The 144,179-nt window shown below is 34.7% G+C and overlaps 5 protein-coding genes and 2 long non-coding RNA genes across 33 annotated transcripts in view; 2 read left to right on the plus strand and 5 right to left on the minus strand.

Moving 5' to 3' along the window:
• napbb (N-ethylmaleimide-sensitive factor attachment protein, beta b) overlaps positions 1 to 6,711 on the minus strand; it is an 18,705-nt gene extending 11,994 nt beyond the window's left edge. Inside the window, exons 1-2 of one of the 2 annotated variants that reach the window (XM_068215537.2) lie at positions 6,503 to 6,696; positions 2,506 to 2,585 (exon numbers count right to left, since the gene is read on the minus strand). Coding sequence is in view for 1 of the 2 variants with exons in the window: in NM_001080702.2 (NP_001074171.2) it covers positions 2,506 to 2,585; positions 6,503 to 6,600 (178 nt within the window). In the remaining variant the exon portion in view is untranslated. 2 annotated transcript variants of the gene reach the window in all.
• Positions 6,712 to 11,995: 5,284 nt separating this feature from the next.
• Positions 11,996 to 68,738, minus strand: gpcpd1 (glycerophosphocholine phosphodiesterase 1). 15 transcript variants are annotated; one of them, XM_073932382.1, is made up of 23 exons: positions 68,461 to 68,738; positions 54,612 to 54,699; positions 51,743 to 51,833; positions 51,561 to 51,645; positions 49,628 to 49,718; positions 44,770 to 44,801; positions 44,573 to 44,648; positions 40,870 to 40,911; positions 40,637 to 40,760; positions 38,926 to 39,157; positions 36,280 to 36,442; positions 34,540 to 34,669; positions 31,815 to 31,869; positions 31,639 to 31,731; positions 28,028 to 28,105; positions 27,913 to 27,952; positions 27,415 to 27,473; positions 24,914 to 24,979; positions 24,682 to 24,818; positions 23,047 to 23,182; positions 22,548 to 22,708; positions 19,460 to 19,500; positions 11,996 to 15,028 (listed from the first exon to the last, which is right to left on the minus strand). In XM_073932382.1, exons 1-23 carry the CDS (start codon positions 68,602 to 68,604, stop codon positions 14,964 to 14,966), a joined length of 2,229 nt encoding a protein of 742 aa, XP_073788483.1. In that variant the 5' UTR covers positions 68,605 to 68,738; the 3' UTR covers positions 11,996 to 14,963.
• A 3,431-nt stretch (positions 68,739 to 72,169) lies between these two features.
• On the minus strand, positions 72,170 to 80,102 carry LOC101882263 (uncharacterized). The gene is made up of 3 exons (XR_224390.6): positions 80,044 to 80,102; positions 78,415 to 78,534; positions 72,170 to 73,489 (listed from the first exon to the last, which is right to left on the minus strand). It is a non-coding gene; the product is annotated as an uncharacterized lncRNA (long non-coding RNA).
• Positions 80,103 to 81,782: 1,680 nt separating this feature from the next.
• Positions 81,783 to 93,312, minus strand: LOC101882369 (uncharacterized). 10 transcript variants are annotated; one of them, XR_012396083.1, is made up of 10 exons: positions 93,269 to 93,312; positions 92,566 to 92,736; positions 91,603 to 91,739; positions 91,066 to 91,207; positions 89,631 to 89,720; positions 87,916 to 88,044; positions 87,769 to 87,822; positions 84,713 to 84,798; positions 84,426 to 84,599; positions 81,783 to 81,991 (listed from the first exon to the last, which is right to left on the minus strand). It is a non-coding gene; the product is annotated as an uncharacterized lncRNA (long non-coding RNA). The 10 variants fall into 10 exon arrangements; XR_012396078.1 differs by having other exon boundaries at positions 81,783 to 82,828; XR_012396084.1 differs by having other exon boundaries at positions 91,066 to 91,252.
• On the plus strand, positions 84,479 to 94,125 carry LOC100331720 (uncharacterized). Its single transcript, XM_002662420.7, has 14 exons — positions 84,479 to 84,612; positions 84,727 to 84,817; positions 85,262 to 85,404; positions 85,480 to 85,536; positions 85,883 to 85,957; positions 87,751 to 87,834; positions 87,952 to 87,996; positions 89,508 to 89,564; positions 89,651 to 89,728; positions 89,816 to 89,866; positions 90,936 to 90,983; positions 91,076 to 91,278; positions 91,617 to 91,773; positions 93,918 to 94,125. The coding sequence occupies exons 1-14, from the start codon at positions 84,549 to 84,551 to the stop codon at positions 94,019 to 94,021; spliced, it is 1,257 nt and encodes a 418-aa protein (XP_002662466.4). The 5' UTR covers positions 84,479 to 84,548; the 3' UTR covers positions 94,022 to 94,125.
• Positions 94,126 to 113,121: 18,996 nt separating this feature from the next.
• On the plus strand, positions 113,122 to 123,404 carry chgb (chromogranin B). Of its 2 annotated transcripts, none has more exons than XM_005160873.6 (5): positions 113,122 to 113,366; positions 113,572 to 113,618; positions 113,707 to 113,800; positions 116,982 to 118,768; positions 122,695 to 123,404. In XM_005160873.6, the coding sequence occupies exons 1-5, from the start codon at positions 113,321 to 113,323 to the stop codon at positions 122,752 to 122,754; spliced, it is 2,034 nt and encodes a 677-aa protein (XP_005160930.2). In that variant the 5' UTR covers positions 113,122 to 113,320; the 3' UTR covers positions 122,755 to 123,404.
• Positions 122,863 to 142,224, minus strand: trmt6 (tRNA methyltransferase 6 non-catalytic subunit). 2 transcript variants are annotated; one of them, XR_012395624.1, is made up of 12 exons: positions 141,961 to 142,224; positions 139,411 to 139,541; positions 139,213 to 139,322; positions 136,956 to 137,047; positions 136,787 to 136,870; positions 136,439 to 136,563; positions 134,738 to 135,024; positions 132,985 to 133,070; positions 131,319 to 131,421; positions 130,857 to 130,943; positions 125,499 to 126,008; positions 123,199 to 125,341 (listed from the first exon to the last, which is right to left on the minus strand). XR_012395624.1 is itself a non-coding variant. In NM_001037392.2 (11 exon segments), coding segments are annotated over 11 exon segments (1,395 nt in total). In that variant the 5' UTR covers positions 142,071 to 142,221; the 3' UTR covers positions 122,863 to 125,828.
• Between the last annotated feature and the right edge of the window lie 1,955 nt (positions 142,225 to 144,179).

Genomic DNA, 144,179 nt, shown 5'->3' on the forward strand with positions numbered 1-144,179 from the left:
CTTTACTGCTTTACTCTAGTGGAGTAAGAAAATGGCGTTGTGTTATATCCAAACACACGATCTATTCTTATGCCCCTAATAGTGATGCATAAGTCTTCAAAACCTGACAGGTAGACAAATCTAAACTTGTTTTTATTAAAATAAATATAAATATGCGTAGAAGAAATTTAGGCTGAGCAATTGATCAAAAAGTAATCAAAATTCAGAACCATTCAGAACCTATTATCAGGCATTCAGAACCTATTATCGATCAAGTTTTTCCAGGTCGTTTTTTTTTTTATTAATTTCCCAACAGTGTGTGGAGTCACGTGACCCTGCTTTGTTTTTTTACTTCTGCGTCAAACACACATGTGGTCCGGCACAGCCTTTGCGCAGTCGCATACCCCTCATTGTGGCTGACGCTCACAGTAAAGTTATTTATTTTAACTTTTTTTTTTTTTAAGAAAAAAGTGACTGTAATTTCAGTTTTTCAATGTTGATGTTTAATAAATTATCACAGATGGTAGATAGTGTGTGTTTCCTTCAATTATTTTAAAATCAAGTAATGCACCCTTCATTCAAAAATCTCTCCTTTGTTATAGTATAAAGCACATTTACTGAATAAAATAAAAACTGTGAGGGCAAAAAAAAATAAATCAATTAAATAATTGTTCATTAATTTATAATCGAGTTAAGCAATGTGTAAGCTTTTAGACTTGCATAGGTGCATAACTAACCGATCTGCGCTGGACTTTAGACCTGCTTTTAGTTGGTCAATAGCGCAGTCTATTTCAGTTCCTCCAAATAGCAACACGCCAACAATGCACCTTAACACACCTCATTTTTAGACCAGCACACCCATGCCATTTAAACAATGTTACGCAAAATGTGAAAAACACAGTTGCGTTGGTCTGAAAATATCAACAAATCGCGCCATACACCTCTTGCGCCGGTGTATGAAAGGGCCCATTAATTTCTGTCCCTCAAGTGGTTACAAAAGTGTTTGCCTTTCTGTCTTTTGTTACATGCTCAAGAAGATATTTTGAGGAAAGCTGAAAACCTGTAAACCTTGACTGTCATAGTAAAAAATGCAAATACTATGAAAGTCAATGGTTACAGGTTTTCAGCTTTTTTTCTTAAGCATTTAACAAAAGAAAGGAAGGCAAACCATTTTGAAACCACTTGAGGGAGCGTAAATAGTAAGTCAATTTTTATTTTTGGGTGAACTATCACGTTAAGTTGCATGGGTACATTTGGAGGAAGTCAACTTAAATCATCAAAATTTGTTAACTTTGTTAATAAATAATTTATAATATGCCAAAAATCATTTGAATATTAGGTGAATATAATGTTCCACAAAGACATTTTGTCAATTTTTATTTTAATTATTGACTTTAAAGATGATTTTCATAATATTGAGATTTTTCGGAACCCTCAGATTTCCAAATAGCTGTTTTTCAGCCAAAAATGTTTCTCATCAACAATGGAAAGCTTTCAGATGATGTATAAATCAAAAATTGTTTTATTTATTGTTTTAATTACCCTCATGGCTTTGTGATCCTGGGTCATGTATGAAAATTTGCTTTCAATTTTGCTGCTGCTAATAAAAATATGAATGAATTACCAATAACCTTTTCAGCTAAAAATCTTCTTCAGTGCAGGGCTCAACAATAAGGACTGCCCGGTGGCCCAGGGCCAGCGTGAGAGACGCTTGGGACAGTAGACAGGATCATTACTGGCCCGATTAGGACAATGCTGCCTTGTCACTAACATTTAATTTGTTTGCGACTATTTCAATTATGTGCATTTTAAGTTTGTGCTTTTAAGGTGTTAAACACTTCCTTCTCAATGAAGTCATAAACACCATATTGCTTTCCGGTTCCGCTTATCTGATTTGATGTTTTGAACATGCTATTTTTTTCCACAACCTGGGAACAACCAGTACAGAGAAGAAACAGCAACATGGCGGCAACATCAAATTATAAGGCTAAAAGAAAATGCCTGTTTCTAATGTCTTGGAAGAAGAAATTTACGTGGGAACAAGGCGACAAAAAAAATGAAGTGATGTTTTGCACTGTTTGCCCACAGTCAGCCCACCTTTTGTTAAATAATTTCGAACCGCAATAGAATACCTTCACATTTTTCATACAGCTCTTTTTGTTTGCATAACACTTTTATTAATGTTTTTTTTTTAAGTTTTGAAATTCTAGATTCACAGACTTTATTTTTGACACATTATTTAAAATATGCAGCTGAAAAATAGCTATTAACTTTTTTTTTTTTTGGTGGGGCCAGTAAAAATGTTGGCAGGGCAAGTAAAAATCTAAACCACTGGCCCGATCAGACCAGTAGAAAAAATCCATAGCGTTGAACCCTGCAGTGTCTTACTGAAAAAAAAACATCACTTACATATCAGATGGCTTGAGGGGGTGTAAATTAAAAGCAAATTTCCATATTTGGTGAACTGTCCCTTTAAGCATTATATAATACAACAATGCATGCTAACATGAAAAAAAAGCCACATACCACTCCAGTTCTTGGCCATTTTGAACATGTTGGCGGCTCTGGCGTACATCTCACAAGCCTCCTCCACTTTGTGATTTCCTCTGAAAGAAGTGAAACTATTCAGCTCTAAATTTTCTCGATTTCATTATTTTAATGCTCAAAACTACAAGCTTTAAATTAACTGTAAATGTTACTATTTATTTAATGGGTGAAGTCAGAAATGCATGGCTAGTAATAAACAGAAAGGCCTAGAAAACTTTTGTTCAGGTGGGAATTTTCAATTGGGTCAGTTCATATCATATTAATCAAACCCATTTGAATTAAATCCATTTCACAACATACTAGGTCAGAGCTTATTTACTAAAAATAACCAAACATGTCCTCAAATGTTTGAAGCATCTGTATGGAATCTCACTGTATACACTGGACTCCAAGTATAATAAAACACGACGTTTACTACGTAGGTGACGGCACAGTGGCACAGTGGTTAGCACTGTCACCATACAACAAGAAGGCTGGTTCGAGTCCCAGCCGGGTCAGTTGGCATTTCTGTGTGGAGTTTGCATGTTCTCCCCGTGTTGGCGTGGGTTTCCTCCAGGTGCTTCGGTTTCCCCCACAGTCCAAACACATGCAGGATGGGTGAATTGAATAAGCTAAATTGGCCATAGTGTATGAGTGTGTATGGGTGTTTCCTTTAAACTACATTAAATGTTCACATTGCTGTATTACACTTCAAGTAAATATGCTAATTTTGTTTGATTTCTTAGTGAATCTTTTACCAGGTAACTGCTTTATATCTACAAATAGGTGTTTTAAAATTATTTATTCTAATTAAAATATTAATAATATCTTAGTATTGTTATGCTTTAGGTCAGGGGTCACCAATCTCGGTCCTGGAGGGCCAGTGTCCCTGCAGGATTTAACTCCAACTTGCCTCAACACACCTGCCTGGGTGTTTCAACTATACCTAGTAAGACCTTGATTAGCTTGTTCAGGTGTGTTTGATTAGGGTTAGAGCTAAAATCTCCAGGGCTGCGTCCGAAACCGCCTACTACTCAGTAGGTACTGCATTTGCGTCACTTTAATTCCATTCATGAATTCGCTCGCTGGGCATCATGGGATAGCGCAGCATGCATGGGATGCGCACTCCAGAATCTCGCTGGAAGTAGTAAGTCATCCGCATACTTCTCACATACTGTTTTTCGAATTCTATGAATTCAGACATACTACTCGCTACTCGGCTCACATACTGATTTTAGCGTACTATATGGAAGTATGCGGTTTCAGACGCAGCCCAGGACACCGGCCCTCCAGGAACAAGTTTGGTGACCACTGTTTTAGGTGAACAAATTTATCCATGTGGGTGGCACCGTGGCTCAGTGGTTAGAACTGTCGCCTCACAGAAAGAAGGTCTCTGGTTCGAGTCCTGGCTGGATCAGTTGGAGTTTCCGGTTTGCCCCACAGTCCAAAGATATGCGGTACAGGTGAACTGATTAACCTAAATTGGCCGTAGTGTATGTGTGTGAATGTATGGGTGTTTCCCAGTGCTGGGTTGCAGCTGGAATGGCATCGGCTGTGTAAAACATATGCTGAAAAAGTTGGTGGTTTATTCCGCTGTGGCGACCCCTGATGAATAAAGGGACTAAGCCAAAGAAAAATTTATTAATTAATTAACTACATAAACTGCAAATATTTTCAGGTAAAGTGTTCACTGTAATATTTCAAAATGAATGAATGAATATTATTGAGGAGAAAGTCTGAATGTGCAAATATACAACCAACTTAACCTCAATTTACAGCAGAATAATAGCAAATAATAAGTGATCATACTGCAAGATTGAAAACATGTTCAATGTGGTTTGAAGGACAGTGACAAATCATGAAGATATACAATTTCATTTAGTTAGTGCTGGTTTTAATATGTATTAATATGATTATCTAAATCTAATGAATATTTGTATGACAACAAAGCAATGTCAAATCCTTTACTGAACATGGTTGCAGTATATTTTGATATAACAATAGTAATATTAAAATTTTCATATGATTTATTAACGGTACAGTTTGTAAAGTACTATTTTCTGTATTTAGTAGATCTATTATTAGAGGGACTTGCTTTGTAAACCAAGCAAATGGGTCTAATTGGATTTGCATTGTAAACATTAAATAAAAGTTAAAAAGGTTTGATTTTTTATTTAATATATTAAATTTAATGATACCTAAAATCATTCTGCATAAATCTGCAGATCTTTTACAAAATTCTCTGCAGAAATGGCAAAAAATGTCTGCAGATTCTGTCTAGCCCTACTTAGAACCCCCAAATCACTGAGTCCGCCCCTGCTCTCCCTATTGTTTACCACACTAATTTGAATATTGGCTCTGAAATCTCCTTTAAGTATGACTTCAAAACAACATCAGCACTATTTAACTGACTATGAACAATGCAAACTTTGATAGTCATTGGCTGCTAATATGATTTCCATATTTAGAGTTTGCAAAGAATACTTTTCTGAAATTATATAAGTTGGTGGTTCATTCTGCTGTGGAGACCCTGGACTAAGGTGAAAAGAAAATGAATGAATAAATTAATATTATTAAGCAGAAAGTCTGCGAATATAAAATCAACTTTACCTCAATTTAAACTACATCAAATAATAAGTCATGCTGTACTTTATTATAGATTAAAAATGTGGTTTGAAGGACAGTGACAAATCAGGAAGATATTCCATTTTTAATTAGTTAGTGCTGGTTTTAATATGCATTAATATGATTATCTAAATCTAATGAATATTTGTATGACTACAAAGCAATGTCAAAATATTTACTGAACATGGTGGCAGTATATTTTGAGATATAACAATAGTAATATTAAAATATTCACATGATTTCACATGACAGTACAGTTTGTAAAATAATATTTTCTGTCTTTTAGTAGATCTAAATCTGCAGATATTTAAAAAAATTCTCTGTAGAAAATGGCAAAAAATGTCTGCAGATTCTGTCTAGCCCTACTTAGAACCCCCAAATCACTGAGTCCGCCCCTGCTCTCCCTATTGTTTACCACACTAATTTGAATATTGGCTCTGAAGTCTCCTTTAAGTATGACTTCAAAACAACATTAGCACTATTTAATTGACTGTAAACAATGTTGTACTTTGATAGTCATTGGCTGCTAATAGGATTTCCCTATTTAGAATTTGCAAAGAATAATCTTCTGAAATGATATAAGTTGGCGGTTCATTCTGCTGTGGCGACCCTGTACTAAGCTGAAAAGAAAATGAATAAATAAATATTAAGGAGAAAGTCTACATATATAAAATCAACTTTACCTCATTTTAAACTACATCAAATAATAAGTCATCCTGCATTTTATTATATAAGATTTAAAAAAAACATGTTAATTGCAGTTTAAAAGACAGTGACAAAGATATACAATTTTTAATTAGTTACTGCTGGTTTTAATATGTACAACTGATTATCTAAATATAATGGACATTTGTATGACTCGAATGCAATATCAGATTATTACTGAACATGATGGCAGTACCATGATATTGTGTTCGAGCATGATTATATATTAGTTTCCTATTTTCTTACAATTTTTTACCGACATAAAACAGCAAGAAATAAATGTAAATACCGCAGGCACTGCGCCACTAATGCGCAAAACACAAAACGCTTAATTTACTAACCAAATCATCAAACCACATAAATCAACTGGTCAATTTACATCACTACAATCATGCAAAACAAGAATCTTTTAAAAATCTGCAATTTATTATAATAAATAAGCCTGTTTTCTATCGATTGATGCGCAAAGCGGCCTGTCACAGCTTTGGTCTCCTGTACAATATAATTGCAATATATTTGTAGCTTTTATGCAGTTATATAATCAGTATTAACTGGTAAACCTAAAGCCAAAGCTCGACAACACGATTATATTAACAATATTGGTACAGGCTAACGTTAGCGGATACTGATCGGATAAACAAGAACGGAAGCATCCATTTAATCTTACCCAAACATTCCTCCTAAAAAAGAGCCGGAAGACTTCACTTTCTTGTCGGCTTCAGCCATGAGCTGAATAGCCTCCTTTTCTTTGCCGGAGTTGTCCATGGTTTCTGTGGATAAATGAATAGGTAAGTGGTAAATTATATTATGGTTTCTCCGCTCGCTTTTCTCGGTCTGTCACTATGGCAGCGGGGGATTACTGTCGTTGCGTTTATTAACCGTGGGCGTACGGGACGCTCCAGCGAGGAGTTATGGCATTTGTAGTCCTGCGACCGCCCTGAAACGAAGGGTTGAGTAGAAGTATAAACTACAACTCCCAAGCACATACTGAAAAGCGCGTTGCGTAATATCGCAATCGTTAAATTGACTAATATCTACTTAATTCTGTTATACATTTTATAAAGGTAAAGTTATATTGACAAACAATTTCATAATTAAAGGGATAGCTTATCCAACAATGAAAATGTACTCACTATTTAATCCAAACTTCTGTGAGATTCTTCTGTTGAACGCAAAATACAATTAGAAGAAAGCTTAAAACTGATAACCATTGACTTCCATTTGTTTTTCCTACTATGGAGGTCAATTGCTACCGGTTTACAACACTTTTCAAAAATATTTTGTGTCATGGTTTAATAAATTAAATAAATATATTTAACAATGTTTGAATATAAGCAAAGGAATAAATGACAGTATTGTCATTTTTTGGATGAACTATGCATGCCTTTAACACATTTTGTAGTCATTTTAGTCTTCAGTGTGTGTGTTTTTTTTTTTTTTTTTTTTGTAGTTCTAATAGATTTGTGGTTTAGGTTAGTATGTAAGGAAAAATATGGTAAACTTTTAACATATATATGCTTTCACCACAGTATTGATTACTGAGATCAGGAGCAATATAGAAAATATTATGAGGGAAAAACTGCGTAAAACATATGCTGGATAAGTTGGCGGTTCATTCCGCTGTGGAGACCCCGGATTAATAAAGGGACTAATCTACAAAGAAAATGAATGAAAAGAAAATGTCCATTTATTACTGAGCAGTAGATGGCATTACAGATCTAGTTCACTACAGCATTCAAGGACAGAATCATTAACACTGGATTACAGATGGCATAACTCATTAAACTAAATGTAATATTATAAACATCCAAAGAAAATGGGTATATAGAGGGGATAAAATGGGATATTTGTTCCCATATCTGCTCAACTAGTGATTTAAGCATGCCATTTTCACATTGCAATTGTCAAATTATTTGCATATTTTTGTTCTTTGATTACTATGATTGGTCTTATTTGTAAGTTTGTTTGAATAAAAGCGTCTACAAAATTGTATATTTTTGTAAATTTAGGTTTCAGTTGTAAATTTAGTTAATGGTCAAAGCTATTGTCCAGAAAATCCATATTGGTGCATACCTGATTATTATTTTTAAGAGGAAACCAGAAAAAAACACAAAGAACATTTTGGTGGCATGTATAACTGGAACAACATATGCTCACCGGCCACTTTATTAGGTAAACCTGTCCAGCTGCTCAGTAACGTACATTTCTAATCAGCCAATCACATGGCAGCAGCTCAATGCATTAAGGCATGTAGACATGGTCAAGCTGATCTGCTGCAGTTCAAGCTGAGCATCAGAATGGGGAAGAAAGGGGATTTAAGTGACTTTAAAGGTGACATGGTTGTTGGTGCCAGACGGGCTGGTCTGAGTATTTCAGAAACTGCTGATTTACTGGGATTTTCACACACAACCATCTCTAGGGTTTACAAAGTATGGTCAGAAAAAGATCAAATATCCAGTGAGCGGCAGTTCTGTGGGCGCTAATGCCTTGTTGATGCCAGAGGTCAGAGGAGAATAGCCAGACTGGTTCGAGCTGATAGAAATGCACCGGTAACTCAAATAACCATTCGTTACAACCGAGGTATGCAGACGAGCATCTCTGAATGCGTCCAACCTTGAGGCAGATGAGCTACAGCAGCAGAAGACCACACCGGGTGCCTCTCCTGACAGCTAAGAACAGGAAACTGAGGCTATAATTCACACAGGCTCACCAAAATTGGACAATAGAAAATTGGAAAAACATTACCTAGTCTGATGAGTCTCGATTTCTGCTGCAACATTCAGATGGTAGGGTCAGAATTTGTCATCAACAACATGAAAGCATGGATCCATCCTGCCTTGTATCAACAGATCAGGCTGGTAGTGGTGGTGTAATGGTGTGGGGGATATTTCCTTGGCATTCTTTTTGCCCATTAGTACCAATAGAGCATGGTGTCAGCGCCACAGCCTACCTGAGTACTGTTGCTGACCATGTCCATCCCTTTATGACCACAGTGTTCCCATCTTCTGATGGCTACTTCCAGCAGGATAACACACCACATCATAAAGCACAAATCAACTCAGACTGGTTTCTTGAACATGAAAAATTAGCTCACTGTACTCAAATGGCCTCCACAGTCACCAATCCAATAGAGCACCTTTGGGATGTGGTGGAACAGGAACGCATCATGGATGTGCAACCCACAAATCTGCAGCAACTGTGTGATGCTATCATGTCAATATGGACCGAAATCTCTGAGGAATATTTCCAGCACCTTGTTTGATCTATGCCATGAAGGATTAGGGCAGTCCTGAAGGCAAAAGGAGGTCCTGGTGTACCTAATAAAGTGGCCGTAAAGTTGTACATAACCAAGTGTGAAAATCCAAAGACATTGTGACCAAAGGAAAAAAAAATAAATAAATAAACAAACAAACAGTGAAAGAAATTTTAAAGTGTAACATGCCAAAAATAAAGTGTCACACCTTTCCTCTATTTACATGAACTTTCATTTCAGGAAAAAGGCGAGTCGTTTCCTTTCTTTCCACACTGGAAAACAATTACAGGTTTACAATAACACCGTTTTAAAACAAATGAGTACACTACACACCTCTAGATTTGCTGAATTCGAATGGGAAGCTGTTGTTTTTTGTACAGTTAATATAGTGTGATGTTTATATCACATGTGTGGTGTGATACATACTGTGAATCTATTAACGCTGCAAAACTAATCGCCCCACAAGCGGACAACTGTTATCAACTCTTATTAGTCAAAATAATTTCAAAAATTAAATACTGATTCAAACAATCACCTAAAGTAATGAGAAAAAGGAGAAAGGTTATCTTTTCTGGGATGGATTTAAGACAGAAATCCGACCCCATCACAATAAAGTTTACTGTAACCAACAGAAGTTAGAAGAGACCTGAAAATGCTGCAGGCTGTCGGTGATTTGAGACACAGCCTTTAGAGTGAATGTGAGCAGATCTGCTGGTGCTTTTCCATTGCTGCTTTTGTGTTTAAGGTGGAAAAACAAACAGGAAGAGGCAGAGCACAATGCTCAAATATTAATGCAGTCAAACACATCACACTACACATCTATCAGCAGCTCACCTGTGAAGGATAAAAGAGCATTTAAACATCACACATTTAAAGGGCACTTGAATGAAGTTCACTTACTCCAACCTTTATCATCCTCTATCAAACTTCGATAGCTTTAACCCTTTAACAAAAAATGGCATGCAAACAGTCTTCATTCAATTGTTCACCTACCTCTTCTGCTAATGCAAGTATAACTGTGTGCTTATAATATTATTTAATGCTGATCCCATCATGCTTTTGGGTGTTTGGTCATAGACAAATATATAAATTCACTTTACACACACACTCACACACAGAGATACATGCACATATACAGACACATCCGCACACACACACACACACACAAACACACACACAAACACACACACACACACACACTCTCTCTCACACAGGGATACACATAATCACGGTCAATCATTTATTAATTTTCCTTTCGGCTTAGTCCCTTATTTATCAGGGGTAGCCACAGTGGAATGAACCGTCAACTTATCCAGCACATGTTTTACACAGCAGATGCTGTTCCAGCTGCAACCCAGTAGTGGGAAACATCCATACACACTCATACACTATGGCTTTTTTAGTTCATTAAATTCACCTATAGCACATGTCTTTTCCGGAGGAAACCCACGCCAGCACAGTCAATCAAACATTTGAAATATTTAATTTCATAGAAATGATTATTACCTTTACTATACTCAAATAAAATGTTGGGTTAAGGTGTGGGACAAACCCAACTATTGGGTTAAAAATATTATTTAAAGGGCAACTATGATGAAAATCATCTTTTGAAAGCTGTTTGGACAGGACTGTATGTAAAGGTAAAGTGTGTCCAGAGTCATATTGGGGTGATACAAACACAATAAGTCTCTTTTTTTTTAATTTCCTGACATAAAAAATCCCTCCCATTTTGAGGCCAACCGCAATGTGACATAGGAGTGCAGTCCCCCCGCCCACCAAATTGATTGACAGCCACATATTAACATCTCTCTGTAGTAACACATATAATCAGCTCAACAAGACAGGACTTGCGCAAAGCAACTGGGATTAAAAGATCTGTTCAGCTCTCTGTGATCATCAATCATCCTCAAATATGATCACGAATGAGTTTTTAAAATGTTTTAAACTTGTATACGTAAAAATAGTGCATTTTAGCGTCTTTGTCACCACAGCCGCATGTCAGTACAATTATAAAACAAGATGCTTCAATACCGGTTTTTCCCAAACTCATCAAAATATTTGAATTAACTCCACAACAAATACATCAAATAATCATTGGGAAATTTCTGGAAACGGGATAAAATAGGTGCCCTTTAAGTTCATTTAAAAATAAAAATGCAACCCACATTACTTCATTGTGTGGCCTTTTGTGATTATTATTTGAAACTAAAATGAAAATGATTAATGTGACTGTTTGTGCCACCATGACCTCGTCTGCAAACGTAATCGAGTTTGTGTAATTATAATAGTATTTAATTCAAATCAATTCAACTTTTTATTATATTTTTAATATATATTTTGATTTTTGTATAGTTTCTCAGTACTGGGTTGTGGCTCAAAGGGCATCCGCTGCATAAAACATGTGTAGGTTAAGTTGGCGGTTCATTCTGCTGTGGCAAACCCTGATTAATAAAGGGACTAAGCTGAAAAGAAAATGAATGACGGAATTATTTTTGTATACAGTGACAGCAGTTTTGAAAAATAAATTGCTATTATATTTATATTACGATTATAATTAAACTAAACAATTAAAAACTAAACTATGACAATAGTTTGATTAAAATAGCAACAAACAAAAATCATTAAACCCACATCAACTAAAATAAAACTGATCACAAGTTATAAATAAAACCTGTTTAAATTCAGTGCACAATGTCATGTCATAATGTCTTTGACTAGCTTTGACAACATCTACACACATTTTTATTTAGGATACATTTAAACACATCAACATATTTTTATAGAATTATGTATAAAAGAATCTAATTATTCTACATTCTACCCATAGTGCATCTCATTTAAAAGTGCAACCAATGTGTTGCAATGATTTCACAGTGCTCGTCCGGAAGAGAAGAACAGAATCTGTGATTGGCATTAAATTAGTTTATTCTGGCTCTTAGAGCATTGTTCTTGTGTGTGTGGATTCATACTCCGAGTCTCTAAACAGCAAACATGCGAAAGGAAACGAGATGAATCACACACACTGAAACCAGCAGCACATCCATCCGAATATACACACACACACACATTTACACAAACAGTTCAGTCAATTGCACAGCTGGATGAAGAAGAAAAAAAAAGATTACATTTTGTTCTGCTGAGACCATCAGGGTTTCATTTAAAGGGGCAGTTCACTCAAAAATGCTAATTTGTGTTTGTTTACTTACTCTCAGGCCATACAAGATGGTGAGTTAATTTGTTTAAAAGAACATTAAAGAAGATTTAACTCCTCATACAATACAGAGTCAAAAAAACATTCAAGCCTAATGAAATTAATACAACATGCTCCTGATAATGCATCGAGGTATTATCAAGTGAAACTGAAGCCATGAATATTCATTTTGTTTTTAGACTCTCACTGTTGCATTTTATGAAGGATTTCAGCAAAAATATCTATGTTTGAAGGTCTGAGAGTGAGTAAATAAACTGAAATGAGTCATTTTTGGCGAACTATTCCTTTAAAAATGAATCTGTGGTTTGATATAGTAAACAATATAACAATATGCATCTTAATGAGTGTCATTTAAAAAAGAAATCTGTTTTTAAGAGACTTTAATAGCTCAGAGTGAGGCTATTAAATATAAAGCATTAGCTTTTAAACAAATTCTGTGAAGTCTTGCATTTCTGTTGTTCGTGACATTTTGAATACTAAATTGCATAAATGTTCAAAACTGTTCCCAATACACTCTTGAATATTAAGAATTATACATTTTTGTATACAAGCAAAATACACATTCTATACACCATCTCTGCATCCAGAAAGCAATTTGTCTACATAAAGCAAAAGTATTGTTTTGAATACGTTTAAAGGGATAGTTCACTTAAAAATTACAATTCTGTCATCATTGACTCACAATTTACTTGTTACAAATCTTCTTTCTTTTGTTAAATACTCAAGAAAATATTTTATGCTGTTGAACACAAAAGAAGATATTTTGAAGAATGCTGAAAACCTGTAACCATTGACTTCCATAGTATTTGTATTTCCTACTATGAATGTCAATGTTACAGGTTTCAAACATTCTTCAAAATATCTTCTTTTGTGTTCAACAGAATACAGAAACTCATAAAGGTTTGAAACCACTTGAGGGAGAGTAAAGAGTGAGTAAATGTTTGTCTTTTAGGTGAACCATCCCTTTAAGATAGCGTTTTATTCTTATTCTTTACAACACAAGAAAATACTTTGAAGAATGCTGAAAACCTATCTTTGTGTTCAACTGAAGAAAGAAACTCATAACGGTTTAGAACCACTAGAGGGAGAGTAAACAGTGAGTAAATGTTTGGTTTATTTGGGGGTGAACTATCCCTTAAAGATAGCATTTTAGTCTTATCATCTACAACACCAAAGAAGATATTTTGAAGAATGGTGGAAACCTGTAACCATTGACTTCCATAGTACTTGTATTTCCAACTATGGAAGTCAGTGGTTACTGGTTTCTAACATTCTTCAAAACATCTTCTTTTGTGTTCAACAGAAATAAGAAACCATAAAGGTTTAGAACCACTTGAGGGAGAGTAAAAAGTGAGTAAACGCTCATTTTCTGAGTTGTACTAACCCCCCAAAAAATAGCATTTTATCCTTTACAACACACAAGAAGATAGTTTGAAGAATGCTAAAAACCTGTAACCATTAACTTCAATAGTATTTGTATTTCCAACTATACAAGTCAATGGTTACCGGTTTCAAACATTCTTCGTTATATATTGTTTTAAAAACGTTTAAAAGTATAGTTCACTCAAAAATGTAAATTCTGTCATTTACCTGTTCCAAATCTGACTTTCTTTCTTCTGTTGAACACAAAGGAAGATAGTTTAAAGAATTCTGAAAACCTGTAACCATTGACATTTCTCAATGGTTACCGGTTTCAAACATTCTATGAACTTTTTATTCTTGTCCTCTACAACGGTTGCCAAACCCTGTTACTGAAGGCACACCAACAGTACACATTTTCAACCTCTGATTTAAACCTGAATCAAACTCATGAGAACATTAAAAGAGACTCCAAAACCTGAAATGAATGGCTCAGATAAGGAAGACATCCAAAATATGTACTGTTGGTGTGCCTCCAGTAACAGGGCTAGGAAACACTACTCTACAACACACAAGAGAATAAATGGTTGCAGTTTTTTTTTAACATTCTTCAAAATATCTTCTTTTGTGTTCAGCAGGATAAAGAATATCATAAAGGTTTAGAACCACCTGAGGGATAGTAAAAAGTGACTGAATGTTTGCTTTTTAGGTAAACTATCCCTTTAAGATAGCATTTTATTCTTGTCCTATACAACACACGAGAAATAAGATACTTTGAAGATTGCTGAAAACCTGTAACTTCAATAGTATTTCCTATCATGAAAGTCAATGGTTACAAAAGCTGGAAAGCTGGAAACCTGTAACTATTGACTTTCATAGTATTTCCAACTATGGAAGTCAATGGTTACATGTTTCTAACATTCTTTAAAATATCTCCTTTTGTGTTTAACAGAATAAAGACTCTTATAAAGGTTTAGAACCACTTGAGAGAGAGTAAAAGTGAGTAAATGCTCATTTTGTGGATAAACTATCCCTTTAAGATAACATTTTATGCTTGCCCTCTACAACATTCATCTGACGTGCTTATATTCTGCAACTCAAATGACATTTGGCTTAATGACAGAGTGTATTTGTGCGTTACTCATGATGCATTGTGGGAAGTTTACATCATCTGAGTGTGTGGTTCTCAGGAGGAGCTGAGGCCTGAGTCGGACTCTCCGTTGGTCTCGCTGGGTCTTCCGGGGCAGGGAAATGAGGAGCAGGGGATGCTGTAGGTGGAGCAGGCACATGTCTGGATGACCTCCTTCAGGTTTCCTCCCTGCTCCTCCATTTTGAAGATGTTCGACTGCTCGAGCTTGTCTTCACAGATTCTAAGGTGGAAATAAACAAAGGAAACTGTATTTTAGCTGTGGAGCCCTTGATAAAGAAAAAAGCTAGAAGTTTCCATCTGCGATCATACAAAAAAGTAGAAAGCATTTGCAATATATACAGTTGAAGTCAGAATTATTTGCCCTCCTGTGAATTTTCTATTTCAAATGTTTCCCAAACGATGTTTACCAGAGCAAGGAATTTTTCACAGTATTTCCTATAATATTTTTTCTTCTGGAGAAAATCTGATTTGTTTTATTTTAGCTAGTATAAAAGCAGTTTTTTTTATTTAAAATAGTTTAAGGTCAATATTATTAGCCCCCTTAAGAAATATTTTGGTTCAATTATCTAAAGAACAAACCACTGTTATACAATGATTTGCCTAATTAAGCCGAAGTAAGCTGAATACTAGTATCTTGAAAAATATCTAGTAAAATATTATGTTCTGTCATCAGGGTAAAGATAAAAGAAATCAGTTATTGGAAATGAGTTAATAAAACTATTATGTTTAGAAATCACAACACTGCGGCTCAGTAGTTAGCACTGTCGCCTCACAGCAAGAAGGTTGCTGGTTCGAGTCCTGGCACGGCCAGTTGGCATTTCTGTGTGGAGTTAGCATGTTCTCCCTGTTGACTTGGGTTTCCTTAGGGTGCTCCGGTATCCTCCACAGTCCAAAGACAATGGGGTGAATTAAATAAACTATATTTGCCGTAGTGTATGTGTGAGAATGAGTTTGTATGTGTGTTTCCAAGTACTGGGTTGCAGCTGGAAGGACATCCGCTGTGTAAAACATATGCTGAATAAGTTGGCGGTTCATTCCGCTGTGGTGACCTTGACTATTTGCACAACCTTTAGTTTAATTTGCAGTAGTTTTACTCAACTAAAACAAAAGTTAAACATAATAAACTGATTCTTGCTTTCAGCTTTATTTATTTTTTCATATATTTAATTTTACATGTAATTTAATTGAATTCAATTTAATTGAGCTTTATTTGTATAGCGCTTTTACAATGTAGATTGTGTCAAAGCAGCTTCACATAAATGGTCATAGTAACTGGATCAGGCTATTACACATGCTTTGTACAATATATGACGATAACTTTACTCAAAGAAAAAAGGTAAAATGCTTGCAGAAAGCACACTCAGAGCAGATCTGGAGATCATGGGCTCTATTTTAATGATTTAGCCAAAAAAAACTAATTAATGGCATGTTCGAATCCACTTTTGCTATTTTAAGGCTGGAAAAATACAGTTTGTGCCATGCCGCATGATCTAACAGGGTTGAGCTTATTGTCCTAATGAGTTCTGGGTGTGTTTTGAGCATAATGTGCATTAAACCAATCAGAGTATCATATTCCATTCCCTGAAAAACTGAACGCTTCACTAGCGGGAAAACAGTTAAATAGAGCATCTGCAGCGCGGGGATTAAGAATGAAGCTCCTCCATTCGGCCTCTTTACTTTCTCTTTCTCTTCACTTTTACTTTTTACCTTTGTGGAGTAAGGAAACGGTGTGGACACACTCCACTGAAGACATCCATTAGCCTACATAGTTCATTTAGTTTGTTAAGCGCAAAGATTTGTTTCAAAACTACTTCTAAATTAGGTCCTAATTTCCAGCAAACAAATAAATAAACAATAATAATGAAATGTGCTCAAAAAACTGAGTTGTGTCCAAACACACGTCCTATTTTTACGCCCCATATGGTTCAAAACCTGACAGGTGGGCAAATCTAAGCTAGTTTTTAATAAAACAAATATAAATATGCAGATAATAAATAATAATACTGCTGATAATAACAAAATTATAAAAATGCTAATTGTCATGAATAAACTGAAGAAAAGCCGCCCCAAGGTGGAGATAGTGGTTTTTATATTTATGTAAAAAAATACTTTTTGTAACATATTAATCCTTTAATTTTTTTCATCTGTAAAAATAATTGTGTATTGCTGTACATCCTGTGTGTGTTAAGCAATGTGTAAGCATGCTAACATGCTCTGTGCTGGACTTTTAGACCAGCTTTTAGTTGTTTTAGTATTTCAGTTCCTCTAAATAGCAGCGCACCAACAATGCGCCTTAACACGCCTCCTTTTTAGAGCGGCACACCTATGAGTCCATAAAGTGGTGCAAATGGATTTACTATTTAAACAACGTGGGGCAAAACAGAAAGACTAGGATTGAACTGGGGTCCGTTCTTCGTACCTCGCTTAAATGATCTAAGATGATTTTGCCGATCCTGGATCTTTTAATCTTGATAACTGATCTCTTTCTAATTTGGTTCTTCAAACAAGTTTGCGAATCAGATTAGAATGTCTGGATGAACTGATCTGAGATCGCTGCGTGTGTTATGAAGGACAGATCTATCGATCCTCGAAATCATGATCAGCAATGCAACGATTGGCTGACGGCACAGCAGCGTAATGACATCATCTGATTAATATTCAATTATCCATGTGAGCAAATTTACGTCAAATTAGCAGTAAACTGTTTGTTAAATATGACACGCAATAACCTTCCACATTTGTTGTGAGCTGCAGGCTTTCCACTTTCATGTGTCAAGAGTATTCATCATGTATTTCAATGCATATCAATGTATTTAGTTCTACATTTAAAAAAAGATTTTCTTTATTATAGTAGCCGTTTTTTTAATCGCTGTATGGAATAACTGGTTGTTTACAAAAGCATTTTGATATTGGTAAAGGTGTCTGCAACTTTTGTGAAGCATCAAATCACTGTCATATTAACTGTCAAAACATGTTCATGACTGCATTAATGTATTATTTCTTTTTTTTAAAAAGTCACATATTCTGCATTTTTATCATACACAAATTGTATAAAGCAATCTAAAAAGTTCATATCAATACATTTTCTTTTGTACTTTCTTTTCGAAGGTGCAGATTGCATAAGTTTTGTTAATATAACTTTATTTTATTAATAACTATAAATTTTTATATATAGTTAAATTTATTTATTTTTTTTTACTATTTTCCCAAGTGTATATAACTACTACTGTAAGAAAATATCATAATTCGGTACTTTCTCTATTATCTTTGCTTGAACTGAGCCGATCTAATCCTGTTTATATGAATTGAACCTGCTTGCGATCAGGTTTGAGCTAGCAGAACTGTTGCTATGACAACAACTCTCAGATCAGCTTTGAAGAACGAAACGATCCTGGATCATGTCAAATCGTCAAAATCCAAATCCAGCTAACTGAGTAATCCACGTACGAAGAACGGACCCCTGGTCTGAAAATAGCAACATGTCATGCCAAACACGTCTTGCGCCTTTTGGACCGCGTATATGATAGTGCCCCATGTGTTCATGGGTTTGTAGAATTTTAATCTGATTATGTGTATGATTCCTACATGATTATATACATCAAAAACGAAGTAAAATCAATGTTATACATTAAATTGTCATCTTTATGATCGTATTCTGCAGTTTCAGCAATCAAAAAGCATTATGTTCATTCATATATAGACAAATGAAGATTTTCTGCATGCGTTTCTATCATAGGGCTGCACAATACTGGAAAAATTTGCGGTACTGTTGTTGAATATTGCGATAACACCATTTTTTCAATATAAAATTTCCTTAGAAAAATGCTATTTTTTAATAAGCTATGTTTTTAAATCATTTATTTATTTATTAATATTAAAATAAACATAAAATATATTTTTCAGATTTAATTCAGACTAAAAAAAACATGTCAAGGTGCAAACATTAAGCCTTTAAATCACCAGGAGTGAGTGAAAACCTCAGCAGATATTCTGACTCTGATTGGCTGTTGTCATTTCCTACTATAAGTATTTATTTTCATATCTGGGTTCACCTTCAGCCAAAAGCAGAAGAGCAACTACTGGGGAGGCGGGGCTAAAGATTGCAAGGCCCATAATTGGTCTAATTTAGTTAAACAACCAATGCATCAAATATATGTCTGCGATACATATATTGCATTTACTATTATTGCAATAATGATAAGTATACGATATATCGTGCAGCCCTACTCAATCAATCATGTTGGTTTGAGAGCAGAAGCCAAACATCCATCCATTCAATCATTTCTTCTTCAATGTTCAAGTCATTGAGGCCCACAAAAGGGATTCATGCGCTGTTAACGTCACCAGTGTGTAATAAATCCGTAAAGCATATGCACATCTGCATTGTAACTCTGAGTTCTGGGGGGAAAAAAACTAGGTCATCCAAATAAAGAGGAAGTCTGTAATGTTCACGATGATGTAACAGGCAGCTGAACTTTCAAGTAATTTGAATAAAAGCCACTCAAGTTCACTCAGGAGTTTTAGTGCCTCACATCATTGCTGTAAAACACTACAGTTCTCTTAATGCTGTAGTCAGTGAGCGAGATCTGTCAGGCAGCAGCCAATGGCTTAATAAAAATCACACACACAACCAGGAAACAGAAGACATTACTGGCATCAGAGGAAGTTGAAGGCACCAAGCATTCATGTATTCTGGAAAAAAATGACCATCAGATGATGGTGGGAGAAGAAAAATAAATCAAAGAATGAAAGGGGTTTGAGGAAAGACATGAAAAGTAAACACTGCATAGAATTTTTGTTATCAGGAAGTGGAGTCACACCACACAAATTAAAGGTTCAAACAGGAGACTGTTAGGTAGTAGCGAATTTTGATTGGACGTTTGAATGACTCAAATAATTCTATTTGAATTTTTCCTGAAAATAATCAAATCAGAATCTAAAATCATAAATCATAAAGGTTATTCACCTTATGATTCTTTCTTCTGTTGAACAAAAAAGAAGATATTTTGAAGAATGTTGGAAACCTGTAACCACTGACTTCCATAGTAGGAAAAAACAGTCCTATGTAAGCCAGTAGTTACCGGTTTCCAGCATTTTTCAAAACGTCTTCTTTGTGTTCAACAGAAGAAAGATCTAAAAAAAAAAAGGTCAGCATTTATGCATGTAAACACAATGATGAAGAGATTTTGAAAAATATTAGAAACCTGTAACCATTGACTTCTATAGTATTTGTTTTTCCTACTATTGAAGTCAGTTGTTACCAGTTTGTGTTTAGCAAAAGATCTAAAAAATAAAAAGGTCAGTATGTCAATGGTTACCAGTTCCAAATATTCTTTAAAACATCTTCTTTTGTGTTTAAAAGAAGAATTACAAAAAAGATCAGTGTTTGTGTATGTATACACAATGATGAGGATATTTTGATGAATGTTGGAAACCAGTAACCATTGACTTCCATAGTAAGAAAAACCCCACTTTGAAAGTCAAAGGTTACCGGTTTCCAACATACTTCAAAACATCTTCTTTTGTGTTCAACAGGAAAAATATCTACAAAAAAGTCAGTATTTGTGCATGTAAACACAATGATGAAGATATTTTGAAGAATGTTGGAAACTGGTAACCATTGACTTCCATAGTAGGAAAAACAAATAATGTTAAAGTCAATGGTTACCAGTTTCCAACATTCTTCAAAACATCTTCTTTTTTGTTTAACAGAAGAAAGATCTACAAAAAAAGTCACCGTTTGGTATGTATACACAATGAAGATATTTTGAAGAATGTTGGAATCCTGTAACCATTGACTTCCACAGTAAGAAAAAAACACTATGGAAGTCAGTGGTAACAAAACTTGTTCTTTTATGTTCAAGAGACGATCTGAAAAAAAAAACTGAGTTTGTGCATGTATACATCATCAAATTATTTTGAAAAATGTTAGAAACCTGTAACTATTGACTTCCATAGTATGAAAAAAAAAGACTATGGAAGTCAATGGTTACCTGTTTCCAACATTCTTCAAAAAAACTTCTTTTGTGTTCAACAGACAAAAAAAGGTCAGCATTTCTGCATGTATAGACAAGATGAAGATATTTGGAAGAATGTTAAAAACCTGTAACCATTGACTTTCATAGTAGGAAAAACAAATACTATCAAAGTCAATGCTTACCATTTCCAAACATTCTTCAAAATACCTTTTGTGCAGAAGAAAGATCTACAAAAAATGTCAGCATTTGTGTATGTACAGTACACACAATGATGTTTTCACAACAGCCGTGGATGTTCTGTCTGAGTGTGATTAAGTGAAAAGTGCGCACAGGGCATAATGTGCTGTATTACATAAACAAAAAACCTCATTGATTAGTTTAACCTTTACCCAGCTGCTCTCGCACATGTGCTGATATGCCCTGACCATCAGCAAACAACCATAAAGCACAGTATCATTAGACGGAAATGTGTGTTCAGGCTGTCACGCTCATTAATGATGTTGAAAGAGTCAACATGACAGTCAAATCAACTATGACGACATCGACTCTTGCTGAATAATCCATTACACTTGTAGCTGATGATTACTCTTTTGACAGTGTCACCACATTCCACACACGTGTATTGTATTCCCTAAAGTCCTATAAATGTTTCTCGAAAAAAAAAAACAAGACTACTTTTCTGCCCTTTCTGACTCTATCAATTATTTTTCTAATCATAGAATAGTTTTTACTGCTGTACCATTTTATTTATTAATAAGGCTCAATTAATTTCTAAGAATTTTGCTCAAATATTTATTTTTTTATTTTTCAGCCGCTAGACTGATTTTATTAGTAAATAAAAAAAGTTTCAATCAAAAAAGCATCTCTAATTAATTGAAATCATTAAAAAAAACTATTCAACAATGTATTAAATATTTAACAATAAATGCATTTTTAGGAACTTTTAAATACATTTTTCCAAAAATATGTTTTTCCAATTCCTTCTCTTCTCTTTTTTTCTTATTTTTCCTCTTTTATTTTTCTGCACATAATTTGAATGGTTAAATTAAAAATGTAAGCAGTCAAAAAGTACTTTTGAATAAAGTCATTGTACTTGTATGATTGAACAAACATTTATAATTATTATTGTTTAAATCTATAGTTTTTATTTTTGTATGCAGAGTTGATTTTTTTTTATTTAATTCGAGAACGAAGAATGATGAAGATAATTTGAAGAATGTTTGGAGCTGGTAATTATTGACTTCCATAGTACTTTTTTCTTACAATGAAAGCCAATGGTTACAGGTTTCAAACATTCTTCAAATTATCTTTATCATTCTTCTTTCTCGAAAAAAATGAAATAAAAGTCTACTCTGCACACAAAAATAAAAAGAATTTCATAGACCAAAAAATTCAGTTGGACACAAAAGATGTTTTGAAGAAAGCTTGGAACTGGTTGTCATTGACTTCCTCGTAAGAAAAAAAAAATCTATGGAAGTCAATGGTTACCGGTTTCCAACATTCTTAAAATCGTCTTCTTTTGTGTCTAACAGAATTTTTTGGCCTATGAAATTCATTTCATTTTTGTATGCAGAGTTGACTTTCATTTTAATTTTTTTTTTTGAGAATGAACAATATTTTTTCCGAACTTGTTTCTATTCTGGTACTTTGGCTGGTTTACGTCTGTCTTGACATGAATAAATTAATGTAATATGACTAAAATCAAATCTGCTTTCGAAAACTGAAGCTACCCTTGTAGACAAAAATAATAATAAAACCCACCTGTCATATATGAGGCCGTCAATGCCATGTTCCCTCAGCTTCCTCCTGTTCTCGTGGTCATTGTTATAATCACCCCAGCAGAAAACCACAAGGCCTTTGGACTGAGCCTCCCCGATGAACTCCATGTTCTTCAGCAGTTCATCTGTGTGAGCGCTGATCCCCTGTAAACGCACACATGAGTTATTTACTCTCAATAGAATTTAAAACCAATATGAATAAAAATAAAAGTGCATCAAATTGTGTGATTAGAGTATTTTTAAAGTAGCAAACTTGGCATCTCTATGCTAGTTCACAACAGTGTTTAATCAGCAGTTTAATTTTAGTCTCAATGCTGAAGCTGCATTCAAAAAAAAAGCTCATTATTAGATGCCATTCACTTCATAGATTTGCAAAGTTTGTGATTACAGTGAATTCTCTCAATGCTGTTTCACAACAGTGTTCTCAGCTGTATCAACAAACATCTGGGGTTTTACACCATCTGTCCGCATGCGACTCTTACCAGTATGTTCTCACTCTGAGCAAAGCTCATGGCGATCTTAGTGCTCTGACAGCGGATGTCCATGAGCTCAGGATAGAGCTGTGTCACTCCTTGGGTCAGAAACAGGATCGGATATTTGTTCTGTTTCTGCCTCACCCTGTAGAAAACACACATTTTTTGCAACATGCAATCAAAGGCTGCATTTACACTGCATGGGTTAAGTGACTTAATTCCATGTACATGCAAGCAGGAAAAATCACATAGATTCCGATTTACTCAAGTCAGGTTCAGGCCTTGTTCATAATTTATCCGATATGAATCGGATCTGTGCCCTTGCGTCTGCAGTTTAAGCAGGTAGCTCTGATTTTCACCTGTCAATCCCGCATCATTAAAAACCATAGCGAATGACGTCAGACTGAGGCTTTCATTTCAGAACAGACTTTAGCAGAGTCCCAAGCCTTAAGTCCAACACAAGAGGGCTAGAAAAGCTTTTATGATGTCATGTAGCACAATTGTTTAAGCATGTTAACGAGAAAGAGAGCAACATACACCGCATAAATAATTAGATTAGATTAGATTCAATCTTATTGTCATTACACATGTACAAGTACAAGGCCTGCCCTGGTGCAGGGTTGTTACTAGATCAGATATGGTTGCGGCCGAAAGTTAACGAGAATTATTTATATTATTTATTAAATTTACTATTAACTGTAATAATAAAAATAATATAAATAAAATATTATAATATAATATAATAAAAATAATATAAATAAAATTATATAATATAACAATATAATATAACAAAAATAATATCAATAATATAAAATAATACTATAATATAATATAATAGAAATAATATAAATAAAATAATATAATAATAATAAAAAAATAATATAAATAAAATTAAATAATATAATATAATCATATAATATAACAAAAATAGGCGAGGCAGTGGCGCAGTAGGTAGTGCTGTCGCCTCACAGCAAGAAGGTCGCTGGTTCGAACCTCGGCTCAGTTGGTGTTTCTGTGTGGAGTTTGCATGTTCTCCCTGCCTTCGCGTGGGAGGATGTGTGTGTGGATGTTTCCCAGGGATGGGTTGCGGCTGTAAGGGCATCCGCTGCGTAAAAACTTGCTGGATGGGTTGGCGGTTCATTCCGCTGTGGAGACCCCGGATTAATAAAGGGACTAAGCCGACCAGAAAATGAATGAATGAATGAATGATGCTGCCCCTTTTAGGCTTTGATCCTAATTGTGTAATTTTGATGACTGTCGCTTTAAATTCAAATGAGATTGTGCTCTTTTGAAAAGAGGGTGGAGCTACAAATGCCTGTGTGTCAACATAGTGGCAGATTAAAAACAAGACTGCCATCCTATGCTAATGAGGAACAGGTAGTCACTAATGGGCGGGGCTTCCCCTCTGATGAAATGTACAAAGGGAGAACGTCAATCAAAGTGTTTCTGCAGACTGTTTTTATCAAGTGTGATTATTAAAAAAAGAATTAATACATTTTTACCAATAAAGGCTGATTATATTTACACACATTTGCCATATAACTGTTTAAATACATTATAAAAGTGATTTGTGCATAATAGGTCCCCTTTTAATGCTAAGCATCACTGCATTATTAGAATATGCATGAGAACTTTATGTCTTACATTGTGCAAACATCAGGATCAAAGCATGAGAAGATGATCCTCCTGTTTCCAGCATTCTGCAGCACACAAGTGAGGATGATGTCCAAGAACTGATTCATGTTGAAGTAGGTGGAGAGGTTTGCATCCCAGGAGCCATCCTGTTTATAGGAACGCAGACAATAAGCATGTTTTGTTTTCCCACTGCTAATACTGAGATCAAACCAACTCACGTATCGCTCGAGGCAAAACAAACCTTGAACTGAGAGATCCACTTTAGTTCAATGTTAAATCCCACATTTTCTGGAACAGACTGGAATATCTGAAACAGAGATATTTAGAATTTATTACTAAAATCTTTTTTTTTTTAAATTATATTAAAACAATTATTACAAAGGACACACACCCTGGATGTAAACAGTTGCCTCTTTGTTCTTTAAATTTATATTTTAAACAAAAGTTATTCTTTAAATATATATTTTAAACATATATTTATGTGAAATCTGAGTATAAAACATTAAGATTATTTGATTATTTAAGATTAAATACAGAGAACCATATGTAGCTTGAAATATAAGCTTGTACTCATATAATACAATAATCATAAAATAAAAATATTTTAAAAAGTACATATATATATATATTATACAGACGAAAATTTTTTATCACATATTGTGAAAAATTCCTTGCTCTGTTAAATATATATATATATCTATAAACATATATATATATATATATATATATATATATATATATATATATATATATATATATATATATATATATATATATATATATATATATATATATATATATATATATATATTTATTTTATTTATTTATTTATTTATTTATTTATTTTTTATTTTTTCCACAGTATGTCTGATAATATTTTTCCTCTGGAGAAAGTCTTTTTTATTTTGGCTAGAATAAAAACAGTTTTTAATTTTTTCCTAGTTAAGCCTTTAAATGTCACTTTAAGCTGTATAAATCTTTTTCTTAGAACACAAAATTACCCAACATTGTTTGAGTGTATGCGCAAGGAGAATGCTAAGAACGTCCGGTTGGCAGCTGATGCATATCAACAGTCACATTTTTAATTTATTTTAAGTATCACTAATGGAGTTTTATTTGTCATTTTTATAAATTGCATGACTTGCATGCCTGTTAAGTTTCATGCCAGTAATCTGGTTTGCTCTATAATGCGCGCGTGTGTGAGTGTGTGTGTGAGTGTGTGTGTGTGTGTGTGTGTGTGTGTGTGTGTGTGTGTGTGTGTGTGTGTGTGTGTGTTTGTGTGTATATTGATGAGCTGAGAGGTCGGGAACACACACACACACACACACACACACACACACACACACACACACACACACACACACACACACACACACACACACACACAACGTATTTCTGACGGCGGACACGTGAGCTAGGAGAACGTTTTTCTCTCGCACTTGAACCACATCTGACAGATTATAATGGCTTTAACACACACCTTTCAAAGTTGTGTGTCATAAAAACACTCCATAATCCACTAAAAACGCTATTGAAAAAGGAAGTTCTAATTATACCGGAAATCTACCGGAAGACGCTGGTCGCTATGAGGCCTCCATGAAGCAGCCAAGAAAAAGGTCAGTAAAGAAGTGTCTTGAAATTTTTTTTATAAAATATTATTTACTGTCATCATGGCAAAGATAAAATAAATCAGTTATTAAAACTATTATGTTTAGAAATGTGTTATAAATAAACAAACATAAATTGGGGAAAAAAATAAACAAGGGGGCTAATAAATCTGACTTCAACTGTGTGTGTGACACCCACCCACCCACCCAATTTTTCCATCTGGCCACACCAAACTAATTATTTCTTTGGCACAAAATTTAAACAAATTTTTAAAACAAGCAAAATATAGCTGTATAAATACGATTTTCATTAAAAAAATGTTCTTAAAAACAATCGACATTTAAAAACTTATTGTCATTTACCTAAAATGCACAGTAGTTTGTCCAGGCTAAAGGTCCCAGATTACCAGTTAACTATGAATGGAGAGTTAATCTCCTATTAAAGCAATGCTGTTGTAATGGATGATAATTAAAACATATTAACAAAATAACTATAAGCAAAAGAAAGCAGGTGAAAAACAGTGTGCGATAATGAAATTTAGCATGATCACTTATTTCTTTAACATATATTAATAAGAACAGGTCAGAATAAATAAGTTGTTTCATTGTTACATAAATATATATCCCACAATAAATGACATTGGAATATTATTTCATCGGAATATTCATATACAAATAATTGATTAAATCCTAGAATAAATTAATGTTTAAGATTCACATTAAAAGAGAAGATAAAGTTCTCTTTCAATTCTGAGTGTGCCTCACACAGGTGAGTGGGCTTGATAAACCAACTTCAGAAAATGCTCGTTTATCTCTCTGACACTTTCGCTGGTTTACACATTTGCAACAGACACTTTTTCTTTTTTTTTTTTTACAAATCACTCCATATTTTTATATATCTAAAAATAAACACTGTGCATTTATAAAGTGTGCTTTACAGGTGAGTGGGCTTGACAAACCACCTGAAGAAAATGTTCTCTCTATAAAAAAACTAGTACTTAAATCTCTAAGCACGAACAGTTCCTTTGTATAATTAGCACTTTTGTGTGTATTGCCTCTTCTTGTTGAATTGATAAATGGACAATTGGACAAGTGTCTGCTAAATGACTAAATGTAAAATGTAAAGCAATCAAACCTGAGGAAGTGAAGGGAAAGGCTGGTGCTCATCTATATATTCCTCTTCATCCTGCAAGTCTAGACAAAGTAAAATATTATTAACAACGTACTGTTTATTTAACTCAATCCAGTTTTGCAGAGGCTTGTGTTCTAGGCATTAAACCAAACCAACCAGCTTAGATAAATCACAACCCTGTTTTACAGTAAACTGAACTTCCTTAAGAGAAAGATCTTTCTTATAAAGTATAGCAAAGGTTATTTCTTATCCAAAACACCTATATTCTCTTTTATATGTAATCACATCATATTCAAAAAGGCCAAAAATGATTTAATAACACTTGATATAAAAGATTATCACAAAAGAGCTTGACTGTTGTTCACTCTTTGACTACACTAAACACAAAGTGTTGCACTTGAACTTTACATAAGGTAACTAATATGTTTAACCACTTTAAAAAAACACATGCATCTGATTTCATATAGTACTTTTGAGACTTAAATTACGGGAAAAATTTACCTTTGTGGTCATGAGTGTCCAAAGCAGTGGTATGGGCCAGCTGAGAAGGACAAACACAATCAGTGTTATCATTTCAATGATCAAACCAAGTCAAGGAATTTGAAATCAGGCTTACTTTTAAGAGCTGAAGTTGATCAAATGTAAGATCTTTGACAGGAACTTCGAACAACAACATTGAAGTCTTGTCATTTTTCTAGGAAAGCAAACAAGACCAGAAACAGGTGTTAAAGCAACAAAAGAAATCTGACTGAAACTTTTTCCACGGTCAAACCTGTTACACACCCAGTTTAAGAGTTGTTTTCCCCCCGGGGTAAGTACATTTTTGAGGTCAGTGGGTTCATTGAGGTACAGTGAGTCACAGTTCAAAATGACCACTAACGCCGTGTGTGACTCCACCGCGGAACACAAAGGGACAGGATGCGAACGAACAGAAATATACAGTAGCTTTAAATACCCTGCTACTTGTAAATGAAGAAACAAAGCATTATAATTCCTTCAAAAATCATAAAAAATGTGTTAAGTTTACAATTATAATGAAGTTTGTTAAGTGCAATGAGGATTCATTTTGGAAAATAAAACTAAAGAAATAAAATTTAACTAAAATGAACGTACAAAAATAAATAAATAAATAAACCAGTGTTTAAGCTCTATATTTACAGCCAGTGTTTGGGAGGTTACTTTGGGAATGTAATAGATTACAAATTACCCTATTTAAAATGTAATGAGTAATGTACCTTTTCGATTACTTTATAAAAGTAAAGTAGCCGATTACATCTGATTACTTTTTAGCCCCTTTCACACAGTGATACCGGTAAATATCTGGAAAATTTCCGGAACGACTTTACCGGTAAATTTAAAAAAGCGCTGTTCACACAGGCGAGGACGTTACGGAAATTTTCCGGAAAAGAGCATTCACACATCCATTCCAAAATACCGGTAAATTCTGACATCATTCACCACAAATGAGCTTTAAACGGCTGCGCTTGTATTTGTAAACATTTGACTAAATTACAAACTCTGTGGATGATCAATATTGTGAACAACTTTCGCAGGATCACTTTCGCATGTCAAGATGTTCATAATATGTGCGTGTGCAGGCGCTCACAGGCTGTTTCACAGGCACACGCAAAGCCTGAAGGTAAACAAACAACGGCTTATCATAAGCATCTCATCGATGATTATTTATACAGTTGGCATTAAGAAGAACATATAAACGTGATCTGACTAACTTCTAGCAGCTAAATGTGTCTGGAAAAATATTCAAAGGCTTTTATTCTAAACAGTATTCTAACAGTAAATGCGTCTGACTGTTGTGATTGGCTAAAGCAGACGTCTCACGTCAGCACGTTCTAGACGTGCACGCGCTTATTACAGCAATATTCCTTCTGCATTCACACAGCGCAGCATTCCGGCAAATTACCCGTAATGTTACAACTTCTCTTTCCGGAAAATAGCCAGAACGAATTTACCGGTATTTTCAAAAAGGACCTGTTCACACATACAACCTTTCCGGAAAATTGCCGGCAATTTTCCGGAAAGGTCTGTATGTGTGAAAGGGGCTTTTGATTACTTTTAAATTTCTAATAGACATTTTAAACTAAAACATTTTCAAGCATTTATACCAAGCAGGTGTGACTTCACTTCAATTAAGATTATATTAATTTAATTTTAAAGTACAGCCACCACAAAACCAGACATTATAACAACAACATTGTTTACTGTTGTTACAAAATCTAAATTTTAGTTAGTTGTGCAGGGGGATTTTTGTGGCATTTGCGGGGGAAATCGAAGCAACTCAAATCCAAGTCAATTATACCTTGTGATCAATAAAACTGTTAATAAAATATAAGAGGCTTAATTATTCACTTAAATTATTTATTGCAAAATAATTTGCTGTACTAAACAGAAACACATTATAGTATATAACAGCAAAAAAAATCTAATAAAACCAGGTGTTACATATTTAAAATTTTATAGTAATTGATAGTAACGAGAAATATTTATGAATAAGCATTATGTTGTATGTATATATGAAGAGTTCAGATGCAAAAATCTCTAAATGCTGTATGTAATGTTCTCCTAAAATGAGTATTTTTCTTAGCCTCCTATGTTTATGTTCAGTTATTTTACTCGGAAGGCAATGAAAAGAACTTATTCATCACTATAAAAGTAAAATTGCTCAGCATACATACAGGAGTCTAAAGAAAATGCTAATTTTAGGAGAAAATATCAAATGGATTTTAGAAGTTTTTGCATCTAAACTTCATATATTTACAACTCTTCATTAATAAATTACACTACATAATGTAGTATTATAAGTAACTATCGTGAACTAATAGTTATCAACACAGTATCCTTTGCATTTACTAAAGTAGACATATATATATATATATATATATATATATATATATATATATATATATATATATATATATAGACCTCCTCTCCCTCAGTCATCTTTCCATCAAGCAAATTTCTCGTGTTAGCCTTGGTTGGTGACATCACCGACCAGAGCGAGACGTGGCAGTTACACACCAAAAAGTTTGTAGACCACCGAAAAACAGGTAGAAGAAGAAATTGACATTCTCGCTGTCATATGGCTTTATTTTCATTGGCTAGACACCGTCCTCACAGCTCCGAGAATGTCGGTGCCGTCATTTATTGATCCGCAATCTGTAAATGTAGCTTGTTTGGACGGTACTGCGCTACTTAACTAATAATATAGCTTCGCTACTGAAAAGTTATTTGATTTAGAAAGTAACGACGCTACCGACACGCTAATGAGAAATGTAGTTACAGCAGAATAGCACCGCTTTAATGAATGGCCTTAGCAGAAGGCATCGTGCACATAAAAAAAAAACAGTCAAACAATAGATTAATATTATTCAACATATTCCAGATTTCTTAATAATATTTTTATATGTAACCCCATTTGTAATCTAACATTTTCATAAGTAACTGTAATTTAATTAAATTAACTGTAACTAATTACTGTTACTTTTATTTTGTAATTAAATTACAGCGATGTACAGTGTTTATTGTTTTAAAGGAAAAGGTCGAAGACAGACAATAAATAAGCTTTTTCATTTTAATTATGTACAATTGTGCAGTAATAACAAATTTTCATACATTTTCATATGAAAAGCAAAATCTGATTACCTTTTGCTGCAATTATTTGACAATAATAAGAATTGATGTATGAAATAAGAACAAATGCTCCGCAGAGGAACGTTCATGAATTTTAGCATGACAGTAATTGGTTAACAAACTACAAAACTCGATGATATTGCAAAGACCTTGTGAAGGAAATAAGCAATATGGAGGAATGGACATTTCTTTGGAGACTTAAAAGGATTTATCTCTAAAACGTTGGAAGAAATAGATTGATTACTGCAATGTTAACAACTGTTGACTGCATTGAGTCTGAAATAATGTAAACCCCCAATGTTGTGTCTTTTAATAATCATAATTATTATTATTATTTGTTCATCCTGACCCCTAATCATCAATGTATAATTTGCTCTCTGATTGTAGCGAAGCACAAAATTAAGCTCTGGAAGTAAGGCAGATATTATCCTTGTCTCTTTTGTTTTACAGTTTATAATCAGTGTTTATGAAATCTGAAATCAAAATGTTAAAGTCTTCAGTCAAAACTAAAGCTGGACTGAAGGACACAATTCGAGTCTTTCCCATGATTAACATTGACTCCAGCAAACAATGTGTTACCTTTTTAGTAGAAATACAGCAAGTGAGATCGTGGTAAACGACTGGAACTAAATCTTTAGACAGATGAACATCAAACTCTACGTAAGCGGCTCCCTGTGATGAAAAGACAGACATCGGTTTTACTGTAATTAAGCTTCATGCATTTTGCTGGAGCTGCGTTCTTCATTTACACTTACATGGTTGGCAGCACTTAGAAATGAGGCAATTGTGTTTTCCCTGATCTTATGATGCCTGAAATAGAACACAAACGATTTTAGACAAAGTAGACACATGCATTGTACGTGTACTCCTCTCTCATGCTTTGTTTATTAGAGGTATTCTATTATGCAAAAGTCACTTTTTGTGGCAACAAACCCAGGCTCATTCTGATTACGTACCCCTATATACATTTCTGAAGAGAACATAATACGTCCCAGGAGCAACAAATTGGTTGCAGTTTTGGTTTTTGTGAATCTGCCAGAGTCTGCCAGAGTGTGTTCTTTGAGATCTCAAATTTGCAGCAAGAAGGTCGCTGGTTCGAGCCAAGGCTGGGTCAGTTGGCATTTCTGTGTGGAGTTTGCATGTTCTCCCCGTGTTGGCGTGGGTTTCCTCTGGTTGTTCCAGTTTCCCCCACAGTCCAAAGATATGCGGTTCAGGTGAATTGGGTAAGCTAAAATTGTCCATAGTGTATGTGTGTGAATGAGAGTGTATGAGTGTTTCCCAGTGATGGGTTGCATCTGGAAGGGCATTCGCTGCATAAAACATATCCTGGATAAGTTGGCGGTTCATTCTGCTATGGCAACCCCAGATTAATAAAGGGACTAAGCCGAAAATAAAATAAAATGAGAAGGACGGCTCTTCGCTTGTGGATGATCTTGTGCCAAAGAAAGGTAGTAACGTTTCCACTGTTGTTTGGAAATGGTTCGAGTTTGAGAGGTTACATGTCGAATGGAAAGAAATTACAGATGCTGTGCGGTTTCATATTGCTAAGGACGATTATGTTTATTAGAGGCGATCTATTATGCAAAAGTCACTTTTTTCATTTATGTGGCAACCACCTCATTCTGATTACGTACCCCATATACATTTCTTAAGAGAACAAAATACATCCCAGAAGCTACGAATTGGTTGCGGTTTTTGTTTTCGTGAATCCACCAGAGGCCGCTGTGTGTGCTTTTTGAGATCTCAAATTTGCGATTAGCACTTGCTGTTTTCACATAAATCTACCAGAGGACGCTGTTAACTGACTTACTGACTGACTGACCAACCGACCAATCCCCACACCCTCCTCCTTTCCTAAACCCAACCAATAGTATAATACTATTAAAAAGCACCGATTGCTACCGATGGGGCTAGGCGATTCGTTCGATTTTTTTTTATTAATTCGAATTTACTTTTTGAAACAATTACATTTTTTATTAAATCGGGTTATCGCAATTTTTGTATAAAAATTTTAGATGCATTATAATTGCACCAATGGCAAAATAATTAAGAGGCATTATTGTTCGACCACATGATGGGGCGCCAAATTAACCGCTTACTTGTGAGAGTACGATGCTCTAGAGATGGAGGGCTCGGCGACGTGGTGGCGCAGTAGGTAGTGCTGTCGCCTCACAGCAAGAAGGTCACTTGTTTGAGCCTTGGCTGGGTCAGTTGGCGTTTCTGTGTGGAGTTTGCATGTTCTACCCGTGTTGGCGTGGGTTTCCTCTGGGTGCTCCGGTTTCCCCCACAGTCCAATAACATGCAGTTCAGGTGAATTGGGTAAGCTAAAATTGTCCGTAGTGTATGTGTGTGAATGTTAGTGTATGAGTATTTGATGGGTTGCAGCTGGAAGGGCATCCTCTGCGTAAAACATGTGCTGAATAAGTTGGCGATTCATTCCGCTGTGGCAACCCCGGATTAAAAAAGGGACTAAGCCCGAAAAAAATAAAATGAGATGGACGGCTCTTCGCGTGAGGATGATCTTGTGCCAAAAAAAAGTAGTAACATTTCCTCTGTGATCTGGAAATGGTTCGGACTTGAGATGTCAGATGTCGAACAAACTTTTGTCAAATGTAAAATATGCAGAAAGTCAGTTGCAACCGACAGTGGCTGCACCACTAATTTATTTCAACATTTGTGACAAAGGCACCAAGCTAAAAGGTAAGAATGCTCAAAGTTAAGAGATGAAAACAAGCTAAGTCCAAGTGCTAAAGATTCACCTAAAATTGCAAAACACCAGATTTCATTAGCCAATTTAATTTCCAATTCCGTTTCAAATTACAAAAAGGCTTCCCGATGGAAAGAAATTACAGATGCTGTGGCATTTCATATTGCTAAGGACATGGTTCCCATATACACCATCGAAAAGTCAGGGTTCATAATAATGCATATACAGCAGCACCCACTGATGCCTATAACCGAGAAAGTATGTGCTCCTGTTGCAGTGTCACCCACATGACGGAACTCGTCATGAAGAACGAGAAAAAAGTTAAGCATGCTAGACTTTCTGCGATGGTGTCGTGAGGCGTCGCAGGCATGGTAATGGTTGTTGTGAACTATGCCACATTACACAAAAGGAAACGATTGAATCTTGTGTCACGACGCCCATTTGCCATTTACGAATCCCCATAACACCCTTTGTCAAGGAAATTGTGCCGAAATCCTGACAAATTCGTGTGATCTGACCAGGGCTTAATAACTAAAGTTTTAAAGTCACTTTTATATGGTTTAATATGCTTCAGATCTAGAGTACATACATTAATTCATTTTCCGTTGGCTTAGTCCATTTATTGATGTGGCGACCACAGCGGATTACACCACCAACTATTCCAGCAGATGTTTCACACAAAGACAAATGCTAAATCCAAGAGAACAGGCTCAGGACTCCTCAAGTAGCACAATGGCATTAAGTTTGTCAACTAACACAATTCTGTAACTTACTTGGCAGCGTGTGTGCTTCCTGCTCCGCGATGTCCAACATCCAAAGCGCTCCTCTTCCTCCAGTACTTAGTGAAAGACCGACTCATGTCACACTGAAGGCCTTGAATGGGACGCGTCACCAAGTAATCCACTAAAATCCCATCAGAAACAAAAGCATAATTTCATTTCAGTCAAATTATCTGAAATTAAATCAGCACATCAATAAAACCAATGGCATTATAATCCCATTTTCCAGCTACTAAGCATTAGTGTAAGCAAGGCTAATGTTCCTAACACGAATAATAACATTTCCATTTATTTACACAGCCAGTCTGTGTCATGTTTGCAGAGGCAAATTTTGTGTAAACACAGCAGAAGAATGCGCGCCTGTGTGGACAGCAGGAACGTATACAGTTTCCTTATACGTATGCGTATGCTTTTTAAAATATTTCCCAAATGATAATAACGGAGCATGGATTTTTTTTACAGTGTTTCCTGTAATATTATTTCTTCTGGTGAAAGTCTTATGTGGTTTATTTCGATTAGTATAAAAGCAGTTTTTAATTTTTTAACACCATTGTAAGATGAGAAAATATATATTCTTCTACTAAGTAGTCCTTCATTAGCATAGAAGGAATATAGAGACATTCCAAACATGGGATGGGTCCTTCTGGCATGGTAGAGTTCCTCACAGCTCCAATACACATCTCTGCCATTTGCTAACAGTAACCATGTGCTTTTCCCCATACACAATTCATCTGCTCGTGATCTTCCTTCATATAACTGTGTCATGTTTGGTGTCATTTAACAGTTTATGACTTCAGCTTTGTAGTGATGAAATCAACAGAGACATTGATTGATTGTATTTCAATGTACACTATATTTACTATTGTTGAGTCATAGCCTGAGGAGAGTATGTTAATGTTCTTCTCCCCCATTTTATCTCCTCAACTTTGTTCTCATGTTCAGCTGGTTTTGGGGGTTGGTTTTCATTTATGTTTGACAATGCTTTGCTCAGGTTATAATAAGGGAAGTTAACTGTTGATCTGGGAGAATGGCTTTTACTCCGCATCTTTTCACTGTCTTTGTTACACAGCAGTGCTTACGTTACAGCTAATTTCTTTATACAGTATGTTAGTTTCATTCTACTGTCTGTATTTTTAAACATGTAACTTAATAAACAACTTTGCCTGCTTTAAGATGTAGAAATTCTTTCTCTTTATCAATGATGATAACAACTTTAATGGAGTCAGATTAATTACAATGGAGTCAGATAAATAATGGATTTAAACACGCCATCCTTCAACTGCTTTCTGTTTCCGATTATTGGTTCAGAATAGCAGCGTAAGCTTCAAGCCTTACACCATTTTAAGGTCAATATTACTAGCCCTCTTAAACAATATTTATTTTCGATTGTCTACAGAACAAACCACTGTTATACAATGTCTTGCCCAATTACCCTAACTTGCCTAATTAACCCAGTTAAGCCTTTAAATGTCACTTTAAGCTGTATAGAAGTGTCTTGAAAAATATCTAGTCAAATATTCTGTACTGTCATTACAGCAAAGATAAAAGAAATCAGTTATCAGAGATGAGTTATTAAAATTATTATGTTTAGAAATGTGCTGAAAAAAATCTTCTCTCCGTAAACAGAAATTGGGGGAAAAAATAAACACCAAGTCTGACTTCAACTGTATTCATTTAATGGGGTAAAAAACAAACTTGAGACTCGACGCCAGTGCATTGTGGTGTTGAACATACCTCTGACTTTCCCAAGAGTCTGCCTGGAGTTTCGGCTCATAATGGGCAGCGTGACCACACCTAAATCTTTCCCACTTTCCACAAAAGAGGATGATAAAAGACATGCTGTGCCCACGTGGCCTGGATGGGCATCACCCTGAACCACGGTCTCACTCAGGTCCTCCTAAAGCACAAATAAATTCAATCATAATCCTATCGAGTCATCAAGACAATACAGTGGGGGAAATAAGTATTAAACACGTCACCACTTTTATCACAAAAACAATTATTTCTAAAGATACTGTTGACTTCACAGGATGTTGGTAACAACCAAAGAAATCCATATATGGAAAGAAAACTAAACAAATTATGTGTAACTAAAATCACATCTGAACATTGCATGTGACTTCATTGTCCATATGAGAGGCGTCTTTAAGCTGCCAGCCCCAAATAAGCCTTTTAAATAAAGTATTAAATCCATTTCAGTAGTTCAGTTCTTTCCCCTTGTGTAATTTCTTTGTTATTACACATAACATTTTTCAAAAAGTTTTTTATTTATGTTAGTATTGTATTGTCTCTGGTTCATGTTAACAGCTGCTTAAGAACTATTATTACCTGGAAAAAACAAAATTACTTGTTCAATAGGGTATATGTCGAGCTAGTGTTTTTCCCATACTGCTAAACTTCCGGTGGGCTGTTATTGTGAACTTTTTTTTATATGGTTCCTTTTACAGCATTGATGTTGTAATGTCATTAAAATACATTCAGTTAAATAGACTTTGGCATTCATTTAGTTCCTTAAGCGTAAAATGAGACAAAAAGTCGTTTACTCGCACGCGCCCGTCAGAATCGGCAGGCTAGCGCAGAAGCGCCATTGAATGTACTGGGGTAAAATAAATAATCATATTATAAAGACATGGCGGGGGTAAATGTAATTTAATGCAGTGCTTTTTGTACAATCTGAGACCCACTTTCTATCGGATATTACTCAGCTAGTGGAGATCTCAGATTTTTAAAGAAAACAGCCCTTAAACGCACTGATTATTGTATTGGCCTACAGTTCCCTGGAAGCGCCTAACTCAGGTTACCGGCAAATTAAAAGTCCTATTAGCATGCTTTGGCATATACCCTATACTTACTTCCTCCACTGTACATGAAAATCGAATGCCAATCAATTAAAGAAAAAGTTTTTAAATGTTTTGTGGTATCCTCATATTAAAATCATGTCTATATCAATAAACACTGTTTCTAAACTTATTTCAACATTGCTGATGATAACTTGTGCTTTAAACTGCATGCAAATTATTTTTGTTGTAGCTAGGAGTATCAGAGGCACAAGCTGTAAAAGCCCCGCCCTTTTCTGCAAATGGGGAAAAGAGCAGAGTCCAGGAAAATGTGACATTATCACAGCTCACATTCAGTCAAAGCCTTTTTGAACATGGCTATTTGTTGTATTGATGGCAACAATTAGAAATTTTAGCATGATCTTTCTGATGCGATTGTTGAAGAGATTTTATAATTTCTCATTTACAGTCATTCATGCATCACATATGTCCTTCTTTGTTTCTCTCAGTGTTCTCTTTAGATAAATTACAGAGACCAATACATCCTATGCTCAAAAACGGCCCGTTTACACTAAGTGGTACAGTACGGTATGGTCACCTTTATCAGGTTTGCGTTTCCACTGCAAAAAAGTACCAATGGTGGGCGTGGTGTAAGACAGAAAGTTTCAGTCAATGGGAGTGAGAGATAAGACTCTGATTGGTTTATTCTCAAAACACACAGATAACTCATTAAGAGAATAAGCTCAACCCTGTAAGACCATCCGCCACGGCGCAAAGCGGATTTCTCCATCCTTAAAACAGCAAAAGTGGATTCAGACATGCCCTTAATGCGTTTGCGCCCTGCGCTTTGCATTTTGTGCATGAATCTTCAAAATAGAGCCCATAATGTCTCTGCTGTGTATTTAAGAATTCTGCTTCCTTTGTTTACATTCTCCTGCTTGTGTGCGCACTAGCAACGTTTCTCTGTTTGGTACCCCTTTGTTGTGCTAGGTACCCTTTCGAAAGGGTACCCAAAAAGTGGTAAGGTACTGTTCGCTTTTAGGTACCTTTTTACACTGGAAATGGCCTTTGAAGCATATCAAACCATACCATACCACTTAGTGGAAACGAGCCAAAAAAGTATTGAAAAACTAAGATGTGTAAATCTGTGTATACTTTCACAGGAAAACAACACAAGAAATGCTGAAATGCTACTGTATTTCTGGAATTACAAGTGTATAGTATTAAAGTCTATAATAGACCTATTAAAAACCTCCTGAGAAGATCATTTGCATTAAAAGAGACACACAAAAACTGTATTTTTGCTTTCATTTTAAAAAGGGGCCATTGAGAAATTATCAAATTTGGGTGAAAAACAATTTTAAGCCGCATAAACAGATTCATCTGGTACTTATATATGTTTTTTTTTAAGCTGAGGCAAGTCTCCATGATCAAATATTTTCTGTCTTACAAAGACTCTGAAAGAATTAAACATATTTTTGTATAATCTTGTGTAGATTACTGTATTGTTCTCTATGAAAGCATTACTCAAGAGACTTACATTATATCTTGTAAAAGGGGCATAATAGCACCTACTTTACACCAAAAACAATCATTTACGCACCTCGAAGAACTCAAAGGTGAGCACTAGGTTATCGGGGTCCATTGTGTGAATGGTGTATTCTGTCCATCGGGAGGGTTCCAGAGCATATCCACATTCTGGCTGTGAATGACGAGACTTATATCCGTCATCGCTGATCATACTCATCTCCAGTGTGGTGGTCATCTTGTGCCAAGATGAAGGGCTTTCCTCTTCTTCCTCCTCCTCCTCAACACCTTCCAGCATCAGCTTTAATCTAAAAAAGGCGAACTGCATGTTAGAATAATTGTAAATAGAGCTGCATGATATTGGGAAATTTGACATTGCGATATTTTGTTTTTCTGCGATATACATTGCGATGTGTTTCACCAGATGACTAAACAGCTGTATTTGGAAATAATTCTTCATTTTAGATGGATTGGTGTGATTTAGTAGAGGAGTGAATCTCGCATAATATACAGTAGAATTAAATAACAAGCATAGATAAATACAATATAGCAAAGATAAAAGTGAATTGTATTTTTCTAGATAGTCTAACAGTATTAATCAACACTGTATAGCCTTCATCGTATATAATGTAATCTTTATTAAAGTTACAAACATTATAATTTCTTGTGGCTGGATGTTTTAAAGTCAGATGTATTGAAATGTTCAGACAGTCACAGGCCTTAAAGGGATAGTTTGCCTAAAAATGAAAATTTACTCACTATTTACTCACCGTTAACTTGCTTCAAATGTTTATGAGTTATTAAATATCTTCTTTTTGTGCTCAACATAAAAAGAGAAACTCATAAACCTTTAAAAAAAGTGAACAAAAGAAAATTGTGAGTGTAGTTTAATATTTTTATGTGAACTATCCCTTTAAAAATGCACACAGATGATAAACGTTTACTCTTATAACTGAACTGCATTGAGTATTATCAACAATCCCAACTCAACACTGCATATCCTGCGGTGTCTAAATTGTGATTTTAAAAACAAAAAAAGTGTATTGTTATATTGACTATTAGTTTCTAAAAAAAAAAAAAAAAAAAAAAAATCGATTCAATTGTTGCAAAACAGGGATTAAAATTGTTCCATTGTTGCTCTTTGCTCTTGGTGTGGTTCGCTTTCCCACTGCAATCGATTCGCTCCAGAGTTTGTTTCAATCGAGCCGGGACCACCTCATTCAAGCGATCCCGGAGCGATTGTTTTGGCGCGGATCCGAGAGCGATCGGTGGATTCACATATGCCAAACGAACTGGGCAAACGAGACAGGTTCCGAAACAAAAGTCTTGGTGTGAAAGCACCCTAAAAGACTTCTAGTGTAAAAAAAAAAAAAAAATGGGAAAAAATAAGCTTAAGCGTGGTGGCATGATTGCTCAGTGATTAGCCCTGTCGCCTCACAGCAAGAAGGTCACTGGTTCGAGTCCTGGCTAGTAGGCCAGTTGGCATTTCTGTGTGGAGATTGAATGTTCTCCTTGTGTTGTGGTGAGTTTCCCCCAGGTGCTATAGTTTTCCCCACAGTCCAAATACATGCGCTATAGGTGAATTAAATAAACTAAATTGTCCGAAGAATACAAGTGTGAAAAAGTGTGTATGGGTGTTTCCCAGTACTGTACTGCAGGGCATCCGCTGCTTAAATCAAATGCCAGAATAGTTGGCGGATCATTTTGCTGTGGCGACTTCTGAAATAGAGACTAAGCCGAAGGAAAATGTATGAATAAATGAAGCTTAAGTGTGTCAAGGACGTTACCTGAAGCGTGAGGTCTTGAATTTCTTCTTAGTTATAGATACTGGAGGTTTCACTGAGTAATGAAGCCTGAGACGAATTTCTGTCTGGCATGTCAACCAGCCAGAATCCACACACTCAGCACCATCTGCAAACACATTTTATTTGCATGTTAAAACGGGATGATATGAAAAGATGTTTTGGAATTGAGAACACATTAAAGCTGATGTTCGTGTCGTTTCAGTTGTCAAACTCACCATGAACTCCAAAATGCCCATCGTCAACCACAAGCTCTGGTTCTGAAAGAAACGACCAAATATTAGTATAACAGGTCAAACACTACTGCTACACATCTAAAATAAAATCTCCAGTACAGAGCAAGCAGATTATTCATTTATTTATCATCTTTTTTCACTTATTTCTGATCGTTTTCTTAAACAATCAGAATATCAAGATGAAATAAGCATTCAGTTTGCTCTGTACTGAATAGAGCTTCACATGTTTGGAGTAATATATTCTCTACAAGCATATTATAACCTAAAAGTTACAGAATGGAGAGTTCCGAAATAATTATTATATTTTTGCCAGACATTTAAAAACAATAATAACAATCTAAATCCACGATTCAAGGAGAGTTACCATGCAAGCAAGTTTTCATGGCAAAATAAGCTCAAAGAGATGCTCACAATGCTAAATTTGAAAGACTTTATGGATCCTGCCTTGCATAAATAAATAAAAGCCAAATGAAAATGGCATAGATTACCTATCAATTAAGTACTTTAAATAGTTTGTTAAATATAGAGTTCAAATGTGTTGTGCATGTTAATCATATGTCTCAACTCGATTCCTGGAGGGCCAGAGCTCTGCTCAGTTTTGCTCCAACCCCAATCAAACACACCTGATCCAACTAATCAAGGGCTGTTTCTCAATATGCATTCTGTAGCGATCTTGAGTCCTCGTGTAACGTCATCATCAACTGCCAAAGTTCAGTTCCAAAGCTCAAGACCGCAAGAACAGAGGATGCGGGAAAGTTCTTGGGTGTGTTCTTAATTTCGAGGATGCGTCGATGCAGACTTGAGAGAAAAAACTCAAGTCTCAGAAGTCATTGCGGCTGAAAAAAGGAGGTGTGAGGCGTAGCATCCTATATAGATTTATTATTAAAGTTCAGAGATATAACTTATTTATCTCAGAAGTTTCACCTTAGGTAAAGATTACCATTAAAATCTTAAGAGGCATAAACACATTAAGGGTGTTTATTTGCTGAAATTTGTCTCAAAATCTGTTTTATTCATATTGTGCAAAGTATATTTGTAAGGTTTTTTTGCATGTTATATATATTGAACAGAAAAAAATAATAATAATACTTGTATGAATGCTGTAATGTTTAAATAATTTTCAATTAAAAATGCATGAAGGTCATGTGACCAATTATGAAGAACACAGGACGTGTTCTGTGTTCTCGCGGTCTCCCGAATTCGTTTTTCCGAGGTGACCTGGCAAGACCGGTCTTTAAAAGAACATGAGTCCTCTTGAAAACCTTGATTAGTTGGATCAGCTGTGTTTTAATAGGGATAAAGCAAAACTGTGCAGAGCTGTGGCCCTCAAGGAATAGAGTTTGAGACCTATGATGTAAATAAATGAGGATTAAATGCATGTGTGTTTTAAGATAGAATTTAATGCTGATTATAATAGAAAAACCAACTCAAAATAAATATTTAAATTGTAAAAAAAAAAAAAAACAGGGATTAAAATAAGGGAGAAGCAACAGAAGCTAAAAAAAAAACAGCATTGCTTGTAAACCTAGGAATCCACCAGTGGAAACAGCTTTGCTCTGTTTGTCTAGGATGGACATTACGGCATTCATGGCCCAATAAATCGTATGGTTTCTAATAATTGAGCTGCCTTAAGTGGTGTTACATCTGTCCAGGACAAATAGCACTGCCATCAAAAGCTAAGGCAACATTAAATAAAATATTATATTTCTTTAAATCATGAATTAATGATTAATGCACAATAAGACCAGGCACATTTATTTAGAAAGTAAATTGAGATGTTTACATTCTAAAAAATATATATATACAGTTGAAGTTTATAAGAATTATTAGCCCCCCTTTGAATTTTTTTCTCTTTCTTTTTTAATTTCCCAAATGATGTTTAACAGAGCAAGGACATTTTCACAGTGTGTCTAATAATATTTGTTCTTCTAGAAAAACTCTTATTTGTTTTATTTCGGCTAGAGTAAGAGCAGTTTTAAATTTTTTAAAAACCATTTTAAGGTCAAAACTATTAGCCCCCTAAAGCTTATTTTATTTTGATGGTCTACAGAACAAACCATCGTTATACAATATCTTGCCTAATTACCCTAACCTAGATAAAAATATCTAGTCAAATATTATTTACTGTCATCATGGCAAAGATAAAATAAATCAGTTATTAGAAATGTGCTTAAAAAAATCTTCTGTTCGTTAAACAGAACTTGGGGAAAAAAAAATAAACAGGGGGGCTAACAATTCTGGCTTCAACTGTATGTGGGCCATTTGTGCATAATTCATTATTGCAAAGAAAAATAATAATAACCAACAGCAGCAATTAGGAGTACTTTAGGATACAACAATGTTCTCAAAGATTAAAATCACATTATTTTATGCTATACTACACAAAAGTAAATGGTTTCACGTTGTCTTTAAAAAGCTGAAGTCATTCGCTAATGTATGCTTGTAGAGTTACTGCGGAAAAACTGATCTGATTGCAGTAAGAATGAGGGAAAGAGTTTACGGTAGGGCTGCACAATATATCATTTTAGCATCAATATCGCATTGTAATCATTCGCAATATGCAAATGCAATGTTGAAATTGTCCCTTTTGTAACTTTAAAACTTTATATATAACTTGTATACTTTTCTTTATTGTGTTTATCTATGCTTGTAGATTGTTTATTATTATTTATGCATATGTAAAATCAGGGCTTGACATTATCTTTTTTTGATTACCAGCCACTGTGGCTAGTAGTTTTCCAACGTTACTAACCCCTCGCCATTTTCACAAGCCACAATTTTGTTGGGAAAATATATTTAATATGCATTTAATTACTTGATTAAAATTTTGTTTTATGTCCACAAGCCTCCTTGTTCATTTAACTTTTTTTGTTATGACCTTGCTTAATGAGCATAAGAAAATGGTTTGTGGTTTTATAGTATCGCATTGCAATTAGTTTTATTTCATGTGACTTTTCTGGGCTCAACATTAAAGATTTACCAGACTAGTTATTTCCTTGCCAGGAATTTTAAATAAGGTGTCAAAACAAGCAAAATATAGCTGTATACATGCACTTTTAATTTAGCAAAAATGTATTGCCATCTATCCAAAACTATGCACAGTATTGTCCAGGCTAAAGGTCCCAGATCACCAGTTAACTATACATAAATGGAGAGTTAATCTCCTATTAAAGGATGATCAAGAAACCAGCAAGAGCAAGAAACCAGGTCAAACCGTATGCGATAATAAAAGAATGATCACGTGCATGATCGGTTAACATTAGGCCCATTAATAATCTGTTTAAATAATGGTTAAAGTGAAAGTGGCAACTGCTGCTGCTTACTAAACTCTTGAGTTCTTGAAAGCAGCAAGGACAGTGGGTGCACGAGCATTGCTTTCTGTCCTGTGTCCTGTCTATTTTAAAGAGAACGGTATTCACCTGCTATATTTTGCTTAAGCGAACAGATATTTAAACAGTTAGTAGTGCTGCTTTAATGTTTTGATGAGTTGATTCAGGTGTGTTTGATTTGGGAGAGGTTAAAAATGTTTACTGTTGGTGTACATTCAGGAACAATGCTGGGAAACACAGCAATATATATCACAGAAAAACATAACAGAATATTGCAATGCTATTTTTTTCCGATGTCGTGTAGTCCTAGTTTACGGGATGTATTGGACACTCAATCGTGTGCACTGATCTGATACCTGAGGGACTCAATGATCGTGGCAGCTGATGGGTCTCCCATCTATTGACTATGACTTGGCATGGCCCACCAGCATTCTGTAATTCCAAGGAGGGGGGTTAAGATCATGGACAGATTTTGGAAAAACAAAGCCAGCTCTGGTCATTCAAACCAAAGTTTCACTCCCCCGAAAAATAGAGAATGAGATTTAGTAGTCACCATTTTCTGCCAGCTAGCCAGTTGGTTGACATCTGAAAAGGGGACCAATTAGTCAGGGAAAAAACACATTGGCATTATTCAAATTGGTTAACTAGAGATATCCAGGGTATTTATACATTCTGAAATATATAAAGCATTTTAATGTTGTCATGTCATTGGCCCATAAACATTTCCTGCTTGTTATCAAACTATTTCATAGCTGTAACAAGAGGCAATTCAATCGGAATTTAATGTTAAAACAGCTATCATAACCTTATTCATCAATATGTGGCTCTTTTTGGATTCTCTGAAGCTATAAAAATTAAAAATGTAAAACAGAAAATATGCTGGGACCATTGTTTTTGTTTACATCCCTCAAAATTATCAGCATTTTAGCTTCAAAAGTTAAAAAATGGCATTTAGCTTCACATGTTTACCATTTGACTTCAATAGTTTACAAATGGCTACATTTACATGCGCCCAAATAATCTGTTTGTAATAGGACTGAGAGTTCAGCTGAATTCAAAAACTTTCTTTTTTAATTCTGATTGGATTTGAATGGATGTTTTTTTTTTCTCTAATCTGACCCAACAGCCAAAAAAATTGACCATGCAAACTCTTGAATCAGACTACTTCCATAATCGGAAGTCTGTGTGAAATACAGTATATACAGTGCAATGTTGACATGCATTAAGCAGCTTATGATTTGATAAATTCACAAGCTGCTGGCTGTATATTTTCACTAGGCTGCTTAATGATGCTCTTTATTTTATTTTAGTGCACTGTAACCTAAACACAAGTTCAAATTATCCCTATAAATAATATCATTACAATTAAAGAAATAAAGTACAGGTAAAATATGAGAAATTGATGAAACAAAGAAAATCTGAAAAGATATAATAAAACTTTTAAAACCAAAAAGATCCCCCTTTATCCCTCTTAAATTTTTCACAGTATTTCCTATAATATTTTTTTTTCTAGAGAAAGTCTTATTTGTTTTATTTCAGCTAGAATAAATACTTTTTAAACCATTTTAAGGTCAATATTATTAGCCCCCTTAAGCAATATTTATTTTATCAATTGGCACTGAAAAAAAATAACGTGATACAATTTCTTGCCTAATTACCCTAACTTGCCTACTCAACCTGATTAAGCTATATAGACCTTTAAATTGCAATTTAAGTTAAATACTAGCATCTCAAAAATATCTAGCAAAATATTATGTACTGTCATCATGGCAAAGCTAAAATAAACCAGTAATTAGAAATTAGTTACTAAAACTATTATGTTTAGAAATGTGTTGAAGAAATTTGTTATACTGTGAGGGATGCATGTCTTGCATTCACTTAACTAAACATTAAAAAAGGCATTCAAGATTATTAAATGGTTTCCAATAAATGTGCATAAAAACACCAGTGTGCAAATTAACTTCCCAAAGTAATACTAGTATTTCTATTGTCAGACACTACAACCTGCTTAAAGAAATGCAAAATCTGTTCACTTTTTAAATTCTACATTGAACCTTATCTGTTTTAAACAAAGAAGTTTTTATCAGAATGTATGTAAAACACATAGACTGTAGAGAAATATGTGATCAGCAAGTCCTGACATGTTTTTTTGGTCATTGTAACTTATTACACTAAGTTAATCATGGTCTAACTTAATTGTATAAGTTATGCAAGCTGTTGAAAGTCAGTTTAACATAATATAAGTTCAATAGACTCATAAGGTTAATTTGATTCAACTTAAAAATGTAAGGCAATCAGGATCTTTTACAGTGTATAAACAGATAAATGAATCAGATTACAACGTTTAGAGTACATATAAACAGATCTGGAATCAGATTCAGATTAACAAAAATAGGTGAAAATAAACATATAGCCAATGAGACTTTTTTCACTAATACAACCCTAACTAAAACTCTTAATACTTGTAGAAAATAATTAAACCTAAAAGAATATTTATAGCCATGTTGCTGCTGTATAAATATTATGTATGCAGGACACAATATGTTAGGAGTGGCCTGCAGGAAACCTGTTTCACAAACTTCATTCTTCTGAAAGAAAGAAAAAAAAAAATACCCAGAACTGGAGTCGAGTTCAGCTAAAAGAGATTAACAGCTGTAAGGAGAATGACCTAAAAACCCCACACACTCTCACACAGGGTAATTTAAACAACTTAAAATCTTGAAGAAAAGTATGTTGTTAGTTATTTGTACCCAAATAATTAAAGATGATTAAAAAAATCCCTTGAGGAACATTTAAAAACATACTTCAGAGAGTCTCTTACAAGAAAATCTAGTCATAAAAATCTTTTTAAAAAGTTAGAAAGGATATAATCATGAAAATCATTGAAATAGTTTTGACAACATAATCAGATAATGCAACTTTAAATTTTTAAATACAATTACAATTATTAGTTTTTTTTTATTTATATGCACCCAAAGAATAAAATATGATTAAAAGAAATCCCTTGAGGAATGTTTAAAAAGACAAACATAGTTCAGAAAAGTCTCTTAAAAGAAAATCTAGTCGTAAAAAAAATGATTATAAAAAAAGTTATAAATACAATCATGAAAATCACAAAATGCTTCAACAACATAATCAGAGAATGCATATAACTTTCAATTCTTAAATACAATTACAACTCTTTGCTTTTTCGTTATTTGCACCAAAAGAATTAAAGATGATTAAAAGAAATCCTTTGAGGAATGTTTGAAAACACAAACACATGTTTGAGAAAACTCTCTGAACCCTTTAACTTTCATCTTAAGAAAAACAAAAGATTTATTTCTTTAGATAAACTGATAAACTATGCTCCTGACACCACTTAAAACATTTGGAGTTTTTTGATTAATGATAACCTACAGACAAATGTTAGTACAATGTAAGCTAAAGGGTTAAAAGAGACTCTACAGTCATACATGTATATCAAAACAAATCATTATTATAATCATGAAAATCACAAATGATCAAACAATATCAGTAGATAATGCATACACAATCAATTATATGTCTATCAGAGAGATAAAAGGCTTCATAAATAAAAAACAATTTTGGGTAAAGATACTTTTAAAAGTAACAAATTACAATTTTAAGTCACTAAAAAAGTTAACTAAATGTGAAACTTTGTTATATTTTAGGAAAATAAATGTGTAAGTGTTATTTTGCTGTTTTTTATATAAAGATATACGATTAAGATTGTTTTATATAAGGTTCAATATAAAACAAGTTTAAAATAATACTTTTAACTGTATAAAAAGACATAAAATAACAATCAGTGTTGGTTAATTTTAAAAGTAATATATTACAAACTTATTACAAAATATTTTGGGAAAGTAATGTAAAAGTAAGTGCTATGCTATTTTTGCAGGTTTTTTTTTTATTAAGTTAGGCTTAAGATTGCTATATTTTATTTTTAGAAGTATAAAAAGGCAAATGACAACCATTGTTGGGTAAAGTTACTTTTAGAAGTATTTTTATTACTAAATATTTAAGGAAAGTAATGTGAAAGTAAGTCTCATATTTCGCTGGGGGGGGGGGGGTACGTTTAAGATAGGCTTAATATACTAATATTATTTTTACAAGTATACAAAGACAAATTACAATCAGTGTTGGGTAAAGTTACTTTTAAAAGTAATATATTTCAATCTTTAATCTCTAACAAATCATTTAAAATATATAAGTGCTATTTGCAGTTTTTTAAGGCCAATACCAGTTCCACCCCTTAGCCCTACCCCTTACCTTTCATTTTGCACACTCAAGTGAAGGGGTATGAGTGTCCCAATTCTATTGAGCTTGAAGGTGTAGGACTAAGGGGAATAGCTAGATAGCCCTTGAAACTGAGATTTTTCAGGACCACACTCAAAACCAAGGGGTACGAAAATTTCCCAGGATACACCATCTACAACAGCAGCATGGCCTCACACGCGAGTCAGAAGGTGCACAAATTTGTATTTTTTGTCATTATTATGAATTTTTATAACAAACAAGCACATGTTTTAATACAATTATAACATTCGTGTTTTACCGTCATGCTTTTTTAAAAATTATTTTTAAAAAATTATAAATTTCGCTATCTATCGTTCATAATAATAACTCCTGTATAGTCATCCCACAACATACTTTCACATCTGACATTCGATGACACTTGAATACCCTGTCAGAAAAGTTTAGTGGCTGGGAATGACTTTGTTGAATTTGTTTTATTTTTAGGAAATCAATATGAAAGTATATGTTATGTTATTTTTAATGGGTTTCCTTTTTAGATTAACATTAAAGTTGTATGACAATGCTCAGCATAATTGAGTGCAGCCCATTTTGAAACTGAATATTTTTAGCCATTTCAGTGAATATATGCAATGTATTTTAGTGCATTAGAACAAAACAGAATTATTAAACAGATATATTTATTAAAATAATTTTTTAATCACCAAACATATTTAGAAATGGAAAGATAATACAATTAAATTTAAGCAAAATACTGCAAAAAAAAAAAAATTCAAATACATTTTTTTTTCTTGATTTATCCTGTTTTTTTTTTATTTGTAGGGTTCAACGCCAATGTTTTTTTCTACAGGCAGAATCAGGCCAGTGGTTCAGATTTTTACTGGCCCCACCAGAGAAAAAATTAAATAAATTCTAAGCCACCTCTTTTAAATAACGTGTCAAAAATAACGTGTTAATCTAGAATTTAAATATTTTTAAAATGTTCACAAATGTAAAATGAGCAAAGTGTTATGTAAACAAAAATGTGCAGGTATTTTATTGCAGTTCTAAATTGCTTATCAATTAATTGATCTAAATTGTTTATTTATGGCTAACTTGCCAAACTGTGCAAAACATCAGCTTATTTTTTTCGTTGTGTTGTACCCACGTACATGTCTGCTTCCAAGATGTTAGAAACACGTTGTTTTTTAGCCTCATAATTTGATGTTGCCTCCATATTGCCTTCCCTGCATTAGTTGTTCCCTGGTTATGGAAAAAAATAACATGTTCGCAACATCCAATCAGATAAGAGAAACCGAAAAGCAATATGGTGTTTATGACAAAACAGACAAGGCTTCAGCATTTAAAGGTTCAAGCCAAAGGAAAATTGGTAAAATAAATGACTGAAAAGCACAAACTGTTTCTAGATTATAAAGGCTCAAACACACTGGGACGCTTTACATTTGCGTTTATCATCAGCGTTTTACAAGGGGTTTTTCAGTATTCAAACCCAAGCGAGTTTCACTGGCATCAAGCAGAAGAGTATGCAAAATCACTCCTTGGCGATAGATGGCGCTACACAACTTTAAGCTTCTGACACCCCGCTTATAACACAGAAGAAGAGAAAGAGAGTAAGTGCACACGCTTGTTGTTAAAAGTTACTGGTGACTCGAACAAGCATGGATGGTTCAAGTAGCAGCTCCAGCTCTAGCGATGAAGAAATGATTATTGTTTACCAGTGCAATAAGCAGCTCCACGTTCATATCGCCTCTGGGCATCTTCTTCAGTGTGTGCTCGCATTGACAGTTTTGCGCTTGAGCGCCTCCAAGTGCTGTTTACAGTAACTTCAGCAGCTCCGTGCACATGAACAAAAGTTGGTGTGCATGATCACATTGACGCCCTTTATTTAGTCACGAGGCGTTAAACATCGACGGAAAAACGTGAGCAAAAAACATCTTTGTGTTGCCGGGCCTTAGGACTGTATTTGCACGCAATTGACAAATAGTCATAGGTAAATTAAACTTCCATCGGCACCAGTAACGATCCGGTCTACTGTCCAAAGTGTCTCCCACGATAGCCCCGAGCCATCAGGCAGTCCTTATTCCTGAGTCCTGAATTTGTATTTAATTTTTTTCTATGACATATAAACTTGGGTGTGCTAGTTTTTGGACCGTTATCACAAGTTATTTTGTTAAATAAGCTCCAGATTCGGCTTCAGTACTGATTAATCAAATATCTGTTTTATATCTGCACAACTCTGGTTTGCACACATTGCCATAAGCCCTTAATATCATTGTATTGTTTACAATTTTTCATTCTTGACATATACTTTTAGACTACATTTTATGTATAATTGCATTTATTGTAACAATTCTTCCTAAAACTCTACTTTTTTTATTAATAATATATGTTTGGCACCTAGGGTCTGAGAGTAACGTATATCCGATTCTCTATATGTCCTGTACATGTGGTTGAATTGACAATAAAGCCGACTTTGACTTTGGTATAATATCATATAGGGCGACGCAGTGGGTAGCACGTTCGCCTCACACAAAGAAGGTCGCTGGTTCGAACCTCGGCTCAGTTGGCGTTTCTGTGTAGAGTTTGCATGTTCTCCCTGCGTTCGCGTGGGTTTCCTCCGGGTGCTCCGGTTTCCCCCACAGTCCAAAGACATGCGGTACAGGTGAATCGGGTAGGCTAAATTGTCCGTAGTGTGTGTATATGTTTCCCAGAGATGGGTTGCAGCTGGAAGGACATCCGCTGCGTAAAAACTTGCTGGATAAGTTGGCGGTTCATTCCGCTGTGGCGACCCCCGATTAATAAAGGGTCTAAACCGACAAGAAAATAAATGAATGAATAAAATCATATAGCTTCTTAATAAAAATGTGAATTTTAAAAGATAGACTTGTGAGGGGTGTACTTATACATGCTGAGCACTGTAAAATACTTTTAAAAGTAACTTTGCCCAACACTGATAACAACTATAGATACATAACGCTGAGACTGCTCTTTAAAGGTCCCGCTAAGGCTAATCAATTCACCATAGGACCTTTAAAGATGACTTATGTCAAATATCATGTGTTTACTAGGAAAGGAGAATCTCACCTTAGACTCCAAAATGAATGCTTTGAAATAGCGATATTTGGTTTCAGCTCCTCTAGGAACGTGAATGGTTGTTCTCCATAAGGTGCTGGGAGGTGAGAGAAGGCATGTGAGCAAAACACAGGAGATAAATATGCGTGTCAAGGGTAACTGAAGGCAAACATAAGATGGCATTGCACATGTACCCATCCTCCTCTGCCGGCTGCAGGGTCACGGCTTTTTGCTGACACCAGCTGCCCAGGGTTTCACAACTGCCAACCACTGCGATCACCTCACCTGACACAGAAGAAAACAGCATAAAACAAGTTCATTACGTCTCTCTATTGTGGTGAATGAAGGAATGTGCTTCCAGGGGATGTGTTACAGAAACACTACAGTAATAGTAAAAGGAATAGTTCACCCAAAACAGAAAATTGACTCAATATTTTTCCTCCCTCAACCTTTATGAGTTTCTTTCTTCTGTTGAACACAAAAGATATGAAGAGTTTGGTTGCAAAACGCTTTGGACATTTGGATTTTATTATTGGAAATCACTGTTCAGATCTATGTGTGAGTTGCTGCGATTAATAACATTTAAAAATATACATTTTAGGCCTATTAAAAAACGTATTTTTTCACAAAACGCGATATCTGCCAGACCAGTTTCTTTACAAAGTGCAATATAACAGTAATAGAACGTTCAGGATGCTTCGCGAGCTGAGCATCCCCTGGGAAGAGAGTCACCGCCGGTGAAGTGCTCCGAGTTTGCTCATTGATGGAAAAGCTTCAACTTCACAAAAACGTATAAATACATTTACATATACATATACAAATACATTACATTTATAAGTATAAATAAAGTGGACCAGAATAAGACACTCCTGCGTCTGTCAACAACACACAAATGCAGCAGGGAACGAGTCTCCGCTGATGTCAATTAAGAGGAAGGCCAGGGAGCGCCTTTTTTCCTGCGCTCCTCCCCATCACAAGATACCAGTCTGCAAGGCGACATTTCTAAGTGACCTATGTAAGTTTATTTTTTAAATAATTTCTTACATGTAGCCGAGTAGCCTATCTGACGATTTATTTATGCGGTTGCACCTATTATTTATAGCCTAAGACCACATGTTAATTCTTGTTGTTGTTGATTTACTATAACGCCCCATTCACATGGGGCTTCAGCGTCAACGCTTGACTGAAGGCGTGTCTGAAGTTGGGGCTAACGTGATCATCATAGCAGCGTCAGCCAATGAAATTCAGTCAGCAATAGTCCACTGTCTAGCTGGTGTATTTGCATACAGTGATCTGATTGGCTGACGCTTCCGTCAGCGCTTGAAAAGTTGAGCTAGTCCCAACTTCTGCAGTGAGCAACGCCTCTGAAGCGGCGCCGACGGATCCACAATGCAGTTCGGCAGTGCCTGACGTCACACATTTAAAGTGAATGGGAAGCGTTGACGCTGACGCCCCGTGGGAATGGGGCGTGAGGGAACATAAAGGGCACAGGTTGTTATGGAGAAAAATAAAAGGCTTTGGTTTTTCACAACAACAAAAGCTATTATTATTAATATTAAAATTACAGTGAAATAATTAATTAAATATGACAGTGCGAGGCGAGCTTGTGTCGCGCACTTGGAGACACTGCGGCTCCGCCCGCTCTGTTCATATAGGTTTGGTTTTCAGCAGCGTGTAGAAGGAGCCACGCTTCACTGTAACAAGCTACAAGTCATTTATCTAACTAACTTAATCTTATTTATCAAACAAAACATTGATTTACTAGCTTTTCTTAATGGTATTACTGTAGTAGAATATAGCTTAAGGTGAATATAGCATTTTGCAAAAAAAATAATAATAATAATAATTATGTTACGTTATGCTGTGTACATTCTGGCCAAATCTAACTCAGAATCTTATTATTAATAATCAATCTTTGTATTTATTATTCCATATATTTATGATGTATTGTTTTTTTAACCAATTTAAGATGTTTGACATTGTTAAGATTAATATGTTGCATATGTTTTTTGACTTATTTATGAACTATTTATAGACAGAAAATTAAATAAAAAAATATTCTGGATTTCAAAATATTGTGTTTCTGGCCTTCACTGAGCCCAAGTAATAGTTTAATGTACAAAATTGTAAACGAACTTGACTGCTGATGTCTTAAATAATAATGTCAAATAACCAACATTTCTCAAAATGGATATATCTCGTTTTGCACTGAAACTCTTCATATTTTGAAGAAAGCTGAAAAACTGTAATCACTAACTTCTATAGTAGGAAAAGCAACTACAATGGTAGTCAAAGGTTGCCGGATTCCAGCTTTCTTCAAAATGTCTTCTTTTGTGTTCAGCAGAAGAAAGAAACTCATAAAGGTTTGAAACAAGTAAAAGGTGAGTAAACAATGATAGAATTTTCCTTTTGGGGGGTGAATTATGACTTTACGTATCAACACTTTTGGGTAAACTGGCTGGCTGGTAGTTTTAACTTTTTTTAACTAGTTTTAACTTAAGTTTTGTATTATGTACTTATCAATATTTTTTATAAAAGTTTCTGATCCATATATAAATCTTAAATGCAATGTATAATGCAAACACATTAGGGTAAACACGATGTAACATCATATAATGCATTATATAAAACAAAACAAAAAAGTTCAGGAAAAAAAAATATTTAAAAAAATTAAAACCTTGTATTAAAAAGTATGCAAGCATAAAAATAAATTTTCACTTGACTTTTTGTGAAGTAAAATAAACAAGCACAATAAACTAGAAAGAAAGAGCATGTCTAGGCACGTTTGTCACCAAGTTCAATCCCAGATGTATGATTATCAAAACATTACAGCCTCTGCTACAGAGGAGATACTGACTGAACACACTCCAATAGATTCTAACACTTTAAAATATGTTTTTTTATTAATACTTTATTTAAAACTAAATCTTAAGAGCAGCTAACTTAATAACAACTTGCAAGGGATTAAACAAAATTTTATTAATTTATTATTGACTGATAAGTAATATAATTAGCAATACTGATCTAAAAGTTGTACAGTGTTATTGATTCTTTTCTTCTTACCAAATGCTGTGCTCCCTCTCACTGTCAGAGTCACTTTAGTGCTGTCCATGACTGGCACACAGGCAGACGCAGATGAGAATGAAGAGACCTGAAACACAGACAGAAACACATTTGACTCCTAATGCAGAATAAATCTAAACCCTGTCAACATTATCAGCTAATATGGATTTCCTCTGTTTTATACCTGCCAACAAAGCTGCTGCACACTTGGAAATCACCTCCCAGATTTTTTAAGAGTTTAAGAGTTTAAATAGAGATTTTGTTACATTGAAAATCTATAGCAATTTATTTCAAAGTTGTAAACAACCAAAAAATCAAGAGAGAATGTTTTTACATTTTCACTATATGAGGGAAAGAGGGAAAGGAGAAATTGTTGTAAAATTCCCGTATGTGAACACATTCCAGTTAACGCTGGAGTAAAAAAATCTGTTTAACCACATTTGACTAAACTCGGCTGGTTGAGACTGAGAGGAGGAAGCAAAATCAACACGGTCTAAACCGGCTGCAGCCGGTTACTGTCAGAGACAACACCCGGTAACGTTAACCGAAAGCTCTCAAAACATAACACTGCCTAGATAAGCAACATTGTTGTACGTTGTATACGTTCTAAAAATGCTATCTAGATAGTGAGCATTCTAGGTATTTAAGACAAAACCACATTTTATTTTGCTGAGCGAAAACCTGTAACTCATAAATAATGTGAAATACAGAGTATAGCGTGCATTAAGTACCTATACGCTAAACAAAAAACATGGTAAAAAATGAGCTTTACCTGAGTTTAAAGACAAATATCCATCCTTGTTTAACATACAGCAGTACCCGGGAAACGTTAATCGCGCGCTGACGTGCCCATGTTTACATGCACGCGGTTCTGCAAGCCCCGGTAATGCGACACCCTGTAAAGCATTTCTTGAAAGAATTTTATTGAGATATCAAGCGTAAAGCGCTTATGTCTATCAGTTGCGCAAGTCCGTGAACTGCGAAACAAATAAAAACAGAATTACACGGGTTAAAATAGCGCTGAGAATGTGACTTTGTTGTAGGAAATAAAAATAAAGGCGGGCATGACAACTTGACCCCGCCTCTCTGCGTTTCCAGAAACGCGTATGATTGGTGAAGGAAGTGATTGACGTGTGATAGGCGGATTTGCCTTGCTGACGTGTGTGTTGGGTGGAGTTTTTCGGTAGAAGATGTTTTTCAAACTGGCCGGTGTCCTTGAAAATGTCCAAAGATAAAAACATGACATGTCATAATCTTAAAATAACAATCTAATAACCATTAAAACATAATTTATAATGATTATAATTGTTAATATTTATTATTTAATAAGATAAATATTATTAAATACAAAAAATAGATTAATTTGATTAGTTTTTAATAATTAATAAAGTTTTACAATAAGTGTGAAAAATGCAGCAGTGAAACTTTAAATGAATACGTATTTGTGGTTGTTGTTATATAATTATAACTTGATAACATTATATATTATACGCATTTTCAAGAACACCAGTTTGAAAAACATCTTCTGAAGTACTCCATAATTCTTTAATTAAAAGGTGATAACACAGTGAAGAACGCTGTGCAATGTCTTTATTGTTTAACCTTATGATCTTTTATTAAATATATTAACAATAAAAAACTCTTATTGAGACTAAACAATTCCAAACAAAGTACTCAAAAAAGCAGATCTTATACAGTTGATTTCAGAATTATTAGCCCCCCTGAATTATTAGACCGCTTGTTTATTTTTTCCCCAATTTCTGTTTAATGGAGAGAAGATTTTTTGCAACACATTTGTAAACATAATAGCTTTAATAACTCATTTCTAATAACTGAATTATTTTATCTTTGCCGTGATGACTGTAAATATTTGACTACATATTTTTTAAGACACTTCTATACAGCTAAAAGTGACATTTAAAGACTTAACTAAGTTAGTTAGTTTAACTAGGCAGGTTAGGGTAATTAGGAAAGGTATTGTATAATGATGGTTTGTTCTGTAGACTATCGAGAAATATATAGCTTAAAGGAGCTAATAATTTTGTCCCTTTAATGGTGTTTAAAAAATTTAAAAATGTTTTTATTCTAGCTGAAATAAAACAAACAAGACTTTTTCCACAAGAAAAAATATTATCAGACGTACTGTGAAAATTTCTTTATTCTGTTAAACATCATTTGGCAAATATTTAAAAAGGAAGAAAAAAATTGAAAGAGGGCTAATAATTCTGACTTTAACTATGTACTACAGTTATTGGTATCCTAATGTACTCATGTTTTTTTATATATTTTCCTAGTTTTAGTACAATATTAGTGGAGGGCACTATTATATATGAAAGCACTTTATAATAAAAAAAAATATTGCTGGAGAGTTTTATGGTACGGTGTGTGCACATTCATCCAATTCACGCAATCATTTTTTATTACAATTTTATGAAAACAATTTAACAGGTTAAATTTCACTTTCAAAACTTGTCCCAGAGCAAGTTGCAATTTCTTCCTTTTTCACTCTTCATCATTCAGTTAATGTAGTGGAGTAAAAAGTTAACTTTTTGTTTTGGAAAGTAGTAAAGCAAAAGCTTCCTAAATGAAAAAAAAATAGTACACTGAAAAAAAATATTCATTGGATTTACTATATATTTTTTTAAGGTAATTGCACTCAGAAAAAAAGGTACACAAGCTATCACTGGGGTGGCACCATTTGAAAAGGCACACATTTGTACTTGAAGGGTTCATATTGGTACCTCAAAAGTATATACAGTTGAAGTCAGAATTATTAGCCCATATCAATTGTTTTCAACCACTTACCCTAAAAAAATATAGTAAACGCAATGAACCCTTTTTTTCAGTGTACTTAAATACTTAAAATATGTACTTAAGTAGAGTAGATAGTGAGGTAAAAATGCTTACTGTTCGCTGCTTAAACCTAATTAACATATTCAAATAGGTTACAGTAACACAAAAATCGTGTCGCCATGACTTTTTGATCATTAAATGTTTTTCACAGAATGCTAAATTGACACTTTTATATGAGGCCAGCAGGGACTTTGATTTCTAAATACTTTAAATATGTACTTAAGTACTGTAGTGAGGTAAAAATGCTTACTGTGTAACATATTAAAATCAGTTAAAGTAACACAAATATGTGGCGTCCTGACTTTTTGATTCACAGAATGCTAAATTGACATTTAAAATGAAGATAAAACAGATATTGATTTACATATAATTAAAATATGTACTCAATTACAGTAAACAGTGAGATAAAATGCTTACCGTCCACCACTTAAAACTAATTAACATATTTAAATAAGTTCAAGTCAGATAAAAACATGTCTTCATGACTTTTTGATCATTAAATATTTTTCACCGCATGCTAAATTGACCCTTTAAAATGAGCATGGAGACATTGATTTTTCAGCGCCTGTCTATTTCAGCAGAAATGATTGCATAATGCTTGCCGTGCCTCAGCAGAACAGGACAAAACACAGTCTGGAAGTCCCGCGTTGCATAACAGAGGTCAGGCAGGAAAGAAAGAAGGAAAAAAAGTTGTGCAGAAAACAGCAACGAAGTCATGGAGTTCAGAACAGCGTGACCTTAAATCATGCCATGTGGAGATAAAGCATATCTCCAGCCATAAATTAGCTCTGCTGCGTCCTTTATTTCTTTATGATGGACGTTTGCTGCCACCGGCGGCTCTTCCTGTTCTCTGTTCGAGCTATTGAGAGGTTAAAGACAATTGGGCTTTTGAACTGAGGCCTGTTGCTGAACGCTTTCTATTTGGACAGTACTTAGCCGAGCTGAATGGATGAGACTGCAGGATTATACATATTTAATGAGTCAGTCTCTTTCTCTCTATTTATGCTGCTTTCACACTCCCACCATTTGGCCCTGTATGTGTGTGTGTGGATCATTGTCTGAGTCTGTGTCCATGCACGATAATAGAGAGATAATGAATAAAGTGTGTGTGTGGGGCAGCTTTCAGAGACAGTGCTAATTCCAGATGCAAATATAATGAGGCTTTATATGAGGTGATTAGTGTGTGTTTTGGCTAGTATTTTTAAGAAATAAGTAGAAGTGAGAGTGTTGATCAGCATGTTTGTGTGGCTGTGGGTTTTTTGGGATAATGCTGAGTTTTGCCCTTTCAACATTTTCCCAGAAAGCTTTGCAATAAGCTTGGAAATGTGATTAAGGGTTGAGAGTGCGTGTGTGTGTTTGTGTGTTTGTGCGTTTGTGAGTGTGTGTGTGTGTGTGTGTGTGTGTGTGTGTGTGTGTGTGTGTGTGAATAAGCCTTTTCATGCAAAACAGAGAAACTTTGTACATAATCTTTTTATTTTAATATGCATATTTTACTGCTGTTCTGGGGTGCGTTTCCCAAACTATGACAGAACTGTGGCTGAACTATCATAGTACGATGTATCGTTTGGGAAAAGAACAATGTAGTGACGAGTGTTTCCCAAAACCCGTAGTTGCTTTGTCGCAGATCTATCACTTGAACCACGTTAGTTATAACATAAAATGCCCACGCTGAAAACCCTAATAAGTTGCCTGAACGAAATTAATTAAGTAAACTCGTTGCCTCAATTTAATTGAGTAATGGAGTCTTCCAAAACTTGCATATTTAAGTTTATTTAACTTGCCGGTTTTGTAGACTATACTTAAATTGTTCAGTTCTGGAAATAAATAATGTGACTAAAAATGCTGTTCTAATGGAACTACAGGGCACTAGAGGGCGCTGGTCAGACACCTGGGATGTATAATAGGTGAGTGGGTGAATGAAGAAGAGATTCAGTTGTGGTAGAGGGAACACATGGGCTGCGTCCGAAAGCGCCTACTACTCAGTAGGTACTGCATTTGAATTTAAACGTACTACTCGGCCGTTAGAAAAGTACGTTCTATACAGTATGAATGTGAAAAGTATGAATGGAATTCGGACGTACTATATCCACCATTTTGTCACGGTCACGTGACGTACCTGCGTCAGTTGCGTCGTTTCACTTCCATTCATGAATTCTCTCACGGGGCATTATGGGATAGCGCAGCGTGCATGGGATGCGCACTTCAGAATCTCGCCGGAAGTAGTAAGACATCTGGGTACTTCTCGCCTACTGATTTTCGAATTCTATGAATTCGGACATACTACTCGGCTCGCATACTGATTTTAGCGTACTATATAGTATGGAAGTATGCGGTTTCGGACGCAGCCATGGGCTGTGTTCAAAACTGACATTAAGAGAGATGAAAAGCCAAAGAGCAAGATATCTATATTCATCATTGAATGATTTTGGTTTCATATTTTAAAGACTTTAACTCCCCTGCTACTTAAGTTTCTCTAGCATTTATTTTTTTGTTAATTTTGTTATTTTATTTATTTATATATGTTGTATTATTAACGAGGATGCTAAGATTGTAAATGTATGCTGTTTGATTGTTATCTCAGTCTTTTGTGTAATTCTAAAAAGTATTAATGCCTTTCTGTTACTGTTCAACATTGTTAATAAAAAAAAAAAAAAATTGAAAGGAAAAAAAAAAACGGCTGTGTTCAAAACCACATACTTCCATACTATATAGTACACTAAAATAAGTATGCGAGCCGAGTAGTATGTCCGAATTCATAGAATACGAAAATCAGTACGTGAGAAGTACCCGGATGATTTACAACTTCCGGCAAGATTCTGGAGTGCGCATCCCATGCATGCTGCGCTATCTCATCATGCCCGGTGAGCGAATTCATGAATGGGAGCAAAGCGACGTAACTGATGCAGGTGTGTCACCTGACCATGACAAAATGGCGGATGAGGTACGTCTGAATTCCATTCATACATCTAACATTCATATTGTATAGAATATACTTTTCTAACGGCTGAGTGGTTTTTTTTTTATTCAAATGCAGTACCTACTGAGTAGGCGGTTTCGGACGCAGCCATGGTTCCTTGGAGCTACTTCAAACTGTTTGTATTGTGAAGTCCTAGTTGGGAAACCTTGCGTTTTAAGCTCAGCTTAAGGACTTCCTTATTGTCCAGATAACTGAATGTTTGGAAAATGCATTGGTATGCTGTTTGAATAAGATTAGACGTTTTGGATCCCATCATTATGAAGTTTCATCCTGCAAATATCGGCAAGTCGTTAAATTAACGGAAAAGTACATCAACGTATTTCACTGCCGCATGGTGTCCGTAAACACACATATGTTTGTGTGTGTGTACTGCAAACTGCATTTGTGTGCGACTCATCATTTCAGAAAGGCTTGAATCAATCACCACAAATACATCAAATAAACGTACTTGGTATTTTTGACTAATGAGCTGTATTTTAGCTTCATCTTTGTCCGTCTCAATCACTGACGGCTGTTTATATTGCAGGAAAAGCAGACACGTGGGAACAGTGGGCGGGAAGAAGCAGTTCATTTGGATTTAAAGTCACAGGCCACAAAAACAGCTACACTGTACTCAAACACCAAAATGGCAGATTCTGGAGGCTATAATAAAAAATCTGATGGTTATTTTATTTACAGACACAGTCTGCAGACACCAAAGGCTTATCTTACCTCTTGTAAAAAGAGTAAAATAGGTGCCCTTTAGTTAAAGTTTTAGCATAAAGAGCATATCAAAAGTGGCAGTAAAGCATTTACAGTCGAAGGCAAAATTATTAGCCCTTATGTGAGATTTAATTTGTTTCCCAAATATTTCCCACATAAAAATATTCATAAAATAAAGATAAAAAAAAAAACAATTTTAAGATTTATTTTTTGCCTTTTTGCCTTTATTGGATAGAACGTATTGAGACAGAAAAGCGAAGTTGGAGAGAGAGAGGGAAAGTTGGACGAAGGGAAATGTCCTCAAGCCGGGATGCCCTGGCGTGCTCCTGTACCATATGTCGGCGTGCTAATCACATGGCTAATATTCCATATTTTGTGATTCATGTTTTTTTTTTCTCTCTGTTTACTAATGCTTTTGAATTGCATTATGGTATCATGATCTTTCTTCCAACAATTTATAACATTAAAAAGTTAGAAAGGTGATTTTTAATGACATTTTTAATAGTTTAAAGTGATATATTGTCTGGGTTGGTGTTGTATATTATGCTACAAAACCTTGTAATAAACTGCCGGTACATTTTCTGTTTTACAGACTCAGTTCTCTATATATTGTTTCTCCTATTATTTCAAACTACTAAAATATCATGCCAGAGCAGTTATCAAACTCCCACAATGCAATTTACAACCAAAAATAAATGGAAAACACGTGAAGATCACAAAGTACGTTTAACAAAGCAGGACATTTTTACAGTACTTCATATATACTTCTAAACTTTTACTCCCCTTATTTCTTTAGGTTTGGCTGGAAGAATTAGTTTTTAAAACATATACAAATTATTTTAAAGATCAATTTAATCATTATTATTAAACATTTTTCGACTGGCTTTCAGAAACCAAAAGCTAAAAAGAAGTCACGTGTAATCAGAGAGATTTGAGATTGTGCTTGTAAAGTGGTAGGAACAGCCCCACCTAGTGGCACGGTCGTTGTATGGCACTTCTATACATACTCATGCAAATCTCTGTAACATCATTTATTTTCTTAGAAATGAGTCTCATTATTAAGGCTTTAAACTAACATGTTTCCCCCACCCAACTGTATGTGGTTCATATGCATATTCATATCTCTATAGTATTTTTTCATGTGAGATATTTATTATTTCATGAAATAATAATTAAAGATATCACTACTGCTGAGCTGTATTGCATTATTATAACCTTAAATATATTCATTTTTTTATATAACAATAAAATAAGTTAATATAGCCTATAGTTAATATGATAAATTAATATATTGTTCAGATGTGAAATCATCAAGCTTCTAATAAGGCAGGAAACTTGTTTTTAAAAATGATTCTGTTTTGTTGACCAAAAAAAATCAATAGACAATTCAGATTATAAACTTTTATTGGAGCATGTTGTATTTGTAAAGTACAACACTTTACTCCAAACTGAGACACTGAAAACACTGTGATCATGAGCAGCTCATGTCAAAATATCACAGTGCTGTATACCTTAGATTTTTTTTAAACGTATAATTACAACACAGTCTAGTTTGATAATTAAAAGATTTGCCCATCCTTCAATAACAGTTAAGTTTGGGGACAGGGTTTGAGGTCATCGACCCTTTTAAAAGTCTTACAAATGAAATTACATGAAGTTGCATTTCCTCATGATATCAGGCTTATGATGAGCAACAGTCATGGTTTTCCAGCATGCACACTGACACAAAAAAAGGTCATGATGCTGAGGTTATAGGTGCTCAGCACGTCCAAATTCCAATGATTTTTACTTAGAATTCTGCGTTTAAATTTCAACATTTCTAGCTTGACTTTGACCCCCACAGCATTCCTGAACATGCTCGATCGACTAATATTGATCACTAAAAAAACTTTTAAAGATCAATAAGAGAACTAAAGCACACATTGTATCTAAAGACTTCATATTAATTCTAATACTAAAATACTTGTAGCTAAAAAATACACTAATATACCTTTTAAAACTTCTAGCTTCTAAAATGTTCATTTAAGGTACCATAAGGCTTAAGTACAAATATATGTCGTGAAAGGTTCCAGTCACAGCTTGAATTAGCCAATATTTTGTTAAAATGTTATATAATTAAGTTTACATCTCACAGTTCTGCTACTTTCCCTCTTAATTTAGAGTTTAAATATAAAATTTTGAGATTAAGTGCCAGGAAAACGGTCAGAATCCTGAGGTTATAAGGTATCACATAAGTAAAATAGTAATGCATTTCCATCTCACAAGGATTTTTACTTGTTAATTTTAGCATTTCTAATACAACACTATACTTTTTCCCTATATTTCTACGTAATATGTACATTTGAGATATGAAATAAGACCTTTTAGGTACAAATATACCGTTGAAGTCAGAACTATTAGCCCCCCTGAATTATTAGCCCCCCTGTTAATTTTTTCCCCTAATTTCTGTTTAACGGAGAGAAGATTTCTTCACACATTCGAGCACATAATAGTTTTAATAACTCATCTCTAATAACTGATTTATTTTATCTTTGTCATGATGACAGTAAATAATATTTGACTACATATTTTTCAAGACACTTCTATACAGCTTAAAGTGACATTTAAAGGCTTAACTAGGTTAATTATGTTAACTAGGGAGGTTAGGGTAATTAGGCAAGTTATTGTATAACAATGGTTTGTTCTGTAGACCATCGAAAAAAATTAGCTTTAGGGGGCTAATAGTTTTGACTTTAAAATGGTTTTTAAAAAATTTTAAACTGCTCTTACTCTAGCCGAAATAAAACAAATAAGAGTTTTTCTAGAAGAAAAAATATAATTAGACACACTGTGAAAATGTCCTTGCTCTGTTAAACATCATTTGGGAAATTAAAAAAGAAAGAGAAAAATTAAAAGGGGGGCTAATAATTCTTATAAACTTCAACTGTATATATATATATATTTAGAATGTAAACATCTCAATTTACTTTCTAAATAAATGTGCCTGGTCTTATTGTGCATTAATCATTAATTCATGATTTAAAGAAACATAATAGTTTATTTTATCAGACATACTGTGAACATTTCTATGCTCTGTTAAACATTTTGTGAAAGATTAAAAAAAGAAAAAGAATTTAATGGGGGGGCTAATAATTCTGACTTCAACTGTATATCTTTATATGTGCTTGAATTAGCAAATACTGTCAAAATGTAATATAATTAAGTTTATATCTCACAGTTTGGCTAAACTTTAAATATAATATTTTGAGATTAAATGGGTTTTAAATAGTTTTGAGGTTATAGGTTTTCAAATCATAAATAAAATTTCAATACTACATCTCACAAGGACTTTTATCAAAAATTCTGAGTGTGAATTTCAGCACTTCTAGTTTGACTTTGAGCCCCACAGCATTCCTGATCCTGCTTGACCTGCTCATATTGTCCACTGAGCACAAAAAAAAGACATTTAAATGATCAATGCATTTTCTTTTCATCTTTTAAATGGTACCCGTTTGTATCGAAGGGGTTCATATTAATACATTTGAAATTAGGTACTTATATGTCCATTTAAGCTATTAATGAGAAGTTTTAAGGTACAAACATAAATCTTTTGAAAGGGAACCGTTCCAGCCACAGCTTGAATTTGCCAATATTTTATCAAAATTTAATTACGTTTTTCTCTCACAATTCTGCTACTTTTTCCTGTCAATTAAGAATTTAAATAAAATGTTTCGAGATTGAATGCCAGAAAAAAGATCAGATTCCTGAGGTTATAGGTTTTCAATACATAAATAAAATTCCAATACTGCCTTTTCATCTTTTACAAGGACTTTACTTACAATTTAAAGTGTGAATTTCAGCATTTCTAGTTTGATTTTGACCTCCACAGCGTTCCTGATCCTGCCCGACCTGCTCATATTGTCCACTAAGCACAAAAAGTTAAAAAATAAACTTTAAATGATCAAAGAATTTTCTTTTTACCTTCTAAAAGGGTTCATATTAACGCATTTGAAATTCCTAGGTACTAATATTGTCATTTAAGGTATTAAATAAGATATTTGAGGTACAAATATATACTGTTTGAAAGGGTTTCAGTCACAGCTTGAATTAGCCCCATTTTGTGCAGTATATGGGGCTACATTTTGTCAAAATGTAAAATAATTAAGATTATCTCTCACAATTCTGCAGCTTTTTCCTCAATTCAGACTTTACATGTTATATTTTTAGATTAAATGCCAGAAAAAAGGTCAGAATACTGAGATTTTAAGATTTTCAATATATAAATAAAATTAAAATATTGCATATCCAACGTACAAGAACTTAAAGTGTGAATTTCAAAATGTATTTTCAACACATGAGCAAAAGTCTAATACTGCAGTTTTAATTCTAATAGGTATTTTGAGTGTGAATTGTAGCACTTCTAATTAATTCTCACAGCTTCAAATACATTTTTATTCAAAATGTAAATTTTTTTATAGCTCATAATTTTATTTTGCAGTACAAATCATCAGAATCTAAATTATACACTGTCAAAAATGAAAGAATAAATCATGTTCTGACCTAATTTTATAAGTTACACAAGCCATTTTACATCACAATAAAGTTAAGTTCAGTTTAAAAATGTAAGGCAACAAGTTTTTTTTTTTTTTTTGTACAGTGTAGTATAATAATAAGTCGAAACAGACAATTTTAGACATAAAAGGTTACAGTTATAGGAAATAAGACTGAGTATAAAATATATAAAATACCTCATTTATATCCGCTTCTGTTCACTTTATTCATAATGGCCCAATAATGGTTAGAAACAGGCCTACATGCGCTTACATTAAAAATAAATCCTACATTCACTATGATATCCACTAATATGACCAAATGTAAAGTAATTTCGATTGTTGATCCGTCAAATGGTCTTCCGTCATGTTATCGTCACTCAAACACAAAGCAGAATACGGTTTTTAATGCAGATCAGATGCAGTATAATGGATCTGACATCACACTCGGACGCCATTTGCACTTCAGGGTTGTGAGTGGCTTGCTTCATTTGCACATCAGACGCTAGGGCTTGATGACAAGCCTTTATATGTGACCTTCACATTTCATTTATTTTGAGAGAAGTAAGCAGAGGAGGTTTTAAACTATTCATGCAGACAAACAAATGCGACTGCAGGTCTTCACATTCACTGAAGAACAGATACAAAATCATGTTCGGTTTGTGCGGCCCATGCATTTTCTTGTCGTAGGTGACATGCACAAAAGAATAAATGCAGAGGATGATATGTGAAAAGGGTATCAAATTCAATCGAGTTCACATTCATTTACATGAGAATTGGTGTGATTCAGTCTGAACGCTCCCGCTGGCGTTTGTAAGACTAACTGATGTAGATTGTTGACTGAATTAGTATTAGACTGGTGCTCATGTAATTGAATAACAAGGACAAGCCAGAGGGCTCCTTTCAATCATCATTTAGTCTGAGCTAAACGGTCAGCTTTATGTGTGCTTTTCTTAAGGGTCATTGCAGTTATAGAGAATATAGTCAGTCAGTCAGTCCATCTATCCATCCATTCACAGTCCATCCATCGTATATTTATCCATCCATTCATTCATTGTCTACTCATTCATTCATTCATTGTCTATTCATCCATCCACCCATCTAGTCTATTTATCCATCCATCCATATATCCATCATTTATTCATCCATCCATAGTATATTCATTTATCCATCCATCCATCTATAGTCTATTCATCCATCCATCATCCATTGAGTCTATTTATTCATCCATCCATCCATCCATCCATCCATCCATCCATCCATCCATCCATATGTTATCTATTTATCTATCCATCCATAGTCTATTCATCATCTCTTCATTGATCCATCCATCTAGTCTATTCATCCATACATCTTTCTATAGTCTATTCATGCATCCATCCATCTAGGCTATTCATCCATCTATCCATCCATCCATCCATCCACTCACCCATAAAGTCTATTTATCCATCCATCCATCTATAGTCTATCCATCAATCCATCCGTCATCTATTTATCAATTTTTATTTTATTCAGTCTATTCATCCATCCATCTATCCACCCATCCATAATCTATTCATCATCTCTTCATTGATCCATCCATCCAGTCTATTCATCCATCCATCCATTTTTTACCTTTGCCTTGATTTGCCTTTAGAATTTACCTTTCCCTTGATTCGCTCACTAAAGTCTCTGCATTGTCCTCTATGCGTTATATATACATTTGAAGCTAAATCTGATTAATTTACACTATTTCAATTGAAACATTTAGTTTCGGATAGTAGCTTAACAATAAAACAAACAAATAAAAGGTTGCAATAAATGGATGGCTGGCCAAATCAAAGGGCCCAGTTTAGGCATCTCTGATCTAATGCATCCTTGCTAAATAACAAATATATATACACTAGATATCGCATAGGGACCCTGAGCATGCGTCAATAGCGCCGCCACATTGGTACAGTGCTTACAGGACAAATGTCATTCAACTGTACAAGTCAAGACAGTGTTACTATGTAAAGATGTGGGACTTTAGCGCTGTCTACGGGTGTAGTAACGAGCAAACAAAGAAAACAACACACAAAGGCAAAACATTTCATAGGTAAGATTTCGTTTTTTACGTTTTTGTATGTTATGAACTTTTGTGTGAAACAGGCAACGTTATTGATGATAATACAGTCACTTACTGCACTCATCATAAAGCAAAGTAGCACCAGCTCGCAATAAATACTCGGCTTTGCATTGTTTGCTGAATAAAATCAGGGATGCTGCAGTGCCAGAAAGTTGAATTATTGTATTATTGTTATAATCGATTAAGTGAACGAGTTGTTCATAACGGAGATTCATTCACTAACGAATTGCTCCCTCCAACAGTATGAGAAGTAAAAGCAGGAGAGGGTCGGTGTTTCAGGACTAGGATTAGATCAAATTTAACAGGGAGGGTGGATAATACATTTCCACACACACAAACACAAGCTTTTTGTCAGGAATGCCCACGTGATCACTGATCCATTAATGTAGAAAAGTGATGTACGGTTATAATATTCGTAATTTAAAAAATATTTGCATACTGACCTCCGGGAAGACTCTCTATCATAGATATATGTGTATACCTTTGGCTTTGGATGGCCACAGTCCTCCACTGCAGCTTGGTCTCGCATTCATTTCAAAGGAGCGCTACCCTGTGCTAAAATGGCGGCTCTAATGACGCATTCCTTCTAATAGACAACAGCAAGGTAGGCGACATCTAATGTATATATCTGGCTAAATTATATTATATTATTATTATTATTAACAAAGAAATGACATTTACCTGCTGTAAATGGTCCACCACATTGCTATCTTTCTTCAGAACTCCAGTCCTTTTCTTATTTGTCCTGCTTATTTTTCTTCCAGACGTGATTGGCAACATTTTCTCGGCCTCAGCGATGTTCATCTTGGAAAGATCTTTACCCATAATTCCTTCAGTCTCACATTCCCTTCTCTCTTCATTTAGTTTCACCGCAGCCTCGGGCTCACGCTGGATGTTTATGGCTCCTCAGATCACATTATCCAAAATGGGACTGGAGGTGTCGGCAGTCTTCAAATGTCAGTTTAAACTCCTCTGCCGCTGTGAGTTTTCCTCTGGATGTGGAGCAAAGAGATAATGGCTGAAGTCTGATCGATTTCAGATAGGCCATCGGCTGACAAACACGACCTCTGAGGGGGAATTGATGAATTAAAGGAGATCAGCAGGTCATCGCTGGTGTGGAAACCTCTGGAAAGATTCAATTAAATCAGTTAATTGGCTGATATTGTCTTTTAGGGCAGACGGAGCTTATCATGAGTCTCATTTCATCAGTTTGTTCTTCCAGTGTTATCTGAAACATTGGAGACTGAAAGGTCAGTCTGTAAGGTTATACAGTTAAAGTCCATATTATTAGCCTTCCTGTGATTTCCCTTTTCTTTTTTAAATATTTCCCAAATGATGTTTAACAGAGGAAGGAAATTTTCACAGTATTTCATACAATATTTTTTCTTCTGGAGAAAGTCTTACTTGCTTTATTTAGGCTAGAATGAAAGCAGTTTTTAATTTTTTAAAAATCATTTTAAGATCAATATTTTTAGCTCCTTTATATTTTTTGATAGTCTACAGATCAAACCATCGTCATACAATAACTTGCCTAATTACCATAACTTGCCTAGTTAACCTAATTAACCTAGTTAAGCCTTTAAATGTCACTTTAAATTGCACAGAAGTGTCTTGAAAAATATTTAGTAAAATATTAAGGTCACACTTTACAATAAGGTTCATTAGTTAATGTTAATTAATGCATTTACTAACATGAACAAACAATGAACAGTACATTTACTAGAGTATTTATTCATGTTAATAAACGTTAGTTAATGAAAATACAGTTGTTCGTTGTTAGTTCATGTTAACTCAGTGAATTAACTAATGTTAACAAGCATGGACTTGAATGTTATTAATGTATTAGTAAATGTTCAATTATGATTAATAAATGCTGTACATGTGTTGTTCATGATAAGTTCATGTTAGTAAATGCATTAACTAATGAACCTTATTGTAAAGTGTGACCAATATTATTTACTGTCATCATGACCACGATAAAATAATGCCCTTCCAGCCGCAACCCATCCTGGGAAATCTTCAACAAATTAATCTGACAAAATAACTCGCAATACTGGTTTAAAAATTGGGCGCCAAAATTTATGTAAGGGAAAAATCTTAAATAAATTTTGCAAAAATAGCAAAAATCAAGAGAAGCAAGAAATTAATAAAAATGTGTTGTAGTAGTTTTATTTTAATTTATTGTTTTATTTTTGCATTTTTAAAGATGTTCTGTGACTAAAATATTATTTTAATAAATATATATGTTTAATTAATCTGTTTTGTTCAAATGCACCAAAATATATTGCTTATATATATATATATATATATATATATATATATATATATATATATATATATATATATATATATATATATATATATATATATATATATTTATTTTTATTTATTTTTTTTATTAAGAATAATGATGTCACAGCAGGGTAATCATTTGTTCTCTGTATATATGTGCATGTATTAAATAATCATAATACAGAATGCAGTAAATAAAATACATTTACATCCCCTATTACAAAACTCTACATACCGAGGTTTACTTAAATATTGAAAAATAGCTTCATGATTTAAAAATATGTTTCTTATGTAACTTATTCCTGTGATACGAAGCTTAATTTTTAACTCGTTGTGTGCAGATTTTTTGCTTGTTCAAACTACTTATTTAAAATGAACTGAAACGAACACAATTCTTCACATTTCATTGGGACAACTTAATTTTTTTTATGTTCTATCCACATACATTTGTTAAAAGTGTTAAGTTAACTTAATTTGTGTTTGGTCAACATGATCATGTTGTTATTTCAGCTCATTTTACATGCAGTTGAAACCAGAAGTTTACACTAAAAAATGAACATAACCATTTTTTTTTAAAATGTCTGATGGTGAATCATACTAAATGTTGACTATTTTAGGTCCGTTAGAATTACCTAAATGATTTACCTTTTCAAAATGCCAGAATAACGAGAGATTTTTTTGGATATTTTTTTTATTCGTTTCTAGACAGTCAATAGTTTTATTTTTTTTTTTTTTTTTATAATTTTTTTATTATTAGTTTTAATATTTTTTTTAGCTTTGCTTTTAAACTGTATAACTTTGGTCAAATGTTTTGGGTATCCTTCCACAAGCTTCTCACAATAGCTTGCAGGAATTTTGGCCCATTCCTCCAGACAGAATTGGTGTTACTGAGTCAGATTAATATTAAGATAATGTTCTTTCTTCATGGTGCCATCTATGCTGTGACCCAGATAGCACAGGTACGTCGCGGAGACGTCTTTGAAAGATCGTAACATCTGCTAAACATCGCATTCGATCGAACGTTTTTATTTGTTAATGAGCCGTCTTCCTTACCTCTATACGACGTCTATACGATGAATTTTAAACTCCTGAAATTACCGTGGCACGGAAAGCTCTGGTAAACAGACGTGACCCGCTTAAACTAGAACGAGGAGCTCTTTTCACTGTCAGAGATGTCGCAACGCATGGGGTGCAAGGCAATGTCACTGATAATGTATTTTGCATTCATGACGTTCAAAGTTTGTGCTTGATTATCTTTTATGACGGTTTTAATGAGTACATTTTATGCACACTATTTCTTTTTAGTTAAAATAATAGAAACTGTAGAAATATGCTCTAAAATTATAAAAACTTGAAAAAATTATATAATTTTCATAAGAAAAAACGTACAGCACGTACATGCAAACACACACACAAACACATTTTGGACCACATCATGCACTTTTTATTTGTATTTTTTTAGATTATATGATCCTTCAATAGGTTAAACAAAACGTATGCAAAAAATAAATAACAGCAGTAATCTTACCTGCTTTATTGGTCGACGTTTACTGTCTGTTATTTTGCTAAAAGCATAATACTGTATATACATCATTTTTGGTTGCTGCTATTTTAAGTCCAATATACAAGCTTGATCATTTGAGTAACAGTTCGGTTTATATCGAGGGGGATCCAAGGCTGTGTGTCATTTAGATTTGACCCATGCCATATATTATACACAACCCTTTATATGTTTTGTTCAAAATGATTAAACCTCAAATAAACAAGCCAAAACCGACAATTCCAAAAATAAACCTTGATAATATTACTGATTTAAGGAAAAGCCTATGGAGGAAATGCACTCTACAAATGTTAATTTAATTTACACTGCCTCACGAAATTGAGACTAACTTATGGCAGTTTATACATTGTTGCAAATTTAAATTATCATGGTAAAAGACATTTTAAAGTGTTATTATTTACAAGAGAAAAAAATAGGCTCTTATAAAAGGATCCACAACACTGATCAGTGAGCACATACAATTTATGAACATGTACAGATGTATTTGGTGTCTGTATTGTATGTAGAGATGTGCCAAAAAATTCTAAATGATGAACATGACTTTCAACACTTATTTAATGAAGCTTTTAAAAGGAAAAATCCTCCATTTAAGATACACTTTATGTTCAGATAATTGTTCATTTAGCATCACTGTTGTAAAAGCTGACCGCAATGAATCAAACATAAACATTTAAAATTAAGCAGAACAGTTTGTATACGTTGCTGACTGCTGACTGCTTTTCCCATGCCATAACAAAATAAAACATGTTATGCGATCATAAGGCAAATAACTACAATAGAGTCTTATGCAAATTCAAGGGACTTAATTTTAACTCAATAAGATCATTGACCAAAAAAGAAAATTTCCCTCATCATTTACTCAAACTCAAGTAGTTCTAAAGTTCTGTTTCTTTTTTCTGTTGAACAAAACTAAAATATTCTAAAGAATGTTGGAGAGAAAAAAAACAGCCACTGACATCTATGGGAATAAATAATAATAATAATAATAATAATGTGTGTATATGTTCTGGTTTTATAAACATACTGTATTTACTCATCTGAATATAACTATATAATTCATTAATAAATATAATAGCAATAATCTTACATGTAACAATTTTAGTAATTATTCTTTTTACAGTTTCTGTTATTATAATCTCAACAAAATTATAAATTATAAAGTATAGATTTTAGTAAAATGTAGTTATTAGAATTACTGTGCTCCATTCTCTTCTTAACATCACATAAGAGCACAACCATCAAATACATAGAAGAGAAACTGGTTCCACACAACTGTCCAAGCATCAGACAGGGAAAACCACAAACTGCTTGATTATTTGATGCATTTTCTATGCACAGTTCAAGTTCAAAAAATAAATAATTCCAAAAAGGTTTCAATTTAAACAACCCCATTTACTTTATGTATAAAAGCTGCAGTTGATACAACTTTGACATGGTCAGACCTTAACTGCACTGTTGTTATGTCAATTGTTATAAGAATTGTGTGGTAAGGAGGATGCAGTAATTATGCATAACAGTCACATTCTAAAATTGCTTGACATTAGTTGAAATGGTGTTGAATAACTTGTTTTTTTTTACAATACATAAAATAACATGGCATTTCATACAATTTCAGTTTAAAATGTATTATTGGAAATTAAAATAAATGGCTGCAGCCTAAAACAATTAACCATTCATATGTTACTATTTTAAAAGGTATGGTGGTGGAAAGGCCATCACTCAAAAATTGACCAATAATTTCCAATGCAGATGCACCAAAGGGTTGGGGTGAGACGGTGGCATTTAATCCTTCCTTGAGTGAATCCTTATCTTGTGGTCAATGGAAGTTTGCAGAGACCCCCTAGTAGTCACTGGACCCTGATAAAAAGAGACACAAAAACTTTTATAGTTGGACTGTAATACAATATACAGTTGAAGTCATAATTATTACCCCCCTTTGAATTATTTTTCTTTTTAAAATATTTCCCAAATTTTGTTTAACAGAGCAATCATTTTTTACAGTATGTCTGATAATATTTTTGCTTTTGCAGAAAGTCTTATTTGTTTTATTTCGTCAAGAATAAAAGTAGTTTTTAATGTTTTTTAACAGCCATTTTAAGGTCAAAATTATTAGACCCCTTAAGCAATATTACCTTCTGATTATTTACAGAAAAAAACATTATTATACAATAACTTGCCTAATTACCCTAACCTGCCTAGTTAACCCTTTAAAAGTCACTTCAAGCTGTATAGAAGTGTCTTGAAAAGAATCTAGTTTAAAAAAAATAATAATAAAAAAAAAAGTATTTTTGGCTGGATTTTCTCTTTTTTGGGGGGGTAGAAAAACGGATAAACTACTTAAATTCATTATACACATATAGGCGGTGCTGAAACAGCCAATTTCCTTTGACTCAACCAAATCTGACCTCCTGATGCCCCCTAAAAACGATAGTCCTCTGAGTACCAGCACCCAGACTTTTAATTATTATTTAATCATATATATATATATATATATATATATATATATATATATATATATATATATATATATATATATATATATATATATATATAAACTAAGTTTACATATTCTATAGTTTGATCAGTTAGCAGACTTACATTCATTGCGTATGCATAAATGTAATAAAAAATGTAAATTAACAGTATTATCAGACATTTGTCATTAAAATCATAGTTCATGTCTTTAAAATCATCATAGTTCGCTGACAAAAAATAAAAATAATATATGCCTATAGTTCACCGCCAAACTTCTTGTTGCGGTGCACCTGATGCTGAGCATAGCCATTTCCCAGCAGCACCAGGTTTGCTTGATTGGTGAACTATAGGCATATATTATTTTTATTTTTTTTTGTCAGCAAACTATGATCTTATTTTAATGACAAATGTCTGATAATACTGTTAATATATATATCATTAAAAGTATGGGTGCTGGTACTCAGAGGACTATCGTTTTGAGGGGATATCAGGAGCTCAGATTTGGTTGACCAATCAGAGGAAATTTCTGCAAGTTTCAGCACTGCCTATATGTATATAATGAATTTTAAAAGTAGTTTATCCGTTTTGCTACCGTTTGCCTTTTGTATTGAATAGATGTATTAAAAACATTAATGCCATAGCCCCTTAAAATAAAATTTCCACAAAAATCTAAGAAAACAAACACGAGAACTGCTGAAATCTGCTGCTGTTTGCCTTGTGTTGCCTAGAATTCAGTCTCCACTGTTTGCCCTTCGGGTCAAAAATGGGTTTGCTTTACTAAACTTCTAAAATAATGCAGTTAAATTAAATTCAAGTCTTCAAATTCAAGTCATTTACCATGAAGAAACAACAATATCTTCATCATAAACTGTAAATGTTGTAGGGTCCAATCAGTTGGTCCAATGACGGTATCCAATGGTGGATGAAGGTTCACTGCATGTTCGGTCTTTCCAGTGCACAATGTTGATTTATATTAAACTTAACTCATATCTGACTCCATTTTTAGTATGAGATGGTTTAGAATATTAATATGTTTATCCTCGTTTTAACTGACTCCAATTATAAAACATTGATAAGATTATTTTGTTTCCTTTCACATTATTTTAGATTATGATTGAATATTCTTTTGATTTGTTATTATACCTTATTCTCATTTACTCAGATTCCGATAGCATCTCGAGTCTTGCACCGGCCGGGTATACAATCTCTTAATACAAGCTTGTCAGTCTTGGTCATTAAACAGAGGCGATTAACCACTCTCCTAAAAAGGCAGAACACTACTTACTCAATTTAGGAGATTTTTATGTGGTCCCCATAGATCTGTTATCTACTTAATCAAGACAAAGTATTTTAATAATAATCGCACAGGATTATAAATTTGTAGATGAAGGCCTAAATATCCACATTTAAAGTAGTTTCAACAATATTTTGTTGTTCTAAATAGAAAATCCATAGTTGGCCTTTTGCAGTCTACGTATACATGAAATAATGCCAATTTGCTAGTCGGATCTCTAACAACATTGAATAGCGTGCCACGCTGCTCCGTCTTACATGTTTTAGTCCGTTACTAACCTGTACAGTGGCTTGTAGTGCTATGGACAACAACATTTATCAGTGATAATAACACGAGGTTTGAATAATTCAAAACATAACAATTTATTAGTCAGGTAAATGTATTATGCCAATTCAATCAGTCAATTCATAAACGATCAATACAAAACATCAAATTATCAAAGATAACTCCAAGATGAAAAAGATGCACTCCTGACTTTGAAATATACATAACATGGAGCTAGCCATGTTATGGGCTGATCTGGTTAGGCAGAATCGCCCTGAGTTTTTCTCAAACCTTGCCTTAAATAATCCAAGAATTCCCTCAAGGAAGGGGGTGTGTGTAAAAAGTCACACCCCTCACAGTGGTTCAAAAGATGCCTGAAGTTATATATTTATTGTTCTGATTATGTCTATTTCTGAGAGAATGAGACCATTGTACCAATCGCACTGAGACATTTCAAATGATATCAAACATGATGGTTAAAGTCAGTTTGGTTAATTTAAAACATTGAAATGACCATATGCGTGAGTTGGGGGGATGAAGCTGAGTCTCAGCATAGTCAGATGCAAATGCAGCAGGAACTGGTTTTTCACGCATTCCCCACTGGTGGGTTGTGGAGTCCATTGGCCCTGTCTTCAGCTCATGTTTTGAATTGTCAAAGACATCAAAAATATTTGTAATATTTCAATTCTTACAATGTCTAGGTTTTCCCTCATCAGTGTGTAGTATTTCATCAGTGTTTACTCGGTGGGCAACACCTTTTTGATTACAGTAAAGAGTGGATTTTTAATGCTAAAGGTACCTATGCAAGTGTGACAGTTTTTAGCAAGACAGTATTCATAAAAGTTAAAACAGGAGATTTGGTAACACTTTAAAATAACTACACAATTCAGTGAATCATTTATTAAACATTAGCAAATAGTTAATTTATTATTTGTTGTATAAACATCAACTCTACATTAGATGTTAGTATCAGTTAATAAATACAGCTACAATGCTGTTTTTTTTTTACTTATAAGCACATGTATAATCTGCTTAATGATTTTGTTTTCATGCTATAAACCATGAAAACCATATAAACCAGTTATATAAAATAGTTGGTATAGCTGCATAATTAAACAATTAATAAACGTGTGTGTGTGTATGTATGTATGTATATATATATATATGTATATATATATATATACATACATATGTGTGTGTGTGTGTGTGCTCTATATGTGTGCTCTTATAAATAACAATTAAAGGCATTGTATCAAATAAACAATAAATCATTTCAATTTTATTTAAAAAATAAAATGACTAAAGTTTAAACTTTACTAATTATCAGGGGTGTCCAAATATAACATAAAAATGGGCAAAACAACAACAATATAATGATTTAACAATATATTATGATAGAACATGTGAATGTTATTTAGCGATGTTTCAACAGTACCATGATTTTATTTTAGTTAAGATTGCAATTTCATTTGATACAGCTTCATTTGTGCATCTTCAAATTAATAGAAATGAATAAGTAGTTTATTTTTTCCTAAGAATATAACTGAGCTTTTAATTGTTGTTTATAAGGGACTTACAAAGCATAAATAGTACATATAATGGTTCATAGTGTGCAGTTATAAAGTGTTACTGCAGACTCTTATTGTGTGTGTTGGGAGTGTTCGTGTGTCAGTAGGTTTTGTGGTGTGAAAATTGTTTTATAGCTGATGGGTCAAAATTACTCCGAAGTACAACCGTTCTACATAAATGTGTATAACCTTAATGAAAACAGAAAATGAATAATCTTTTTTTAATGTTAAGGTAATTTTAAAAATAGATTACGGAAAAAAATATTGTTTAGGGTATTTTAGCTTTTTTGCTGTTAAAATGGTGTTAGTGTCATTTTTTACCCTTAAGTCAAAAGGAGGGTTAAAGCAAAGAAGAAAAAAAAGATGTTAATCATTTATTTCAGCAAAAGAAAAAAACTGTTTCTGACAAATTTAAGCGTTACATTTAAGACAGAATTATTAGTGTGTAAGAACAGCTGTTTGGTGCGTTTTTGTGCCAAGATGATGGAGCAACATTTTAAGAAGTGCTGTTGGCAAATATTGCAGAGCTTTGTTGCTTGGCTACTTTTCTGCTGAGAATGGGCATTTTTAGATAATTTTTTTATTTATTTAATGAAAGTTATTTTGTATAAATGTATATATGATGTGCAATCTATTTACCAGCGTAAAGCAAAGATAGGTTATTGGATACTTTTTACTTGTGTACATGTTTGAGGCCATCTCTTTTCTTTCACTTGAGTACAAAAGTATAATCAGTACTTCAAATTTTACCTGTCATTTTAAACATGAGTACTTGTGCTTAAGGATGCATGCACTTTAGTCATATCTGATATCAACTATGAGCATATTAACCTAGAAAATGGAGCCATATAAATTTTTGGTTCAGGGTTTTTACATTTGATTCAACAAAAAAGGCACCAAAGTTTTTTTGTTTTTTTACAGTTATCTTTTATCCTAACTTAGCTTATATTTACTTTAACGAATTCCAAATGTTACATATAAAACAAACAAAACCATAAATAAATAAATATCTTTTTATATAACTTTGCAGCTCTAGTTCAAGTAATGTTCATAAACTGTCACACAGTTTAAGTCTTATAATGAACATTGAATATGGCATTATGCAATGAGTTATAATGTTATACTAAATCACATATTGAAAAATAAGATTAACATTGTTGGCCAAAAAAAAAAAAAAGTACCTGATGGAAGTGGAAGAAGAGACAAATAGATCTTTATAGAGAACGGTGGATTCCATACAAAGACTGGTTGCTGAGGAGTGTCTGGATCAAGGGACCACAGCTAAACATCAGAAGAGAATTCTGCATAAGACAGGTGAGAATTTTATTGTAAATAATTTTATTGTAAATAATTTTTATTGTAGAAAAATAAATAGAAAAATAAATAAAGTATCTAGTACATGACCTCTCAATAAAAAATCTGTCCATTAATTTAATGTAGGAATTTAGTACATTTCATGCATTTTCACAACATTGGGGGAATGGGGGAAACATATTATACTTGTGAAAAAACTCTTTCAAAAACACCTGAAAAAATTACAATACAATTAACAAGTAATATTTTTCCAGAGATTTGTGCCCCTAAAATACAACAATTAGTAAATAAATTTACAACATATGACAACAGAACAAACCTTATGCCAGTGTGATAGAAAGTAATTATTAATAGTAAAAAATAAAATAATGAATATTGTTAAATAAAAATAATAAATATATATAAAATTAACTAATTAATTAATTTCTTACAATTATAGACAATGACATTTCCATTAACCCTGTCTGAGTGACACGTCGTGAGGCCATTACATCACATGATCAACGGCTGTTTGTCAACAGATGACATTGCACCCTCAACGTTTGTTTTTTTTATAATAGGTTGATATTTAGCTCAAGAATTATCTGTAAATACAAAATTTGTACATATAACAATCCTGTTCATTCGTAGTTATCTGTTTGTTTACATATTAACTTTTTTGTTGTTGTTTATTCGGTTTTAGGCTTAAGGTTAATTTGTCCGTTGTTGGTAAGTACCGTTATTCCATTAAATAACGTCAGCCTTGCAACATCGTAAGATTATTTATTAATTTAACGTTATTTGTTAAGTATGTGCTATCCAGTTAAGGACTTTTTACCGTAAAACCATGATTTTTGGCGCACTGAATAAAAATACACGTTACCTAAAATACTTAAAATATGTTTCTATTAGCAAAAATAGGTAAATCTATGATAACCATGGCACAACTATATTAACACACTTTTATTAAATATTTGTGTACTTATTTATCTATAGTAAAGCAGGGTTAATAACCGAAAGGGTTGACTGACGTGGTCAGGCACGCGTAGGGCGGGAAGTTATGTCGTAGATTAGTTTGGTCCAACAGCATTGAGAATAGTAACACGTGACCTATGGTCTATGCTTCAGTGACCTGTATGAAATCGAACTGATAGGTTTAATAAGCACGAAACTGGTTAAACAGGCTTTATTAACATACTATAATCATCAGACTCACTCGATCCTGAAGGACTACTGTCCAGAGTTTGCACAACCTCCAAACGCAACCATAAATGTTAGTTATGCCTAATAAAGTATGTGCCGGATTCAAAATGGTATTAAAAGTTTTTTATGTGGAAAAACAGTGGTCAGCACCAAATATAGATGAAAACGGATTATAATCCGTGTTAACAGTGACCATTTTTATGAACTTTTCTCGCAATACCGAATTCCCTGCTCTAATGCTATCCCGTGATTAAAACCACATAAACTATAGGAAAATAACACCATGTCATGAAACACAAAGTAAATTGTTTTACCTGTAGAGCCGTGAACCTCGTGTTGGTTGTGGTCACCGTATCGTTGTCTTCTTCTAGACATTGCCGTTTTGCATACAGATTTATTTATAAGCGTATTACTGCCACAGTGCCACCTATTGATTAGGACCTCTTTCAAAATCGGGATCACTAACTACCATTTAGCCCACTAAATTCTATCATATAAACCTTAAAAATATCAATAAAGATTTAAATCTATTATCCTCTAGTTCTTTTCCAAAAACAAATAAATCTCCTTACAATTTTTGTCAAGTTCAGAAAACAGAAACAAATCTTTAAATAGTATATAACCCACTTCTTGTTACTTTTTTAAACTTTATAAAAAACACCCTCATTTCATAATCCATATTTACAGTAGCATTAGCAACAGTTTAAATAAAAAAAAAATCAGCATGGTTTTAAATATATAACTCTCCATAGTCCACTGTTTTGAAACCCCTCAACTTAAACCATAGTCGAAGAAAAAAAAAAACTCAAATAAATATATAAATAAAATAATCCTTAGCCCTTAGTTTTTTAGTTTCACCTTAATTTTTTTCCCAAATTTGTTCTCCTGAGATTAAAGGACAATTCAATCAAAAATGAAAATTCACTCAACATTTACTCTCCCTCGAGGGGTTTCAAATTTTTATGATTTTCTTTCTTTTGATGAATAAAATATAAGACATTTTGAAAAAACCTGAAAACCTGTAACCATAGACTTCCATAGTAGAAAAACAAATACTATAGAAGTCAGTGGTTACAGGTTTCCAGCTTTCTTCAAACTATCTTCTTTTGTGTTCAACAGAGAAAAGACAGCCAAACAGGTTTGGAACAAGTGAATGGTGAGTAAATGGTGATAGAATTGTCATTCTTAGACAAACTGTCCCTGTAATTTTGGGTAGGATAAAAAATACATTCAAAGGAGTAGCAGAATATAGGCATTCTTATGGGTTTAGTTCTAGTTCAATTAAACAAACATTTTATAAAAAGGAGTAATCATACATTTATTAAGCTTTTTATACTGTTTCTAGGCATGACAATGACAAAACTGACGTTACCTGTTTTATCTTTTCCCTAATTACAGAGTTCTCTACAGTCAACTGACAACTACATAACACTTACACATTCTGTCCCTCAAAAATAAGGTACGTGTAATTATTGTGACAGAACTACTGGTCATCAAGAAAGTGGTTCTAAAATTTCAAATCTTGGAGACTCATAACACTGCACATTCTGGATGTCTCCCATCTAATATGCACCAATTAGTTTACCAAGCTTCAGTTTTATAAAGTTCAATTAAATGTAAGCGTACATGTAAGCAGTGTGATGTAAAGCAGGTCGCACACCAGAAGCGCCGCGACACAGCGCGCACATGACAGTTTAAAGCATCACACACTAGACGCGCACATTCGAATGATATTTAACATTAAACTAATCAGATGCAGCTTTGTGGCGAGGCTGAAAAATGAACTTCTTCCTGTGCCGTGGCGCTGCCGACTTGCAGCACCTGTGTGTGTATTCTGATCGAAACCTATGTTTAGAATTCTAAAATGCATGGCGCTGCGTGGCGCGCTGCGGAGCGGCGCTTCTGGTGTGCGACCTGCTTAAGGGTCTTAAAGTACTGAATTTCAAAACCAATGCAGGCTTAGCATGTTAGGGCAATGCATTGTGTGTGTGTGTGTGTATTACGGATTGTAAAAAAACAATCTTACTGGACACAACAGGAGAAAAGCCAAAGCCAAGGTGGACAAACAGCTTTATTCAATGCATGTGTCATAAGCATCACTATTGAGGGAACAGTATGGTGGCATTGACAAGCAGCACTGTTGAAGACGGCACTGACTTCTTGGACTGTTTGTCCCATGTTAATGAGACTGAATGCAGTATCATCCTGGCAAGTGCTTCATAAACGAGTCAATCTGACTAGTTCAAGTCCCCTCAATGATGACTTTGACAAGATGGGAAACAGAAAAAAAAATTAACACATGCATCACTAAATGAATTACTCATAATCATTCACAATTACAATCCGAGTCTGCCAAAAGATACAAGGACAATATTAGGTAAAGTGCGTTCAAAGAGAATAGCCTTCTTTTTGCACATGAGTTCTCTTTGAACGCACAGGGCCAGTGATATACTTTTGGTTCAATGGCATCCATTTCAAGGGTCCTCTATGACAACATGTACATTTTAAGGAAGATAAAAATTTTAAGTTCCAGGTGAGCATTGATGGTCTTCCTCTCTACAAGAGTTCATTTGCTCAATGCTGGCTCAGTCTAGTAGAAGTTTAAAACTTGGTGCAGGGGGAACATGTGCCAATAGATTTATTGTGGGCTGAAGGTACTGTAAAACTAGCTCCCTGAATGAGTATCTCGAAGACCTAATCTCTGAAATCAAAGAGTTAAAAAAAATGGCTTTGAATTTGAATGACTAAAGTTAACATTCAAGTTTGCTTTTGCAACATGCTTTTCTAAAATGGCCAACCAGGTTACCATGGGTGTGAAACATGTATTCAGGATGGTGTGCACCTGGAAAACAGGATGGCATTCCTCAGAAATGCACCTAGAGTGAGTTTGCCCATATACTCTGAAACTGGACCAGGCAAACCATTTGTCTATATTGGCAGAAAGGTTGCAAAGCTGCAAAACATAATTTCAGAAAAGCATGGCATTTACATGGTCTACACCACCTTCAGCAAACATTAACTCCTTTTTGACTATCCCCACGCTTCCATCCTCCACACTTGGCATCTACCTACTGATGTCATGTCAGGACCAATCCATCTCTGCAAGATTGAAAATATTGAAATGAAAGCTTTTTTAGTCCCTTGCAGAAATTATTTTGTTTCAGTTTAAACTTTACACACATAGTATCTATCTATTTCCACATTTTTTTTTTTTTTTTTACATATACTGTATAGTGCGAGTATAATTATTGTGCAAGATGATATTCTGATCATATTTTTTCCTAGAGCATTTTGAAAATTGTAAACCTTAATCACTACCAGGGCTTGATATTGACTTTTTTTATCACCAGTCACTGAGGCTTGTAGTTTCCAAGGTTACTAGCCACTTGCCTTTTTCACTAGCCACAATTTTGTTGTTGGGAAAATATATTTTATATGCAGAAAATTGACTTGCAAGCAAAAGAAAGCAGGTGAAAAACAAACCATGTGTGATAATGAAATATTAATCATGTGCACACAGTTAACATTAGGCACATTAATAATCTGTTCAAACAATGGTTAAAGTGGCAATCACTGCTGCTTACAAATACCTGTTTTTAAATCTAAAGCTCTTGAAAGCAGAAGGACTGTGGATGCACGAGAATTACTTTTGTCCAGTCTATTTCAAATAGAATCCATCACACCAGTTTCATTTCCAAGGAGGATTGCTACATGCAAGGACACGGTAGTGCACAAGTATTTTAAACACTCGGCTCTCAAAAACATCTCTCAGTGAGTAAGAATAGCCTGTGTCTCACAGTGTGTATGATCAAGCTCTCATTTGGTATTTATCTGCTATCTTTTGTTTTGCATAAACACAGTTGTTTTTGTCAATCATGCTGCTTCTTGATTCTAAAATCTCATTTGCTGTTCCACTCATTACTGTGTATACCACTAATTTTGAAAAAAATAAATATATATAATTTTTTTTATCACATTTGCATGCATATTGATAAACGGTAAAAAACTGAAATTATAATATTTAGTGATAAGCCAGCACTGGCCTGGTCAGGACACTGACAATCCTGTCTACTGTCCCAAAAACTGGACCATCCTTATTGTTGAACCCTGCTTTTAAGAAAACTACGATTAAAAAATTATTTTCAACCAGCCAAAGTGGCTAGTGGAAATGGCAGTCTTTACCCGCCACAGCTGAAATCTACCTGCATTTGGTGGTTTGGCGAGTATTAATGTCAAGCCCTAATTACAACTATAACCAATATGTAATATTATATGAAGGCAGAAAGTGAAAATAGCTCGATTCAAATGATCCAAAATAGTTGTCATTACTTTATTTTGCAATTTCTAGTATTGCCTTCTTTTCACCGTCATTTAATAATTTTGCAACTTTTCAGTCCAAGTTATATTTTTATCAGTAAAACACCTGAATTTAAAGCATTTTTTACTTTGAGTGTTGTCAGAAAATTATATATCAATAAAGAATGATGAATACAAAAGTAGTAGTGGTTCTTAAGATTGATGTGGTCTGGAATTGGTAATATGTGCTTGGGAAAAAATTTCTCAATATTAACTTGCATCATTATTTTGCATGAAATGTATTTTGTGTATTTGAATCATGCACATAAACAACCGAAATTTAATATGTGTCTTTCAACACTATGGGGCTCTAGGTTCTTGCAGCTTAAAAAAAATGTACCTGATAGTGGAGTTCATTCACGAAGGGAGTACCTGACCTGTCGCAAAGTCTTGGTACTCAGAGGGTCACTCGTGGTGGCCTCCATACAAGGAGATAGACAGGGTGTTGAAGAGTGTCCGGTTGATGGAGGCACCACAACCAGATAAAGGTTGGACCAAGCATCAGGCCAGAATTCTACACGAGTCAGGTACACAGAAGTACATTGTAAATAAACAATATTAAACAAAGGATAAATTCAATAATATATGACATTCCATAGACTATTATATTCATGAATTGTTACATACTTTATTTCTTTCAGCATCTTTTGACAAGATTTCAAAGAAATGGAAACAGGCATGCTACACATCTGACATCTCGGAATCTGAAATGCCTGCAAAAAGAATTCCGAAGTAAGTTGTCAAAACACACATTTTACTTTTAACAACAATATTCAGTCTTCTGAAGCTAAACAAAGTTCATGTGAGTAACAAAGGTAAATATATTTAATTATAATATCAAATTCAGCCGTAGTTTTTACATCTCAATCACACTTATCAGGTAAATCAGGTATATTTAGTTTTAAATGTATCATCAACTGTTTGTTTGCATTTTTTGCAACACGCAAATACACAATTATGCCAGATTTAAACAAGCAAAAGGTTTTGTTATTTTTACTATTATATTTTGGCCATTTCCTAACTTTCCTAAGAATGATGGAAAGAAAACTTTTACTATAAAAATTATATTGAACTTATTTTTAAGTTTGTGTTTTTTTCTTCTTACATTTAAAAAACAAGACATTGTTATAATCCAATCATGCTTTGTATAATTAACTACCCTGATTGTGCTCATAGAAAGAAAATATACACATCAGATGATGAGCCTTGCGATACTCCCCACAAAAAAAAGAAACTAAATAAAGAAAAAAGTCTACCAACACCAAGGGTCCCACCTGCACCAAAAGCTCCAACACCCCCAAGACATATCAGGGCAAAAGGTAAAAATACACCACTTATATTACTGCCAGTCAAAAGTGTATGTATGATCACTGAGCAGTTTTTTTCTTTTTCAGGTCCCCTTGTACGACCTCAGCTAACATCATGTAAAACAATTAACAGTTTTTGCAATTGTAAGTTTTAATTAGTAAAACAGATATTTGATGTTTTAAGTACTTTGTGATATGCTCAAGAATGTTCCTTAATCACAGTAAATTAAATGTAATGCACAAGCTCTTGACATGCTGCTTTACCATAATGTTTTCAGCTGAATCCAGTAATATTGTTCTTTTAACATTTTGCAAAAAACTACTGTTATTACATTCATAAATTGAGTATTACATTTTAAGAGGCACAAATAACTTTTAATTGCTAATTAGAAGCAACAGCACTCTCAAGCTATAAAGATCTGTGCAGTACAATGTAATTTTTGTTTGTGAGACAGATATAACATCTGTTTCATCTGTAATGTTTCAACAGCATTTGTCCGCGACCAACAAAAAGCTACAGAAAAGCAACAGCAGGCCTGTTTTGAAACTCCCTCCACTAGTCAAGGTAACTCGCTTTACATGAATACTGTAACTACAAACTGTAAAAGCTGTAACTTCACAGCATTCATGACTCAAAAGGCTGACTCAATGACAGGCTGGTTCATGATTCTGATTGCTGAATAGACAACACTCACCTACAGTTTGTGCACAAATATAAATAAATGTAATATTCCGATCCTATTTTTAATAGAAGTACATTGTACCTCTATTAAATATATATATATATATATATATATATATATATATATATATATATATATATATATATATATATATATATTTAGTTGAAGCAAAAGTGACTTGAATATATATAAAGTTGAAGTCAGAATTATTAGCCCCCCTGAATTATTAGCCCCCCAGTTTATTTTTCCCCCAATTTCTGTTTAACAGAGAGCAGATTTTTAAAACATATTTCTAAACATAATAGTTTTAATGACTCATCTTTAATAATTGATTTATTTTATCTTTACCATGATGACAGTAAATAATATTTGACTAGATATTTTTCAAGATACTTCTTTACAGCTTAAAGAGACATTTAAAGGCTTAACTAGGTTAATTAGGTTAACTAGTCAGGTTAGGTTAATTAGGCAAGTTATTGTACAATGATGGTTTATTTTGTAGACTATCAGAAAAAAATAAAGCTTAAAGGGGCTAATAATTTTTACCTTAAAATGGGTTTAAATAATTAAAAACTGATTTTATTCTAGCTGAAATAAAACAAATATATAGACATAAAAATATTATCAGACATACAGTGAAAATTTCTTTGCTCTGTTAAACATCATTTGAAAAATATATATAAAAAAAGAAAAACTAATTCAAAGGGGGGCTAATAATTCTGACTTCAACTGTATATTATATGGCTAGGAGAAAGTGCAACACAAGCTAATTTTTAAATTGAGTCCACTGGACAAGAAATGCTCATAGAGGAAACTGACATTATTTAAACATAAAGAGTCACAATCAACTGGCCGAGAAGAAAATAATATTATAAAATAGGATTTCAGTTATTAAGGTGAATAGTTTAGGAAACCCAGTTTGCCAGAGCCAAAACAAGTACAATGTGTCAGATTCTGTGTCAAAGAATGACACAATTTGACTCAATGTATCGATTGTACCCACTTAAGAATCACACGCAGAAATGTTGTAAAATGCCCAGAGACTTTTATAGGCATAGGTTGAAAGGACAAGCACCACTCCCTTTGTATCGGTTTAAAGAATTTATCTTCCAGAAGTTTTCAGTGTTCATTTCAAAATTAATTTCCTATACTGAAAGATTCATCCGGTTCATCATTGAAAGAGTTTGAAAGCATCAGGAACCCTTTAGTCACTGACAAGTACAATGTGTCAGCTTCTGTGTCAAAGAATGACACAATGGGATACAATGTCTCAAAATGTACCCACTCAAAAATAACCACAAGCTGAAATACTGAAATACACGGAGAACTTCATAGGCATAGGTTGAGAACTGGTCTAGAAGGACAGGACCACTTCCTCTTGTAACTGTTAAAAGATATTATCTTTCAGAATCTTGCAGTAAGTCATCAGAGTTTAAATCCTTCTCCTATCCTTAAATTTTCATTGTTACTAGCAGTTAAAACCATGACTCCCTTATCACAGTCAATATAACCAGATATCAACTTTCATAATAATTGTGCACAAATTGTATGTTTCATGATCTGCTTATTCTGCCAAAAGTTGAAAGCCTCTTTAAAGACTGAATCTTCTCTGAACCAGGTATTACAATTAAAAATGTCAAATAACATTTCATAATTGCAAAGAAAATAATTGCAGTTTCAGCTCCAGACGTACCTGTGAGGTTCTGCCAGGAAGTGGAGCACCAAGACACTTGGGATAAACCCCAACCTGAAAATCAAGGTAAAAAACAAAATAAATAATAACAGATTCATTGGTATTTGAAATAAGAACTGAAATAAGAAAATTGCTCCACATACTCACACTAGGTAACTCAACATTTTCTGTACAATCCAACAGAGGACACATTTTCTGTGCTGCGGCCTTTACAAGACAGAGCACCACGTAAGTTGTATGTCTCACTTCAGGTAATTACGGTCACATTTCATTTAGCTGTATTGTAAAAAAGAAAATGTTTGATTAAACAAGGCTGTAAAGCTAAGACTAAAATACAAAAAAGAGAACACAATTCATCTACAACAGTAGAAAGAGTACCATTTTGTCAAATGTCAAGAAAGCTCAATAAAGACAGAGCTTCTCATATGCAGATCACCAATGCGATACCTGCCCATATTGAAATCTGTTGCATTTAAATTTATGCAAATTACATATATGCCATGCAAGTTCCTATTTGGATTTTACAAATAAAATATATTTTATTTATGCAATATACATTTTGAAATATTGCAAAAATGGCTGTGCTGCTTACAAATATTATCTTTCAACGATTGGAATAATATGTACAGATATGTTCACACACACGCACGCACGCACACAGACACACACACACACACACACACACACACACACACACACACACACACTCTGCTCAGCACATATGAGTACACCTCCTTTTGAATTGGAATATTGTAATCTATTTTTCAGTAAACAGAGATAATATTTTTGTTCATTTAAATAAAAGATGTTTATTAAACAGTTATGTGCACTAAAATACAAGTTTGGCCACATAACATCTTTAGGAATAAAAATTTAAATTTAAAAAAATTTAAATTTAAATTCAAATGAGTATTTGCACAAAAAAGTAAACTACAAATTTTTAAATTTATAATAATAATAATAAATGTAATATTATTTTAAGTTTCTCTTGATTTTTTCCTGTATTTTAGAGGTTTTTTGTATATATTTTTGAACCGTAATATAAATTTATTTAGCTAAATTATTTTGACTTTAGTACTGACAAACCTAATGGACAAATATAATATTTTAAAGCATTCTACAGAAAAAATATTATATATATATATATATATATATATATATATATATATATATATATATATATATATATATATATATATTAAATGTAATTATTAAAACCTAAAAATATTAATTCTTTATATAAAATTTACATATCTATACATATTTGTAATTCCAGTTGTTTAACAAATATATAAGTGGTCAATGACAAATATTGTATGTGAAGTCTAAATATGAACTTTTAATTCAATTATTTGTTTTCTATATACAGGGTGATTAAAAAAAGAATACCACAACTTTGAAAATCTGTATTTAATCAAAGAAACATGATGGAACCTTGGGTAAATAATCAGTGTGAAGTCCTTAAAAGTTTTTTAGTAGTAAACAAGTTCATAGATGTTCAATATGACCTCCTCTTCTTTGAAGAGTTCTTGATTTTAAAAGTTGTGGTATTCTTTTTGAATCACCCTGTATATTTACATGCATCAGATTTCTATATGGGTGACCTGATCACCTACATATTTCTACCATCAAAGATTAAATAAAACAATAATGAAGTATACAGAGGAAATCCTAAACACATTTATTGTAATTTTTTGCAACCTTTTTATACTTTTGTTTGTTTGTTTTTTATTATTTAGACAACACATACTCTGTCCAAGATCCAAAGCCATCAGCAGATCAAAGAAAAATGCAGAGTAAGTGTAAAAAATAAATAAATTATATACATTTTATGTAGTGTCATAGTAGCAAATGCAACTTACCAACTTGACCTTTTTCTCAGCACCAGTTTTTCCAATAAGCATGTCCCATGTAAATGAGCAAGAAGATGCTTGGGGGGACCACCCATCGAGCTATCGAGGTGCAAGAACATTCAAAAAAACATACACAGCAAATTAGTTTCTAATTATTAACATGGTAATGTTACATTGTCTGTACAATCACACAGAAGACACAACTTCTGAGCTGAGACCTTCAAGTACCCAGGCAAGAGCGAAGAGTAAGTCATTTGTTTTTTTAATTGACAGTTACTTCTTATGAATTATTATTATTATTATGTTTTTTATACAGTATTTGTAGTTGTATTTATATACTGCTAACCAACATCTATTAATGTAGTTAAATCTTAACAAATTAATTAAATTTCTTGCAAATTAATTAACAATTTGCTAATGCTAAATGCATGATTCAGTGTGCAGTTGTTACGAAGTGTTACCCAAACTTTCTTCCTTCTTGCTGAACACAAATGAAGATATTTTGAAGAAAGTTGGAAACCTGTAACCATTTACTTCCATAGCATTTTCCTACTATAGAAGTCAATAATCACTGGCTTTTAGCTTTCTTCACAATACCTTCCTTGTGTTTAGCAGAACAAAAAAAAAACTCAAATGTTTATAACCACTTAATGGTGTGTAAACGTAAGTAAATGTACATCCTTTTAATTTATTTGTAAACATATTAATCAACACTGAATATGAAACTTGTTCAAAGCAACTAATCAATGACATTTTCCAATTTTCTGTGAAAATTTTCCATGGTTAATAAGCTGTTCGCAAAACATTATCTAATTATTTCCTTGTAACCTAATAAATACAACACTATACAACAACAAAAAACACTTCGTTAATTATAGTGACAGTAAAAAAAACTCACTGTATTCAGAATATTAATGTATTAGAGTACAATATATAATTTATCATTACCTATAAATTAATGGTTTGAAAATTAATTTAAAGTGTTTTGTTAATTTATGCTTTCAATAACTTTGGGGAACTAACGATTTCGTATGCACAGAAAAATTCACATATAAACTATTTTACGTAAAAGCACAGACCAAGAGGGGGTTGGCTTCTGTCTGCTTTTTAAAATTCAGTTTTATTTCCTCTTAATTCAGTTTTGCTATTTTGCTTTTCTGAATTCTGTGAATAGTTTAAGTCATTTTAGCCATAGAAAAACAATGTGTAATCAGACGGATATAGTTTTTTTTTTATCGTTTAAGGTTTCAAGCATATTATTACAATATCCTCATAACATTTTTGTGAATCGTTCAAAAGTGATTTTGCTTGCAGATGCTTCTGGTATCAGCCGATGGAGCTGCATCTCCAGTCAATGCACACGTAAGTAAAATTTAAGTGCTAAGAATAATAATAATAATTAAAAAATATTTACGTATAGTTGAATAGAGATTAACCCACTTACTGTGTTGCAGCTGTGGAGAGGGCAATTTTGGAGAAGCTTAATGAGCTGGACATGAAGATTACCCATCTAACTTCAGTGGTCCAGTCCCTTGCCCCTCGGTCAAGTGGTCAAATGGTGGTGGACACTGAGGATGACACCTTTCCTATTGAAACAATTGAGGACCTTGAACAACTGGAAAGGCAATTAGCTGAAAAACCAATGATGGAGAAGATGGTACGAATATTTAAGATTTAAAAGTTTTACAGCTGTTGTTAAGTAAATCTTTATTATATGGCCAGTTTCACAGACAACACTTAAGGCTAGTCCCAAACTAAAAATGTATGTGTGAGCTGTGTGATGCCTTACAATATCTCATTGCCATTATTTTGTTACCAGATGCACGCTAGTATTGTGCTTATATTTTCTTTCACATGGATTTTTATAAAAGTAGTTTTATATCTAACATTAACTAAGACTTATAGTCCAGACTTAAGCTCATCCTTGTCTGTAAAACTGGGCCATAGTCCATGCACTTTGTCTGTAAAGATTTAATATTACCTTTTATTTTTAAGATGAAGAGGTTATCCATCAGAGGAGGACAAACTCTGAAAAAAACCATTTGGCGTGTAGCCTCCAAAGTGTTTGGTCCAGTGGCCAAACAGCTCAACTGGTGTGGAAGAGGAGATAAAAGAGGCCTAAAAAACACAAATATTGGGACACTTGTGATAGGTATGTTTAATTGTCTTGCAATGAACGGTTTAGATAATACCTATAAGACAGAACTGCCAGTATATCTCTATAGCATGATTACCTTGTACACACATAATATGGTTATCAGTGTGCTATAAGCTTACGAGCTAGCATATGCTGTTCATATATTGTAAAATGATATTTAATACACAAGAGTGTTTTAGAAATAAAATTTAGATCATTATTTTAAGTGGAGAATTGTTCATTCTTGTATATTAGGGCAAGGAGATTAAACCTTAAATCAAAACCTTGATTGATTGAACACTTTACCTCCTTTTGAAATATTGAATCATTATATTATTTTCCAAGTAATTTTTTGTACTTAATCAAGTTCCATTTATTCATTTACTAAACATTTCAGTTTTAGTGTTAAAAGAAAGTTTCCCTAAAAAAATATTTCCATGTCAAAAGTGGAAAATGACAAGTATCTTTAACAAGCATAACTTGTGTCTGGAAAATAGTAAATAATAAAGCAATGTGAAAAAGTACATAATGTGAACATTGCTGTTCACAATAATATTTTAAGTGCGTGTGTGTGCATGCTTCTCTTTACGAAAAGACAGCTTACATTGTATGTTCATTCATTCATTTTCTTTTTGGCTCAGCCCCTTTATTATTTCGGGGTCGCCACAGCAGAATGAACCGCCAACTTATCCAGCATTCGTTTTACGCAGCGGATGCCATTCCAGCTGCAACCCATCACTGGGAAACATACACACACACACTCATACACTATGGACCATTTTTTTAGCTTACCCAATTCACCCATACCTCGTCTTTGGACTTTGGAAATCGGAGCACCCGTAGGAAACCCAAGCGAACACGGGAAGAAATTGAAAACTCCACACAGAAATGCCAACTGACCCAGCCGAGGCTCGAACCAGCGACCTTCTTGCTGTGAGGCGATAGTGCTGATTACTGCACCTACCTTGTATGTGATAACTAGAAATAATAAAAACAAAACCTCAGTCGATTTGATTATGAATAAACGCTAAAAAAAGTGAGTTATGCTTCACAAATTATAGGTCATATAATCAAAAAGAAAATCTGTCATGCCTCTGATTATTAATCACATTGCCTGCATTCGCTTGAGCTTTGCTGAAGCACATGTGGACGGTACATGCATTAAATCGCCACGTGGGGATATATGTCGGTTATGGATTTAGGTTTCGATTTTCGAATAATCTCCCAGCACTACAGTATAATGCATATGTACACTTTTACAGTATTCATTATTTAGCAGTCAATTTGTCGTATGATATTAATCTAATAAATTTAAAGAACAAATTTTCCCGAAATTTAAGTTAGCCCTAATCACCTTGAACTGCTGCTTGGTCAGTTGTCATCACAACGTGTTTAAACATAGCTTTATTCGTCTAAATAAAGTTATTACCTTGTTAAATTTACTACAAACAAAGTGGAATAAATATTTTACTGACCACACATATCAATAACAATGAATCAGACTGCTTACCTCAGTATTCCCGCGTGGACTGGTGTCTTCTACGTGCTGAGTGTGATGCTTTGAGGAAACATGCGCAATAGTGATGAAGTTTCGAACACAAAAGAGTCGATTCCTTGAATTTGACCACGTTGTCCAAATGCATACTAATGCAAGTACACTTGTTTTTGTTGTTGTTATTTTTTCTTTATTCATTTTATGGCGGATTTAAGCTTTTGCACCTCTCGTTTCTATTTGACATCAATTTTTTCAAAGCTATAGCTTAATTTATTTGAGAGTAACATTTTAAAGAATATGATATTGATTACATGAGGACGGTGCATGATCGAATAGTGAAAATATTTCCAATCTAAGCCGTATTTCAACAACAAATGAACAGCAATCAAATAAAGGTAGGCTAAACTGATTTAAAAAATGGTGTTAACGATCATTATCTAAAATAGACGATATGCCATTTAGCTAAACGCATTTCAAACAATCATAGTATTATTTCTTCCACTCTATTATTATTATTATTATGTAGTCAAATGCAATAATTAATATGGTGTGTATTAATTTTGGTCAGATAAAAATAAAAGGCTCACAATAAAATAAAACACCCCCTGAGCCTTCTTAAAACCGCCTTATTTTAATTTCTTTATATTTTTTCTTTTTTTAACAGGTGCAGCTATGAGGAACCCCGTGCTTCCGTCTCCAACAGAGGCAGAAGCCGAAAAATATTTGAAAGACTTTCTCCGCTTGGCCCCAGGAAGAATGGCCTCTTAAGCCAGTTGTTTTTTTAAATTTATTTATTTGCTGCTATTTGGTTTTGTTTGCTTCAAAAAATATGAATTCTAATCAATTATAATATAATAAAATTCTACAAATAATTCTTCAGCCGTTGTGTTTTTCATTTTGAGTGGATATACTTTAGCTTATGTGAAGACGGATGTATAACCAGAGTACCTGTAACTGTTATTTATAGCAGTATGAATGAAGGAATGTCTAAATAAACAAATAAAAAAACGACGTCTATGCTACATAAATAAGATGTCTCACAGACCTAACATTTTAAAAATGAACATCTGTAATGCATCGCATAGACGTTGTTTGAATGTATGACAAGGACGTCTATGCGACGTTTTCCAGATGAGCAAACGCCCTGAATAAGACGTCTCCCAGATGAAAACGCGGATGTCCAGCAGACGTCTCTGCGACGCATGTGTGCTATCTGGGGAAGTGGACCAGTCCCTCTTGCAGCAAAACAGCCCCACAACATGATGCTGCCGCCCCCATACTTCACAGTTGGGATGGTGTGGCTTGTAAGGCCAGCACAAATCCAGCACTAACATATGACACCTGTTTTGTGCAATTTAGAGGAAATAATGGGGCGCTGAGTGACGTCGCGGCTCCCAAAATGTTTTGATTAGGCAATATCTAATCAATAAACATAGATAAAGCGTTTATTTTAACGGCACAAACCAGCACAAATCCAGCACTAACATGACACCTGCTATGTGCAATTTAGACAACCTGGGGTGGAGAGTGACGTCACGGCTCCCGAAATGTTTTGATAAGGCAATATCTAAACAATAAAAATAGATAAAGTGTTTATTTTAACGGCACAAACCAGCACAAACCGAGCACAAACGAATGAGACCAGGGGCCTGTTTCAGTAAGGAGGTTCAAACAACTCGGAGTTTAAACTTGAACTCTGAGTTGATTTACCGAGAGATTAAAAACTCTGAGTTTTCGGTTTCAGAACAGCTGATCTGAGTTGGTTCAATCAACTTTGAGTAGACCAACTCAGAGTTAAGCGCGCGCACCGTGACTATAAAAAGGCATTATCAATGGAGCGCAGACATTACGAGTGACTATGGCAACATAAAAAAAAAGAGATCAGCATTTCTTTCTCCAGCTGAACTTGATGTTCTCATGCAAAGTTATAGCAAATATGAGTGTATATATTTAAAATGAAGCAACCATCAGTGAAACAGAGACAGCGAGGGAAAACAGCTGCTCAAGTTAATGCGTAATTTTTAATTTTAAGTATTTAAACATTTAAATATAATAAAATAAGTAATGTAATGTGTGACGTTTATACTTTTTTCTAAACTTTTATACACTTTTATCAGTTTTAATAGATTTAACAGCGCACTTGTTGTGTGTCTGCCTTTTTATTGATCAAGTGATAGAGGTTGATATAACATTAAGAAGGTAAGCAGTAATAAAATAATTTTTAGACAGAATAATAATCCCATTAATCTAGTAACAGTGCATGTCAAAGGTTAAGCTAATTGTTTATAAAAAAAAAGGACAAGCCTCGTACGTGACTTTGTTCTGTGTGTGACAAAAATATAGGCAATAGCTGTGTTTAAATTTGTGCATAAATTTGTGCAAAACTGGAATAACGCCTAAAAATAAAGCAGCGTTTTTATCCAAAGAGTCGAAGAGAACACAATCGTCACTTCCTGATTAACTTGCGCCAAATATCAACAGTAAAAACAGAATTTACTGCGGCAGAAGAAGCTGCGTCAATGATTTTTTTATTTAATTAATGTACCTGAGCCTCAGAAGACAATTGACACACAATGAACACGTGGGGGCGTTTGAAGCCAGACGCGGAGATCTTGACACGCTCCAGACGCTCGGAGGTAATTAACAATATACACTAATACTGAAACAGTTAAGGCATTTTAGAATGACTAAAACAACATTTAAGATGTTCTGCAGTGTGCTCAGTCTGCTGGTTTGTTTTTTCACACACATTTGTATCATCATCTCTAACAAACCATTTTTAAATGTACATACTGTAATTTGTTAAGTGCACTTCGTAGTTTATGTGCATCTTTTCTTATCAAATAAAAGTTTAACCCACTCAGTTATGCACTTGTTATATTATGCGTATTTTCAAAAGTTATGTGAATCATGACGTTTCCATCAATCTTTTTTATGCACATATCCAAAATGAGCTCTAAAATAGGTGTGTGGAAATGTAAGACTAAGGCGAGAAATACCGCTTCATCTTTAAAAAAGGGGAGGAGACCGACAGAAACTCAGAGTTTAGAGAATAAAACCTGCTCCGGACCAGGTTAGATTCACAGAGTAAGTTACCACGGTAACTGACTCTGAGTTAAAGTTAACTCTCTTTTAGAAACAGGCTTGACTTACCCTGCTTTCTCGAGTTTAACAAACCTGCCATTTTGAAACGGAAAACCCAGAGTTTCTCTCATTTCAGGGTTAAACTACTCTGAGTTTGCACTTAACCTGCTTTCTGAAACAGGCCCCAGTTTGGTGTGATTTAGACAACATGGGGTGGAGAATGACGTCACGGCTCCCGAAATATTTTGATTATATCTAAACAACGAAAATAGATAAAGTGTTTATTTTAACGGCACAAACCAGCACAAACCCAGCGCAAACGAATGATACCAGTTTTGTGCGATTTGGAGGAAATGGGGTGGAGAGTGACGTCACGGCTCCCGAAATATTTTGCTTATATCTAAAAGAGGAAAACAGATACCGTGTTCGTTTTAACGGCACAAACCAGCACAAACCGAGCACAAACGACCTGTGCTGTTTTGAAGTCAATTGCGCAACATGGGGTGGAGAGTGACGTCACACATTTAAAAAAATAATGCTTAATATCTCAGACCCCAAACCAGCACAAACGTTCGTTTTTGCGGCACAAATCAGCACAAACGTAGCACAAACGAATGGCATAGTTTTGGGGATTATTTGTTTTTATGGGGTGCCAACTTCACGGAGGTGAGAAACGCTCCTCTATGTGCACTTCTGCTGCTTTAGTTTCTCTGTTGTATTCTGCTTTATCTAGTCTGTCTGAATGTTTCAGCTCTCACACGGGTCCTCATGTGGGTTTTAAAATGAGAACAGAGCTCAGGGCGGCAAGAGTGCAGATTTTCACAGTGTTTCTCGTCGTGTTGTCTGTTTCGCTTTCATTACTGTACAAGTCAAGATTATCATCATTCTGCTACATGTGTAGACATACAGTGGAACCAAATGTTGTGTCATAAATATAAACACAACAGTGTATGTAAGAGCTGTTTTAAACCTACATAATACCGGTATTACCAGTGTAAATTTTAGTGTGCAGTAATGTAATATGAAGCTGTAATCGCCCTAACCCTCATAATCCCTAACCACAACCTTAGAACCATTGAAATACAGAGTTGGTAGATAATCTGATGGGTAGGAAAATGCCAGGACACCTCGGAGCGGTTATCTAACTTTACATACAGTAGTATTTACGGTATTTGCTGGTATATACATACATATTCGCATTTGTTTCACCTTTGCAGGAATGTTTTTTAATGTTGTAGCATACGAATTGGTTACTTTCGCAAGCCGAAGCGCAAGCCTGAGCCTGGCCTGACGCTGTCTAAAATGAATAAGTCTGAACCCAAACCCATCGGGTCCTGTCGGGTATGGGCAATGATCTTCAGCTCAACCCCAGAAACCAAAACAGGAATCTTCTTTATTGTAAAATAAATAATCTGATGGGTATTTTGTGCTGAAACTTTACAGATCCATTCTGGAGACACCAAAGGCTTATCTTACATCTCGTAAAAAGGGGTAAAATAGGTGCCCTTTTTTAAAAAACTGAATAATTACTCAATGTTAATTTCTTAAATTATTTTTCAAATAGCAAATTTGAGTTAACTACACATTTGAAAATTATTTGGGAAACAACTTACTAAAAAACTAAGAAATAAGTATTCCTATGTATTTATACCAGAGGATTTCACTCAAACGATTGATCTACCGGGGGATGTTTATAAAGAGGACATGATCCATGTTAAAAAAAGGATGCTATATTTGTGTTTAAAGGGACGAGAGAGGCAATGCAGCGGCAAATCAACACAGAGCAGGAGCTTCTCATCGGTCAATGAATAGAGCAGCGCTTACATTGAACACCTGCACCACTGCTTGTACCACAACAGGTTTGTCTTTTCTGAATGTACACAAACCCACATTAAATAAAGGTTTAAACTCCTTGAAGTTGCTCACAAGACCCGCTGTCACTGTTTGATTTAGCTAATAGTTTCCTATGTCTGCATGTAAGAGATTTGTTTGATGTAGACTGAAAGCACACATCAACAATATGATCTGTGTGTCTAATATACACAAAGCCTAAAGGGTGCATGCATATCGTGGACTATATTATTTGAGATCCCAATTCCTTGAATAAGTGACATGTTTTTAGGTTTAAGGAGTTTCAGTCTAGCATGGTTTATTTTTTTATGGTTTATTCTGATATTTAAAGCAGTTTGTTTGGATTCAAAGAAATAAATTTTCATTGTGGATTTCACCACTGCATTTATACCTGCCTTATTGTCATTCTACCCAGCAAGCATCTATTGCCTGTTAAAAAAAGATGTCTAATGGGCCCCCAAAAAACATAGACTTATTGGATCAAACAAGACAACATTTGGTCTCTCTGTAAAAATGTAATAGTCCAAAATAAACTATAGCCATCAAAAAGACAAGAATGCAAGACAATTTGAATAGGATATTGTACTGACATCTTTTTCAACCATCAAATTTTTTAAGTGGGCAAACACTTTTAACTGAGGATAAACGTTTCACACTTACAATTTAGATGTAAGGTTAGCATCAGTTTTCCTGGGGTTAAAGTAACACCAGTATTAACTGTTGAGTTTTCTGTTTTTAACCCATTCAGCTAAACTTCCTTTCTGCCCTGCTGAAAAATCCATCTTAAACAGGCCTAGGATGGTTGGCTGGTTTTTGCTTGTTGACCAGCCTGGTTTTAGAGGGGTTTTGGCCACTTCCAGGCTGATTTCCAGCCATTTCCAGCATGGTCTTAGCTGGTCAGGCTGGAAAGTGACCAGTTAAAACCATCTAAAACCAGCTTGACCATCCTGGTTTAAACTGGACAAAGCTGGTTTTGGCTGGGCTCCCAGCCTGGCTAGGCTGGTCAAGCTGGTTTTAGCTGGTCATCTCCCAGCTAAAACCAGCCTGCAAGTGGCCAAAACCCCTCTAAAACCAGGCTGGTCAACTAGCTAAAACCAGCCAACCATCCTAGGCTGGTTTAAGCTGTATTTTTTAGCAGGGTGGGGCAAGTTTTTTTTAGCTTAGCTTAGCATAAATCACTGAATCAGATTAGCCTACTAGCAAATTGCTCAAAAATTACCAAAAAGTTGAGAAAGGTTTCCTAGTTAAAGCTTGACTCTTATCGTGTACCAAGGCAGAAAATAAAAGTTGCTATTTTCTAGGTCGATATGGATAGGAACTCATTCCAGCATCAAGGAACTTTGCTGCCATACCATGCCTGCAGCAGGTGCTATAATTACACAGCGTCTGAAAATCAGCTAAATTCCATCAATATAATCAACGTGATCACTCTAACTTATTTTTTAAAGGCTCATTTTACAGATGAAGCATTTTTACACACTTGAGTTTTACCATTTTTGGACCCATTCAGTTGATCTCTGGTTCTGGCAGAAGCACTTTCAGCTTTGCTTATCATAAATCAATAAATAAGATTAAACCATTAGCAATTTGCTCAAAAATGACCAAAAATTTATAAAACTTTCCTATTTAAACTTGACGCTTTTGTAGTTAAATTGTGTACTAAGACCAATGGAAAATAAAAACATTTTTCTAGGTTTTTCTGCAGTGCTGAAAGCAAAAGGGGGTCCAATCCGGTACTAGTCAGGTGTACCTAATAAAGTGGCCAAAAAACTGCATTTTTACCCAGCATGCAAGTACACTACTTTTATTCTTTTTCAACACAGAAAAAGATTTGTTTGTTCTCAAATGAAACATTCAGTGTATAACATTAAACAGGATCTATTTCTCTGCCAGCAGTTTTATAGTCTAGGCTATCTATGTCATATATTAAACATGACATTTGCTGCATGTATGCTGACCAAGCATTTCGGAGTTTGATGGAGAAGCTGTCACATAATAGATTCCCTATAAAAGCGCTCACCCTCACAGCCCACATCATTTCAATTCAGCAGCAACATATCTGCTTTTATGATGCTCTGGGTCCAGAAAAGGTTTTTGTTCCTCCATAAAGATCAAACACACAAACCTTCTAAAGTGCAGAGTCTTCATGTGTATGGCAAGCCATTTAGACATTTAATCTATAAATTTTAGCATCAAGTTTCATACAACTAGAACTTAACTTTTAGTTGTAGTACTTATTCCTTACCTAGTTCTTTAGGTATTTTCATTAATCATTAGATAGGATTACACGTTTCATATTAATGCCTATTAAATCTGGCTGCAGATTTGCACTTGCACTTTCAGGCTTGCACTCCCAGACTTGCACTCTCAGGCAACCGCTTCCTCTGCAAGTGGAATCATCATTTACAATCGACACCTGTGACCAGTTGCATGAAATTCCTTAACTTAGTATTTCAGTAATTTAACTTAGGGGTGTCCCTGAGGGGGAAAAATCCTAAGGGATTTCATTAGGATCGTTGCAACAAACTTCTTATCTCTCACCCTTACCTGAGTGCCTTTTTCTAAGAGTTTCACTGTAGTTTCTGTCAACAAAAGGCAAAAGGCGCCGCAATATCTATAGTTCGACCCTTCCTATCTGAACATGCAGCTCAACTCCTTGTTCAAGCTCTTGTTCTTTCCAGACTAGACTATTGCAACTTTCTACTAACCGGGCTTCCAGCTAACTCTATCAAACCTCCTCAGATGCTTCAGAACGCAGCAGCACGTGTGGTCTTTAATGAACCTAAAAGAGCACATGTCACTCCGCTACTCATTCGTTTGCACTGGCTGCCAGTTGCTGCTCGAATCAAATTTAAAGCACTGATGTTTGCTCACAAAGCGATTTCTGGCTGCGCCCCTTCTTATCTGCTCTCACTTCTGCAGATCTATAGACCCTCCAGAAACTTGAGTTCTGTGAATGAACATCGCCTTGTGATTCCATCCCAAAAAGGGAAGAAAACGCTTTCCCAAACGCTCGCGCTCAATCTGCCCAGTTGGTTGAATGAACTCCCTCACTGTATCAGAACGGCAGAATCACTCGCTGTATTTAAAAAGCGACTAAAAACTCAACTATTTAGTCTCCATTTTCCTTACCCTGCTGAAAAAAACAGCTTAAACCAGCCTAAGCTGGTTGGCTGGTTTTAGCTGGTCGACCAGGCTGGTTTTAGAGGGGTTTTGGCCATTTCCAGGCTGGTTTCCAGCCATTTCCAGCCTGGTCTTAGCTGGTCAGGCTGGGAGATGACCAGCTTGACCAGCTTAGCCAGGCTGGGAGCCCAGCCAAAACCAGCTATGTCCAGCTTAAACCAGGCTGGTCAAGCTGGTTTAAGCTGGATTTAGCTGGTCATTTTCCAGCCTGACCAGCTAAGACCAGGCTGGAAATGGCTGGAAACCAGCCTGGAAATGGCCAAAACCCCTCTAAAACCAGCCTGGTCGACCAGCTAAAACCAGCCAACCAGCCTAGGCTGGTTTAAGCTGGATTTTTCAGCAGGGTACTAATATGCAACTACCTCTCTGACTCCTCAACTAACTACAAAAAAAAAATTACTAATGCTTTCCTTCCTAGACTTTACACACCTGAAACTCGCCTCCAGCACTTATTCATTGTTGTTCTTATAGTTGTGTAAATTGCTTCCTTGTCCTCATTTGTAAGTCGCTTTGGATAAAAGCATCTGCTAAATGACTAACTGTAACAGTTCTGTAAACCGATCGTAACGAACCAGGAATGCTTGCCTTAAAACAGCTCTGCAGTACACATCATATGTGCCGCTTTCTTTCCATTAAGCAAGTCGAGATGTTCCCTAATCGAGTCCATCTCAACATTATGTTTAGAGGACCTATAAAACTGGGCTGGGATCATGTAGAGACTGTTGAAACTGCGCTGGAACAGATTTCATATGGATGCATTCCTGCACAGACGTGCTAACTTTTCAACACGTATATATTAGTTTATTTATTAAATTGTTTAATTAAATGATTTATTTACAGTCCTGTGAGTCTTTTATCTAAAACATTTTTATTTGGGTGAGAATGCTTGCATTTTGAGTGTCATTTGGTCAAGGGAGCTGATTAGGTCCCTTAAATATTTCAAGAAGAAATGGTTACTAAGGACTAAGGCATAGGTGTCAAACTCAGTTCCAAAAGGGCCGCAGCTCTGCACAGTTTAGTTCCAACCCTAATTAAACACACCTGATCAAACTAATTGAGTCCTTCAGGCTTGTTTGAAATCTACAGGTAAGTGTGTTGGAGCAGGGTTGGAACTAAACTGTGCAGGGCTTCGGCCCTCCAGGAATTGAGTTTGACATCCCTGGACTAAGGGGAAATACTTAATGGCAGCCTTAAGTTGATCTTTTTTTCTTCCCCCCCCCCCCTTGCAACCCAACTCTTACTAAGACTACCTTAACCTTCGAACTGAGGGATTATTTTGGTTAAGGACTTCACTCCTCACTCTCCTGCCATGTCACTCGCATCAACATCTGCATGCTTGTTTGTTGCAGTCGCCATGGGACCAACTGAGTAAAAAATAATTTCCCAAGTCGTTTAAGAATCATTGCTGTAAGTCCATAACGTGTATGTCACGATGGGCTTACAAAATACAAGAGATATCCAAGTGCAGCAATAGAAGTTTTAATAATAAGGGGACAGGCCAGGTTCAAAAACCAAACAGAGACAAAAGTACAACCCAATAAACAAAAGTGTATCAAACAAAGTTAGAACAGGAATTCAAAAATATGATCATAACATAAAACAAAGTGAACAAACAAATGAACCAAAACGACGAGTCAGTGAGCAGACTGGGTACAGACAAGAGTCGGACAAAACAAACCAGAATCAGGTGAACAGGGTGCATGAGCAAACTGCAAAAATCCAAAGGCAAACTAAACACAACATAACAAGGCTTATAAACAATAATTAGACAATGACAGACAGCTGGAAACAATTAGTGATCACGTGAACTACAAAGCAGGAAACAAACCAAAACATAACTAGTGTCCAGAAAACCACAAGATGGCACTACAGCAGACATGACAGTGTATCCATTTAAATTACAAACTAAATTCAAATTTGCATTAGCCTGGTGTTTATTGTACTCATAACTGTGGAAGAATACAACCTCTGTGTAAAACATATGCTGGATCAGTAGGTGGTTCATTCCACTGTGGCAACCACTGTTGAATAAAGAGACTGATCCAAAGGAAAATGTATGAATGATACAAAGGTATTTAATTTGCCATTGCTTTACTTGAGGATCTGCCATTGAGATGTCAACAGTTTAATTTTGACTACTATGTCTTCCAATTGTGACTGGAAAATATTTCCATACACTAGTGGCCATTGTTTTTTATTTTTATATGACCAATTAGTTTCTGACTGGTAATTACTTAAGTCAGTGGTTCTCAAACTTTTTTCACCAAGTACAACCTCAAAAAAAAAAAAAAAAGCCTCTTCAAGTACCACCATAATGACCAGTATTGAAATACAGTAGCGTAGTAGTTCTAATTAAGCATCTACAGTATTTGGGTGTTCTGTGTTTGTCTGAGATAATTAGTCTACCAAAATTATATTTCATACAAAATATGAAGGTTAACAGTCGGTTTTTGTCTCGTGACTTGCAGTGTGGCATTCTGAAAAGTTAAGATGTTTTCAACTCGGGACACCTGGAATACACGAGTGTGTTGCCCTGCTTGCACCTTCATTATTAATAACGAACTCGCGTGTGGAAATGACACAATATGTGAACAGCCGCCATCATTTGCGAGCTACAGCAGTTGATCTTGACCGGTGCCGATCTGTGGCCCGGTGATTGGGAACCACTGCTCTAGCGTGTATCCTCTTTCTCTAGATCTGTGTCGATTGGATTGCTTTTTAGCAGCTGATGAACGTTAAAGTGAACATTCTAAGCACAGTGCTTCGATTGTAGGCTTTAGAAAACAGCCAGTGCTGACCACATTAGTGTTATCGTACGCATCAAATTATTAAAATTGTATTCATTTTTTTTCTTTCATTACTCAGCGATTCCTCCGCGTACCACTAGAAGCCCGCATACCACTAGTGGTACACGTACCACAGTTTGAGAACCACTGACTTAAGTGATTCATTAAAATCTATGAAGTATTTACTAGATTCTTATTCATTAGATGGTTAAAATGTAGTAGTACTTATACATTAGGTTCTGCTTATTTGTTAGACATTAGCAGTGATGGGAACTGTCATGATCACCAGCGATATAATACTTGCAGATCACCGGAGAACTACAGATCTATCACTTAACAGGACTACAAATACCATCATGCATCTCATGCACACCAGTTCCTTATTCCCTCGGTTGTTGCTAGATCGGATATGGTTGCGACCGGAAGTTAAGAAGAATTATTTATATTATTAAATTTACCATTTATTGTATTTTATTAATGTCTACCCCCACACCAGCCCTAAACCTTATATTCACAGTAAGGTAAAAACAGTAATTGCACAGAGTATTATTTATGATATCTGTTAAATTACCCAATAAATTGTATTTTTTGACACCTACCCCCACCCCAACCCTAAACCCAACCATCACATGACTAAAAATATTAATTATTGTTATACAGTGACATAAAAAATGCTGCGATTTTGATGTGCATATCGCACTTCCAGTCGGCCGCGTATCCGATCTAGACTTTACCTATTCCCTCTGATTAAACACACAAGTGATGGTCATTCTTAATGATTACATGGATGATATGTACACCCCGGTTTCATACTGTCTTTTGGTGAGTGTTGTTAAGGTTTATGTGCATTTCAAAGCATTTACCAGTGTTTGCCTTTCTGTGTATTGATTCCTGGTTCGTTTACCCCGTTTTTGACTGTTCTCTGCCTGCCCTGACCATCGCTTATTATCTGGATTACGTTTTGGATTTTTTCTGTTGTTCCTGGTGCTCCTGTTTCCCCTTGCCTGTACGACCATCACATTTAAAAATAAAGCTGCATTTGGAATCTCGTTTGTCAGCGCAATCTGTCATAATAGAGAAAGTCTAAGTTATTTAGGAAATAACTTGACTTCTAATTGATCATCTGGTATCAGGAGTGGCTTATAAGAAAGGCAAAGGCCTCTAGATTACGCTTATTTCACCAAAATAAAATATGATCATGCCTTGATTTTTAATTATTTAAATAGGACAGTAAGGACTTTGCTTAGACAAAAGTCTTGTCACTTAACAGAAATAATGTACAGTATAGAATATAAAGTCATGCTGCAGTGGAAAAAGAGTTAATATTGTGTATGACTCCCATGAGCTTGGAGGACTGCATCCATACATCTCTGCAATGACTCAAATAAGTAGGCAAAGAAAGCGTTCCTGCAGGACTCCCAGAGTTCAAGATTTTTTGGATTCATCTTCAATGCCTCCTCCATCTACCCCAGACATACTCAATAATGTTAATGTCTGGTGACTGGGCTGGCCAATCCTGGAGCACCTTGACCTTCTTTGCTTTCAGGAACTTTGATGCGGAGGCTGACGTATGAGAAGGAGCGCTATCCTGCTGAAGAATTTGCCCTCTCCTGTGGTTTGTAATGAGCAGCACAAGTGTCTTGATACCTCAGGCTGTTGATGTTGCTCTCTCGCATATTGAATGTAAGTCCAAACCATGATGTTTCCTTCACCAAACTTGACTGATTTCTATGAGAATCTTGGGTCCATGCGTGCTTCAATAGGTCTTCTGCAGTATTTGTGATGCAGTTCAACAAATGATTCATCAGAAAAATCTAGAAAAATCAGCCACTTTTCCAAATCATCAACTAAAGGTCAGGTTAATATTTGTTGCTCTTACAACTGGGATTGACGACAAGACTTTTGGTCAGGTAGTGTATAGATAAATGTTATTAAGGCTTGCCATACTCGTGCCCCCGCTGCCGGCCACTGCCTTTTGTTTCTGTATGCAAATAACTTTGATTAAAGCCAAACAAACCAGATATTATTCTAGGGACCGATGCTCTCAGCACAATTACTAAATCCGCAGCTCCTACGTACTAAATTTGCATCTTATCCTCGCTGTTTATCATGTCCACATGTGTGCAGCAATGACTCTGATAGCTCTTTTTTTTGACCGAATAAATAATGAACAGGGATTTGGGCTTTAGATGCGAGATGTCTGTATAATTCATAGCATCGAGCTTCACAGCTGAATACAAGTGTGATGGATATACGGTCGTGGGATATTATCCTAAACGTTCCAGCAGTCCCGATTTCCCAGAGGAGGGAGAGAGGTGACTATAAAAATGATAAATACTGGGATGCAACAGATATTACGGGTTGGTGTTTCGGTTTCCGGCATAAAACAATAGCGGGTATTGAAATCCATTAGTGTATAGGGATGAGAGCCAGACAGCGCTGTGCAATCATCGCTTATTTATTCATGAGACTCGTTATGTAGTCTTTAATTAAAAGACATTTATCAGTTTTTCATTGTCAGTTTGACAATCGCATAGTTCAGTCAGAAATCTCGTATGTCAAGTGCAAAAAAGACGTTTAGTGCTCATCAAGAAATACTATACGACACTTTTTGCTCATTTATTTGGAACATTTGGCCTAAACGTTAAATATCTATTCATTATAGATAAAGTCAACTAACTTTAAACACAAATAAGAAATGGAAAATTTTAAATTCTGTCATTATTTACTAGCATAATCAAGTAAACTTTATTTTTATTTATTATCAAAGCTCTAACAATGCTGGAAACCTGTAACCATTGACTTCCATCATCTCTCCATCGTCTCTCAAAATATCTTCTTTTGTGTTTAATAGTTCTTTTTTGTTGGAAGAGGTGGTCATACAACAAACATTATTTAATGTGTTCCTCGTGATTTACATTGTTGTATTTTTTGCAATACAAACACATATTCCGATTTTGGTTTACATTTCTAAAGAAAAGTTGGGACAGGTGTAATTTAGAGCTAGTAATCAGGTAAATGTGTTAAATAATGATGTGATTTGAAACCACAAATACCACAATACAGAGTTACATCCACAAATGCCAGTGAAAAATGTACTGTGCCAAATGGAAGCCCTATGTTAACAGTGTCCAGAAGCGCCGTCGACTTCTGGGCTCAAAGGCATATGGGATAGACCATCACACAGTGGAAACATGAAATACTGTGGTCAGTATTTCAGGGTTTTTTTTGGGGAGAAATGGACGCCGTGTGCTCAAAGAAAGAAAGGATCATCGAGAGTGTTTCCAGCAGGCAAAAGCCAAGGTACTGATGGTATAGGGTTGTGTCAGTGCCCTTAGCAAAGGTAACTTGCACTTCTGTGATGGCACCATCAAAATAGAATGCATACTTGACCGGCTTGTTTGCAGTCCTGACCTGTCTCCAATACAGAATGTCTGGCACATTTTGAAGTGCGAAATGCGACAACAAAGATCTCATACTGTTGCCCACCTTAAGACTTGTTTGCTTATTTATTTAAAATGTTTGGCTTAAACATTAAATATCTATTCAATATAGAAAAAAGTCAACAAAATTTAGACACAAACAAGGGATGGGAAGTTTTAAATGTTGTCATTATTTACTGGCATAATCAAGTAAACATCATTTCTCTTTAATCTTAAACCTCTAACAATGCTGGAAACCTGTAACTATTGACTTCCATCGTCTTTCCAGAAGGTGGTAATACATCAAACATTATTTAATGTGTTAATGATTTACATTGTTTTTTTTTGTTTTCAAAATAAACACGTTTTCTAATTTGGGTTCACATTTAAAAAAAAAGTTGGGACAGGTGTAATTTAGAGCTAGTAATCAGGTAAAATTGTTTAATAATGATGTGATTTGAAACCACAAATACCACAATACATAGTTATATCCACAAATGCTAGTGAAAACTGTACTGTGCCAAAAGGAAGCCCTAAGTTAACAGTGTCCAGAAGCGCCGTCGGCTTCTCTGGGTTCGGAGGCATCTGGGATGGACCATCACACACAATGGAAACATGAAATACTGTGGTCAGATGAATCAGTATTTCAGGTATTTTTTAGGAGAAAATAGACGCTGTGTGCTCTAGACCAAAGAAAAAAAAAAAAGGATCATCGAGAGTGTTTCCAGCAACAAGTCCAAAAGCCAGGGTAGTGAGGGTATGGGGTGGTGTCAGTGCCATTGGCAAAGTTAACTTGCACTTCTGTAATGCCACCATTAAAAAAGTAAAGGTACAAATATTTGACTGGCCTGCCTGCAGTCCTGACCTGTCTCCAATAAAGAATGCGACACATTTTGAAGCGCAAAATGCGACAATAAAGACCCTGTACTTGTTTGCAAGAAGAATGGGACAAAATTACACCTAAAACTTTTCAATACTTGGTGTCTTCAGTCCCTAAACATCTTTCAAGTGTTGTGTAAAGGAATGGCAACATTGTAATGTGGTAAATGCTTTACTGTTGCTACTTGTTCTGAAATGTGTTGCAAGAATCAATGTTGAAAAAACAACAATAAAATTCATTACATTAAACAATGTTTGTTGTGTTGTCTGCAATAAAATACAAGTCAAAGTTAATTTTAAATCACTTTCTTTTTATTCGTGTTTTCCATACTGTCCCTGATTTGGGGTTGTAATTTCAAATTTTAAACACTGCCAGTAAATGACTAAACTCAATAATAAACTTGCAAATAGCCTAATATACCATTTCTGACCTTAAAATAGTCTTAAGTGCACTTTGACAAGACTGACAACTGTTTTAACAATACAAAAAATGCAATACGTATCTCAATTTTACTTATGTACATTGTTTGTTTGTTTGTTTTTGTCTTCGTAATACATTTAGAAAGTACACTTATGTTCACAAGTTGACCAATATACTAAAGCATGTGAAATAAGTCATTTTAAATGTCAACTTATGTCATCCCAAATTGCATTTTAAAGACATTTTGAATGCGTTTAGTGTACAATAAATAGTTCTACCAACCAATAATACCTGTACTTGTACATTATTTATTAATCTAAACAATCAAAAAATAATAAATATTTTTCAGAATTAAAGTCCATGTGCTGTTTAGTGCGATAATGCATTTCCAACTGAACTGGAATAATGAGTAGGGGGCGGGGTTTAATTTTGTACTCCTCCTCTTTTAACTAGCAGCAAACTAACTGTTGTAGGGGCGTGGCTAAACATCTCAACCCATAGCCATTCCAGAGTGAAAGTAAATGGTAAACTTTCACAGAATAATGATTCACCTTAATCCTAACAATGTGCTTTAGCAAAACAAACATTGTACATTTTCCTTTAATGCTGACTTTGAATGGATTTATAAGTTCAAATTCAACTAATTTAACACAACTACATTTGACAAGTTACAAATAATGTGCATTAATGTATTTGAAAGCATTACATTACATTTAACCCACACTTTGTGTTTGAATTCACCTAATGATTTGTCAAATAACTAAATAAAACCATACTAACGCACTTTTCCGCTACACGATTGATTATAAAGTGAATATTACCAGATAATACTAACAAATAAAAGGCCAAAAATCATATAACATAACAATTTCAATCATTACTGACTCTAAAGTCCAATTTTATAGCCTTTTTACTGTTAATTTAGTTATTACTTTGAATCAAATGCCAAACAAGGTGCATTTTTAAGTGATACTTGTCCTTCTTTCACACTCAGAAAGCTTTCACTGCATTGTCACCTTTTCCGGTATTCATATTAGTACCACAACATTCTTTCCAAGACAAACGGTCTCACAGGGAAATGAAAAGGCGAGCCGCAAACATGGCCACAGGCTCTTCTGCCTGCATTTGACAAGCTAAAATGTGGCCTGTTCCTTATTCTGCTTGTGTGGATGATGAATCCACCAAAAATCCATACATCAGAGGCTGTCTTTCATCATTCTGCTGCTGTTTAACTGCAAGCGCCTTGTGTTCATGTCAACTACAACATCCCAGGTGCAATCCGTCTGCAAAAACTCCCAGCAAGAAATTACTTTGGAGATTCAAAAATCACGCGACCAAGAATGAAGCAGCGTCTGTAAACTGCACAACACACTGTCTAAAGGCAAACGAGATGTTCTTATTTAATTAATATGGATGATAATTAAATATTATTCTTTACTTAGTTGGAGTATGTGATGCTTAAGGAATAAAACTGCATTGCAGGGGCTTGTAAGATTTCAAACACTTGAGTTAGAGTATTTGTTTTTAATACACACTATCAATGCACTCAAAGGTTTTATGGGTGTCTGTTCTAATATATAATAAATATGGAAGAGCAGGGTTTGTCCTCACACTTTTTTTAACCAAAGGATATTTTTATGCAGCAAAAAAGTCATTTATTTTTCAAAGTCGGTGTTTAAAGGTGCATTACAGGCATTTCCACCTTTACGGTTGAAATAAAAAGTATAATTTCTTTCATATAGATTGAATATTTAAAACTGTAGATCATTGCAAATATGACTGATTTGATCCTCTAATTTTGATCCTGTATTATTGGGGTCTTCAGTTGCTTGTCATTATTACATTATTAAAAAGTATATTTAATTTTTTTCTGCTTCACATTTTAGGAAACTGATTTATTTTGCTCTCTAACATATAGGAGTTGATAATACTGTGCACTGCATAAATGAGTGAAGTTAATTAATCAGTTAATATAAACAATGGAAGCCTGATCCCACGAGGAAACCTAAGTATTTTACGTTTTGCCAGTTTAGTGGCTAATTCGTACAAATACGTACGAGTTTAGTCGTAAGAAAATGTACGATTTTAAAAAGGAGACGTGGCACCTAACCCCACCCCTAACCCCAACCATCACTGGGCGATAAGCAAATCGTAATAAATTGTACAAATTAGATCGTACGAATTCATACAAATTAGCCACTAAATCAAAAAGTTACGAGTATCTGTGAGATTGCGTTGAAAATAATCAATTTCAAGAGTTCACACTTAAGCCTGGTTTATACTTCAGCGTCAAGTGACCGGCGTAACCCACGGCGCATGCAATGCACGTAGCTGTGCATTTATACTTCTGCGTGCTGTCCCTGTTGGTCTGCATTTACACTTCCGAAATGCTAGTTGGCAGTGAGGTGTTAATGTTTCTCTGTGTCGAGTTTCTTCGCTGGTGTTTTGTTTTTCCTGAACTCTTTCTGAATGTACAAGTGGCTCAAACTCGCTCATTTTGAGGCAGGAACCGGCGGACTTGCAAGAACTTTAACTATTAGGTAAACACAAAACTTTCCATCCGGAGCTCCTTCACAAGACTCCACACTTGTAAACAATCGCACCATCGGGCTTGCAGCGCTCACGCGGCTCTCGGTCCGCCCAGACTTGTCAGCGCTACCAAGCTGACCAATCACAGAGCTTGCTCAACGCGTCGTTGTGACGTGTAGTTACCTTTTTGAGAGGTGCACGTCAGCGACGCCGACGGCCGAACCATACGCGTGCGCTTGACGCAGAAGTATAAATCAGCCTTTAGATATGCTTGGCATTAATGACAGGTTTGGCATGCTGTCCCGGGAGAGAACCCTAAGCTCTAAGATAATTAAGCCCAAGGCTCCAGTCTGGCCAGTAAGCATATAAAGGGAGTTTGAGATCGGGTAGGTCTCAAAAGCTCCCTTTAAAAAAGGGAGGAATAGGAGGAGTGGGTGGAAGGGGGAATTTTTCCAAAATGAAGATAAGGCAGTAGGGTGAAAACGGTCTATTTATTGTAAATTTGAATCAATCTGATTGGATTATTACTGATTGCAGATGAGAATCCAGCTGTGCTCAATCCTATCACGTGCTCCTCTCGAAATGAGTTTATGAAACTTTAATTCAAATTACGTTTTGCAAAAAATAAATAAATAAACACTACAAAATTTCCACTAAATTTTATATATTTTTTTAAAAGTTCCCTTGATTTTTCCTCTTTATTCAAATTTTATTTCATTTATTCCCCTAACATATTCATTGTGTTTTACTAACTTTTGCACTGTGATCTTATATTAGGCTATTTTGTTAAATTCGCTCCAGTTTTGTCTTTGGTGCTGACTAAATTAAAGTAAATACAGTTGAAGTCAGATTTTTTTTTAATTCAAAGGGGGGTTAATAATTCTGATTTCAACTGTATATAAACATCATATTCAATAGCAGAGATGCCCAAATTGTGGCCTGCAGATCAAAGTTGGCCCATTCTAATCTTTGATTTAGCCCACCATCCCATCTGAGGAGAAGGTATGTTGGGGATGGTTCAGAGACTGTCATTTCTAATTTAATGCAATATTTATTTTGTTTGTTTGTTTTATTGCTAAGCTATGAAAAACTGAAATAAATAGTTTTAAATTAATCAGATTTTTTTAAAGGACTAACTGTCACTGGATGGATAGAAGACAATGCAGAGACATCAGTAAGCAGGCAGATTCTGCTTGACTGGTGAATTCAGCATTAATTCCACTGTTATAAATGTGATTATTTATGTTTTTATTGTAATGATTTATCATTTTAAAAATATACTGCATTAGTTAACACGATTTAAAGGTCTTTTTAAAGGTTTATTTCTAAATATTATGAAATAAATTAGGAATTTACCCATGGAAACCTTAAGGTAATATAGTTTAGTATACTTACCTTCGGCCCACAGCTCTTGATGATATTTGGTTTTTGGCCCTTCATACGAAACATCATAAACGTTTGGGCACCCCTGTTCTATATCATTCAAGATCTGTAACGGGTGTACTTATTTATAAAGGGTGCTTTACTTTTAAAAATCCAGCTACGAAAACATATCCACGTGTCAACTTCCTTACATTATTCAATTACTCTCAGACTGAAGAGTGATGAAATTGTGCATGTATATAAACAAATTCAACGACGTAACTTCCATACTAAACATAGGCAATGTATTGTAAAATTTAATTTACGTGTGCGTGTGTGTGTGTGATAGTCCTATTTAGGAATCACATTAGGCGTGACGTAAGCAGCGCATGAACTGACGAGCGCAGACCCGCGTGTCCCGCGCGCTCAAAACAGACGCAGCGCGCGCTTCGAGCCGCAGACGAGCTTCTCCCTGCTCATCCAGCCAGAAAAAATACGACAAAAGATCTGATCCGGATAACAAAGACAGGAGAAAACATCTGAGAGCATCATGAAGTTTGCGGCTTTTCTCTGCGTGTTTGTTTTCCTCGCTGCGGGTAAGTGAAATACTCTGATACTGTACATAGAGAATCACTGGATAAACATTTCAGCACCACGGTCAGCAGCACGACACTTTCACTGCAGAACTATAGTAGTAGATCCCGACGGATATCTCTTCTTTAGATTGTTTTTGTATAAGTGAGAGCTAATTGATGATACTGATATAACGATTACTGTAATACCACGCTTTTACTCTGTCAGATGGAGGGTCCATACCAGTTGAGCAGGACAGCCGAAGAGAGGGGCTGGTATGCTGTCTCTTCTGTCTATATGGAAAAAAAAACAAAGAAATAAAATTTCCATTCGTTTTAGTAAAAGTACATTACTTCTTTTCAGCTTACCAAGTGTTTAGTTGAGATCCTTTCGAAGGAGCTGTATAAGACCGATGATACTCCGCTGCATCCAGAATGCAGAAACATCCTCTCACAAGGTATGTGTTGCTCTCAGTGTGTTTTTGAGGTTGGAGAATATTATGATTTATTAGTGGGTGATCAAATATGCACAATCAAAATAATATTTAATTGGATTTACTACATTTTTGTTAGGTAATTAGTTGTAAACAATTCATATGGACTGAATTTAAACAATTTAAATGTAGTAATGTTCAACTTAATTAGCTTAAATTCAGCCCATGTGAATTATTTGCAACCAGCTATTTAAAAAAACAAGATGTTAAATCTAATGAATATTTTTTTCAGTGTAGACATCTCAGAGTAATTCCAGCATAACAGTGTTTGCATTTAAATGTGTAGTGAAATATCATTTGGACATGTAGCGCGAGAGTGGTCACACTATATCACCATCATTTCTAACCTCAGCACATCGGGCTTGCTGGATGAGACGGTTATGGGTCAGTGGTTTCATTCTAAGTCTGCAAACTAATAATTGGATGTATTCAAGCAATGCATACACACCGAAATGAAAATGAGTTACAAGCAAAGAGTACTGAAAGATCATACTCAAGTAAATGTACCATTAACTTCCAAAAACAAAGTGCAAGTAGTCAAATTATCTGATAGTCTGAGTAAAAAGTAGCACTTCTTAAAGTAGTCAAGAATAGCAAGTAGTGAGTGTTATGCAAATTGTGCATGTATTTGAAAACGTAGCATTCTGTAGTTCATTTAGTTGTTGTTTAAGGGCATTTGTCGATTTTACTCGTACATACAGCAGGAATGGGTCATCTCCATCATCTCAGGATTCTCTCGGTCTTTGCAAGTATTCTGATTATTCTACTTGACCAATCTTCGTAGACCAAAAAAAAATAGTGATTGCAGGTTGGGGCGATGCAGTGGCGCAGTAGGTAGTGCTGTCGCCTTACAGCAACAAGGTTGCTGGTTCGAGCCTCGGCTGGGTCAGTTGGCATTTCTGTGTGGAGTTTGCATCTTTTCCCTGCATTCCCGTGGGATTCCTCCGGTTTCCCCACAAGTCTAAAGACATGCTGTACAGGTGAATTGGGTAGGCTAAATTGCCCGTAGTGTATGAGTGTGTATGGTTGTTTCCCTGTGATGGGTTGCAGCTGGAAGAGCATTCGCTGCGTAAAACATGCTGGATAAGTTGGCGGTTCATTCCGCTGTGGCGAGCCCAGATTAATAAAGGGACTAAGCCAAAAAGAAAATGAATGAATGAATGACAATGACTGCATGTTGAAATAAAAGTGTGGTAAGTACTGATACAGCACTAAAAACATACTTAAGTATGCTTTCTTCAAATATTGGTTAAGGAGAATAATCAGTGCTGTGATTTCTGTCCAATCAAATTGTAAAACAATAAATTGCAATTAAATCAAATTACTGTAACCAAATAGTTTTAATCAGGAATTGTACAACACTAAGTAGTTTTAAAAATATGTACTGTCTGAAGATACCTGCATTTTGGCAAGGGGTAGATTAAGATTATGAAAATTATGCAGTTAGATCTACCTTTTACTCCCCTGTTTTTCTTGCTTGAAGGGATACCTCAGGATACTCATAATAAAAACCAGAGATATATACTACATATACTTTTACTAAGTGCAAGAAAGACTAGAACAATAAATTGGATGAAGCCACACTCTCCAACAATAGTACAGTGGATAGACAGACTTGAATCTATGTATAGGATTGGAGTTTATGACGGCTCAACTTCAATTAAAACTGGATATTTTTTAACAAAGATGGGCACCTGTTACTGTGTATCTGAACAGGACATAGTATTTCCAGCTCCTTTAAAACAGAAAATGTTTTTTTTGTTTGTTTTTATTTACATCTAGGGTTACTTTTTTTCTCTTTCGTTTTTTTTCTTTTTTCTATAATCGCTGCTGTCACTGAATGTATAAAAATAAAGTAAAAAAAAAAAAAAAAAAAAAAAAAAAATATATATATATATATATATATATATATATATATATATATATATATATATATATATATGGGTGACGCAGTGGCGCAGTAGGTAGTGCTGTTGCCTCACAGCAAGAAGATCGCTGGTTCGATCCTTGGCTCAGTTGGTGTTTCTTGGTGGAATTTGCATGTTCTCCCTGCGTTCGCATGGGTTTCCTCCGGGTGCTCCGGTTTCCCCCACAGTCCAAAGACATGCAGTACAGGTGAATTGGGTAGGCTAAATTGTCTGTAGTGTGTGTGTGTGTGTGTGTGAATGTGTGTGTGGATGTTTCCCAGAGATGGGTTGCAGCTGGAAGGGCATCCGCTGCGTAAAAATGTGCTGGATTAGTTGGCGGTTCATTCCGCTGTGGCCACCCCGGATTAATAAAGGGACTAAGCCAACAAGAATATATATATGTAACGGGGCATGGCAAAAAGTGGTACACTTTATTTACAATAAGAAAAAAATAAGAATATTTAAATCACCCAAAGTATATTTACAAATGCGTATAATAAATGCAAAAGTAGTACACATACTTAAGTATGTTTTTACTATTTTTCCTAAGACTTTTTCCCCAATTTTCAGCTTTCCTTTTAGTTATTTAGACATGGTCAGGGTTTAGTTAGCATGTTTAATTTGCTATTATCTTTGATTTGGCACTGCTTCATTTCCTTCCCTTTGTAAGGTTTGTTTCTACTTGCAAATTTGTTTAGTTTGCATTTATTGTACACATTTGTAAATATACTTTGGGTGAATAAATATTCTTGTTTCTTATCTTTCTCATTGTAAATTAAGCATTCCACTTTGTGCCACGCCCTGTTTGCCAGCTAAGGGGAATTAAAAAGATATTGGGTTGTCTTAATCATGTTTAGTGTAATGACATATTTTTAAAAATATAAAGTACAATTCCTGATTAAAAATATTGGGTTACAGTAATTCCATTATTTTGCAATTTATCCTTTTATGATTTGATAGGACAGAAATCACAGGACTGATTATTCTCCTTAACCAATCTTTCTAGACAAGAAAAAAAAAGTACTGACTCCAGGCAGAAAGAAAATAGTGCAGTAAAAGTACTGACACAGCACTAAAATCATACTCAAGTTAAAGTACACATTTTTAAAACTATTTAGTAATCTACAATTCCTGATTAAAAATTACTTAATTACTTTATTCATTTGCAATTTGTTGTTTTACACCACTGGTTACAAGTAACTTTAAAAAAATATATATATATTTCTACCTCAATTTAGGATCTGATCATTCCAAAGATGTGAAAAATACTAAAGAACCAACTCAAGAGGAGCTGAAAAAACCAAGAGAAGAGTCTAAAGTCAAAGATGAGGAACTCATTGACCATCTCCACAAGGCTGCTGACAAACGGGAGGAGTTGGGTGATGAACGGAGCCAAGAAGAGTTTCCAAGCTTCGTTAAAAGAACCAAAGACAGACGTGAGGAAATGGACGACGAACGAAGTCAGGAAGAATTCCCAAGCTTCATGAAAAGAGGAATCAAGGGTAAACGTGAGGGAATGGATGATGAACGAAGCCAGGAAGAGTTCCCGAGTTTCATGAAGAGAAGACTAAAGGAAAAGCGTGAGGGAATGGATGATGATCGAAGTCAGGAAGAGTTCCCGAGTTTCATGAAGAGAAGACTAAAGGAAAAGCGTGAGGGAATGGATGATGATCGAAGTCAGGAAGAGTTCCCGAGTTTCATGAAGAGAAGACTAAAAGAAAAGCGTGAGGGAATGGATGATGAACGAAGCCAAGAAGAGTTCCCAAGTTTCTATAAAAGATTCAACATGCATAAAAGAGAAGATTCTGATGACAGAAGCCAGGAGGAGTTTCCTCAGAAAAGATTTTTCTCTATGATTTACAAGCGTGACAATCCCGATGAGGAGCGTAGCCAGGAGGAATTTCCTTTCTACGAGTATAAAAGAAGTCATCTTCTAACCAGCCGGGAAAAACGCAACGACCTGGACTATGACAGAAGTCAAGAAGCCTTCCCAAGTTACATGATCAAAAGAACCTACGGGGACGGAGATGAAGAGGATGAGGGGATAGAGAAGAGGATCTGGAAGCCAACCCACAGATACCACCATAAGAAAAAGCACCACAAACGCAGCGAGAATGGGGACATCGAAGAACCAGATTACGATAGAAGTCAAGAAGACTTCCCGAGCTACGTCAACAAAAGAAACTACATGAATGGAGAAGAAATGGACGAAGAAAGTGAGGAGAGAGAAAAGAGGATCTGGAAGCCAACGCACAGATATCATCACAAGAAAAAGCACCACAAGCGCAGCGAGAATGGAGATATCGAAGATCCAGACTATGACAGAAGTCAAGAAGACTTCCCAAGCTACAACAAAAGGACCTACGGGGATGGAGACGAGATGGACGAAGAAAGTGAGGAGATAGAGAAGAGGAACTGGAAGCCAACACACAGATACCATCACAAGAAAAAGCACCATAAGCGCAGCGAGAATGGGGACATCGAAGAGCCAGACTATGACAGAAGCCAGGAAGACTTCCCAAGCAAAAGGAGTCAAGGTCACTACAAACAAACTGAGGATTTGGCGAACGCCCAACCTGAGGAGTCTGAAGAGCAAGATGAGGATATTGCAAAGCGATACTGGAAGCCCACACACAGATATCACCACAAAAAACATTATCGCAACAAGCGTGGCGACTCCATAGAGCTCGAGGATGAAAGTGAAGCCAGCCAGGAGGCCGAAGAGGAGCTCAACAAAGGACAACTGAGTTCAGCAGAAGCTGCGCTGAGATACCTAACAAACAAAAAGAAGGAGTTAGAGGAGCGTCTACTCAACAAAGGTGACGTCTATGAGAAACGCTCTCCATGGATTGACAGAGGTTACTACCGACCAGCCTGGTACAAAAGAAGCCAGAAGGCAGGTGAAAGTATGGATCAGCAGCCGTACCACACTCTAGAGGAGCTCGCCAAGACTCTCAGATACAAAAGAGGCCTGATTTCACAAGAGGAATCACCGGAGGAGGAAATCAGCGCCCCGCAACAGGAGGTACAGTATGCTTGACATTATCCTTTACAAGAGGTTCAAAGTCCCATGAGATTAAAATAAGGTAAATCAGTATAGTTAGTTTTTAGGATATCTATAAGCTAGTGTGCTCTAAAACGCTAACAAAATTAGTGTTTAGAACAGGGGTGGGCAAACTCGGTCCTGGAGGGCCAGGGTCCTGCATGGATCAGCTTCAACTCTAATCAAAAACACCTGAACATGTCAATCCGTGTCTTCAAGATCACTATCTATAAGCAGGTGTGTTTGATTAGAGTTGGAGCTAAACTATGCAGGACACCGGCCCTCCAGGACTGAGAAAGCTTGTAAAGCTTGTAGTTTGTCCCTTCAGCCTAAATAAATCAAGTTTTAATTAGTCATCTCATACTTCCGTTCATCATCAAATACTGACCAATCAAATGCTCTCTAGTATCTGACATGCCCCGCCCCCTAACAGCTTCTTCTCATTTGCGTTCCATTTGATGCGCTTGAGCTCCACCACTCTCACTGGCAGAGCAGTGATCAAACAAAACTCTATTGGCTGTTTTTTTTTAAAGGGGAGGAGCTACACTATATGTTGCCCTTTCTTCATTTTTCGGTTAAGATTACATCGAACATGGAATAAACAAATGCACATTTCAAAGCACTTCATGAGAGCTGTAAGTGTTTTACTCACTTTGGGTGTTGCTAAATTTGAACCTATAACTATTACATAAACAGTGCGAGCTCTGATGATCAGAAGATGGTGTGTTCATGCACAAATCACACCAGTTGATTTAAAAATGTATATTGATGGGGAGCTTGTGAGCTGCTTAGTTGGCTTGGATGTATTTCTCAGGATACGAGACATGATCATAAAAACATCACCAATTTCCATGCAACCGAAAAAAACTGATAACACTTTAGAATAATATTCCATGACTTAATGTATTTACTAACATTAACCAAGTATGAATAATCTTGTAAAACATTAAATCATAGTTTAACATTTACTAATGCATTATTCAGGGTTCTTAAAAAAAAAGTTCAGTTCCTGTATGAAGTATCTTTATAAGTTTGGTCTTAAGTTTCTACCAAAAGTTAACATCTCAAAAAATGAGCTTACAGTAGTTATACAGAGTATTATTTATGCTATCTATTAAATTACCTTTTAAATTGTATTTTTTAATCACCTACTCCTACCCCAACCCTAAACCCAACCATCACAGTACTGTAAAAATATGAATTATGAAAAATGCTGCTATATTGATGTGCATCTCTCTCTTCCGGCCGGCCGTGTACCCTATCTAGACTTTACCCAAGTAGACATGACAACTGTTTTAAACCACTCCTGAGTGCTGCGTTTGGGAGTTTTAGCTCAAAGATGCATTCGGCGTCTCCTAATTCTGCACATGTGGTGAACATTTTGCAGTGAAAACTGGTTGCACAGCAACAATTTTATGCACTCACAGCTATATTTTGAGCTCGCATTGATACAATTTTGGGCGCATACGAGACCAAAACGGTCGTAATTTTGAGCCCTGCAATTTCAAATTCAAGCACTTTGTCCAAAATCCAAGCACTTTTCTAACCTTGAAAACAGTATATAAAAAAATCAAGCATTTTCCAGGATTTCCAGCATTATTGACATCCAAATTCATGCTTGTTCACATTAGTTAAAGCACTGTCCTTTAACAAGAACTAATGTTATTTAATTTAAGTAATCACAACTAGCGTTACCAAAGACATAATAAATGTATTACGGTTTATGTTAGTAAAGACATTAACTAATGGACTATTATTTTAAAGTGTTACCAAAAAAATCAAGACAGCCAAAAAACGCACCATCTACACCCAACTTTAGGCCGATGGTTCTGAACACTGTTATTTTAGGAAGCACTTTTAAAGTTTTAACTGTCACACCCATTTTCGAGTGTAGGCCTGCAAAGATCCAAATACAAATCAATATAATTCTGGAGCATTGGACTTTTTAACATTGCTTTAAAGAAGAGACATTGAGGTTTTTTGCACAGATTAAAGTGGTTAAAAATTAAATACAAAAATTAAACAAAAAACAATGTTAATTGTTTAATTTTAAAGCAATAAAAACAGCTAAATTTCATTAAAGATTATATAAATTTAAATTTGAATCTTAAAGATGACATTAAAACCTGAGGTCTAAAAATAGTTTTTCTAAAATTGGGACATATATCAAAGACTATAGAAAACACGTCACTTACATCTTTTTAATTGGGGAAAAGTGTAACGGTCAGTATGGCGAATAAAGCCTGCCTTCTAGTACGGGAGCCAATCATCAAACGTTATAGACTGATGATACTCTAGGGCAGAGGCTCAGACCAGGCATGAGTTTCTGCAGATTTTGTGTGATTTGGAAGTTTAGAAAAGACACTAAAGGGAAAGTTGTTTAATTTTATTGATGATTTCTAATATGAAATTCAAATGCAAGCTGGGCAAGCAGTTTTTGAGAATTTGAGGTTTCCTCATTCAGACAGAATACCCGAGCATACTGTCCGGGAGCTGTTTCAAAGATGGCCGCCAAGTAAAGTCACTTGTCTTAAAGGGAATTTCACTATACCAACAAATGTATGCACCCTTGTGTGTTTTAAAATCTTTAAGCTTCTTATGTTGAACACAAGAGAAGATATTTTGGTAAATATCCATTGACTTTCATGGTAAAGAGAAAAAATAATATGGAATTCAATGGGTGCCATCAATCAGCATTCTTCAAAATAAATTCTTCTGCGTTCAACAGAAGAAAATCAGATAGGCTGGGTGAGTAAATGATAGAATTTCTTTATTTTTTGGTGGATGAACTGTCTCTTTAAGATACAAGTTTTATGCACTGAACTTTTCAATAATTCAACTCATCAGCTTGTTCCAAGACACACCAAGTCCTAGAGGTCAATGACAGGAGACCATAATGTGCAATTTCTTAAGCGGACTAGGTGACACCAATGATGTATAACAAATGGACCCCTTATATCCAAAAAACAGCCATGCACTGCCTAAGCCAACCGGTCTGGACCGATGAATTACAAGCAAAGTATGACATCAATGCAATCAAACTTGCTTTATGGAGCTTGAAATTTTCCACTTGAATTATCTTCTTACTGGACTTCAACATGAATCATTTGATAGACTATGAGAGTACCTCGGTATACTCTAATTGTGGTTCTTTAGTACATGTGCATTAAAAAAAAAAGAAAAAAAAAAGTGGCAACTGCCTCCCAGCAATGTTCTCCTTTTACAAGGACATCTGAGTTATTCAATCCGCCCGCAAACTATTCACGAATACGGCAATTGCTGAAGGGCGAAGAGTGATAGGGGGACTCTACAGGATACCAAGAGCATCATGATGGATATTGTGTAACTGAAAGGTACTTTCCTGTAACATTCCAACGGGGTTTGTGGAAATATGAGATTTAATTTACTAGATCTACACATTTCCTTTCATTCAGAGTTTTTTAGGGGGTGGGGGTGGGGGATTAAAGGGATAGTTCACCCTAAAATGAAAATGTACTCAGCCTTTACTCACGCTCAAGTGCTTTCAAAGCTTTATGAGCTTTTCCCCATTTAGACACAACAGATATCTTGATGAAAGCTGTATGAAAAAAAATACTATGGCAGTCAATTTCAGCATCCTAATTGATATATCCATCCTAAATGGTGATTAAAACTATAATCAACGCGTTTTGCTTTAACTTTACGTACCCGATCCAACTAATCAAGACAACTTGAGACCATTAAGCAGGTGAGAGTTGGAGCTGGCTGGAGCTTAACTGTGCAGAGCTGTGGATCTTCAGGAATTGAGTTTGAGACCATTGCACATGAGGGAGAATAAATGACTTTCAATCAATTTGGGGGTGAACTACCCCTTTCAGACATTGTTTTTGAAGAATCCCGACTATTAATCCCTGTGCTTTTTGTGTCAGCAGTTAAAAGAACTTGAGGAGCTGGCCTCTGTGGATCAACAGATGACAGAAACAACTTAACCATTCAGAAAACCAGCCGAGATGTCATCTCTCTGTGTTGCCTGTGTGTGATCCGCTTTAAATGAATGCATTATTATATGTCGTATCTGATTACAATCGCTTTAGACATTGGTTATTCCTGCAAGTCAAGTTTAATGTTTAATGTGAAAGCCAGAGAAACAAGAATAAGTCGGTATGCTTTAGTTTAGCTCACCATTCACGGTAATAACAAACCATCAAGTAACTCTACTAGCTTACATAACTACTAATTAGCTCCTTATTAATAGTTAGTAAGTTAAAAGTGGGGTTTAGGTTATGGGTAGGATTAGGGATGCAGAATAAGATCAAACTTTATAATGAACAGTTAATATCTTAATAATAGGCAGGTAATAAGCTAGTAGTTAATAGCATGAAGTGAGACCTAAAGTGCTACCTAACAGTTTATAAAAAGCAAAACTAGCTACATCATGTGAATATTCTCTCTTTATTAACATCTAAAAATAACCAAGAAAACAAAATGCCCATGTACTTTTGACCGTGTTTAAGAGCATGCTACTGTACAGCAGTGAATGATGTAGTATGTGTTTAAAAAAAATGGTTGTCAATTATAATACACATCCCTGCATTGCTTATTGTTTGCATTTAATAAAAGGTGTAATTATGGGACCAAACTCTGATGAATGTGGATATCATTTGAGTTTTGATGCTGGAAGCCATTTTAAGCATTACTAAAACCATATGAAATGTTCAGATACAAAACCCTTTTCTCATCCTCCCAACTTTATCTTCATTTCAATTTAAAGGCAATGAAAAGGATTCACATGAAGGATGCTAAGAAAAAAAAAGCTCACACTTTACAATAAGCTAGTGGTGTTCAGACTGAGCCGGTGTCCTGAAGAGTTTAGTTCCAATTCTAATCAAACCCTTACTAAATATACTAGAACAAGGGTGTCCTGGAGGTCTAGTGTCCTGCAGATTTTAGCTCCAACTTGTTTCAACACACCTGCAAGAATGTTTCTAGAAAGCTTAGTAAGAGCTTGATTGGCTGGTTTAGGTGTGTGTCTGATTGCGGTTACTACAGCTGCGTAGTGTCAGTATGACTATAAACGAGGACGCTTCAATCCTACAAAAGTCCCAGTTTGTGGATGTTAAATCAGGTTTATTTTGGAGTACCCTGATTGGGACACCGGCCCTCCAGGACCACGTTTGTACACCTCTGTACTACACTCTCAAAAATAAAGGTGCGAGAGCTGCACTGTGGCAGTACCTTTTCAAAAGGTACATATTTGAAGCTGAAGAGTCCAAATTGGTACCTCAAAGGTGTATTTTTGTACTAATATGTACCTTGATGTACTACTATAGACTCAATAGGTGCAAATATGTATATTTTAAAAAGGTACGGCCCCAGTGACAGCTCCTGTACCTTTATTTCTAAGAGCGTAGAAACGTCCTGGCAGGTGTTTAAGAAAGTTGGAGCTACACTCAGAATGACACTAGGTTTTCATTAGTTAATGTGTTTACTAACATGAACTTATAATGGACGATACTAGTACAGCATTTACTAAACATAATTCAATATTAACTAATGCATTATTAAAATAAAGATTCATGCTTGTTAACATTGGCTAATGCACTGAGTTATCATTAACAATGAATGACTTTTTAATTAACATTAACAAACATAATAAACACTGTTATGAATGTATTGTTCATTGTTTGTTCATGTTAATAAATGCATTAACTATAATAAAACCTTACTGTAAAGTGTTACCAAACAATGCAGAGCATTTTAGATGGTACTCCCATTGCAGATCTGACAGCCTTTGATAACAAGCTTAAGATCTGATTTAGTTGTGTTTGGTTAAGGAGACATGGAAAATATGCATAGCTGGTGGTGCTCCTGGAACGTGGTTGAGAAACACTGACTTATAGGCTTTCGTATGAGAGGGTTTACTGGTGCATTGACTTTATGGAAGCAAATTAGGATATTAGCCAAGTGCAGAGGATACTGATGAACAATTTTTCCTTCCTCCACATATTATCTAAACAGATTTTAGCTCAGACTTGCTTTAACAAACCCGTTTCTCTTAATAAAAGCTTGATTAGCAGGTTCAAGTGTGTCTGACTGAGGTTGGAACTACACTTTCCAGGACACCGGCCCTCCAGGATAAAGTTTGGAAACCCCTGTACTAGAAACACCCTGGCAGCTGTGTTGAAGCTACACTCAGAAGGACACTGGCCCTTAAGGGCCAAGTTTGGACACCCCTGCAATAATGTATTATTAGTTAATCTATTTACTAACATGAACTAATAATGGACAATACTTGTACAGCATTTACTAATCATAATTCAATATTAACTAATGCATTATTAAAATACAAATTCATGCTTGTTAACACTGGCTAATGCACTGAGTTATCATTAACAATGAATTACTTTGTTTGTTTTCATTAACATTAACAAACATAATAAACACTGTTATCAATGTATTGTTCATTGTTTGTTCATGTTAATAAATACTTTAACTAAAAAACCTTATTATAAAGTCTTACCAAACAATGCAGAGCATTTCAGATGGTACTTGGGACAGTGTTTCTCAACCACGCTCCTGGAGGACCACCAACAATGCATGTTGTGGATGTCTCCTTTGTCTGTCACACCCATTGCAGATCTTTCAGCTTTTGCGAACGAGCTGAAGATCTGAATCAGGTGTGTTTGGTTAAGGAGACATGGAAAATGTGCATAGCTGGTGGTCCTCCAGGAACATGGTTGAGAAACACTGACTAATAGGCTTTTGTATGAGAGGGTTTACTGGTGCATTGACTTTTTTATGCAAGCAAAATTGGGAAATTAGCCAAGTGCAGAGGATACTGATGAACACTTCTCCTTCCTCCACATATAATCAAGATAAAAATAAATAAGGAGGATTTCTGTAGATCCTGAAATGCAAATTTTCAAATAAAAAAGGAATAACACAGTACATAACAGACTTTAAATAATAAAGTCGTGCAACTCATACAGAGAATAAAGCACTGGCTAAACGTGCGAGTCTACGCTGATTTAGTTAGGTTCTCCCTTAAATAAGTTAAAGTGAACTAGACGGAGCTGTCACATGATGAAGCCTTCTCCTCCAGTTTCAGCCTCTTGGCGTCGGGCTCTTCTGATTTGTGTGGATTTTTGGTTTTGGCAGTGCCTGCGTCGACTGTGGTTCCGGACAGCAGATATCCTCCACCTCCGCTCATCAGCAGCACTGGATGAGTCCGGTTGGGCAGCACCTGGAACACAAACACACAAGTATCGAGTGTGGGTGGGCGTGACAGAAACATTATTACACAATATGAGTCATCTAATATAATAGAAATTATATTGCAATGTAGATTAGCTAGAAATGCAACAAAAGCTTCATAAACAACCATACAAGTGCCAATTTATGCAGAACCTGAACTAATCCATTTGGGTTTAGTTCAAAGTTTGTGTGAACTGGAAGTTGCTGAGACTTATTTCAGTATTGTGATGTACTTCTAACTGAAATGGAATATTGAGTAGGGGGCGGGGCTTTCTTTTGTGCATCAAAGGTATTGATATGCAGTTGCTATGTAAGCCCTCAAGTTGACGTCAACAGAAATAAAGCCGCTCTCAATGTGTAAGGAAATGGTTTAACTTTAATTGAAGATTACTAAAACAAACATTTTTGTCAGTGGATTGACTTGCACAGATGAATTATTCACTTTAAGAATAGCAAAGTGAGCAAGCAAAATAAACATTGTAATTTTTAATTTCAAGCAGACTTTAAGTAGCAATTACCATTAACTGTTGGCTTATTGCATGCTTACTATTAAGATATTTTCTGTTTATTAGTATTTATAAAGTAAGATCTGTTTGTACATCCCTAGTCCTACATAATACTTAAGTCCAAGTACTATTTTGCTAACTATTTGAAAGCAGCTAATTAGTAGTTTTATTGAGCTAAAATTTTAACTAGTGGCTTGTTAACAGCACAAATTGTAACTTAAAACAAAGTATAACTGTTCTGTGCCTTGTTTAAAAGTGCTTTAGTGAATTTGTTGCGGTAGGGGTCACTTTAAGAAACTGCAAATGATGAAACGTTCAGGAAGTGAGCAGTTGAGCGCATGGCAAGTGTGTGACTGCCAGATGTGGGTAATCCTCGTCATTTTCTTGCTGTAAATAGTTTGATAATAGCTGTAAGTTTTGTTTACATTCAATTTGGATGATATGTATATTTCTGACATTAATGTGTAAAGTAGACCAGATGTTTTTTGTATGCATAGCTTGTGCCTTAAGACTTTTAATGCTAGTCACAAATGTATAGAATACACAGAAATCTAAAGCAAAAATACGAATGTGTGTCAAATCAACACCATTCTCACGGTGTATTATAATTTGTGTATTTTATGTGTTTTAGTTATTACTAAGAATTGTAATCTTTTTCCTTTTTATTTTCACCTTGATCCTTTGTATAGTTCATCTGAGCAGCAATAAAAGCTGAATGATAGAAAGCTTGCACTTCTGCACTTATAATGGTTGGAGTTTAACTTGCTGTTAAACTTCTGAGAGACAAATGAGGAAGGGAGGACAGTACAATAACTATTTATAAAACATTTCACAGCCTGCTTTTACTTAAATATATAAAATGCTGAACACAGTAATACTTGTACTGTAAATATATTTCAAAATCATTTTTTATTTGCAATTTATTCCTGTGATACATTTTTCAATTTTAAAGTATTTTTTAGCATCATTACTTCATTAGTTAAGTTTGGTGCTCAAAAAAAAATGGAAATAAAAAATCATTAACATGCAAACTGTGGTGTTATTTAATATTTATGTGGAAATGTTCATATAGTCTTTCAGGAGATATAATAGAGAGTTCAAATGAATTAGAAATTGCTTGTAAAATGTGTTAAAATGGTTGCTGTGGCTTTTGATGAATTAAATAAAACCAAACTCTTGAGCAAATGTTCAAATATCTAATTAAAGATGCAAATTCAGAAACTGATTAATGTGAACATCAAGGGCCCTATGAAATAATTTTTGCCCAAATTCATTTTTGCATTTTAATTATTCTGGATTTCACTTAATATTTTATTTTCTCAGGACTCTAAATACATATTTACATTAAACTTTAGTAATAAAAAACCTTCTTAAATTAACTGAAATGATGAAACTTATTTGATTAAACAGTTTATAGTTACACAACTTCGACTACTGCATTATTATCATCAACTCTTTCCAGGGTTAACTAATTTATCTAATGTTTAAAAGAACAACTTCTGCTCAACAAGACTGCATTTTTTTTAAATATATACAATTGTAGAAATGTTGAATAATATTCCTTTCACATGGTCTCATTTAATAGATTTTTTACAATATTTTCATGATACTTTGCCCCCGAGAATGATAGATCACATTATCAGCAACATATTAAAAGAAAAACATCCACAATATATCATGATATTTGTAAATGAAGGAAAATGCATCAAAAAGTTATAAAATGCATTTCTTTTATTAACAGCACATATATTTCTTAGAATTCTAACATTGATATGTTCGATCCGCCATTATGAAAAGCGAAATTTCAAGGCTCATGCATCTCGCTATTTTGTCCTGCCCCTATTATTGAATAATCAAATGTAAACGCTGTACATCAGGAGTCTCAAACTGCCGGCCCCTCCTTCTCCCTCCGGCCTGCAACTGACGTCAAAAAAATAGATTCGGCCTGCCAAAACATATATTTTTGAACTTCTTTCATTGTTGTGCAGTTGCTTCCAGCCACTTGTGGTTTTGACCAGTCACCTAGTGGACATTTAAAGTACTGCATTAAGATTAGTTTTACTTTCATTTTCTCTCAGTGTACAGTCAAGAGTACCACACGTGTTTTAATTCTGTGGCTGATTTAAACGTTAAAATATATGTCCATAAGTGCTCTATTTTTACTAAAGCTCTATTTTTGGAAATATTCAAGCGTCATTTGATTATCATCAGTTTTATTCCACTTGTATTTTGTTGTACGAACACTTCTTCATGGCTTACACGTTATGCTGGTGGTGTAACAAATATGATTATTTTGCAAATATTCTCTTTAAATGGTCTCATTTATTCGATTTTTCTCATATGTTCATTAAGATATGCTTAAAAACTATGTACATTAGTAAATAGTACTGTTGGTTGAATTGAACATGTTAAAGTAAATGTGAATATGAACATACTTTTCCCATCTTTGTTGTAGTTTTACAAGAAAAAAAAAAAAAAAAAGAAAGATATTAAGAAAGAACAATTGGCAGTAAAGTCACTTAAGTTACCCAATCTGCTTTCTGCAGTTCTTATGCTATTAGGACAATACAATTGGTTGGGACAGAATAATAATTATATCTGTTATTTGTAGTATTTTCATAGCAATTTAAACTCCCCCTTCAATGTGTACAACAAGAAACAAAAAGCTAGAGTTTTGACTGCATATACTCTGCTTAAGAATGACAGAGTGTGTGTCTAACGCCCGGCCATAAACACAACTACAGATATATTTCAGCAGCTCATGTGTGACACGATAGGCATGCTGATTTGATCATCTGAGAAGCATTGCCAAGTTAGGAAGTATACTATCCATCTCAAAAGCATGAACTAGCTTTTCTGCATCTATGACTTCTAGGCTGGACTACTGTAATGCTCTGTTTGCTGGCTGCCCAGCATCCGCTATTAACAAACTTCAGCTAGTACAAAATGCAGCTGCCAGAGTTCTTACCAGGTCAAAGAAATGATCATATCACCCCAATTTTATCCTCCTGACACTGGCTGCCTGTTTAGTTTCGTATTGAATTTAAAATATTGCTTCTTACCTATAAAGCTTCAAATAATCTAGCTCCTGTTTATCTAACCAACCTTCTGTCTCACAACAATCCAACCCACTTTTTAAGATCTCAAAACTCAGCTTCTGGTAGTACCTAGAATAGCAAAGTCGAGTAAAGGAGGTCGAGCCTTCTCATTTATGGCTCCTAAACTCTGGAAAAGTCTTCCTGATAATATCCGAGGCTCAGACACACTCTCGCAGTTCAAAACTAGATTAAAGACCTATCTTTTTAGCAAAGCATACACTCCGTGCATCACATAGCGGTATGATACATGAATGTGCTCCACGCAGGTTTCTGCATCTCGTTTATAAACCCTATGAACAGCAGCTACGCTAATTATTTTCTTATTCTCTATTTCCACCTAAACTAACTCATCACAAGGTCCTCATAGATTATGCAGTGCCAATGAAGTGATCCAAGACCAGTGAAGAAATGATCCCAAGGTTTTCACATTTCGGGACCAGGCAGTAGCAGCTGCAGTGGTGGTCATGGAGGAGTGGAAAGCATGAGACTGATTCCTTCAGGGACTGCCGAGTATCGTTGTCTTCCTGCGTTCTCCAGCCTCTGGCGCATAGACTGCAGCTCTCCGTAAGACATTTGTCATATGAGAAATGGTCATGTTAACTAAACCAGGTTTCTCCCGAGGTTTTTTTCCTTCACTTTCGTCCATTGGTGAAGTTTTTCTGGCTTGGCTTGCATAGTTTGGGACTTGTAGAGCTGTGTATCGATGGATTACTCTTTAGTTTTTGGACTCCCAGCAGTGAATATTAAAACACACTGAACTGAGCTAATCTAAACTAGAACTTAAACTCTGAAAACTGAACTGACACGGTTTCAATTCACTATGATCTTCTATGTGAAGCTGCTTTGACACAATCTCCATTGTAAAAGTGCTATAAAAATAAAGATGAATTGAATTTTGCATTATCACTGGTGACAGGTATTGCTTGAAATATAAATCTCATGTCTGTTGTCCTAAGATGCATCAATTATGTCAGATTTCCACTTTTTTCTTGTGCTTGAATTTTAAAACGGCTCTCCTATGAGATGTCAGTCACAAAAATGACTCCACGCCAGAGTTTGAGACCCCTGGTTTAGGTCCAAGGCTCTACTTTAGATTTATTCATCGAAAATGATGATATTCTGCGTTATACAGTAAATAAAACTTTCTATATAAGCTTTGCATGGCAGAGCTCTGAACTAAAGTCTAAAGCAACTTAAAACAACAAAAAAAACAAGTACACAGTGACTACTTACCTGATAATGCCTGAGCCAGGAATCAGTTAATCTGAGATTGATTACTCCTCCTTGTTCCCGGAGCTTATTGTAGCACTCGATCAGCGGCTGCATCCATACAAATTAAAATAGTAAACATTTAAAGAAGCAGTTTTTAAAGCCTGACTCAAGTGAATATGCAAATCTCCTTAAAGTTACAGAACACCCTTATTTGCTATTTTTGGAGTGGGACAGTTACTCTCAAACTCTATGTCAGCCATAATATTCTGCTATATCTATATGTGAATACTCATATTCAATAATCATAGAAAGAAATATTCTGTTTAGTTTTGTATGCATAAGTAAAATGTGGAGGATCTTTATACATTTACATTTCTGTAATTGTGTATATCTCCCAAATAAAAATAAAGGTTTGCATTCTGCAACAAGGATTACTAAAGCATTATACATATTATTATTTCACAACACTGGAGTCAGATTTACCTCTCTGTACTGGCAGTAGACTACAAACGGCCGTGATGGAGCTACAAACTTGATCAGACCCATTAATACAGGACATGGATGAAACCGACTGGCAATAACCAACCTGAAACAAAAAGTACAGTCAGCTTTTACCACATTAACTAGGAAAATCGCTATAAAAACATGCAAAACAAGATACAGGAAGATTTATGTTATTTAAATCAGTGGGTGGGGAAAACCACACCGCTAAGTCACATTGAGCTTTAAAAACTGCTGGCATTTGGATTCTATTTTAACGTAGGCATGGGCCGGTATAAGAGTCTGACAGTACGATAAATGTGGATAAAAATATCACGGTTTCAAAGTTGTGATTACTGCACTAAAATATATTATTTTTAAATGTCTGGGTAAAACACAAAAACTTTTTTACCCCCATTGAACACAATAATCTTTATTTTGAGATTTATTTTGATAACTTAGGAACGTTATAGCAGAAAATGTTGGAGCAAAAAACCATGTGTTATTCTCGTATGCCATGGATTTCATGTAATTTATGGTTTTCTAATGCATCCCATTCCTTTTGCCACTTGTTTAAAATGTAAGCGTTGATAAAAGGTTTCATCTCTGACGGAGGAATTTGGCATTTGTTCACTACTTGCTTCAAAGCATCTTTAGCAGCTGCATCAGCTCGCTCATTGCCTAAAAGTCCGACATGTCCTGGAACCCAGCAAAAAATTATGTGATAAAACTCATTTTGTAGTTGGTGAACTTTAGTTAAAATATTATCAATCAAAGGATGATCATTCGTTGAAGATTCCATAACTTGGAGGCATGATTTTATAAATAAATGCACGCAAAATTTAGAATAAAGGTCTGCACCTAACACAAACTGGAAATGTATCAAAAATGTAATACCTCGTCAGATGACGTTTATTACTATTTAATACTTTTAAATGCCCTTAATTTTGGCTAATTTCATTTACTACCTTTTACTGCCCCCCCCCCCGCGAACTCTCTGTGTAAAAAGGGGCATAATATGTTTCCTTTTATGTGTGATAGGTGTAAACAGTGGACATACAGTTGAAGTCAGAATTGTTAAACCCCATTTGGATGTTTTTTTTATTCTTTTTTTTTTATATTTCCCAAATGATGTTTAACAGAGCAAGGAAATTTTTACAGTATGTGTGATAATATTTTTTCTCTTTGAGAAAGTCGTATTTGTTTTATTTCTGCTAGAATAAAAGCAGCTTTTAATAAAAATAAATAAATAATTATAAAAAAAATCAAAATTATTAGCCCCTTTATGCTATTTTTTTTCAATAGTCTACAGAACAAACCATTGTTATAAAATAACTTGCCTAATTACCCTAGCCTAGTTAACCTAATTAACCTAGTTAAGCCTTTAAATGTCACTAAGCTGTATAGAAGTGTCTTGAAAAATATCTTGTCAAATATTGTTTACTGTCATCATGGCAAAGATAAAATAAATCAGTTATTAGAAATGAGTTGTTAAAACTATAGTTTAGAAATGTGTTGACTCTTCTCTCCGTTAAACAGAAATTGGGGAAAAAAATAAACAGGGGAGCTAATAATTAAGGGGGGCAAATAATTCTGGCTTTAACGGTAAATGTCTAATAATATGTTAAAATTTTCTTGGAACTAAACGAGAGGAGAATATAAAGCATACCCATCTGCATTTCTGTCCTGCAGCAGAGCAGCAGCTGATGCCAGCTTCTTCCTCTTCTCCTCCATCTTCACTTTCTTCTCTTGAGCCTGAAAGTTAAGAGCATGAGTTAGACTTAAAACTCTTAAAAGACTGCAGCAATGCAGTGCTTTTGTTGTGCAAAATATAACATTTTGAATGTTTGTAAACAAAAAAAAAGTCAATTGGACAATGCAGTTGTTTTAAAATACAACATATTAACATTGCAATGTAAAAGAAGGCAACGTGGGTTTCTTTATGAGCACAAATACAGCATACGGGCTCTTATATGTAATTGTGTCACTGCTTATATAGCAAGTCATATCTCTCCGGCCCTTCGTTTGGGATGCTTTTCATGAATTGGCCCCCATGACAAACTAATTGAATAGCCCTGATCTAAACCTTCCCCCACGCTACTCGCTGTTTCCTTGTGTTCACCTTTCTGACATTAGTAAACTCTCACTTGCATTTGCATCCTTTTGTCTTGATTATTCAACATGTGACAAAAGAATTCCAGATAGGAAATCATTGTGTAATGATCCTAAGTGTAAAGACTTTACCAATTATAATACACCTTTAAAAAATGTTGTTATTTGAAAACATCTCTCTATATTTGCTTTTGGTTAAGCCGTTTTGGACAAAAAAAAAAGAAAAAAAAAAGGATGTAGTATCTTTTTATTTAAAGGACCACATTTTGCATAATCATAATAATGATCACGATTATATAATATTTACCATCATTTAAATTAGACGTATACTTTAAAATGTGGTTTTAAATCATACATTTTAAATTTGAAAGTAAATATTTGCATTTTAAAATAATAATTAATTGTGGATATTAATCTAAGTTATGAAATTAAACATAACTACTGTTTAATTCACATTTTAAAAATGGAAAGTTTGCTCTGGGGAAAAATAAATAAATAGAAATTAAATAAAAGCCACATAAAAAATGTAGACGGCAGAAAAAAGTTTTCTAGAAAATGTTGTTAAAGTTTAAAATGTTTATTTATTTAATAATAATAAAAACAATAATAATAATAATAATAATAATAATAATTAATAAACACACAAAATTCATGACACCATATATGAATTCTCTCATCTCTCACAGAAAAAGAAAGTTATCAAGAAAGTTAAAGTTTGATTTAATAATAATAATAATAATAAACAAAGACATTTGCTTAATAATAAAAGTAATAATTATTCTTTTTATTAAACAAAAAAACTCATGATGCCATATCTGAATTCGCTCACCCTCAGTTCTCGGGAGTCATTGCTTGTCATGTTTCATAAAATAGGTGTAAACGCCACAGAAAAATACATTTTTAAAGAAAGTTTCAATGTTCTTAAAGTCTCTTAATAAGAAAATGTATTTATTTATTTAATATTAAAAATAAGAAAGTTATTTGCTTAATAATATAGATAATAATACCAAACACTCAGCTTCTCATGCTATATCTAAATTAGAGGCACCTCCTCTCTCTCACCCTGAGCTCGTTGAGCCATTGCTTGTCATGTTTCCAAGACAAAACAAAATAAAATGCAGACAGATAAAGAAATGTAGACAGTTTGTAGACAGCCAGAGAAAAATTACATTTCCAAGAAAGATTCAATTTTGTTTCAAAGTCTCTTAATAAGAATTCAATTATTTATTAACCAATAATGAATGCTTAATGTTACGTGCTTTAAATAAATAAATAAATAAATAATGATAGTATTGGTAAAAATCTCTCACCCTTTGTTCTCGGAGTCTGTCTCTCTCATCTCTTCTCATCTGTTCCTGTGGGTCGAGGCTAATCTCCATACTTTGAGCCTCAGAGTTCTTCTCAGCTGCTGTTTCCTCAGATCGACTGTTTTCGGTGTCTTTCTCTGACAGGTCCAGCTTTCCCGCCAGCACAGCGTTCACTTTGCATAAAGGAAACTCGTGCAGCGTCTGGTGGAAGTGTGACGGGAAGCCGAAGCTCTCCATGCCGGCTCTCGTCGGCCCTCCGCCGGGAAACATCTGAATCACCGACCCAAAGCCTGACAAACACATACGGTGCAATTACATTAGCCTTTAAATTACACAGAAATGAAACTGCGAATCGAAAATATGCCTAATGTATAAAATATGCTTGGACATATGGACATATTTGTGAAGCTGTGATTTGCTGTCAATCCCACTTTTGTTGTCTTTATCTTTCTCCTTGGCGTTTTAAATCTTGGGAATTACCATCATTTGTAATAGCCTGGCATTTTTTTATTAGTATTATATAAATAAATAAATAAATATATATATATATATAAATATATATATTCATATTCATTTGTAGTTTTTTTTTGTTTTGTTGTGACAAAACTTCTAAAAGAAAATGGAAAAAAAAAGTATAAAATATGCTTTATAGGCTACAGCCCCCCTAAAATAGGCCCAGCAACAACCATGAGCATGAATTTGTTTAAGATTACATTTGCATTTCTCAGTCACATGCTGTACAAAAAAAAAAAAAAAAAAAAAAAAATCGACATTTTAATTAAATAGAAAAAAAAACAATTAAAAACACACACATTTAAAAAAATTTCAAGAATGCTTCAGTATTTTTAGAGTTTCTTAAGAAGGTTTAATTAATTCATTCATTCATTTTTTTGTCGGCTTAGTCCCTTTATTAATCCGGGGTCGCCACAGCAGAATGAACCGCCAACTTATCCAGGAAGTTTTTACGCAGCGGATGCACTTTCAGCCGCAACTCATCTCTAGGAAACATCCACACACTCATTTACACACACACTCATACACTACGGACAATTTTGCCTACCCAATTCACCTGTACTGCATGTCTTTGGACTGTGGGGGAAACCGGAGCACCCGGAGGAAAACCATGCGAACGCAGGGAGAACATGCAAACTCCACACAGAAACATCAACTGAGCCGAGGTTCGAACCAGCGACCTTCTTGCTGTGAGGCGACAGCACTACCTACTGCGCCACTGCCTCGCCCCAGAAGATTTAATCATTTAATAATAATAATAATAATAAAAACATGACCAATCTTAATTCGTTCACTTTCCTTTGGTTTAGTCACTTTATTTATCAGGGGTGGCCACAGCGGAATGAATCGCCAACTTATCCAGCACTATGACCAATTTAGTTTATTCAATTCACCTATAGCACGTCTTTGGACTGTGGGGAAACCGGAGCACCACAGGAAACCCATGCCAACACAGGGAGAACATGCAAACTCCACAGAGAACTGCCAACTGACCAAGCTGGGACTCGACCCAGCGACCTTCTTGCTGAGGCGACAGTGCTTAACACTGAGCCACCATGTCGCCCATGCCTAATCTCTATTGATCAAACGAGTGCCCTAACCCTTTCTCAAAGGTTTATTCAACATTTAGAAAGGATTATAAATGCATTCTGTAGATTTAACATTGCAGAAAAGTAAAACTGATGTTATTACCTCCCATTCTCTCCATGACTGAGCCCAACACCAGTCCAGCACACGTCTCAAACACTATGATTTTACTGCCGGCGTGGATGTTACCCAGAGTCAACATCTGAGCCAACGTGTCGTACCGCAGATGACTAGAGGAAGCAGAAATATTTAACACAGTCAAATGTTCTGAAGGACATCTTATACAGCGTTACAAACAGGCCAGCTAAACCGGTGATAGTACATAAGAGCTGTCAACCATGTCAGGCCCCATTTCATTTTTAGATCAGTGGTTACTGGCAGGTCATTTTTGAAAACTTCCTGAAGTCAATGATGAGTAAATGATAACAATTTCATGTTTTCTAGATCACCTACCATATTTTTCCAGGCTCTCTGCCGTGGTACATCATCGCCAGAAGACGAGTGGAGGGTTTTAAGACCGTTATATCACTTTCGTACCTGAAAACATAAAGCCAAAACCATTATTATGGTTTATATTGTACAAGAGATTATTAAGATATGAAATACAAATATTTGAACACACTTTTTCTTTTTCTTCTTGATGTATTTCTCCTGAGCAAACTCAGTTTTGTCCTTGAATGTTGTGCTGTTGTCTATAAGCTGCTGAACAATTTCCTGAAACACAAATGGCAGTTAAACCACTAAACACATCAAAAACACCTAAAAACATTTTTAGAAAAGCACGAATGACAGTGTTTTTTTTTCCTCTAACCAACAATCCTTGACTAGTAAACGATTCAGTTGCAAACACAATTTGCATTAAAGTCAGTTGATTGACATGCAGTAGCCAACATTTTAAGAGGACAAAAAAACAAAGTTGTAATAAGTGCAGGGGGGCCAGATTTTCACAAGTTAACTAATGACCACTCGAAACTAGCCCAATAATATCCAAACACTGAAATATATGCCACCACACATTCATAAAATACATATTTTGCATTACTGTGTGCATCATACATGGTTTCTTCATTGAAAATAAGTGTATATTAGTTTATGTAGTCTCTTGCAACTCAAAGTTGCATCATGTTAGTAGAGATTATCATTGGTAAAATATAAATGTAGTGAAGTCAAATATTTTTAACACAACCTTATAAATATAACAGATGAAATATGTCAAAGCTTTAAACTGCAGAATTAGAAAAATAACTGGCTGCAAGTGGTTAAATGTAGCCTAATTTTGCAGAAAAAACCCTGCCTACGACTAGTGATGGCTGCTTCCAAATCACTACACTATGAAGCCTCAAAACAATTATAATTATTTAGTATGGAATCCTTGGTTTGGGTAAATTAAACTATAGGTGCGTTCAACTTGAACCCTGGCTGCAGCCGGTGATCAACGAGATTAGACAGAGTTGAAAACGGAGGCGTCAAGCCGGACACTTCGGGGCTCATAGATGCGGCAGCCATGATGACCGATCACATGGCGTCATCATAATTTTTTTATTTATAACAACAAAATATTTACACCACAAATACAACAGAATAGTCTCTACAAACTAGTCCATTTTTAAACAATAAGGGAATTATGAAGTAATTATATAAAAAACGCATGAGAGAAATATTGGGAAACGAGAGGGTAATATACACACGCCTATTAAATACAAAGCAATAAGCACAATTCTAGAAGTTTAAACATCCCTCTTTAGGCTAATTTTTCTTGTTTGATTATGCTAAAAATAGGTTTACATTTATTTACATTTATAGATATAAAACTTTCCAATATATATTAGTGTAAAACCCAAAATAAGGTGTTTTGATTGAGTCTTAAACTATGATTAAGATAATTTTGGATAATGAAAGCATTTATACATGTAACAGTCGCACGGCGTCTGCGCAGTGTCAATCTGGACAAAATTTCAAACCGGAATGCAGCGCTTTAAGATTTCGATTGATCTGCGCAGCGCTGTATGAAGTGGAATGCAACTTTTGTTATGTCATTGCGGTTTCGAAACGTTTAGAAAATTTTATGGTTTTCCTCTGGGGGGCGATCTGTGTAACACCATAAAAGCACGATTCATGTTTTTGCCCCATTGACTTCCATCATAACCACACTTTTGATTGCAAAGCCATGACAGCATATAATCATGCATTCTTGATTGTTGCTGGTTTTTCCTGTTGGGAGGAGGTTAAATGTGTCATTTTTACTGTTGATCATCAGATAGCACCATTAACCCTTTAGATTAAAAAGTTTCTGGCTTTTATATGGAGTTCTTTAGAGTAAAACAGCAGATTATAGTGTGTGTGTGTGTGCATAAATACACTCACTACGTTTACTATGTTCTGTGAGCTCAGCTGCTTATTTTGATTTTCTCAGAGATCAAGATAAATGTGCAAAAGTCTCTCTCACACACACACCACATATAAAACCCAGAAACTAAGCTTTTTTGCACTGCAACTCATAATTAACAATAAATATGACAGATTTTACCTTATTGAAACAGGTAAAAAAAAAAAAAAATCACCCACAATCAAGAAAGCATGATTACATGCTGTAATGACTTGGCAATAAAAAAAAGTCATTATAATAGAAGTCAATGGGACAAAAACAATCTCGAACATAACGAAAGAGTAGTCAATTTGCCCATAGTATAGTGTTGAGTTTTTGAAAAATTCCAAAGCATTTTCCAAAATAATGTGTCAAAATAAGATGTCACCGAAACTCATTCCATTCGCTGAAACACAGAAAACGTTGTGGCCTCAAATTCAATCCAGAGTGGATGAAAAAAATCCCGAAAAGCAGCACACAAGGATTAATGTAAAGGTTTTACTGGAGTACACACCTGTCCCTTTAGCCCCTGCTCTTTCAGCGTTTCGATATCATCTCTGGTGAGTTTCTGAGATCTGCCATCATCCACTATATGCCTGTTATCCTGGCCTGCTTCTTTAGAATCTGTGACAGAGAAAAACACACACAATCTCATCTTAACATGAAATATTAAAACATATATAATAACAAAACAAATGCATATGTTGAATACCTAACGAGTCTCCAGCACGTTTTACAGGCTTGTGTTTCAGTGAACCGCCGGCTACGATCTCAAACATGGTCCCGTACAGCTGACCGACAGCATTGTCCATGAAAAACCACTGCTTCTCAAAAATCACTTTCCTACAACACACAGAATACCAAAATCAAAGCTAGTGAGGTGAGCACACACACACACACACTTAAATAGCTGAAAAAAAAAAGAAAAAAAAGAAAAGAAATTGGCCATCTCTTAGTATTTGTCTTGTTTTCCATTAACAGATTAATAATACAGAAAGAGCAGATTTTAATTAACATCTAAATTGTTTGATTAATAATGCTTCTTAGATTTAATATTTCATAAATAATAAAACATCATGAATAAGACTACAAAACAAATTAGTGAAAGACAAAACTAGCAGCTATGAAGAATCTGTATATTTTATTTGTGTAGTTGACAGGGATGTTGTACATTAATAAAACATATCTGTAAATGTAGCAGAACATTTTTTTATCTGTAGTCCCTGGACAGAATGTTAAAAATCTCCCTAAATGTATTTAAAATACATATTAAAACAATTCTACAGGTTAAATCACAATTAATTAAATAATGAAATAAAAAAAGCACAGAATGCCTCCACTTACTCCACAAGCTCCCAAATGTAGGTTTCAAATGTTGACTGATTTTATTTCAAGATTTATTAATTGGCAAAACTGAATTTCAAAATGAACATCGACATACTCAATGTGATGTAAATAAAAATAAATGCATTCACACACACACTATATTATCATTATATTATTATATTATTTAAATACCAAAATCATTGAAACACTTAAAAAAATGTATATAAAACGAAAGCCAAATACAAGTTTAAAATAGTTTTTAAACAAGATAAATGAAAGACTTTAAGACCCCCTTTCAGACCACATGAAAAAAATAAATGTAATTTGACGGGAACAAAATATGTTTGTTTTAATATTTAAATTTGTAGGGAACAGAAGAGTTGTATCGGCAACACTAATAAAAAATACATACATACATAAAAAAAAAAAAAATATATATATATATATATATATATATATATATATATATATATATATATATATATATATTATATATATATTATATATATATATATATATATATATATATATATATATATATATATATATATATATATATATATATATAACCTTTTTTTATTAACTCTGCCCCTAAACAAAAATACTAAAGATACTTATACATCAACATCTAATACCATAAATGTACGAAATTAAGACTAACTATTCTTATTTAAAACTTTTTAAAGGCCTAAATAGAGGAGTCAAGTAATTTAAAGACCCACAGAAACCCTGTGTTGAGGTACAGTTTGTTATATATTTGCATATTCGTTCAGTGACTTTTTTTGTTGTTTTTGTTTTAATAAATTGTCGTTAAGTATTTTACAAAGATTACAATATGTAAAAATAAAAATATACAATAAAATATTAATAAAAATTTCAGTGATGAATTGTGACATGCTCCTTACATTTTTATTTAACCTTCTAAAAACAAACAGGCATTCCAAACTATGGATCAGCCTAGATCAGAGTCTCAAACAATGTCAGGATAATAATCAGTTTAAAAAGTAGTATAAATATGTATTATTAAAGGAATATAATGATGAAGGAGATTGAAAAATGAGAAAACGAGAAAGGTATGATTAATTTTAATTAATGGTTATTTGCAGTACTGTTTTGTTTTCCTTCTGGGTCTTTGTTACAAAATGTAAAGGTACAAATGAAATCAAACATATAATATGTCAAAAATACCAAAAAGATAAAATATGTTTAATGAAAAAGAAGAGATGAGTATAAGAAGAAATAAGTTTAAGTAATGGATGAATGATGTATGTGGTAATGGGGTGGGGAAAATAATAAGCTTGTGCTTTATCCCACTCAATTTTTGACCATGTTGAAATTTATTTTTCCTTTATGATATTTTATGTATGTTTTTGTTCGAAAATAAATAAATCAAATCAAAAGCAGGTATTACACTTTTTGTTATCAACCACTCCACATAATCTGTCCCAATAATTTTGACAATAGTACACCTTTAAAGTAGATATTCCTAAGATTCAAAATCTTTCAAGCAGAAAACTGCATTACATTACAACAAACATTACTGTTTAACTTAAATCGTATTCTAAGAAACCCATTGCATGGATACATGTCGTTAAATGTTTTAAAGTGTACTTCTTTCATTTTAGGTAACAAGCCCTGCATTGTTTACCATGGTACTCAGAATATTCGGTCTGAAATCACATGCAAGTATGACTATTAGCATTATTTAATTGACTGTGATAATGCTGTACTTTAATAGTCATTGGCTGACAAACAACACTTTTCTGAACTTATATTATTAAGAAGTCCGAATGTGGGAATATAAAACCAACTTTACCCCAGTGTAATGTGCTGTCCGATTATAGATAACACTGTATACTAAACCTCAGGCTCTCCAGTGCAAAATACGCATAATGAAATGGCATTTAATAAAACAATGTTAAGTTATTCAACTCACTTTTTATTCTCCACCTGGACAGATTTGAAGACTTCTCCTCTCTTCAGCACTACATAGTCTCCGTATGCGATTCTGCTTTCTTCATCGCTGTCATTCACACACTCCGCCATTTGTTGGATTGAGACCGTCCGGAAGATGCGTAGAAATATACTTTAACAAACCCAAAAGTAAAGTCGTAATATCAATGATTACACACCAAACACTGGTTCATTCAAGCGATGCTCCTGCTTTCCGACCGCACGTGTGTTCGGTCACTTCCTGTTCGAAGAGGCCGACTAATCGAGCGTAGATTTAGAGAACTGATGACAGGCTGACTGGTTGAGTCACAGATAAAAAATAAATCTCATATTTATTGAAGTGAATGCATCTTAGCTTTATACAAAGATTAAATAAATATAAAAAAGACCAGCATGTTCTAAATAATTTCATCATCGTATCATATAATATCTGTAGTAGTTTGCCCAAACATAAAGTACACAAACAAGCTAAACATATTGTGTCATTAAGAAATAAGTGTTTGCCCTTGTAAACGTAAATTCATTTATTTTCTCCGCCACAGCGAAATGAACCGCCAACTTATCAAGCACGTTTTTGCGCAGCCCTTCCAGCCGCCACCCATCTCTGCAGGCCAGATTAAGACCTCAGGGGCCCCTGGGCACATTGTCTTGTAAGGCCCCCTACATGGCTGCACCCCTATAGTTGAATTTAAAAAATAAGAATTTAATAATTTTTAAATAAAATGAATCTATAATTTTTTGCCCACATATTAAATAAATGATATATAGTACATATGTATTTATAGTCTACAAAGATTTAACTTATTTTTCAAAGCATTGAATAAAAATACTAATAAAACTATATATATATATATATATATATATATATATATATATATATATATATATATATATATATATATATACATACATACATATATATAAAGTTTTATTAGTATTTTTATTCAATGCTTTGAAAAATAAGTTAAATCTTTGTAGACTATAAATACATATATATATATATATATATACATATATATACATATATATATATATATATATATATATATATATATATATATATATATATATATATATATATATATATATATATATATATATATATATGTATGTATATTTTCTGTCTGTCTCTCACACGATAAATCCAGTCCGCGCTGCGCTGCCGTTAGCCTCCTCCGCCAGGTTACTGCTAGCTACTCATCATGTAAAGTTACCATAACGTCTTCTTCTGTACCTTCATTCTCCTGATCACGGGTCTGTTTAAAGATGATGTGTATGGAAAATGCCTCAATAAAGATGCCTCCTCTCCTCTTTCTCTCGCGTTTGCTAAATCCACTTGTCCACTCATTTTTAATCTATGACAGATATAACGTTACACTAAAGTCCGCTCAGTTTAGTGCGGGTTATTACAAAACTGACGTTTCCGCGCTTGACCAATGACAGCATTCTGTTTAGTTAAAGAAAGAAAGGCAATTTAAATATAATAATAATATTAATATGTGATCGCAAGTTTTTGCAGAGAGGGAGGCACCTATAAGGCTTAACATTATTAAATACCCACGAGACACTTGTGACTTTATATCACATTTGCATTATTTTTCAAAAATGCTTCCTTCCTGTTAAAAATAAATATATTTCCAATCTGATATGTAACAGGGAGAAAAAAAAGTAGCACGAGTTTAGCAGATGGTGGATTCGAACCGAGTTGATGATCTATAGCGTCAAAATGCAAAGCTGCGCGCCTTACATGGTGCGCCACTGCGGCTGAATTAATAATCAGGCATCGATGGGCGTAAACCCTGAATAGCTTATTCCAACTAGATACGCTATTTGTAATTAGCCTAAAAAGACACTCCGAAATTGTCTTTTTTTTCTCCCCGCTCGCAGGGGTCCTAGTGCGCACGGGCCCCTGGGCCTGTGCCCATAAGGCCCATTGGTTAATCCGGCCCTGTATCTCTGGGAAACATTCGTACACACACACACACACACATACACATACACACACACACACACACATACACACACACACACACACAAACACGCTACGGACAATTTAGAGTACTGTGGGGGAAACCGGAGCACCCGAAGGAAACCCACACGAACGCAGGGAGAACATGCAAACTCCACACTGAAACGCCAACTGAGCCGAGGTTCGAACCAGCGACCTTCTTGCTGTGAGGCGACAGCACTACTGCGCCACTG

This window comes from Danio rerio, chromosome 20, assembly GCF_049306965.1.
Source record: "Danio rerio strain Tuebingen ecotype United States chromosome 20, GRCz12tu, whole genome shotgun sequence".
In the NCBI taxonomy this organism is placed as follows: domain Eukaryota; kingdom Metazoa; phylum Chordata; class Actinopteri; order Cypriniformes; family Danionidae; genus Danio; species Danio rerio.

Bases quoted from the DNA above. Each gene is read 5' to 3' on its own strand.
- gpcpd1 (XM_073932381.1), bottom strand. From the start codon at position 68,604: ATGGGTAAAGATCTTTCCAAGATGAACATCGCTGAGGCCGAGAAAATG. The intron at 51,646-51,742 runs GTACATGTGCAA...CTCACCTCCCAG, and splicing joins CAGCCGGCAGAGGAGGATGG to CACCTTATGGAGAACAACCA. The intron at 31,870-34,539 runs GTAAGTTACAGA...GTTCTATTTCAG, and splicing joins GGAAGCACACACGCTGCCAA to GCATCATAAGATCAGGGAAA.
- LOC100331720 (XM_002662420.7), top strand. From the start codon at position 84,549: ATGGAGGCACCACAACCAGATAAAGGTTGGACCAAGCATCAGGCCAGA. The intron at 89,565-89,650 runs GTAAGTGTAAAA...CCTTTTTCTCAG, and splicing joins AGATCAAAGAAAAATGCAGA to CACCAGTTTTTCCAATAAGC. The intron at 90,984-91,075 runs GTAAGTAAAATT...ACTGTGTTGCAG, and splicing joins CATCTCCAGTCAATGCACAC to CTGTGGAGAGGGCAATTTTG.
- chgb (XM_005160873.6), top strand. From the start codon at position 113,321: ATGAAGTTTGCGGCTTTTCTCTGCGTGTTTGTTTTCCTCGCTGCGG. The intron at 113,619-113,706 runs GTATGCTGTCTC...ACTTCTTTTCAG, and splicing joins ACAGCCGAAGAGAGGGGCTG to CTTACCAAGTGTTTAGTTGA. The intron at 113,801-116,981 runs GTATGTGTTGCT...ACCTCAATTTAG, and splicing joins CAGAAACATCCTCTCACAAG to GATCTGATCATTCCAAAGAT.